Source organism: Triticum aestivum, chromosome 7A, assembly GCF_018294505.1.
Source record: "Triticum aestivum cultivar Chinese Spring chromosome 7A, IWGSC CS RefSeq v2.1, whole genome shotgun sequence".
NCBI classification, from domain to species: domain Eukaryota; kingdom Viridiplantae; phylum Streptophyta; class Magnoliopsida; order Poales; family Poaceae; genus Triticum; species Triticum aestivum.
The window spans coordinates 556,869,360-557,013,538 of NC_057812.1; the positions used below are offsets into that span (position 1 = coordinate 556,869,360).

The window sequence follows — 144,179 nt, forward strand, 5'->3', positions numbered from 1 at the left end:
CGATAAAGATCTTCGTAGAATATGTGGGAGCCAATATGAGCATCCAGGTTCCGCTATTGGTTATTGACTGGAGACGTGTCTCGGTCATGTCTACATTGTTCTCGAACCCGTAGGGTCCGCACGCTTAAGGTTTCAATGACAGTTATATTATGAGTTTATGAGTTTTGATGTACCGAAGGAGTTCGGAGTCCCGGATGAGATCGGGGACATGACGAGGAGTCTCGAAATGGTCGAGACGTAAAGATCGATATATTGGACGACTATATTCGGACATCGGAAAGGTTCCGAGTGATTCGGGTATTTTTCGGAGTACCGGAGAGTTACGGGAATACGTATTGGGCCTTATTGGGCCATACGGGAAAGAAGAAAAAGGGCCTCAAGGGTGGCCGCACCCCTCCCCTTGGTCTGGTCCGAATTGGACTAGGGAAGGGGGGCGCCCCCTTCCTTCCTTCTCCTTTTCCCTTCCTCTTTTCCTATTCCATATGGGAGGTGGAATCCTACTAGGACTAGGGAGTCCTAGTAGGACTCCACACTTGGCGCGCCCCCTCCTAGGGCCGGCCTCCTCCTCCCTTGCTCCTTTATATACGGGGGCAGGGGGCACCTCTAGACACAAGTTGATCCACGTGATCATATTCTTAGCCGTGTGCGGTGCCCCCTTCCACCATAATCCTCGATAATATTGTAGCGGTGCTTAGGCGAAGCCCTGCGACGATAGTACATCAAGATCGTCACCACGGCGTCGTGCTAACGGAACTCTTCCCCGACACTTTGCTGGATCGGAGTCCGGGGATCGTCATCGAGCTGAACGTGTGCTAGAACTCGGAGGTGCCGCAGTTTCGGTGCTTGATCGGTCGGGCCATGAAGACATACGACTACATCAACCGCGTTGTGCTAACGCTTCCGCTGTCGGTCTACAAGGGTACGTAGATCACACTCTCCCTTCTCTTTGCTATGCATCACCATGATCTTGCATGTGCGTAGGAATTTTTTTTAAATTACTATGTTCCCCAACATAAAGTTGCTACAGTGCACATACTTATCCCTGACGTCTTAGGACAAATGCATTTAATGCGCCATTTATGTGTCCCTAACTTTCTTGGGGACGGAAATAGGGCTCGTCCCATCCGTCGCCGCCTCACCCCATCTCGACACGCATCCAGGATGACGAGGCTCGTGGCGCCAGGCTGGCAAGCTAGTCACTGCGCTGGAGCGGTGGTAGGGCGGTGGGATCTTTGTCGTGGCCTCGCAAACGTCCCCGGCAAGAATCTTGCCAGGGGCCTCACAAACGTTCCCGACAAGAATCTAGCTGGGAACTTGGCCTTTTGGTCTTCACAAAGATCTACATGCCACCACGCAGACGCCCCTGGATCTTGGTCTTGACATTGTCAATGGTGTCATAGCTCTCAACCTCAAGGGGGATGGTCTTGCCGGGGCTTCGCTTCGCAAACCATCCCGGCAAGAATCTTGCCGGGAGCCCAGCTTGTGGTCTTCTTTGGTCGTTGAAAGTGCAACTATCCCTGGGTGGTTTTGGTAATTCCTAACAACATATAGCTCATTGAACTAATTTTATTTCAAGATGATCGTTTCAGAAAGTTCAATGATTGGCATGGCATGGATTAGGAATGTGAACCCCTCAAAATGCTAAGGACACATATTGGCTCAAGCTCAAGACTCTACATTTTCATTTTAGTGATCCAAGATCACATTGAGTCCATAGGAAAAGCCAATACTATTAAAAGGGGATGAGGTGTTGCTTAATGGCTTGCTTACTCAAAATGCTTAGTGATATGCTCCAAAAGCCCTCAACCACTTTCTCATATCCACATATGTCCCAAACCAAAAGTCAAACTCGGCCCTACCGATTTGATCTATCCGGCACCGCCGAGTTCAGTTGACATAGCCATTGCCAGAAACCCTAGTCACTTTGGTCTCACCGATAGGGATCTCGGTCTCACCGAGATGGGATTGCAAACTCTCGGTTCCCCTTCGTAACGTTTTGGTCCAACCGAGATGAGCGATCGGTCCACCGAGTTCGTAATGCAAACTCTCTGTTTCCCTTTCGTAACATTTCGGTCTCACCAAAATGAGAGAATCGGTCCCACTGAGTTTGCCTGACCAACTCTCTATTTGGCTATTACAGAAATCGGTCCTACGGAGTTTATGTGATCGGTCTCACCGAGATTACGTTATGCCATAACCCTAATAAAATTGGTCCCACCGAGTTGACATGTCGGTCCCACCGAAAATCCTAATGTTCACATTTTGAACTAAATCGGTCTGACCGAGTTTCATGATTCGGTCCCACCGAGTTTGGCGATTTGTGTGTAACAGTTAGATTTTGTGTTGAGGATATATATACCCCTCCACCCTTCCTTCATTAGTAAGTAGAGCCATCAGAATGTGCCTACACTTGCAACATACATTTTCTAAGAGAGAACCACCTACTCATGTGTTGAGACCAAGATATTCCATTCCAACCACAAGAATCTTGATCTCTATCCTTCTCCAAATTGCTTTCCACTCAAATCATCTTTCCACCAAATCCAAATCTGTGAGAGAGAGCTGAGTGTTGGGGAGACTATCATTTGAAGCACAAGAGCAAGGAGTTCATCATCAACACACCATATATTACCTTTTGGAGAGTGGTGTCTCCTAGACTGGTTAGGTGTCACTTAGGAGCCTCCGACAAGATTGTAGAGTTGAACCAAGGAGTTTGTAAGGGCAAGGAGATCGCCTACTTCATGAAGACTTGCCCTAGTGAGGCAAGTACTTCATGGGCGATGGCCATGGTGGGATAGACAAGGTTGCTTCTTCGTGGACCCTTCGTGGGTGGAGCCCTCTATGGACTCGCGCGAGCCCTCTTTGGTCTCGCGCAACCGTTACCTTTCGTGGGTTGAAGTCTCCATCAACGTGGATGTACGATAGAACCACCTATCGGAACCACGCCAAAAATCTCCATGTCTACATTGCGTTTGCTCCCTCCAATCTCCTCCCTTTACCTTCATATGCAACATTTCATATTCCGCTGCTATACTCTTAGACTTGCATGTGTAGGTTGATTGCTTGACTTGTGCTAAGTTGCTAAAACCTGCCAAAACTTAAAATTGGGAAAAGGCTAGATTTTTATTTGGTCAAGTAGTCTAATCACCCCCCCCCCTCTAGACATACTTTCGATCCTACAAGTGGTATCAGAGCTTTGGTCTCCATTTGCCTTGATTTCCATAGCTTTGGTGATCATAGCCTTGGTTTCACAACCTAGGAGAGTATGGCGTCTAGTGAGGGAAATTACCACCGTAGTGGTCCTTACTTTGATGGTACTAATTTTGCTAGTTGGAAACATAAGATGAAAATGCATATTCTTGGACATAACCCCGATGTTTGGGCTATTATGTGTATTGTATTGCAAGGTGAATTCTTTCATGGGAGAGAACTGAACCATGAAGCTACCGCAGAAGAATTGAAGATGCTGCAATATAATGCTCAAGCTTGCGATATCCTCTTCAATGGATTGTGCCTCGAAGAATTCAACAAAATCAGACATCTTGAGAATGCAAAGGAAATTTGGGATACTTTGATTGATAAGCATGAGGGTACCAACTCCATCAAGGAATCCAAATTGGATGTGCTTCAAAGTCAACTTGACAAGTTCAAAATGAAGGATAGTAAAGGTGTCGCTGAAATGTACTCTAGGCTTGCTCTCGTCACAAATGAGATTGCTGGCTTAGGAAGTGAGGAGATGACCGATAGATTCATCATCAAGAAGATCCTAAGAGCCTTCGTTGGAAAATATGATACCGTGTGCACATTGATCCAAATGATGCCCAATTACAAAGATCTCAAGCCAACAGAAGTAATTGGAAGAATTGTTGCTTATGAGATGTCACTCAAGGATATGGAAGAGCTTCACAACAAGTCAAGTGATGCTTACAAAGCCTCATGTGATTCTCCTGCATCATCAAGTGAGAAACAAATCTTCAATGAGGAATTGAGCCTAATGGTGAAGAACTTCAACAAGTTCTACATGAGTAGAAGCAAGGAAAGAAGTTCCAAGTCAAGGTCCTACAATGACAAAAGATCTTCGAGTAGTGAGCATAATTGCTACAATTGTGGAAGACCCGGACACTACTCCAATGAGTGTACGGCCCCCTACAAAATAAGAGAAGATTCACCCAAAAGGAGAAGTAGAAGAGAAGAATCACCACCTAGACAGAGGAGGAGTAGAGATGATCGTTATGAATGAAGAACCTCTCGGAGAAGCAAGGATTCTGAAAGGAAGGACAAGTCATCAAGGAGATACACAAAACGAAGACATCAAGCTCATGTTGGTGAATGGGTATCCGACTCTGACTCCGCCCATCACTCTGAAAGAAGTTATCACTCCGACTCCGAATATACTCAAGATGAAGGTGTTGCCGGTCTAGCACTTGTGTCAACCAACTCCTACGACATATTTGACTCACCAAATGAAGGAATTGGGAGATGCTTTGTGGCTAAAGGCCCAAAGTTATCACACCCGAGTATGTTGATTTCAATAGTGATAAAGATGACTTGCTAGGTGATGATGATTTACTTGTTGACAATTCTAGTGATGAAAATTATGATGAACTTGCTATTAATCATGCTAATCAAGATAAAACGAATGATGATGATAAGAAGGAGATTGAGCGTCTAACTAAAGAACTAAACACTCTTAAGTTAGCACATGAAACTACCTTGGAAGATCATCGAGAACTTTTAAAGACTCATGAGAAGCTACGCTTTGAAAAGCTCAACCTTGAGCAAGAGCATGGGTTCTTAAAAGCAATCAATGATGATCTTCGCAAGAAAAGTTCTTCTTACATTGCCAAGCATTTACTCTTGTCTACTTATATGCCACAAGTTAAATCTAGCAACAAGAGTAAGAAAGATTCTTCTTCTAGTAGTAACAACAACAATCATGATAAATCCAATATTGTTACTTCTAGTAGTTCTCTTGATTCCACTAATGATTCTCTTAGCCAAGTTACACTTGAGCAAAAAAATAGCTTATTGAAGGGAATTATAGAGAAAAGTGTTTACAAGAGCCTTGCCGGGAATAAGCAATTTGAGGAAATTGTACGCAAGCAAGGAAGGCACCGGAAGAATCAAGGTATTGGTTTTGAATGGAAGTTCAATGCCAATGGAGTCGAGTGGGATGAATATAAATACTCCAAGACGAAGTTTGTTCCTCAACAAGAGAAGCATGATCCAACTTCTTTCCAAGGGACACAAGCTCAAGATGATCTTCCACCACAAGACCACAAGCAAAAGGGCAAGGACAAGCTTCAAGAGGAGATTGCTACATTTGAAGAAGCTCCTAAGGCCTTGGTCAAGTGGGTTCCCAAGACTACATAAAGTACGACTACAACTCCAAGGATTCCCATCAAGATTATGTGGATCCCGAAGAAGAAGGACTAGAGAGTTCTTGAGGGTGACTCCGCCAACATACTTCACTCATATTATTTTGGCGAGGACAAGTGCAAACAACTTCCACAACTTGCACTAGTTCAAGGAGTCACAAACCCTCTTGTTGGTAAGACAAGGGACAAGGTAACCTAATGCTTTCATGGACATCATCTTGTGTGTACGTCACTCTATGTCTATGGATATCGTTGTTTGTTCCTTGTGGGACTAACCTGTGTAGGTATTGAAAGTGCAACTCACTCCAATGGATTGCTCCAAATGATCTACATCAACATTGAGCATCCACATCTTCAACATCTACATGAAGTCATCATCGACAAAACCCAAGGTTAGTTCATCCCTCATAGGGGAGATATCACATCTAGGGGGAGCTTTACTCTAATCAATTGAGCTAAAGCAACTCTAATGGTGTGAACACAATAATGCTTTATGTAAAAGTGGTAACCCGACTTGTGCTTAAACGATGAGTAGACCTATGATCAAGTGTTCTCATTTGACTCCTAAGTCAATATACTCATATATAGATGACCTAGTCATCGCCAATTGCTTGATAGATGCTAGAGTGTTTGTGCATGCTTTGTCACATATTTCATTTGCCATTTTATTGTGTGAGCATGTTGATTGCATATTTTACTCATTCGAGGACATCCATTTGTTGCTTTGATTGTTTGGCTTTTTCTCTTTTTCCAAATGGATGGACAAGAATGCCTAAGAACTTCTTCTAGCTATCTATGCTTTTCTCGTCTCAAACTCTATTCATGCTACATCACAAAGTTTGATCAAGTCAGATTCGAACCACTCTGTGTGAGGAGCACTCAGAGTCCCCGATTCTTCATAGACTTAAACTTCCAAAACCTCTCTATGCATTTCGGTCTGACCGATCCATCCACTTCGGTCACATCGAGTTCACTGAGTTGATCTAGGTTTTCAATCTCGGTGAAACTGATTTGAACTTTTCGGTCACACCGAGTTGCAGTAACCGATTGTGATTCTGCATCTCGATGCCACCGAGTTGTTCCACTCGGTCACACTGACAGGGTCGGGATATATAAACCCACGGGTGAGATTTTGGAAATTTCTTCAAAACTCCTCAGCCCGCGCGTGTCCTGCTCTGCCGTATCGGGTCTTCGGATTGTCTTCTCATCGTCAGCGACCTCCCGCCGCTGGTTTCCATCACCTTCAACGGGGTTTGACCCCTCCGTTGCCGCCATAGCGAACTCACCGCCGAACTAGGGTATGAGTTTGATCTTTTGTGCTAATTCCTTACTCCCATTCTTAGCACAATGCAATGCCATGTTCTTTACCACGTATGAAATCAATCTATCCATAGAAAACATTCCTTGGATTAGGTTTGATTCGAAAATTTAGGGTTAGGTTTCCGCCGAACTCATCTCGGACCAACCGAGTTGTAGAAATCGGTCTCACCGATTGGCTTAGGCCATTGCACTTGCACTTTTCAGTCTGAACGAAAGTTGCAAATCGGTGCGACCGAGTTCGACTCTCTGTGAAACCCTAGCAATCTCGGAGCCATCAAACTATGACTCAGTCTGACCGAGTTCACTAGTTTAGACTCCAAAAGTTGCTTCGGTGTCACTGAGTTTAACAAATCGGTTGCTCCAAAATGCTTTCTATGGAGAACTAAAACTAAGTTTTTGACTCATCTGTTTTGCAAAAACTTTGCACTTTGTGATGCTCATACACTCTACCTCATCTATATCTATTCACGCGGTCTGCTGTCAGTTTGCTTGCCAGAATGTCTGACCAGAGTGATAGCCAGAACAAATCAGAAGAGCAAGTGCACATGAGTGAGGGCACTAGTCCCTCAAGCAGCTATGATGAGGGCAGCAGGAGCACTCCAAGCAATCTGCCCAAGGCAGCCACCAGATCAAGCAAGAAGAGAACCTCAAACTCTGAGGATGAGGACTATGTGGCTGTTGAGGAAGAAGTGAGTTCCAAAAAGAAAGTGCTGAAGAAGGAATATAGTACTACTGCTACAACAAAGCCTCGATCGCATAAGAAGGCCCCTGTCAAGAGGGTGCCAACCTTAAAGGCCAAGGTCTCAACCATTGAAACGTCTAAGCCAACTAAATAGGCTACTGGAGAGAGTAAGAAAAGGAAAGAGAGGGTCAAGAAGACCACTGCCAGAGTCATTGGTAGATCCTCTATAATGAGAGATCAAGCTGAAGAAGATTAAGAGGAAGAGGATGTTGCACCAGCACCCAAGTCCCAAAAGCTTATGGAGGATGCTATTAAGTCAGGGGCTGCTACTTCAAAGCCCAAGACTGCCCCCAAAGCTGCTGCTCAAGCTCAAAAGACTTCTAAGCCCAAGAGAAGCACTACGAACATTCCAGGTGAAGAGAAGAACAAGGCCCCAGTGCCTGAAATGGAAGAAGAAGATGTTGAAGTCCAAGTGCTCAGGAAACTTAAACCAAAGATTCTAGATCATAATGACAGTCATCCAGTGGCAGGGATATGAGCATCAGGAAGGATGCAGGTCTGAGACTCTGGAGACAGTCTGATCCATATGTTGTGAGGAGGAAGACTGCTTTGGACTACAGGTTCCACACCAAAGAACAACAAGATTTCTATGAAACCATTCTGCTGGACAAGAAGCCTATAGTTTGTGACATGAAGTGGGCTAACTGGGAGTACATTGATGAGAATGAAGATCATTTTCCAGGTGTACATGAGAGCTTGAGATCATGTGGTGTTGACGAGTTTGTGGGTCAAGAGCTGACAAAATGGAATGATGAACTCATCATGCAATTCTACTCCACTGCTCATTTTTATCCAAATGGTAGGATTGTATGGATGTCTGAGGGTACAAGGTACCAGTTAACTGTTGATGAGTGGGCCAAGTTGATAAATGCCCCTGAAGAGCATGAAGATGATGTGGATGTCTATGCCAAGAAGAAGAAAGACCACAACTCTATGGCCAACATGTACAAAGAGATCCCAGACAAAGCTTTGGAAACACATAAGCTTGGATTTGTACATTACTTGTTGTCTGGTCTAGTTACAATCAACACTATATTGAGGCATACATTGTTTCCCAAATCTAAAGATCACAAGATGATTAGAGGCCATTCAATCAACTTGCTGCAGATATTTGATGTTCCTCAAAAATTCAAGGTCATGAGTCTGATTGTTGTGACAATCAAGAGGATAGCTGCTGATCAAAAGAGATCTTGTGGGTATGCTCCACACATTCAGGTGCTCATCAACTCCAAGATGGGCACATGCACTTATTTGTTGGACAAGGAGCATTTACCTTTGAGACCAGAATTTGAAGATAACACAGTTGTGATGAATGAGGATGATCCCACATCTATGCAAGCACATGAGAAGAGAGCAAAGGCAAAGGCTGAGAAGGCCGCAAAGGTGCCAAGTGTTGAGGAGGCATCTCAAGTTTTTCTGAAGTCAAAACAAGATCAGCTTGCATATCTAATTCAAGCAACTTTGAGGATTGAGAAGGGCTTGGACAACTTTGAGGATTGAGAAGGGCTCGGCCACCCTTAACAAGAATTAGGAGAGCTTGGAGAGGATTATAGAGACCAAATTTTATGATCTTGATCTTAAAGTAACTGAGATGCAGACAACTGTTGAGCAGCTCCAAGAGGAAGCAGAGGAGAAGAAAGGGAAGGCTACTACCGATGCTTTTCAGAGAGTGCCCAGAGGTCAGAGATCTGCTGCAGTGCCAGCGCCTGACACTAGAACAACTAATTCAGCACCAGCAGCAACAGCTTCAGTGCCATCTCCAATTGCCACTCCACCAGCTCCAACAACATCTACTGATGCCTTTGTCCTTGGAGTCCTTTATACACCACCTCCCGAAGATCAAGCCTAGAGAGACACATAGCACTATGCATTTTCAAACTTTTTGGTAACTTGTTGCCAAAGGGGGAAATGTATAGATCTTAGGCTTCGAGAGAGAGTGCTTTGCTTCTTTGTCTTTCTTGCTATTTGCTTGATACTTTTGTGTGTGCTCGTCTGTTACTTTATGTCTGTGTGTGAGATACTTGTATGATCATGTCCTACCTTAATGCTTATGCTTGGATGATATTATCTTTTATATCTCATATATGATCATTCACTTTGCTTGGTGATGAGTGCATGTTTTAATTCCTATCATTTTGAGTGCTCCACCAAGATGTATTTGACATGGAAGAGTGGCCCATGATACTAATCGATTGTGCATTTGCATTCAAAAGAAAATCTTAAATAATGCACAAATTTAGGGGAAGCTCTTGCTTATCACATACTTCGCAAAGTGACGATGTACTTTAAATCTTATTATCATTTGTTGAAGGTTTGATCTATATGTTGTCATGAATTACCAAAAAGGGGGAGATTGAAAGTGCAACTATCCCTGGGTGGTTTTGGTAATTCCTAACAACATATAGCTCATTAAACTAATGCTATTTTAAGATGATCATTTCAAAAAGTTCAACGTTTGGCATGGCATGGATTAGGAATGTGGACCCCTCAAAATGCTAAGGACACATATTGGCTCAAGCTCAAGACTCTACATTTTCATTTTAGTGATCCAAGATCACATTGAGTCCATAGGAAAAGCCAATATTATTAAAAGAGGATGAGGTGTTGCTTAATGGCTTGCTTGCTCAAAATGCTTAGTGATATGCTCCAAAAGCCCTCAACCACTTTCTCATATCCACATATGTCCCAAACCAAAAGTCAAACTCGGCCCTACCGATTTGATCTTTCCGGCGTCGCCGAGTTCACTTGACATAGCCACTGCCAGAAACCCTAGTCACTTCGATCTCACCGATAGGGATCGCGGTCTCACCAAGATGGGATTGCAAACTCTCTGTTTCCCTTCGTAACGTTTCAGTCCAACCGAGATGAGCGATTGGTCCCACCGAGTTCGCAATGCAAACTCTCTGTTTCCCTTCCGTAACACTTCGGTCTCACCGAAATGAGCGAATCGGTCCCACCGAGTTTGCCTGACCAACTCTCTATTTGCCTATTACAGAAATCAGTCCTACTGAGTTTATGTGACCGGTCTCACCGAGATTACGTTATGCCCTAACCCTAATCAAATCGGTCCCACCAAGTTGACATGTCGGTCCACCGAAAATCCTAACGTTAACATTTTGAACTAAATCGGTCTAACCGAGTTTCATGATTCGGTCCCATCGAGTTTGGCGATTTGTGTGTAACGGTTAGATTTTGTGTGGAGGCTATATATACCCCTCTACCCTTCCTTCATTAGTAAGGAGAGCCATCAGAACGTGCCTACACTTCCAACATACATTTTCTGAGAGAGAACCACCTACTCATGTGTTGAGACCAAGAAATTCCATTCCAACCACAAGAATCTTGATCTCTAGCCTTCCCCAAATTGCTTTCCACTCAAATCATCTTTCCACCAAATCCAAATCTGTGAGAGAGAGTTTAGTGTTGGGGGACTATCATTTGAAGCACAAGAGCAAAGGAGTTCATCATCAACATACCATCTATTACCTTTTGGAGAGTGGTGTCTACTAGATTGGTTAGGTGTCACCTGCGAGCCTCCGACAAGATTGTGGAGTTGAACCAAGGAGTTTGTAAGGGCAAGGAGATCGCCTACTTCGTGAAGATCTACCCTAGTGAGGCAAGTCCTTCGTGGGTGATGGCCATGGTGGGATAGACAAGGTTGCTTCTTCGTGGACCCTTCGTGGGTGGAGCCCTCCGTGGACTCGCGCAACTGTTACCCTTCGTGGGTTGAAGTGTCCATCAACGTGGATGTACGATAGCACCACCTATCGGAACCACGCCAAAAATCTCTGTGTCTACATTGCGTTTGCTCCCTCCAATCTCCTCCCTTTACCTTCATATGCAACGTTTTACATTCCGCTGCTATACTCTTAGACTTGCATGTGTAGGTTGATTGCTTGACTTGTGCTAAGTTGTTAAAATCTGCCAAAACTTAAAATTGGGAAAAGGCTAGATTTTTATTTGGTCAAGTAGTCTAATTATCCCCCCCCCTCTATACATACTTTCGATCCTAGAGTCGTCTCATTTTTGCTTCTAATTGTCCCCGTCAGGCCTTGCCGCTGGTACGGCCGCAACTGCCCGTGCACAAGTATGGGGTACTAGAGGGCCCAAACTTTAGTACACCTACAGCCGGAGTCAGCCTGAATGGCCCAGCGAAGTATGTCGACTGACATAGCGCCCTTCGCTGGGTCGGGAATCAGTGTCTTCAACTCCTCCGGTGTGGCCTTCTTCACCACAGCGTCTACCTCGTAGTACAGATCTTCCATGCCGCTGAAGTTTGAGCACACTTCCATGGTGTTCCCAGACTTGGTGTGGTCACCCAGCGAGCACCCTAGAATGAAAGCCCTCCATCTGATGCTCCAAGGGAAGGGGTTGGGGTTGGGGTTGCGGTTTGACTTGTTGTTGGGGTTCATGGCGTTGGGTTGGCGGAAGAGTGAGAGATAGAGAGCTGGTGGGTAAGTGGTGACCTTCATGATGGGTAAATAAAGGGGAGCATGAGCATAGGTTTTAATGGCGATGTTACAAGGTTCATAATGCACTTCTTGACCCAGCCTCTGAACCTCTCCATAATGCAGACCGACACAGAGAACAAGGCAAAGGAGGCGGTGCCATCGAAGGAGCAGGACAAGGGCAAGGACGCGGTGCCGCCCTCAGAGGTGTCGCCCGTCCAAAGCCCAGCCATGGATGACAACATGCGGGAGGAGCTTCCGAGCAGCAAGGGTCGCAACTACAGCCACTACCATGATGTGGGAGGCCAACCACCTTCCGCAAGGTGATCATGGCCCCCCAGCTCGAGGCCATACCTATGTCATGGACTTCACGAAGTAGTTCCCGTTCGTGCCACAAGAGTTCATACTAAAGACAAACACCGGCTGCTCCTGAAGGGTCACTATCCGACTATTGGACGACATGGTCACCCTCGATCAGGGTTGGTCCACCTTTGCTACCGTCCATCATATCAAGATAGGCTTCATGGTGACCTTCAAGCTGCCGACTGACATGCTGAAGGCCATCGTCTTCAATGACGATGGCATTGAAGTGGTGACCAAATGCGGCAGGCGCGACAACGCCTTCGCCGTGAATGCCTAGGACAGGCTATCATATGCTCAAGCTGCTTTAGTTTAATATTGAACTTCTTAGTACTATGTTTGAACTTATGTGCTTATGTGTGGCACAATATTTATGCTTGCTACTATGTTTGTTGTGTGTGTTCTTCCTGACACCGTTGTGTGCTGGTAACCTCACCACAGCGCCGAAGAGGTTATCAGACAACAATGATTGCATGCAACCAAACAGTGTGCTTATGTGTGAGTTCAGACAATGCGGGGCAACCAAACGTGTGCGCCTATCTATCCCCTAATATAATACTCCCTCTGTCTCATAATGTAGGACGTTTTTTGACAATATTGTAGTGTCAAAAAACGTCTTACATTATGAGACGGAGGGAGTACATGAGAAGTAATTTTTTTGAGACAAATACATGAGAAGTAAATGTGGGCAACCGATTGCAGATGATGCCTCATGTGAGCCAGGCTTAGCTAGCCGGGCCGGCTGCCACGGCCCGCCAAACACGCCCTATTTCAATGGTTGAAATGGGAGTGGGTGAAACAACACTGTTGTGACGAGGGCGCCTCGCCCATTCCAGGCGGCCTCCAACGACAACCTCCCCACTTCAAGGGTACGCTGCCCACTCCCCCGTCCCGCATTCCGACCCTGACCCAGTTTGGTTGCTCGATTGCTAACATTTTGGAGGCCCAATCCACTGCTCTGGTCATGATGCTGGATATGGGCAGGGGCCGTCCCAAGGAGGCGATTGAGGAGTTGAGGGTGGAAGATGATGTGAAGCTTGAAGCTAGGTTTCAGCGCACTGCACATCGCGGCCAGTAGATGTAGTCTGCAGGTGTGCAAGTACCTCGTCGAGGAGCTGCTGATAGATGTGGATCTGGTCGACAAGGAAGGTCCATCTATCTTCCAAACCCTATTCTTTTGGTTTGGGACCCTACGTGCACATTCAGTGTAGGTTTTGTCGAATTGTATGAAGTGTTATTTCACATGCTGGATTTGTTCTTCACAAGGGTTGCTTGATCTGTAGGTTAGGTGTCACGATATCTGACTGTTTTGTGCTTTCTCTGGGTTTGGCATAGAGGTGCATTATGATAATCCAGCTTTTCGAACCAGCTTTTGCCATGGCTCCAAGCTCAGCACAACATAGTCCAGCAACCATAAACAAAGCCTAAGATTATTTACGTTAGTATGAACCAATGTACCATAAGCACCAATATTTACCTTGCAAAATAAAATTATAATTTATCATATTCTGTTGTGCTAACTCATGATCATGCAGCATTATATGAAATAAGATGGTCTTTTCAAGGGAAGAAATTGTCGGCGTTCTAGGAACGGGGGTCCCCATACTTGCCTGCCTGCGGCATGGCTCAAGTGGGGGCCCAGCGCGGCCCATCTTCATCAGCTCAAGCTCAACACCGTCGTGAGGGGCCAAGCCTCGCGGGGCGGACGATAGGAAGCTTCCTCAGAGGCAGCCCCATCAGGCAGGCTCGCGAGGAGGCGGAGAGATCAAGGTAGGGGTACCTCACAAGGAACCCGTGACGCAAGCCATGACGATCGAGAGCAGGCGGGCGCCAGGCGGGCGCCGGCCTGCGTAGTGTCCTTGTTTCCCCTTTGGTGCAAAGAGGGCAAGCACAGGTCAAGGCATCAGGCAAAGGTTGACATTCCGGTGCAATGAGACCAAGACCAGCAGAGCGGCAGGACGGAGGTCACCGTGGAGCCCAAGACGGCGTCATCACCAGTACTTTTGGCAGCCGAAGACCACCTTTGGCCAGGATAACTTATACTACCAGTTCCCCTTCAAAATGGCCAATTGTTGGCGCCCTTCCCGCTCATTATTTGGGGAGAGGCCCAGGGCCTCTATAAATAGATCTAGCCACCACAGAGTAGGGGTACGGCGGGAAATCTGGTAGAACCCTAGCAGAGAGAAAGAGAGGCAACTGAACCCACCCCAGCTCAGGAACACCTCTCGCAAGGTTGTTCTTCCTTTGTACTGATCCTCATCAGCCCCTGAGGCAATCCACCACACCACACACTGGAGTAGGGTGTTACACCACAACGGTGGCCCGAACCAGTATAAACCTTGTGTCCCTTGTGTTGTTCATTGTTTCCAGCTCAAATCACGCGAGGAGATTGGACGCAGATCAGTAGGGGAGAGATCTCCACGCGCACCCTAGTGTTTGAACCTCAAGGGTCTGCCGGAACCTGAAATCCGACATTTGGCGCGCTAAGTAGGGGTGCGCCGGAATCCTTCTTCATCCGCATCGTGTTCCGTCGCTTCGCCGTTCAGATGTCAACTGACCCAGCAGCCAACGCCGACCACTGGGAAGCGTGGCCCGCCCACGCCGTAGCACCAGCCCAGGGCGACCTCAACCTTGCGCCTCAGGCAGCTCGCGCTCCGCAAGGCGCTGCGGGGCACGGGCGACGCAGCCAGACGCCGCCTGCCCTCACACCACGGCAGGTGCGGGCCGCAGCAAGGGCCTCAGACCACGCCGCGGCCACGGCGCCGTACACCCGGCTGTTGGAAATATGCCCTAGAGGCAATAATAAATTGGTTATTATTATATTTCCTTGTTCATGATAATCGTTTATTATCCATGCTAGAATTGTATTGATAGGAAACTCAGATACATGTGTGGATACATAGACAACACCATGTCCCTAGTAAGCCTCTAGTTGACTAGCTCGTTGATCAATAGATGGTTACGGTTTCCTGACCATGGACATTGGATGTCGTTGATAACGGGATCACATCATTGGGAGAATGATGTGATGGACAAGACCCAATCCTAAGCCTAGCACAAAGATCGTGTAGTTCGTATGCTAAAGCTTTTCTAATGTCAAGTATCATTTCCTTAGACCATGAGATTGTGCAACTCCCGGATACCGTAGGAGTGCTTTGGGTGTGCCAAACGTCACAACGTAACTGGGTGGCTATAAAGGTACACTACAGGTATCTCCGAAAGTGTCTGTTGGGTTGGCACGAATCGAGACTGGGATTTGTCACTCCGTGTAACGGAGAGGTATCTCTGGGCCCACTCGGTAGGACATCATCATAATGTGCACAATGTGATCAAGGAGTTGATCACGGGATGATGTGTTACGAAATGAGTAAAGAGACTTGCCGGTAACGAGATTGAACAAGGTATCGGGATACCGACGATCGAATCTCGGGCAAGTATCGTACCGCTAGACAAAGGGAATTGTATACGGGATTGATTAAGTCCTTGACATCGTGGTTCATCCGATGAGATCATCGTGGAACATGTGGGAGCCAACATGGGTATCCAGATCCCGCTGTTGGTTATTGACCGGAGAGTCATCTCGGTCATGTCTGCATGTCTCCCGAACCCGTAGGGTCTACACACTTAAGGTTCGGTGACGCTAGGGTTATAGAGATATTAGTATGCGGTAACCCGAAAGTTGTTCGGAGTCCCGGATGAGATCCCGGACGTCACGAGGAGTTCCGGAATGGTCCGGAGGTAAAGAATTATATATAGGAAGTGCTATTTCGGCCATCGGGACAAGTTTCGGGGTCACCGGTATTGTACCGGGACCACCGGAAGGGTCCCGGGGGTCCACCGGGTGGGGCCACCTGCCCCGGGGGGGCCACATGGGCTGTAGGGGGTGCGCCTTGGCCTATATGGGCCAAGGGCACCAGCCCCAAGAGGCCCATGCGCCAAGAGAAGAGGGAAAGGAAGAGTCCTAAAAGGGGAAGGCACCTCCGAGGTGCCTTGGGGAGGAGGGACTCCTCCCTGGCCGCACCCTTCCTTGGAGGAAGGGCCAAGGCTGCGCCTCCCCCCTCTCCCTTGGCCCTATATATAGTGGGGGGAAGGGAGGGCAACCAAACCTAAGCCCTGGCGCCTCCCTCTCCCTCCCATGACACATCTCCCTCCTCCCGCAGCGCTTGGCGAAGCCCTGTTGGAATCCCGCTACTTCCACCACCACGCCGTCGTGCTGCTGGATCTCCATCAACCTCTCCTCCCCCCTTGCTGGATCAAGAAGGAGGAGACGTCGCTGCTCCGTACGTGTGTTGAACGCGGAGGTGCCGTCCGTTCGGCGCTAGGATCATCGGTGATTTGGATCACGACGAGTACGACTCCATCAACCCCGTTCTCTTGAACGCTTCCGCGCGCGATCTACAAGGGTATGTAGATCCACTCCTCCCTCGTTGCTAGATGACTCCATAGATAGATCTTGGTGACACGTAGGAAAATTTTGAATTTATGCTACGTTCCCCAACAGTGGCATCATGAGCTAGGTCTATGCGTAGTTTCTATGCACGAGTAGAACACAAAGTAGTTGTGGGCGTTGATTTTGTTCAATATGCTTGCCGTTACTAGTCTTATCTTGATTCGGCGGCATCGTGGGATGAAGCGGCCCGGACCAACCTTACACGTACTCTTACGTGAGACTGGTTCCACCGACTGACATGCACTAGTTGCATAAGGTGGCTGGCGGGTGTCTGTCTCTCCCACTTTAGTCGGATCGGATTCGATGAAAAGGGTCCTTATGAAGGGTAAATAGCAATTGGCATATCACGTTGTGGTCTTTGCGTAGGTAAGAAACGTTCTTGCTAGAAACCCATAGCAGCCACGTAAAACATGCAAACAACAATTAGAGGACGTCTAACTTGTTTTTGCAGGGTATGCTATGTGATGTGATATGGCCAAAAGGATGTGATGAATGATATATGTGATGTATGAGATTGATCATGTTCTTGTAATAGGAATCACGACTTGCATGTCGATGAGTATGACAACCGGCAGGAGCCATAGGAGTTGTCTTAATTTATTTATGACCTGCGTGTCAACATAAATGTCATGTAATTACTTTACTTTATTGCTAACCATTAGCTGTAGTAGTAGAAGTAATACTTGACGAGACAACTTCATGAAGACACGATGATAGAGATCATGATGATGGATATCATGGTGTCATGCCGGTGACAAGATGATCATGGAGCCCCAAGATGGAGATCAAAGGAGCTATATGATATTGGCCATATCATGTCACTATTATTTGATTGCATGTGATGTTTATCATGTTTTTGCATCTTGTTTACTTAGAACGACGGTAGTAAATTAGATGATCCCTCATTAAAATTTCAAGAAAGTGTTCCCCCTAACTGTGCACCGTTGCGAAAGTTCATCGTTTCGAAGCACCACGTGATGATCGGGTGTGATAGATTCTTACGTTCGAATACAACGGGTGTTGACGAGCCTAGCATGTACAGACATGGCCTCGGAACACATGCAAAACACTTAGGTTGACTTGACGAGCCTAGCATGTATAGACATGGCCTTGGAACACAAGAGACCGAAAGGTCGAGCATGAGTCGTATGGTAGATACGATCAACATGAAGATGTTCACCGATGTTGACTAGTCCGTCTCACGTGATGATCGAACACGGCCTAGTTGACTCGGATCATGTAATCACTTAGATGACTGGAGGGATGTCTATCTGAGTGGGAGTTCATAAGATGAACTTAATTATCCTGAACATAGTCAAAAGGTCTTCGCAAATTATGTCGTAGCTCGCGTTTCAGTTCTACTGTTTAGATATGTTCCTAGAGAAAAATTAGTTGAAAGTTGATAGTAGCAATTATGCGGACTAGGTCCGTAAACTGAGGTTTGTCCTCATTGCTTCATAGAAGGCTTATGTCCTTAATGCACCGCTCAGTGTGCTGAACCTCGAACGTTGTCTGTGGATGTTGCGAACATCTGACATACACATTTTGATAACTACGTGATAGTTCAGTTAAACGGTTTAGAGTTGAGGCACCGAAGACGTTTTGAAACGTCGCGAAACATATGAGATGTTTCGAGGGCTGAAATTGGGATTTCAGGCTCGTGCCCACGTCAAGAGGTATAAGACCTCCGACGATTTTCTTAGCCTGCAAACTAAGGGAGAAAAGCTCAATTGTTGAGCTTGTGCTCAGATTGTCTGAGTACAACAATCGCTTGAATCGAGTGGGAGTTGATCTTCCAGATGAGATAGTGATGTTTCTCCGAAGTCATTACCACCAAGCTGCTAGAGCTTCGTGATGAACTATAATATATCAGGGACATATATGATGATCCTTGAGATATTCGCGATGTTTGACACCACAAAAGTAGAAATCAAGAAGGAGCATCAATTGTTGATGGTTGGTGAAACCACTAGTTTCAAGAAGGGCAAGGGCAAGAAGGGATACTTCATGAAACGGCAATTCAGCTGCTGCTCTAGTGAAGAAACCCAAGGTTGAACCCAAACCCGAGACTAAGTGCTTCTGTAATAAGGGGAACAGCCACTGGAGCAGAATTACCCTAGATACTTGGTAGATGAGAAGGCTGGCAAGGTCGATAGAAGTATATTGGATATACATTGTGTTGATGTGTACTTTACTAGTACTCCTAGTAGCACCAGGGTATTAGATACCGGTTCGGTTGCTAAGTGTTAGTAACTCGAAATAAAAGCTACGGAATAAACGGAGACTAGCTAAAGGTGAGCTGACGATATGTGTTGGAAGTGTTTCCAATGTTGATATGATCAAGCATCGCACGCTCCCTCTACCATCGAGATTGGTGTTTGCGTTGAGCATAGACATGATTGGATTATGTCTATCGCAATACGGTTATTCATTTAAGGAGAATAATGGTTACTCTGTTTATTTGAATAATACCTTCAATGGTCTTGCACCTAAAATGAATGGTTTCATTGAATCTCGATCGTAGTGATACACATGTTCATGCCAAAAGATAGTAATGATAGTACCACCTACTTGTGGCACTGCCACGTAAGTCATATCGGTATAAAACGCATGAAGAAGCTCCATGTTGATGGATCTTTGGGCTCACTCGTTTTTGAAAAGGTTTGAGACATGCGAACCATGTCTATTGGTGTATATGCATGAAGAAACTCCATGCAAATGGACCGTTTGGACTCACTTGATTTTGAATCACTTGAGACATGCAAATCATACCACATGGGCAAGATGACTGAAAGCCTCGTTTTCAGTAAAATGGAACTAGAAAGCAACTTGTTGGAAGTAATACATTTTGATGTGTGCAGTCCAATGAGTGCTGAGGCATGTAGTGGATATCGTTATGTTCTTACTTCACAGATGATTTGAGTAGATGTTGAGTATATTTACTTGATGAATCACGAGTCTGAATTATTGAAAGGTTCAAGTAATTTCAGGGTGAAGTTGAAAGATCGTCGTGACAAGAGGATAAAAGATCTATGATATGATCATAGAGATGAATATCTGAATTACGAGTTTGGCACAGAATTAAGACATTGTGGAAATTGTTTCACAACTAATACAGCCTGGAACACCATAGTGTGATGGTGTGTCCGAACATCATAACTGCACCCTATTGGATATGATGCATACCATGATGTCTCTTATCGAATTACCACGATAGTTTATGGGTTAGGCATTAGAGACAACCACATTCACTTTAAATAGGGCACCACGTAATTCCGATGAGATGACACCGTATGAACTATGGTTTAGAGAAACCTAAGCTGTCATTTCTTAAAAGTTTGGGGCTGCGACGCTTATGTGAAAAAGTTTCAGGCTGATAAGCTCGAACCCAAAGCGGATAAATGCATCTTCATAGGACACCCAAAACAGTTGGGTATACCTCCTGTCTCAGATCCGAAAGCAATAAGGGATTGTTTCTAGAATCGGGTCCTTTCTCGAGGAAAAGTTTCTCTCGAAAGAATTGAGTGGGAGGATGGTGGAGACTTGATGAGGTTATTGAACTGTCTCTTCAACTAGTGTGTGGCAGGGCACAGGAAGTTGTTCCTGTGGCACCTACACCAATTGAAGTGGAAGCTTATGATAGTGATCATGAAACTTCAGATCAAGTCACTACCAAACCTCGTGGGATGACAAGGATGCGTACTACTTCAGAGTGGTACGTAATCCTGTCTTGGAAGTCATGTTGCTAGACAACAATGAACCTACGAGCTATGGAGAAGCGATGGTGGGCCCGGATTCCGATAAATGGCTCGAGGCCATAAAATCCGAGAGAGGATCCATATATGAAAACAAAGTGTAGACTTTGGAAGAACTACTTGATGGTCGTAAGGCTGTTAGGTACATATGGATTTTAAAAGGAAGACGGACAATGATGGTAAGTATCACCATTAAGAAAGCTCGACTTGTCGTTAAGATGTTTTCCGACAAGTTCAAGGAGTTGACTACGATGAGACTTTCTCACTCGTAGCGATGCTAAGAGTCTGTTGGAATTATATTAGCGATTACTGCATTATTTATGAAATCTTGCAGATAGGATGTCAAAACATTGTTTCCTCGACGATTTTCTTGAGGAAAGGTTGTATGTGATACAACCGGAAGGTTTTGTCAATCCTGAAAGATGCTAATAAGTATGCAAAGCTCCAGCAATCCTTCTAAGGACTGGAGTAAGCATCTCGGAGTTGGAATGTATGCTTTGATGAGATGATCAAAGATTTTGGGTGTATACAAAGTTTATGAGAAACTTGTATTTCCAAAGAAGTGAGTGGGAGCACTATAGAATTTCTGATGAGTATATGTTGTTGACATATTGTTGATCAGAAATGACGTAGAATTTCTGGAAAGCATATAGGGTTATTTGGAAAGTGTTTTTCAATGGAAAGCCTGGATTAAGCTACTTGAACATTGAGCATCAAGATCTATAAGGATAGATCAAAACGCTTAATGGTACTTTCAAATGAGCACATACCTTGACATGATCTTGAAGGTGTTCAAGATGGATCAGTCAAAGAAGGAGTTCTTGCCTGAGTTGTAAGGTATGAAGTTAAGACTTAAAGCTCGACCACGCAGAATAGAGAGAAAGGACGAAGGTCGTCCCCTATGCTTAAGACATAGGCTCTACAGTATGCTATGCTGTGTACCGCACCTGAAATGTGCCTTGCCATGAGTCAGTCAAGGGGTACAAGAGTGATCCAAGAATGGATCACAGGACAGCGGTCAAAGTTATCCTTAGTAACTAGTGGACTAAGGAATTTTCTCGATTATGGAGGTGGTAAAAGAGTTCGTCGTAAAGGGTTACGCCGATGCAAACTTTGACACTAATCCAGATTATTCTGAGTAGTAAACTGGATTCGTATAGTAGAACAGTTATTTGGAATAGCTCCAAATGTAGCGTAGTAGTTGCATCTACAAGATGACATAGAAATTTGCGAAGTACATACGGATCTGAAAGATTCAGACCCGTTGACTATAACATCTCTCACAAGCATAACATGATCAAACCCAGAACTCATCGAGTGTTAATCACATGGTAATGTGAACTAGATTATTGACTCTAGTAAACTCTTTGGGTGTTAGTCACATGGGGATGTGACCTTGAGTGTTAATCACATATCGATGTGAACTGGATTATTGACTCTAGTGCAAGTGGGAGACTGTTGGAAATATGCCCTAGAGGCAATAATAAATTGGTTATTATTATATTTCCTTGTTCATGATAATCGTTTATTATCCATGCTAGAATTGTATTGATAGGAAACTCAGATACATGTGTGGATACATAGACAACACCATGTCCCTAGTAAGCCTCTAGTTGACTAGCTCGTTGATCAATAGATGGTTACGGTTTCCTGACCATGGACATTGGATGTCGTTGATAACGGGATCACATCATTAGGAGAATGATGTGATGGACAAGACCCAATCCTAAGCCTAGCACAAGATCGTGTAGTTCGTATGCTAAAGCTTTTCTAATGTCAAGTATCATTTCCTTAGACCATGAGATTGTGCAACTCCCGGATACCGTAGGAGTGCTTTGGGTGTGCCAAACGTCACAACGTAACTGGGTGGCTATAAAGGTACACTACAGGTATCTCCGAAAGTGTCTGTTGGGTTGGCACGAATCGAGACTGGGATTTGTCACTCCGTGTAAACGGAGAGGTATCTCTGGGCCCACTCGGTAGGACATCATCATAATGTGCACAATGTGATCAAGGAGTTGATCACGGGATGATGTGTTACGAAACGAGTAAAGAGACTTGCCGGTAACGAGATTGAACAAGGTATCGGGATACCGACGATCGAATCTCGGGCAAGTATCGTACCGCTAGACAAAGGGAATTGTATACGGGATTGATTAAGTCCTTGACATCGTGGTTCATCCGATGAGATCATCGTGGAACATGTGGGAGCCAACATGGGTATCCAGATCCCGCTGTTGGTTATTGACCGGAGAGTCATCTCGGTCATGTCTGCATGTCTCCCGAACCCGTAGGGTCTACACACTTAAGGTTCGGTGACGCTAGGGTTATAGAGATATTAGTATGCGGTAACCCGAAAGTTGTTCGGAGTCCCGGATGAGATCCCGGACGTCACGAGGAGTTCCGGAATGGTCCGGAGGTAAAGAATTATATATAGGAAGTGCTATTTCGGCCATCGGGACAAGTTTCGGGGTCACCGGTATTGTACCGGGAGTGCCGGAAGGGTCCCGGGGGTCCACCGGGTGGGGCCACCTGCCCCGGGGGGCCACATGGGCTGTAGGGGGTGCGCCTTCGCCTGTATGGGCCAAGGGCACCAGCCCCAAGAGGCCCATGCGCCAAGAGAAGAGGAAAGGAAGAGTCCTAAAGGGGAAGGCACCTCCGAGGTGCCTTGGGGAGGAGGGACTCCTCCCTGGCCGCACCCTTCCTTGGAGGAAGGGCCAAGGCTGCGGCCCCCATCCTCTCCCTTGGCCCTATATATAGTGGGGGGAAGGGAGGGCAATCAAACCTAAGCCCTGGCGCCTCCCTCTCCCTCCCATGACACATCTCCCTCCTCCCGCAGCGCTTGGCGAAGCCCTGTTGGAATCCCGCTACTTCCACCACCACGCCGTCATGCTGCTGGATCTCCATCAACTTCTCCTCCCCCCTTGATGGATCAAGAAGGAGGAGACGTCGCTGCTCCGTACGTGTGTTGAACGCGGAGGTGCCGTCCGTTCGGCGCTAGGATCATCGGTGATTTGGATCACGACGAGTACGACTCCATCAACCCCGTTCTCTTGAACGCTTCCGCGCGCGATCTACAAGGGTATGTAGATCCACTCCTCCCTCGTTGCTAGATGACTCCATAGATAGATCTTGGTGACACGTAGGAAAATTTTGAATTTATGCTACGTTCCCCAACACCGGCGGGAGCAAGCGAATTCCAGGGCCGCGCTCATGGTGGCCCGAGAGCTGCTACGGTGCCGACTGCTGGAGGGCGGCCACGACATGTTGTTGGAGCGAGTAGCTGAGCTCCTGGACACCGCCGCTTCAGGAACACCTCCTTTCTGCGTCCAGCTGCCACCCCAGACCCAAGGCGGGCCGCATGGCGGTACCGTGCGCACGCACGTGACTTCCATTGGACTCCAGGACCCGTCCGGCGCCAACACCTCCGCCGGCACCGGGCGACAAGTCACCCCAGCCCCCTCTCAGGCTGGCGAGGGGGTGCACGCCGCGGCCTTCGGCCTCGGCGGACCGCCACACCATCACCCTCAAGACGACGCTCCAAGCCAGGCTGCATGGCATGCAGGGCGCTACGGCGGGCGCACGGGGCGGTGACCCCGGAAGCTTATGTGCCCCGCATGGTGAATCAGGGGTGCGCACTGGAGGAAGATCATGGCTCATTCCTCGGGCCAGGCTGGGACGAGGAGACGCCAGAACCTGAGCTCTTTCGGGAACCTCAAGAGGGCCTCGACAACCGCACCGGCGGCGTCAATTATCGGGTACCACTCATCCCTCAGGAGCAAGCTTATGCTAACCATGGGTCGCAGGAGATACAGGTCACCGCAGTAGGTGGTTGCCCCAATCCTGCAGCCTCATACCCCTCAGGAGGAGGGCGCAGGGGGCTACAGGAGAGGGGCCGAGATTCGGGTTCGTCACCGCGGCGGTTGGAGCAAGGCGTTCTCAGGAGGTAGGCCCCTGTCGGGGAGGTGCCCCAAGGCCTGCCCCCGGCAGGGGACCCGTGGTCGTCGGGGGAACCGCTGGCGACTGCTCTGCCTCATTGGCGTTGTCCTGGTTTCCAGTCGCCGTCGATGGCGGCAGAGTGTGGCGCAAGGTCGGGCCCTCGTCTGGCGATATGAAGCAAGGACAGTACCTGTGAAGAAGGCCTAGTGCCTGTGAAGCTCGCCGCCCCGTGACACTCTCACGTAATAATGAGTGGGGTTGTACACGCCCCGGAGTCTCCGAAGAGCCGCCCTCGGGCCTCAGGGGCTCCCGCCCACGCGAAGTGGCAGCACTTAGCTCCGCGCTGGTGAGAAGACGTCGAAGACTAGACTAGGTGCCTGACGCGGCCTTTTGCTTTTGCCTTTTCTTGTTGACGAAGTTCTTCGATTTGGATTTAAGTTGGATTTGAGCTCGGTGCTTGCGTGTGTTTGGGGGAAGGGGTGTTTAGTCTCGTTCGTGCAATCTCTCGCGTTCTAGTTTTGGCTTTGCGTCCAAGGTTAACATCGGCAGCCCCCCCCCCCCCTCGCGAGCCTCTCGCGAGCCGGGCCGGGCCAGCGGCTAATTTCACACACAACATTATGCTTACCAGAGTACTAATTGCAAACCTTTACATGAGGGGCTTCCCCTCCCAAAATGCTCTTACATCCTTCAGGGCCAAGCCCGAACTTTCTTCGTGCAGGCTAAACGGCAGTAACACGCAGTCAGTCGGACATATCACTCACCGCGTCTTGGGCATCCTCGGAGGCATCACTGGCATCGTCAGCATTGTCACCACTGCCGCCAGCATCTCCATCAGCGCTAGGCTCGTCCATAATGTCGCCTTTATTGGTGCCCACGACCACGCCATCATCACCAGACGCAAAGGCTCTGACGAGGGCGTCCACGTTGTCCTCCACCCACCGCGCCAGGTCGCCCCGGACGGAAATGGGCACGGGTGCGATGGCAGCGTCGAAGTCGAAGTGGGGGTCCCTGTCCTGCAGATGGCTAAAGACGCGGGAGAAGGCATGCCCGAGCAAGGCTCATCTCCTCTCTTCGACAAGCCAATGGGACCTCTCGGACCGGTTCTCCAGAAGCGTCACCACATCGGTGAAAAATTGGAGGTTTCCAGCGTAGTTGACCTCGTACGGCTCCCTAGTGGCAGCCTCACAGACATAGCCCAAAGCTGTGTTGCCCCTCTCTCGGAGCGTTTGAAGCATGGGGGCATGCACATGCTCCAGAACCCGCCACCGACAGAGCACGTCTTCACTCCGCTGTGTGACGGCCTCGGCGTCATCGACCCTCTACTGAAGAAGAAGCTGCTCGGCCCGGGAAGAGGACAGCTCCGCCTGCGCCGCGCTGAGGGCGGCTGCAGAGGAGTCCGCACTCCGCATCACTTCGGTCAGTTTGGCCCTGAGGGCTGCAGTCCTGCCATCGGCCTCGACCTTGATCAGCCCCAACCTCGTCTCGTATTCGCGCTCGAAGGCCGAGCGAGCTTCCGCCACGCGGCGATCGACTTCTTCCTGGGCTCGGGCTTCGCGCTCGGCAACGTCATCCTCCGCCCGGGCCACCAGGTGCTCCCTCGTCTCCAACCGCTCAAGGTCAAGGTTGCGCTCGGCGGCCTCCAGCGTCAGCACCTCCTTGCTCTTCAGAAGTTCCGCCCGGTCAACAAAGGCCACCCCCATCGACTCAAGGGCCGCCTAGCGCAATTCCACTTGCTGCTCCAGGGAGTTGCTCCAGGCTTGTAGCTCCCGTGCGCGCTCCTCCGCATCCTTGCGCCGCCGGTCTGCCTTCCGAGCCTCCTCAACGGCCAGGGAGCAGGCCTCCCGTGAAGCTGCCAGCGACGCTTCAGCCTTCGCGTTGTCAAGATCACATTGATGACGCGCGAGGGCGACAGCTACCTTTAGTTTGCGCCTCTCCTCAGCAAGGCGCAAACCTTCGGCCTCGAGGCGCGCGTCCTCGTCAGCAAGCTCTGCCCTGATCCGGCTCACCGCATCCGCCGCCCCCTGGAGGAACTCTTCAAGAAGGGCGCGCCGCTCCCGAGCGCGACTGAGCACGTCTTCTACATCACCCTCTTCCACCGGAGCATGCAAAGGGCCCCGGGGCAGCTGGCCTCCTCTCGACGCGGGGCTGGGGGTGGCACCCTAGCCATCGCCGAACTGACCTCTTTGGGAATCCGGCCCAGCGTCGGCCCGCCCACAGAGGAGGAGCCAAAGACGGACTTCAACCATTCACCATCAATGATCAGAGGAGGAACACGGGGCAAGCCAGATGTGCCCCAGGAGGATTCATGAAGAAAGGACAGCGGGCGCGCAGGCTCGAGGTGCCCTATGGAATGGACCACTCCACCAACTGGTCCGACGGTAGGGGTGCCACTCGAGCTCGGCGAGCCCAGAGCCAACGGAGAAGGCGAAGCTTGGGGGTGGCTCCTGGGCTGGCTCGGCAGGTTTCATAGGGCAGGGCCTAAAATGGCCACAATCAGTCGCAGGGATAGCAAAGAGAACAGGCAAGGGAAGAAGAAGACTTACTCGTCCATGGCAAAGTACTTCCTGCGCTTCAACAAGCGGCAAGGGCGGTCGTTGCTACCCAAGGCCTCCTTCCCCTTGCGGAGAGCCTCGAAGTCTACGTGGAACCGACCCAAGCGCTCGGTGCACGGGTCGGCCCCTGGTGCGGCAGAAGCGTCAAGGTGATCAGCGCTGGAGGAGTCAGCCTGGGGGGCGACGTCAGGCGTCGCCTCGCGAGGAACGGCTGAGGGCTCGGGAGCCCCGGCCTCAGGAACCATAGGCCGCAATTCCGCACCTGCCACCGCTCCAGGGCGGGCCTCGGGAGACGCCACCTTCAAGACTTCTCGCGGCGTCGGCGCCTCGACATCGGACGCCTCAACTCTCGCCAGTTCTCGTCTCCCCGCCCTGTCGTCCGAGGAAGGACCGCTGTGGGCGGCAGGAGAAGCAACCACGGCGGCTGGGTTCTCACGGGGCCCCATGAAGCCAGCATGGCACAGTCCCCACTCGTCGAAGCTGGGAATCTGCCTCACAAAATCGGCCCTGCCGGAGCAAAGATACGAGAGGATGCCATTACTCCGAAGGCTGCCTGGGGAAGGATCGCCAGTCAAGACCTTGAGCACCGTCTGCAGCACTTCAGACGCCAAGTTCTCCTCCTGAAGCCGCATGCGGTCTCTATGCCCCGTGAAGTCCCACATCCAGCGAGAGTGGCGCTGGAGAGGAGCAATGCGACATTGGAGGAACTCCTTCACTACCTTGGGCGCTGTCACATTGAGCGCCCTCAAACTCTGGAGGCGACGCCAGACGAAGGTGAGCCGGGGGCTCGCGAGCACCTCGTGGTCCCAACCCGCGTGAGGAACAGCAGGCGAGGTCGGGTGCCAGAGCAGAGGGTTGGGCACTCCAACGTCCACGTATAGCCACCGCTCTCTGAACCCGGCCTCATGAGGAGGAAGGGCGAGGTCGATCCCTGAAGCGGCCGTCTCTGGCACGGCGAAGAAGCTCACGCACCCTGAGCACAGAGTGGGGTCGCTCATGCGCAAGGAAAACAAGTGGCGCAGCAGGGCAATGGAAGGAGGTATGCCTATCATCGCCTCGCAAACAAAAGCAAAGACAGCCAGAAGGGTAATGGACTCCTGCCCGAGGTGCATCATATGGATCTGATAATGGGAGAGCACCGCATTGTAGAAGGCGGAAAAGGGGGGAACCATACCCACCCATAGAGCATTGGCAAAGAATCGGACCTCCGTGACGATCCTATCAAGGGAGAGCATGGGACGCGGGCCAGGCCGTGGTCCTGCTGCACTCATTGAAGATAGTTGCAAGGGCGGAGCGTACCTTGTCCAAAGCTTCTGGATTGAGTATGATCGACCGGGCGATGGCGGGGGTCGAGGCTAGAGGTGTGAGGGGCGAAGGCGCGGGCTTATTTCCCCTTCCCTTCTTCGTCGGCGCCATGGCGGTGAAGGGGAGGAAGAACTTAGGCCGGATTGGCGGCGGAGGCTGGAGCTCAAAGAAGAAGGAAATATAGGAGGCGGGCAAGCAGCGGAAAGGAGGAACGACTGTGTGCAACTGCGGGTCTGCTTAGCCGGGCGCGCAACTAGGAGTCGTGGGGAAGCGCAGACGCCCACGTCCAATCAATCGCCATGCGGCGCTTCGTGCTCGCCCCTTCGCTTTCCTACCAGGCCAAGCCGGGCGCGCCATGGGCCCGGGGGCTACTGTCGGCGTTCTGGGAACGGGGGTCCCCATACTTGCCTGCCTGTGGCCTGTGGCGTGGCTCAAGTGGGGGCCCAGCGCGGCCCATCTTCATCAGCTCAAGCTCAAGACCCTCGCGAGGGGCCAAGCCTCGCGGGGTGGACGACAGGAAGCTTCCTCAAAGGCAGCCTCATCAGGCAGGCTCGCGAGGAGGCGGAGAGATCAAGGCAGGGGTACCTTGCGAGGAACCCGTGATGCAAGCCATGATGATCGAGACCATGCGGGTACCAGGTGGGCGCCGGCCTGTGCAGTGTACTTGTGTCCCCTTTGGTGCAAAGGGGGCAAGCACAGGCCAAGGTATTAGGCAAAGGTTGCCATTCCGGTGTAACGAGACCAAGACCAGCAGAGCGGCAGGACGGAGGTCACCGTGGAGCCCAAGACGGCGTCATCACCAGTACTTTTGGCAGCCGAAGACCACCTTTGGTCAGGATAACTTGTACTACCTATTCCCCTTCAAAATGGCCAATTGTTGGTGCCTTTCCCGCTCATTATTTGGGGAGAGGCCCGGGGCCTCTATAAATAGAGCTAGCCACCACAGAGTAGGGGGGCGGCGGGAAATCTGGTAGAACCCTAGCAGAGAGAAAGAGAGGCGACTGAACCCACCCTAGCATTTCATCGCCCCAGCTCAAGAACACCTCTCGCGAGGCTATTCTTCCTTTGTACCGATCCTCATCAGCCCCTGAGGCAATCCACCACACCACACACTGAAGTAGGGTATTACACCACAACGGTGGCCCAAACCAGTATAAACCTTGTGTCCCTTGTGTTGTTCGTTGTTTCCAGCTCAAATCACGCGAGGAGATTGGACGCAGATTGGTAGGGGAGAGATCTCCGCGCGCACCCCAGTGTTCGAACCTCAAGGGTCTACCGGAACCCGAAATCCGACAGAAATAAGTCGGGCTTAATTATGATACCGAATGTGAATACCCTACATAAGCACTGTTCATATACATAATTAAATAGGCTACTCTTTGAGGGCAAATTGATCTTTATTTTAGGATTGTTTGGTTGTTTAGTTATTGCACATATGTGTGCACTCCAACTCTGAGGATGCATTTGATTCTTCTATTCAGGTAGTCTAATGTCTAATGTTTATGTGTCAGTTCCATTTAACCAATACTCTCTCGAGCATTATGAAAATCCTGCTTCATATCATATCTAATTCGATTGGTCTACTATGTGTGTCTTGGGGATCCATATCTAAATTCTATACTCCCAGAGAAGACAGAGCAGTGTTAGGAAACTTCTGTGGTGGTATGCTTTCAGAGACAAGACATGCTTTGATACAAAAAAGATCTCATTTCTTGCTATGCCAAGAAGTGCTTTGATATAATTTCATTTTTGCGTGTTTGTCTGGTTTGTAGGTAGAACACCTCCGCTGTTTGCCAAATACCACAATGGGGGTACTGTCGAGTATCTTCTTGATCATGGTGCTAATCCAGACAAAGCAAATAACGACGGGGCTTTCCTGTTACATTATGCCGCTGAATTAGGTCCAGCTCTATATCTCTGTTCTGCATCTCTAAGTTGCAAATTGTTTTGTTTTATCTTATTCAGAGCTATTTGCCTTTGTTTCATACAGTAATTTACCAATATTGTTCTTTGCTAATAAATTATCTTCAAACACGATGGTTAAGTTCTTGTAATGGGTCTCTCTGTTTGGAAGTACTGTTAGGATGATCTCCATCGTGTGGGCCCAATGGCCCACCGGGCCCTTAGATCCGCGCCCTGATCGGGGGCGCTCAACCCACTATGGTTGATGGGCCCCTGTCACCTGCACTATATAAAGAGGTGGGGGTCGGCGGCTCGGATAACGACGTTCGTCGTGATGCCGTACACCCCACCTACATCCCCTACCGATCTAGGGTTAGTGCAGTACTGACGGGAAGCACCGCCACCACCCCGCTACTCTCTACCATCACCAACACCATGCCCAGCACCGGGAGCTCCTCGAGCCACAAGGAAAAGGTAATACCTATCACCACTACCGGAATCCCATGCTCACTGGATCAACAGATTCTATCAATGGTATCAGCCCAGGTTGGCGTTTGGATTTTTGGTAGCAACAGAAATTCCCCCCTCCCCAAAGAACCCTAGAACAGGGCAGAGTAAAGAAAACAAAAGTACATCGGAGAAGGCCTTGGGCCGCCGGCAAAGAGCGCCTCCGTCATGGCTCCGCCTGTTCCTCTTGATCCCGTCGCGCATCGGCAAGCCGAGGCGACAGGGACGAAGAACCACCCCACACGGGGCAAAGAGCACCGCAGCCAAACCGCTCGACGGCGGCGGGCTCACCACAAAGGGAACGTGCAACCGGCGAGGGGGATGGCAATGGCGCCGCTGCAGGACAGCACCACAACTCTGCCGCAGGCGCAGCTGGGATCTAGGGGCGCGGCGAGCTCGTGTTCTCTCCCTCTAGCTCGGGCGGTTGTTGGAGGAAAGGCAGGGGAAGGGGAAAGAGTGGCGCGGCGCGGTCGCATCTCGACGCCGTCGCCGGCGACCGGCGTGGCCGGACTCGCTGTTGCGCCATCTGTGGAGAGCACAGAGGAGGGCTCGACCTCGCGTCTCTGCCACTGGAAACGGAGAAAGAGGGAGGAAACAAGGTGAAAGGGAAGGAGAAGGAGGGGGGAGGGGAAGAGGCACACGCTCCGTGGCGGTTCATCGCCGTCGCCGGCGACTGCCGAGCCCCGACACCCCATGAGGGACAAAGGCGAGCGGCGCGTGCGGGAGGGGGGGAATGAGTGCTAGGGTTTTTTCCCCGATGCCTGGAGCCTTGTTTGGTTCGGCCGATCCGCGCGCCGGACCGTCGGATGAAATCCGACGGCCAGGCCACAAACCCTAACCCGGCTAGGCCTTTGGGCCGAAAGGGGGAGCCGGCTGGGCCCAAGCCACCAGCAGCCGCGCGCGTTGGACGAGGCCGCAGCCACGTGCTGAGCCGAGGCCGCAACAATGCGCGCTGGGCTCTGCTGCAGCTATTTTCTCCTCTCTTTTTTTCAGAAAATAGAAAAGTTACTGTTGTTAACAAAAAATTTATACAGTTTTAGTTCTTTTTTCTATTCTGATTTGTCTAACGAAAAATCTGTTTAGAGAATAGAAAAGTAAAAGAAATGAATCTGAAAAGTAAAAAAAATCATGAATTTTTATTTGTTCAAAGAAAAGTTTCTGTAAAGAATAAAAAGTTCATGAATTTTTTATTCATGTTTTTCCGTTAGAAATAAAAATAAAAGTGCTTTTTTAAAAGTGAATAGAACTAAAGTAAAAAAAAATTGTTGCTTCTCAAATGCATTTTTGAACCAACCGATTAAAATTGCTTAGAGAGTAAAAGAGTACAAGATTGTTTCTGAATTGAATATTGTAAAAATTTCGCTGCAAAGTAAAAGTTTTATCCTCCAATTAAATTGGAACCAATGGGAAAATTTAATTGGAAGAACTATTCTTAGTAATGTTTTTCCCCTGTGGGCGAAATAAGATGCAGATAGTTTTCGCTATGACAAAAGAAAGATATTTGTTTTAAAGTTAACATATGGTATTGTTATTTTCTGACCAACGTTGATGATAACAGTACTATAATTCTATGAGCCTTATGTTCAAAGATTAAATCTCTGATAAATTTTGTATCAAAGTGATCAATTTTCAGAGAACAGATAAAGTTAAAAAAATGTCTTGAGCTAGAGAAATGTATATTTCTTGTTTCCGCTGCAATAAAGTTGATGATGATGATTATTTCTTAGAAAAGTTGTTTAATAGACATACACATTGTTTATGAGCTATATGCATTATTTCCATTTCCACCAACCGGTGATATGGAATTAATGTAGAAGGATGATGTTTTATTCTAATTCTGCCCAACGGTGATTTAGAATATAAAAGAATTTTTTTAAAAGTTTAATGTGCATATTTTTTAACCAGACTGACATGGGGTTATTTTTTATGCTCATTATTGTTGATTATTGGCTAAGTTTTCTCAGACTAAAAGTTTTCCATGCTTTCATTCGTGAAAGCGAATGTCTTGGTACTTGTGACCCGAAAGATGACCAAGAAAGGTCATAACGTGAGAGAGTATGTTCTCTCTAAAGAATGGCTTCAAAAGAAAAGAGATAGATCATTGAGAGTCTTGGTTGATGAATGTCTTTCATGTACTCTCTATGAAGAAGGTTTTTCAGTCAACATGATTTGAAATGAAACAAGCAACATGCGTGTTTAATTTGACCAACGTCGGATCAAGCATGTGTGTTAAAGAGCATTTGGGTTTATTTCTGAATTTGATGATTGAATATGCAGTGAAAAGAGCCAATTCTGGCATTTATGTCCCTTACGGGGAATTACCCGCATAGCGGGAAAAGATGATTATGATAAAACCCGCATGGCTGGAAAAGTCTGGGAAAATACCTGTGTAACTGGTAAAGTTGACATAGTATTATGTCAAAAATCATGTATGGCGGGAGAAATGTAGGCAAAGGACTTATCATGTATGACAGAAGAAAGATATGATGACTCATGTGTGTTTAATGTGTCCCACTCTGGGAGAAAAGTATGGAGTAGCTATTATGCTTTCCTAGTATCGACCATACACCTTATGTGTAACGGTCATTAAGCACTCAATAAATCCAAAAAGAATAAAAGTTACAGACGAACCTAAAGATAAGAATGATATGCAAGTGTGACTTGCAAAAGTACTAATGATAAAGAACTATTTTGAGTTTTCAAAATGGAATGAGGAATAAGGAAAACGTACTCCCATACCAGTTAACAGATAACTTCATTACATATGAAGTAATCAGATAAATGAGGTAGATACTCAAAGTTTCCTCAATTCACAAGAGTTGTGAATGGTTTTTCGAAATTGTGGCAGAAAAGTTCTTACCACATTTCAAGGGGGAGAAAGAAATATGAGATATCCATTAATGAAGAATGTGATCGTCTGGGGGAGTACGACGATTATAATAATACCACTAAAGAAAAGAAATAGCTGTATTCCTGAATCTTTTATAGTTCCGAAAACAGACTAAGGAATACTAAGACGGTGCTTAAAGTGCCATAAAGAAGAAAGTTTTACCAGAATAAACCCAACCAATAAAGTTTAAAGATACGCCATTTCTAGTGAAGATGGAGTAATCTGGGGGAGCCTGTTGTATGATCTATACAACACCTAATGTTAACTCTATAAAGGATGAATGAGTACACATGGATCTTGTGACACAGGTCCCTGTAAAACCTATTGCCTCTTGGAAATAAAAGACTAGAATTAATTTGCCTCTTGGCAATGACAGAGCAACAACAGCCCCATATGAAAGATGTGCCAGTACCTGAGACACAGATGGTCTCAAGGAATGAGAAAATCAGATACTTCTGATTACTATAAAGTCTATGTTAGTGAAATTCAAATCGAGGTTGATCCCACCTCATTTAAAGCGCTCAATCGAACTTAGAGAAGTGTCTGTTTGTCTAAATGATAAGAGACTATGTGAGATGAAATAAAATTGGTGAATCCCGAAAATGTTTGGGACTCATAAGTAATTTCCAATGGATCATAAATAGTAGGTTGTAAAAGGTCTACAAGGTCAATGTGACTCCAAAGGAAATATGTAAAGGTGTAAAGCGTGACTTGAATTGAAAATTTTTGTGCAAAGAGAATGAACAAATTACAATGAGTGTTAGTGGCACATCATGTCCGACATCATGATCTGAGTTACATCAGATGAATGTAAAGAACACAAGGGATACGTCTTCAAGAAGTTTTTTATGGACTAGAGCAAGTCTGTAGACAGTTGCATTTAAAGTTTAAAGAATCAGATGATATTTTGGGTTAAAGAAAATGGAAGGACAATTGTATTCATGCAAAGTTATAGAATGGGAAATTCATTTCCCAATCTTGTGCATGTGGATGATGTCCTACTTGCTAGTGGTGATGTCAATCTACTTCAGGAGGAGAAAAGAAGTTCTTGTCCTCAAAGTTCAAAATTGCATTTCTCGGAGCGTCTCTCGTTATAAATATCGATATTCACCAAGAAAAGAATAAAACGGGGTATTAGGAATGTCGCATGGACATGCTAACACAGATCTCTAAAGTATGCATGCAAGAAAACCTACGCATGTTCTTATAGTTAAGGGTAATGGAACTGGAAACTATGGTGTTCCAAAAGTTGATGAGAAAAGATTGAAAACGGATATGGTACCATATGCTTCAGCTGTTGGAAGCTCAATATATTACCCTGACACAATTCATGGATCCGGGTTGTTTTGGCAATATCCAGTTCATATATAGATCACTGGAATGGAGTCAAAGATATCGGCCTCATGCTGAAAGAAATAAGTTCTCTCAAAATATTGTGAGTACAAAGACAGGACTTGTGAAATGTATAGCGAAATCCACAATTGTCGCTAACTTTCATACTTGGAGGTTTTTGTGTGGAAAAGCTCCAAAGAATGAAACAATTATCATCAATGTGATGCAAAGATATTTTATAGCTTGATATGAGGCTGAGGGACAGGCAAAATGGTTAAGGAGACCTGTACCCGGAGTTACTAATGGTTGACAACAGCGATAACCATTTTAAGTTGTTCGCTCCTATGACAACGAGTCAAGTGTTGATGCCAAACACACTGACACAGAGTTATGCGTTGTAAAGGAGAAAGTCCGGAATTATGTAGAAATGCTTGAAGCATAAGAGCAACAGACAAGTGTTTGTAGATCTGCTTATTAAAGGCTTACCGCTCAGTGTGTTCGGAGAACACACAGTCGACATGGGTTTTATGGTATAGTCTAAGATTTCCGGACAATAAAGGGCCTAAGGTTAAAGAATTTGTTTCAAAACAGAGAGGTGCGTTGTGGCTGTCTGATTCTATCGGCAATTGAGCTATGACGATGAAACATGTTCTATGTATTGATCTGTTATGAAACGAGTAAAGTAAAAGTATAAGGTCAAAAGTAAAAGGGGAGATCAAGGGGGAGAATGTTAGGATGATCTCCACCGTGTGGGCCCAACGGCCCACCGGGCCCTTAGATCCGCGCCATGATCGGGGGCGCTCAACCTACTATGGTTGACGGGCCCCTGTCACCTGCACTATATAAAGAGGTGGGGGCCGGCGGCTCGGATAACGAGGTTCATCGCGATGCCGTACACCCCACCTACATCCCCTACCGATCTAGGGTTAGTGCAGTGCTGACCGGAAGCACCGCCACCACCCCGCTACTCTCTGCCATCACCGTCACGATGCCCGGCACCGGGAGCTCCTCGAGCCACAAGGAAAAGGTAATACCTATCACCACTACCGGAATCCCATGCCCACTGGATCAACAGATTCTATCAAGTACATGTTGTTTTAGACTCATTAGGCTGTTTGAGAATGCGCGGCATATTAGGTTTCTAAGTAGAGGTATGGTGGTATTTCCTGATATACTCTTAGCTGTACTAAATAATAATCTTGCACACGCTTCTAGTCAAAGTCATCTATATATTTATGTTTAGCCATTAGCCGAAGTTCAACCGTGTGCATGCATGTATTGCATCAAATCAGGGCTCTTTGTGTAGCATAATTACTAATATTTTAAATACTTCAACATGGATATAGTGGCTTAGCTGTTGTGCATGTGCAATATCCTAAAATATCACCTCATTGGGAAGTCAAATAACCTAATACATGTCACTATCATTCCAGTCTTACATGGTTGTGGAGTGGCAATAATCTGGTAACTGACTTAATAACCTGGTTACCAAGTGGCTCTAACCTGGCAATTACTAACGAAAAGAAGTTATCGAAACATATGTACGTGAGATCTAGTTTCGACGGTATCATCACAGCAAAGCCAACAATGAGCACAGAACGTCAATCAGACACACGATTTGGGAGATAGAAGTTCTTGAAAATTCAAAAAAAATGTGCCTTTCTGATTTCATCTTTGCATGCATTGGTCTTTTCGTATTGTGCATGTGGCAGCGAGTAACCATGCTGTACATCATGGTCTTATCTTATTGAATATCCTCTTTGATGGGAATTAGGCCCCATCCCTAAATACTCCTATTAAAAGTTTGGGTTTTTATCATTTATGCCACCGGTTGTGTTTCGCTACTCAGTTTAACTATGAAAATTTTGGCTTTGACTCCTTCCAATCCGAACAAGTCCTCATTGGGCTTTTTTGTAGCACCTGATCAAGGCAAACACAGGTACAGGATACATCAGAAACAAAATAAATTGTCACGAAAAAATACCTATCATCTTACTTGGTTTCTCATCTTACATTCTTACATAGAGATAAAAATACGTTGCATACTAACTAGATCCATAAAACCAGAATTGTTGTGTTTGTGAACCCATCTCCTGTTACTAAATTGGAGAGGTCCATGCTGCACTTTGGGAAGTAGGAAGTAGCAAACTGTGAACCTGATGAATCATGAATCGAGTAGCCATGTTGTAGATCATGGTTTATCTTACTGAATACCCCCCTTGATGGGAATTAGGCCCCATCCCTTAATACTCCTATTAAAGGTTAACTTAACTATGAAAATTTTGGCTTTGATTCCTTCCAATTCAAACAAGTCCTCATTGGGATTTTTTGTAGCACATGATCAAGGCAAACACAGGCCCAGGATACTTTTTTTTTCTTTCGAGAAAACGCAAAAGCTTTGCGTTTCTTTGCATTGAAAAGTGAGAAGTTCAGTTACAGACGTCTGTGGACGCGTGAGTTACAGCGTGATTAGTGTACATCCCATATTTGTGGCAGTACAAGCCGGAGGCCGGGTGCCCCAGCAGCCGCCCAAGGGGAGGCCTCGTCCTTGATCCTATCGAGTAGCGTGTTCATGGATGGTGTTGCGTTGTCGAAGACGCAGCTGTTCCTGTGTTTCCAAACCATCCAAGGCACGAGCAGCGCAACGGACTACACCAGAAACGAAAGAAATTGTCACAAAAAAATACCTACCATCATACCTTATAAGCTCATGGATTCTTTTTAGAAGAGATTGCCGGAAAACCAAAGAGATCTGTAAAGACTAGAATATCACCAAAGAACTAGCCATGGACAGGGGTGCGTGGAATCTAGCTATCCATGTGCCAGAACCATGAGTTGGTTGCGAGATCTTATGGGTTTCAGCTCTAGCCTACCCCAACTTGTTTGGGACTAAAGGCTTTGTTGTTGTTGTTGTTGTTGTTGTTGTTGTTGTTGTTGTTGTTGTTGTTGTTGTTGTATTGCCAGAAAACACCTCTCCTGTTTGTAATAAGTTCCGTGTTTCTCCCAGGCATTTGTGAAATGATAGAGCTTTTGCTTGCAAAAGGAGCTTATGTTGACCCAGTATCTGCTCGTGGAACACCACTTCATGTTGCTGCTGCTGAACGGCATTATGATGCTATGAAGATTTTATTGGACCACAATGCAGATGTAAGTTTAAGTACATACCATTTCTGCCTCAAGTTAACCTACATGTTTTGAACTTTAATTACTTGTATTTTGCAATTTTTCCCTCGGCTGTCTTGTCATGTTCTGTTTAATTGATTGTGTATGGTTGCTTGATGCTGCTATGGTGTTTGTGCTGCATAGTTAACACCTTGAAATCCTCAGTACATCTTTCTTCTCTTCTGCATGCCCCTCGTTGTGTAGTAGTTGTAATGCTACATCTCATCATAGTGTCTTGGTAATAAGTATGCTTCATCCACTTCCCTTTCAAATTTATAGCACTATACTATCAAATGTACAGTGCATTTCGAATATAATTCTATTTTTGGAATGCGAGCACATAATACTGAACATCTTCTCATTTTTGGTCCCTTCAATGCCAATTTCCATGCATAAAACTACTTAATATGATTGCTTTATTTGTACATATTGGCCACAATAGATTAGTCTCTAACTCTCTATCATGTATTGCCATTTGTTTTTGAGTTCTACCTGGAATTTTATGAAGTTTACTAGGTTCCACAACATATTCACACCGTTGTTGACTTCTTGTGTATTTTGTTAATTCCATGGGAGCTGTTTAATTTCCACTGAAGAGGCTTGCTTCGGTTCACGCACCCAATTCTACCTGCATCTGCAAATTCTTCTGCGTGGCAATCCCTCACATAATCTTTCCCTGTCGGCTCATCCATATTCCCATATAAGCTATGGGTGTGACCGTGTGAGGGTGATGTTGCCTCCCAAATCGTTCTCACTGCTGGCCTGATGCATCATCTTCTTCGTTTTCTAGTTGTGGTTCCATATTCAGGTTTTAGTACCTTCTCTTCTTGATGGCTGCATTGCTTTTGTTGGGGTTTGAGATCCTAATGACTGGCCGGTGATGATTAAAAGATCGAATCTTTCTTTAAACAAAACAGTCTGGATCTGTAAACTAGATTGGCTTATGCTCCATTAATACCATGTGGCTGTGAAATTCACATCAGATTGATATGAGCATAAAGGCAGTATACCATGCAATTCTGCTTGCAGATTCCATGTAAACAATCATAAATAAATGATATGCGGTGGTAATCATGGCATTATCTTTGTACTATATATAGGAGCACGTACGTCGGTTCAATGGCATTAGGACCTGATTACCAATATAATCTTGACAAAATAACCTTCTCACTGATTTTACTGTGGGCGTACGAATCAATTTTCTTTGCTGAAAGCTTGCCTCATCAATTTAGTTCTATTTATTGACCATTGGAGCTGATATCTTAATATTTCTCCAGTACAACAAGATGGTAAATGGTGTGACACCTCTTATGGCTGCTACAGATGCCAACTCAACGGAATGTATCAAGCTCCTAGTTAAGGTGTTGTACATTCATCTGAGCTTTGTCAAGTCCATGAATTTAATTTTGTTGGGTACCCATTTTCTATGTTTATTTTCCATACTGAATTTGTTCTTTTTTACTTCCTTTTCTGGCATTTGTTTTTCGTACTGGCTGCGGTTGTGCATGCTGCAATTTGTGACCCCTTGTACCGAACACTTCCGTAACCATTTTTTTGCTGAAAAAACTAGTGGCGCGTTGAGGCTGGGGAGGACATCTGCATATGTGCCATGTTGATATTAATAGTTACCTAAACATGGTACCAGTTTATGACAATTTTGATGGTAATTTTTGTACTCCCTCCATTTTTATATACAAGGTCACTATGGGATATATATTTTGCATCTATACAAGGCTATCAACAGTAATTGAGGCAAAGTGAATGTTATTTTTGCGTACTAACAACCTGTTTAACTTGCATGCATGAAGTCACAATGACAATCAGCTACTTCCTTCACTCAGTTTTTTTGCATGCATGCGGAGTATTAATGATCCCAGTAAACAAGAAGAAAAGTTAACTTGTAAAGTAGGCATTAAATTTTACATTGGTACCTGTAATCCGAATTTGTGGCCTTGTATACAAAAATGGAGGGAGTACTTACAATACTGAGCATGGACGTTAGGAGATTATCATGAGTAGTCGAAATATTATGCTTGTGCAGTCATAGAAATTTGAGAAAAGATACGCTTATGTAATCAAATCCTTTTTCCTCCTTATATTTGCAGCAAAAATTCAGGTAGTTCGTTAAGATATCATGTATCACATGCATCCTGCATAGAATTGATTTAATTGATGTCCTGTAGGTTCAGGAGGAGCCTATGCTTAAACGGGAAATCGCGGCATCAGAGCTTATATCACTAGGGAGTATCTCTTTAAAGAAAAAAGATTATGTTGTCGCAGCAAAATTGTACAGTCAGGTATATTAAAGCACCATATATTTCTTGCTTTTTTTAGCTTTCCAGCATTTCAGTTTACATTGCATGCATTATAATTTATAGTTTCTTGCATAGCTCTCAGTCTGAAAATATTTAAGGTTCCTGGTTTCGCATTAATTGTTGAATGCATAGTCTGAAGTAATATTTTTGGGCAAAAATATACCAGAATACCTGGAGCTCCACATGGAGCTCACTACCGGACTCGCCACCTATGCCGACGGCCCAGGGCCGTCGGCATAGGCCATTTCCCGTCGGCATACATCTATGCCTACGGCTGCCGTCGGCATAGCCCCGTCAGCGTAGATCACGTCAGCGTAGTCTTGTCAGACCGTCGGCATAGTTTAGCCGTCGACATAGGGGCCTATGCCGACGGCTTCCATCTGGCCGTCGGCATAGTTTAGCCGTCGGTAGTGATTTTCACATGATGGCAACAGTCGGCGCCGTCAAAAGCGCTAACGAATCACGGGCCGCCGCGTGGCAGAGGTATGCCTACGGCAAAGCCGTCGGCATAGGTGAAAATCTATGCCGACGGCTTTGCCGTCGGCATATCTCTGCCACGTGGCGGCCTACGGTGACTCCTGGCAGGAGGGTATGCCTACGGCAAAGCCGTCGGCATAGATTTCCACCTATGCCGACGGCTTTGCTGTAGGCATATCCCTGCCACGTGGCAGGCCCTGGGTAGCCCTGTGCATATCTATGCCGACGGTTTAACCGTAGGCATACTTACGAACCAAAACCAAAAAAAATACTAGCCAAAAAGGCTAGCAATTTCCAATCCAATTATAAGACATGATTCAACAACCATGGATTTGCAAACACAGGCCATAAAATATTTTTGATGTACACAACATTTTCATTCTAAGAATCCACTAAAAAAATACTAGCCAAAAAGGCTAGCAATTTCCAATACAATTATAAGACATGATTCAACAACCATGGTTTTGCAAACACAGGCCATAAAATATTTTTGATGTACACAACATTTTCATTCTAAGAATCCACTACAGCATCAAAGGAGAAGGCGGAGGGGCGGTGCCGATGGTGCGGGAGACGGGGCAGCGATGACAGAGGTGGCATGCAGTCAGTATAATGAACCAAAGATCCTACACATAAGGATGAATATGTAATATATACACTGCATCTACCAAAGGGAAATCACCAAAATGTTACAAGAAATACTTCTACCGGGAGGCAAACAAAGATTTTCATTGTAAATGATCTGATGTTCGCACTGCATAGCTGATACAATAGGATTTCTTCACACTATTCAATTACTGGGAAGGATCAATTACACATATCGATGAACTACTAGTACAGGAGTAGCTTGCTGCCAACACTACTAGCTAGCTAGATTAAACACCAACAGCTAACAAAACCTAGCTGCAGTAACCAACAACCACAAATGAGGTAGTACAAGAGCAGAATTTAACAAGTGTGCTACTCTGAATCATCATCACTGTAAATAGGAATGATCTTTCTCATGGCACAAGCACAACAAGCACAAACAAAATCACCCATGCGCATGAAACAGAGCAAGGTACTGCTATAGCAACACAAGAGAGGGAGCTAGAGGTAGGAGATGGACTCACCGGAGAGGAGGTTGTAGTCGATGCCGAACACGACCACGGCCGCAGTCGCGCGGTAGAGGAGGTTGTAGCCGAGTTGGACCATGTGCGGGGTGTCGTCGTGGCGGTGGATGCCCTGGTTGTCGTCATCATCCATGGAGGATGCCTGCTGCTCCGAATCAAATGAACAAGTCAGAGCTAGTGTTGTTGAGCTAGTACAGAAATTAAACAAGCTAGTATAGGAGACACAGGCGTGCTGGTGCTAGTATCTACAGAAATCAATCGAGCTAGCTATGCGTGTGCGTGAGCTAGCTTAGTACGTACAGTACATGGTTGGGCTCCAAAACAAACAGAGAATGCTAGCCTCAACAGAATCAATCACAAGGTTTTTTTTTGTTACTAGCACTGCTAGTTGTATGTGTTGATCCATCCGGACCTAACTAATGTTGTTGTATCTCTAGACCAAGTGCAGCAACACAAGAAGAAGAACTAAAACTGTAGAGCACATATATACATATGACAAACTACAGAACTAGCACTACATTTTGCACGGGACAGAATTAATCATGAATGGTTCTGTCACAGTTGATGCATTTGTTGCCAAAAAGAAAATTTCATCCAAACTACATACGCTGACATGAGCCGGTGTAATTCACACGTAATGGTGCATTAAAAGCAGTACCAAGACAAGTGCATCAGGTGTTCCATTTAGCACAAACACAAACTTCAGTGCTATACAAAAAATACGTACAAGGCTAGTTCACTAGTCATGCAAATTTGCAATATATGCAAACAAGTTTCAATCGATCGACATTATGCAAGATACGCCTAGCCTGGTTGCAGCAACCAACAAGGGCAATCCAAACTGAGAGCTAGCTAGCTAGGAGCAGTGGCGGAGCGTGACCAAATCTCAAGAGGGGGCCGACTTTATATAAGAACACACAATATGCATTAAAAACTCTGCTAAGTTGTACGTAGAACATATGCAAGGAGCCAAGGACAATTAGACGACCATATCATCATAAATAACACAATACAGCAGGTTCACACATACCTGAGCATTGTGGATAGGTAAATTTTGGTGTTCCAAAAGAACAGACCACACCAAATGACCAAAAAAAACTAAACAGAACCAACTAGCACTACTGCCAAGTGCCAACTAGAGATATGCTCTTCTATTCTTCCTACTTTTGAAATCAGCAATCATATCTTCACAAGCAATTTTTGATGCAAATTTCCACTTGCATCTTCCGTCATATCTAATAAGTCGACTAGGTAGACATCAAAGTTACCAGAACATCTCAACTCGTCACAATGACATATAAATTAACACAAGCAGGCAAGCAATGACTAGCAGCAGTGGTGACAAGAACATCTAAAATCTGCACCTAGCAATAAGCTGAGAGGAGGTCAGGAGGAGTGGACGCAGACGCGCAGTGCCGAACTACCGGTGTCATTGTGGCCGGTGGGCGCGCCGCATTCAAAATTCAGTCAAGCATGTGTATAAGTAAAAAATGCAGAGCAGAGCAGAGCAGCAGCAAATTGAGAGCAAGCCTAGGAAATCGAGGAGGACAAGGGAGTCATGGAGGGGAAGGAAAACCTCTCGCTTGAGGTTGGGTGTCATTCCAAGAGAGAGGATGCACGCGGGGGAAGCAGGACTCCTCCTCTCCCTCGTCCCTGCGTCGAGTTGCTGCTACTGCTGCGTGTGGGTGAGGAAGGTAGGCACATCAGGGAAGGGTAGGGGAACAGATCGAATAGGAGAGGGAGGGGCTGACCTTGATGGCATCGGAGAAGGGCTGGAGCAGCGTCGTCCATGGCCTTCCCTTTGCTGCTCCAGCGCAAGCGAAACGACGGCGACATTGGCGTGCTCGATCTGGGAGGGAGAGGATACAGGTGAGTAAGAGAGGGTGGGTTGCGAGGGATCTCGACGGAGAGATGTACCTGAGCCGCCGGAGCCACGCCGGCGACGCGGTGGCCGAAACCCTAGCTTACGGGATGGTCGCGGGTGACCGGTAGAGGACGCGAGCGACGAATCTGCTCGGAAGGGAAGACGGAGCGGACGGAGGCGATCATGCGAGTGTGCTTGGCGTCGTCGGCAGCAGCCGGAATTGCCGGAAGCTGCCGGAATCGCCGGGTGGGCGGCGGCGGCGGAGAAGGGTCGCGGGGAGAGAGAGAGGTCGAGGTGGGGAGTGGTGCGGCTCTGTTGGGTCTTGGGTGGGCTCTCTCTCGCTTCTTTTCCTCTTTTTTTTTAATTTTGGTGGGTGGGAGGGAAGCGGGCTGAGTGGCGCGGGAAGGCCCAAAATTTCATTTGATTTTGTATCGTGTGTGCGTGTGTTTTCTTTTTCTTCTTTTCTTTTTGGAGGTGCAGAGGAGCGTGGGGCCAGCCATCCACGTTACCGATCCGCGTGACCGGGTGGTCACCCAATAGGAAGTCTTCATTTTTCTGTGCTTCTTTACGTGTTTGTTTTGCTAGATTTATTAGAGTTTTTTATGAAATCTTTTCAAACTTTTTCCACACCCTCTACGAATCACAAACCAATATTCTGCCAAATTTCATGTTTTCTCCAAAAAAAATGAATTTTTTAGAATTAAAAAATTGATAAACTCATTTTGCCTACAGTCATTTGAGAAACTGTACGCAAAGTGATTTGTTAAATCATATATGATCGCAGGGGCCCGTCGTGGCCTCTGTGGGGGTGGTCTACAGCGGTGTTGTTGCGGCCATGGTGGTCGACCGATCTGCACGCGGCGACAGCAAGTCTCTCCGGCGGCGGTTTGTCTGCATCAGGCTCGGGTGAGGCGTCTTCCTTCATGGCTGATACAGGTACGAGTCTCGGCTGGTTGGGGCACCCGTTGTTCCGATCTGGTGGCTCTGCCCGCTGCTCATGGGGGCGGGCCGGAGGTGCTGGCCTACAGGGGATCTTGGCGGAGGGCGGCAGGGGTGCCCCCGTCTGCGCCGACGTCGTCTCGTGCGTCGCGCAGCTACAGGCCCCACCACCGGGGGAGAATGTGTAGGTACCGTCCAACCAAAGGAGGAGCAGGCCCCACCACCGGGGGGGCGAATGTACGTCGGCGGCATGCCGGATCTAGCCGTTAAAATCCACGGCAAACCATACGATGCCGGAAATCCTTGGAACCTCACACGGTGTCGTCATATGGCCCTTGTAGGGTGCGGTGAAAGTTTTAGCGCATTTCGCAGAAACCTAACCTGAGGTCGCTTGTAAACTGCACCATCTCCGGCGTAGTATCTGGCTAACGAGAGAGAACGTGCCCGGTTTGTGAAGGAAGTGTGTTGCCCGTTGCTCTGTTGACCTCAAAACTTCTCGTGCTCTCAAAGGGGGCCATTGCATGACACGTGACAGTACATGGCATTTTTCGGGCCCACTTGCAATATTTGAGACATTTACTGCATCTGTAGGGTTTCAATGCGGGAAATTGCCGATCTACACGGCGGCCACCTGAAATGATGTCCAGAAGTGGTTCATCAAATCATATATGATGTCTTTGCGGTATGTGTAGGACTAGTGCAACCCAAGGAGGGGCATGCCCCACCACCGGGAGGCAAATGTACATCGACAGCATGCCGGATCCCACCGTTAAAATCAAACAAAAATCATACGATGTTGGGAATCCTCGGGACCTGGCACGGTGTCGTCATATGGCCCTTGTGGAGTGTGGTGAAAGTTTGAGCCTGTTTCGCAGAAGCCTGTCCGGAGGTCGCTTGTAAACTGCTCCATCTCCGAGGTAGTATCTGGCTATTGAGAGAGAACGTGTTTAGTTTGTGAAGGGGGTGTGATGCCAGTTGCTTCGTTGACCTTGAAACTTCTCGTGCTCTCAAAGGGGGCCATTGCATGACACGTGCCAGGACATGGCATTTTTCTGGGCCACCTGCAATATTTGAGACATTTATTGCATCCGTAGGGTTTTAATGCGGGAAATTGCAGATCTGCTTGGCGACCACCTGAAATGATGTCCAGAAGTGGTTTGTTAAATCACATATGATGTCTTTGCGGTATGTGTAGGACTAGTGCAACCAAAGGAGGGGGAGGCCCCACCACTGCAGGGTGAATGTAACTCGGGGCATGCCAGATCTAGCCGTTAAAATCCATGGGAAATCATACGATGCCAAAAATCCTCGGGACCTGGCATGGTGTAGTCATATGGCCCTTGTAGGGTGTGGTAAAAAGTTTGAGCATGTTTAGCAGAAGCCTCACAGGAGGCCACTTGTAAACTACACCATCTCCAAGGTAGTATCTGATTATCGAGAGAGAACATGTCCGGTTTTGTGAAGGCTGCCCGTTGCTCGGTTGGCTATTTCAACACTTAATCACACTTGTATACATATATTAAGACACAATGCAAGTTTTGGTGGCATTGCTACCCCCGAAGGCCCCCGACTGGGCCCAACACACCACCGGATCTCCCTCGTGTCGACCTGACGCGGTCGTTTCCTCCCTCCAAGTGCCGGCGGCAGCGCCTTCCGTGAAGGGGGTCACATTTCCGGAGCCACATGACAGGTGTTTGCACCTGACACCACACTTTCAGACATGTAAGAGGACCCAATGCAAGATTTGGTGGCATAGCTAGCCCCCGAAGGCCCCTGGCCACACTCGTAGACACGCGAAGAACAATCTGTAGTGGTTTTTTTTTCACATACTCTTGCATCTTTAAAAAATATAAGAAATTGCAATGCCTATTATATCACATGTGTTGTCATTTGATTAATGGGATCACATCATTAGGAGAATGATGTGATTGACATTACCCATTCCGTTAGCCTAGCACTTGATCGTTTAGTATGTTGCTATTGCTTTCTTCATAACTTATACAAAGTTCCTGCAACTATGAGATTGTTCAACTCCCGTTTACCGGAAGAACACTTTGTGTGCTACCAAACGTCATAACGTAACTGGGTGATTATAAAGGTGCTCTACAGGTGTTTCCGAAGGTACATGTTGGGTTGGCATAATTCGAGATTAGGTTTTGTCACTCCGATTGTCGGAGAGGTATCTCTGGGCCCTCTCGGTAATACTCATCACCTAAGCCTTGCAAGGATTGTAACTAATGAGTTAGTTATAAGATGATGTGTTACAGAACGAGTAAAGAGACTTGCCGGTAACGAGATTGAACTAGGTATTGGATATCGACGATCGAATCTCGGGCAAGTAACATACCGATGACAAAGGGAACAAAGTATGTTGTTATGCGGTTTGACCGATAAAGATCTTCGTAGAATATGTAGGAGCCAATATGCGCATCCAGGTTCCGCTATTGGTTATTGACCAAGAATAGTTCTAGGTCATGTCTACATAGTTCTCGAACCCGTAGGGTCCGCACGCTTAAGGTTTCGATGACAGTTATATTATGAGTTTATGAGTTTTGATGTACCGAAGGAGTTCGGAGTCCCGGATGAGATCGGGGACATGACGAGGAGTCTCGAAATGGTCGAGACGTAAAGATCGATATATTGGACGACTATATTCGGAGTTCGGAAAGGTTCCGAGTGGTTCGGGTATTTTTCGGAGTACCGGAGAGTTACGGGAATTCGCCGGGGAGTATATGGGCCTTATTGGGCCATACGGGAATTGAGGAGAGAGGCCGAAAGGAAGGAGGCGTGCAGCCCCCCTCTGGTCCGAATTGGACAAGGGGTGCAGCCCCTCTTTCGTTCCTCCTCTCCTCCTCTTTCCCCCTTCTCCTACTCCAACAAGGAAGGAGGGAGTCCTACTCCCGGTGGGAGTAGGACTCCCCTTGGCGCGCCTCTCCCTGGCCGGCCGCCTCCTCCTCTTGCTCCTTTATATACAGGGGCAGGGGGCACCCCATGACACAAGTTGATCTACGGATCGTTCTTTAGCCGTGTGCGGTGCCCCCCTCCACCATATTCCACCTCGGTCATATCGTCGCGGAGTTTAGGCGAAGCCCTGCGCCGGTAGAACATCATCATCGTCATCACGCCGTCGTGCTGACGGAACTCATCCCCGAAGCTTTGCTGGATCGGAGCCCGGGGATCGTCATCGAGCTGAACGTGTGCTGAACTCGGAGGTGCCGTACGTTCGGTGCTTGGATCGGTCGGATCGTGAAGACGTATGACTACATCAACCGCGTTGTGCTAACGCTTCCGCTTACGGTCTACGAGGGTACGTGGACGAACACTCTCCCCTCTCGTTGCTATGCCATCACCATGATCTTGCGTGTGCGTAGGAATTTTTTTGAAATTACTACGTTCCCCAACAGGGGGGGCTCACACCGGAGCCGTGTATTGCCTCTTTAGACATGCCACCACACCTTAAGACATGTATGAGGACCCGGCGCAATGCTCTGGTGGCATTGCTACCCCCCGAAGGCCCCCAACCGGCCTAACCCTGGACCAATTGACCTGGAGATCTACGCCTTTGACTTTTGTCAGACGGGATTTGACCAACAGACGTTTTCACCTGGTTATGATAGGTCAGCCTATAGGAACACTTGAGAACAAGGTTTGGGCCAAACCCACCATAAGATTCCCTCTGCCTCGACCCAACGTGGCCGTTTTCCCCCTCCAAGTGTCGACGGCATCGCCATCCATGAAGGAGTCACACTCCGGAGCCGGTTGCCGGGTGTTTGCGCCTGCCACCACAATCCTTGAAACAATCTGATGGATGTAGATATAAAATTTGTCTTGATTGGCCAAGGTATGAAAAATATACAAAAAATTCAAAACAAAAGGGTGTTTTCTGTAAATTTGAAGCAAACATGATTTAAGTTTGTTCAAATTTGAAAAATAGTATAGCAACATAATCCTTTCAAGATTCTGATAAAAAATCATATAAAATTTGTCAAAATCGATCCAAGTATCAATTACTTATGATTTTAACAAACTATAAGGACCTATATGCAAAAGTACATGAGGTCACATTTCTAACATACTCAAAAACAAAAAAACCGTCTATTCATAATCTATGGAAAATTCTATCCCAAGTCGATGTATAATTTGTGTATGTTTAAGTTTAGATATGTTAGATTTAAATTATTCAAATTTTAACTTTTAAAAACAAAAAAATAATTTAAAAAAACAAATGATATCTATGCCTACGGCATAGCCGTAGGCATAGTTCTTGGCTAGGGGCTACCAGGAGGCGCCACGTGGCGAGGCTATGCCTACGGCCTTGCCGTAGGCATAGATGGAAAACTATGCCTACGGCTTTGCCGTCGGCATAGCTCTGCCACGTGGCAGCTCCTAATAAAAAAAACAGATGATATTTATGCCGACGGCCGCCGTCAGGGCCGTCGGCATAGATTTGACGGTGTCAGCCCGCCGTCTGTCCCTAGACCACGAGGGCCACCTCTATGCCGACGGCCTAACTATGCCTACGGTTGTCGTAGGCATAGATCGATATATGCCGACGGCCTTACTATGCCTACGGCTGCCGTAGGCATAAATGGAGCTATGCCGACGGCTTTTCTGTGCCGACGGTACTCCCCAGGCCGTCGGCATAGCTCCATCTATGCCTACGGCAGCCGTCGGCATAGATAAGGCCGTAGGCATATAAGATTATTCCGGTAGTGGCTGGGTGTCGTTTATCAAAAACTTTAGTCATGGAAAGGTTCCTACTAAAAGGGTCCGGGGCGTAGACTCCAACTGGCTTTGTTATTTCTAATAACTTGGGATTTGTTCAGAAAAGGGTTCAGCTGACAGGTGACACTATGCTGTGTCTTTCTTTTCGTTGCTTTGGTCATGTATCCTCTAAATTTCGTGGTGCAAAGTACTCATTTTGTGATAATGGATATGGACCATGAGATATTGTTGGTACTTCTCCTCAGGTATAAACAGGAAAAAATAGTGTTACCTTGATGACTAATGCAATATGTTTGAGGATGTGATTAGGATTTCTGTGTCTTGACCACTTTTTTGACAGGGATGACTAGAATGACCGAGTGGGCTAATGGAAAAGCAAGCTGTTTAGAGCCTGTTTGGATCCCCTCCACTCCCTTAAATTCTTTACTCCGCTCCCTGCTCCTATACTGTTGGCTCCACGTGCAAAAGCAGGAGTAGATTTCATGTTTGGCTGTTGACTGTAGAAATTATGAGATGATTGAATATTTGTGTTGTATGTTGTGTTGTATTGATCTGACCCTCGTAGGGGTATATATAGAGTATAATATAGGATGAGACTTGGAGTACAAGACAAGTTGTAGTTTGCTTGAACTATCATATCTCTCTATGTATCTCTACACAATTATACTTCTAACATTTTCCCTCAGTCGTAGCGAGAGTGGAGCGGATAATTACGACTGAATTTGAAGTCTTGTGCTTTCGTCGTCTTCTCCGCTGCGCCATCATCATCGCATCTTTGATGGGTCGACACCTAGGCGGTGACTGCGTCCCCTTCTGGTGCCTCCCTTGTCTCTCCTCTATTTCCTCCCGCAGTCACAGCGGGAGTGGCGTGCACGCTGGTGACAACACGGACACTATTGACTAGAGTTGTTGCCGATGAGTTGCTGTAGACGTAGCCATTAATGTCAATGTCGAGGTAGCCGATCATGGACAGGTAGCCATGGTCGATGGTGTAGTCGTCGTGGATGATGAAGCCGCACAAAGCCGGAGGCGCAAAAAAATGCGCTATGTTGTAGATGACGAAGCTACAGTCATGGACGATGCATCTTGCCAATGTCAAAGGGTGTCGTCGGTGATGAGTCCATCGGTTTTGCCAGAACCGGAGGAAACCCATCGAGCACACATCGGTTTTGCCAGAACCGTGTGGCCATGTAGGGGTAGTCACTGGAGTGACGCCGTGTCGATGCAGTCGTGTCGTCATGGATGACGCGGTCGATGCCGTCGTCGTGACATGGTCACTACCATCGTCGAGGTCGCGTTTTGCAGAAAAGTCTGTCAAACAACACTAGATGTCCATCTTGTGGACGAGGTGCCGGTGATGTGTTGACGATGATGGTGATGAAGACCTTGACGATGAAATGTCGGCGATACGTTGCAGCGGCGTGTTGATGATGATGAGTCGCTTGAAAACATCCCTCCGGGGGACGAAGTATCGATGCCGTGTCTTGCTGGAGAAGTCAAGAAGGACACCGGCCTGGCGTGTCGATGGTGCAAATCGTGGTCGCTTCTTGTAGATGTGCTCGACGAAGAATTTTTTTTTGTTGGACGCGATGTACCCGTAGATGTATAGCTAGCTTGGTGTCGCGGCATGAGGTTTAGTGTAGATCGCTTGACGGAGATAGCTTGGTGCAGCGGTTCATGGACGTGGCTCGAAGATTGCGTGGGCGACAGTACGGTCGGTGCAGGTCAGCCGGCTCGATGCAGAAGTAGCAGGTCAATGTCGATGTAGACGAGTTCGGCCGGTGCGTCCTAGTCACGTACGCGTGCACCGTAGTCGCGTAGACGGAAAAGTGACTGGAGCTGCACCATCAATCGTGGAGTCCGTGACGAGGCTGGTGAACCTGCATGGAGACTTGAACATGGATGACCGTTAATTGTATTTGCACTTGGCTCGTCTTTGCTCACGTACTGCCAACACGCATGGACGGCAGGTTCCTCTTGCTTGGGTGGATCGGGAAGCGGCCGCCCTCCCGGTGTCGGTGCATGGTCCCTCCTGATGCCCGGAGACAGCCCCTGAAGTAGCTCGGGCGTCGTCGGCGTGCAGATCGCCTGCATGCGTAAGACGCTGATCGGATCGTACGTGTGGCTGGGCAGTTTAACGATGTAGAGCCCTGAGCCTGCCCCGCCGCATGAGTGTGCCACCTCCTGGTTTATTGGCGACGGCTTCAGATCGGATAAAGAAGTCGATGAAGATGCAGCTGCCGGGAGATCCGGTATGCGAACAGGGATGGATCGCCTACGCCGGACGTACGCACACGGATTTCCTTTTCACCAAATTGCATCTAAGGATCGTCGGATTCTTTTGGTGGCTAATGAAAAAACTAATCTAATGAGAATTTCTAAAACTGAAATTGATCTAATGATGGGGAACTCGAAAATTGAATCTAAACTACGACACCGATCTAATCTTTGATTGATCGGGTGCCGCGTCCCTGGGGAGAGGAGATTGATCTCTCTGGGGGCGGCGTGCTGCGGAAGTGGTGGAAGGTACCTAGAATCGGCGTCGTGAGACTAACCGCTCTAATACCATGTAGAAATTATGAGATGATTGAATATTTGTGGGGGAGTGCTACACGTCCGCCGACGGATCTTTTTAAAAGATCCGCCGTCTCGCAAGCCGTCCGATATAAGTTGCTCAACATACCATCCCACTTCGCAAAAAAAAAAATCCTAATTTACAACAAGAGTGTTGTTTTAGAAACAACGGTAACTATTCCAACAAAGAGCTTTGTTTCATAAACATTAGTGGCTATTGAAAAAAAAAGAGCTTTGTTTTAGAAACATTGATGACGTTGTTAAAAGTATCTCTGCGTATGGTATCTTTTTGCAACAAGAGTATTATTTCAGAAACACAACTTACTATCGCAACAAGAGCTTCCTTCAGAAAACATGCTCCGTTGAAGGAGCACCGTGCGCCGCAGGAGCACCGTGAGCCGCTGCCGTCGCAGGTCCTTGCTATGATGCTCGCCGAGACGAGCCCCCGCCGCTCCTGGATGTCTCCACCTCCTGCCCCCGCGAGCATTCCTCGTCGAATCTGGCGAGATCCGGCTGGAATCCTCACCGTTGTCGCCCTCCTAATTGCACGAGTAGCCGTCCCTCATGGCTCCTGGACGTCCCCGCCTCCTGCCCGTGCCCCATCCTCGTCGGATCTGGTGAGATTCCTCGCCTCCATGGCTCCATTGCCCTCCAGCTGCAAGAGTCACTGCCGCCGCAAAAAAGGGCCAGGAAGTTGCAAATTTTCCCTTCCGAAACAACTGCTCGGTTGCAGAACGGTGTGTACACAGAGGTGGGGGTGGGGTTGCTCTCGTCCATCTGATCAGCTGACGATCTGACGGACATGGAGCCGACGGATGGACTGTGCGATCGGCCGGTTGAAGATAAGCTTTCCCCATATTTGTGTTGTATGTTGTGTTGTATTGGTCTGACCCTCGTAGGGGTATATATAGAGTACAATATAGAATGAGACTTGGAGTACAAGACAAGTGGTAGTTTGCTTGAACTATCCTATCACTCTCTCTTTATCTCTACACAATTATACTTCTAACACCACTCCATATGGTCGCGGGAGGGGTTTGCTATTCACGGGAGAAGAATTATTTTATTAGCCAACCTATCAATTGCGGGAGTCGCACGCGGAGCTCAGCTTTTGGCACTCCGCCAGATTGCACTACGACCGGCTCCGCTCCACTCCTCTCACTCCACGGAGCTGTGGCGTTCGGCGCTGCTCCGGCAGCTCCGGGAGCGGAGTTGCGGAGTGGAGCAGATCCGAACAGGCCATTAGTATAAGTTATTTAGTTCAAAAGTTACTCTGCAGCTATGTGCAGATTTCTTGTTAGGACTAGAATAGGATGAACGAGTGTACTTTAACATTGTGCTATATATATTTAGTAAATGTATGTTAGGCTGGCTTTTGTAGACTTGCTAATTTGTATTTTATGTAGGCTAGTATGAATTTCTCTGCAGCTATGTGTAGATTTCTCTGCAGCCTAACGATCTGAGTTCAATTCCTAGAATTGACAAGTGATGCATATGGATTTTCCCCCATTTATTGAGGATCAAGTTTGATGTGTGGTGAAACCACTCATCAAAAAATATCTTGATACTCAATTAAAAAATTCCGAGGACCATGTTTATCTTGGTACTCATACTAAAATGGCCATATGCATCCCATTTTTCATCTAGATGTCAGGGAAGAATTCCAACCGACATTGCATAAACTCTTCCAAAGCGATGGCGCGTGAGGGGGAAGGAGAGGGGGTGGCGGCCGAGCCACCGCCGCCGGAACCACCTCCGCTAATCAAGCAGGCGCGTGGGGGTGAGGTTGTGGCTGCCTTGCCGTCGTCACCGGCGCCGCCGCGGCCGCCGGATTGTGCTGATTCCGAGTCAGACTCAGATCTGGATCAGAATCCGTCCGCCAGACCATTGGATTCAGTGCGTTGGAGTATCCGTTTCAAAGATGACAGGATGGTTGAGATCTGGCGGGATGGTTTCGTGTACGAGCACCCGCTGTCAAGATGGACGACGGTGAGGGATGAGGAGCACGACATTCTGGCTGGACGGTACCTGCGAGATGGGGAAAGGATTCAAACAGGTGCGCGTTTGCATATTGATTTCTTCGAAATTCTTGTGTTGGATCGCTTGCAGGTTTCTTCTAGCGGGAAGGAGCAGATCGAGATCGTTGATCTAACCACTTTAGAGCATCAAATCACGAGACCAGATCCAGGGGTTGGAGGAAGGTTCTGGGTGCTTGTTGATGACGAAGAAGAGGAGTCTGAGGATCGTCACTCGGCTGCAGCCAAAGAGCCAATGAAGAATGGGTTTTTGTCGTCGTTGGCGGCAGATGCTGTTGCGCCTTCACTCAAGATCCTGTCGGGAGAGAGGTTCAAGGACAAGAGGAGCTCCGCGCCAAGACCGGCGGCGGGCTGCAAACCTGCGGCGCTAGCAATCAAGCCGTGGATAGGACCCCTCCCCAAGGTAAGTTTGCCACATGCCACCTTATAGGAATTCTTTCCGGCAGATGGGTGGACGAAGGTCACCCGAGAAAAGAAAAAGAAAGTGATTCCGGTGAAGGTTCACACGCCGCCGCCGGCCATCGGTCCAGGCGAGATCCGGGCGGCGCGCTGCGTGTTGGGGAACGTAGTAATTTCAAAATTTTCCTACGCACATGCAAGATCATGGTGATGCATAGCAACAAGAGGGGAGAGTGTTGTCTACGTACCCTTGTAGACTGTAAGCGGAAGTGTTATGACAACGCGGTTGATGTAGTCGTACGTCTTCACGATCGACCGATCCTAGTACCGAAAGTACGGCACCTCCACGATCTGCACATGTTTAGCTCAGTGACGTCCCGTGAACTCTCGATCCAGCTGAGTGTCGAGGGAGAGCTTCGTCAACACGACGGCGTGATGACGGTGATGCTGATGCTACCATCGCAGGGCTTCGCCTAAGCACTACGATGATATGACCGAGGTGGATTATGGTGGAGGGGGGCACCGCACATGGCTAAGGGATCAATGATCAACTTGTGTGTCTATGGGTGCCCCTGGCCACGTATATAAAGGATGGAGGAAGGAGGAGGCCGGTACTCATAGGGCGCGCCCAAAGTGTGGAGTCCTACTAGGACTCCCTAGTCCTAGTAGGATTCCACCTCACATATCGAATAGGAAAAAAGGAAGGGAGAAGGAGAAGGGAGGAAGGGGGCGCCCCCTTTCCCTAGTCCAATTCGGACCAGTCCATGGGGAAGGGGCTCGGCCACCCTTGAGGCCTTTCTCTCCTTTCCCATATGGCTCATTAAGGCCCAATACGAATTCATGTAACTCTCGGTACTCCAAAAAATACCCGAATCACTCAGAACCTTTCCTATGTCCGAATATAGCCTTCCAATATATCGATCTTTATGCCTCGACCATTTCGAGACTCCTCGTCATGTCCCCGATCTCATCCGGGACTCGGAACTACCTTTGGTTCATCAAAACACATAAACTCATAATACCGATCGTCACTGAACGTTAAGCGTGCAGACCCTACGGGTTCGAGAACTATGTATACAAAACCGAGACACGTCTCCGGTCAATAACCAATAACGAAACCTGGATGACCATATTGGCTCCCACATATTCTATGAAGATCTTTATCGGTCAAACCGCATAACGATATACGTTGTTCCCTTTGTCATCGGTATGTTACTTGCCCAAGATTCGATCGTCGGTATCTCAATACCTAGTTCAATCTCGTTACCGGCAAGTCTCTTTACTCGTTCCGTAATGCATCATCCTGCAACTAATTCATTAGTCACATTGCTTGCAAGGCTTATATTGATGTGCATTACTGGGAGGGCCCAGAGATACCTCTCCGACAATCGGAGTGACAAATCCTAATCTCGATCTATGCCAACTCAACAAACACCATCGGAGACACCTGTAGAGCACCTTTATAATCACCCAATTATGTTGTGATGTTTGGTAGCACACAAAGTGTTCCTCTGGTATTCGGGAGTTGCATAATCTCATAGTCTGAGGAACATGTATAAGTCATGAAGAAAGCAGTAGCAATGAAACTGTAACGATCATAATGTTAAGCTAACAAATGGGTCTTGTCCATCACATCATTCTTCTAATGTTGTGATCCCGTTCCTCAAATGACAACACATGTCTATGGTTATGAAACATAACCATCTTTGATAAACGAACTAGTCAAGTAGAGGCATACTAGGGACACTTTATTTGTCTATGTATTCACACATGTACTGAGTTTCTGGTTAATACAATTCTAGCATGAATAATAAATATTTATCATGATATAAGGAAATACAAATAACAACTTTATTATTGCCTCTAGGGCATATTTTCTTTAGTCTCCCACTTGCACTAGAGTCAATAATCTAGTTCACATATTCATGTGATTTAACACCAAGAGCTCATATCTTTATTTGATTAGTTCACATCTCCATGTGACTAACACCCAAAGGGTTTACTAGAGTCAATAATCTAGTTCACATCACTATGTGATTAACACCCAAAGAGTGATCATGTTTTTCTTGTGAGAGAAAATTTAGTCAACAGGTCTGCCACATTCAGAGCCGTATGTATTTTGCAAATTTTCGATGCCTACAATGCTTTGCACGGAGCTACTCTAGATAATTGCTCGCACTTTCAATATGTATTTAAATCGAGACTTAGAGTCATCCAGATTGGTGTCAAAGCTTGCATCGACGTAACTCTTTACGACGAACTCTTTGTCACCTCCATAACCGAGAAACATTTCCTTATTCCACTAAGGATATTTTTGACCGCTGTCCAGTGATCCACTCGTGGATCACTATTGTGCCCTATTGCCAAACTTATGGTGAGGTACACAATAGGTCTGGTACACAGCATAGCATACTTTATAAAACCTATGACTGAGGCATAGGGAATGACTTTTCATTCTTTCTATTTTCTGTCGTGACCGGGTTTTGAGTCTTTACTCAACTTCACACCTTGCAACATAGGCAAGAACTCCTTATTTGACTGTTCCATTTTGAACTACTTCAAAATCTTGTCAAGGTATGCACTCATTGAAAATATATCAAGCGTCTTGATCTATCTCTATAGATCTTGATGCTCAATATGTAAGTAGCTTCACCGAGGTCTTTCTTTGAAAAACTCCTTTCAAATACTCCTTTATACTTTTCAGAAAATTCTACATTATTTTCGATCAACAATATGTCATTCACATATACTTATTAGAAATTTTGTAGTGATCCCACTCACTTTCTTGTAAATACAGGCTTCACCGCAAGTCTGTATGAAACCATGTGCTTTGATCACTTTATCAAAGCATATATTCTAACTCTGAGATGCTTGCACCAGTCCATAGATGGTTCGATGGAGCTTGCTCACTTTGTTAGCACCTTTAGGATCGACAAAACCTTCTCGTTGCATCATATACAACTCTTATTTAAGAAATCTATTAACGAATGCAATTTTGACATCCATTTACCATATTTCATAAAATGCGGCAACTGCTAACATGATTCGGACAGACTTTTAAGCATATATGAGTGAGAAAATCTCATCATAGTCAACACCTTGAACTTGTCGAAATTTTTTTGCGACAATTCAAGCTTTGTAGATAGAAACACTACTATCAACGTCCGTCTTCCTCTTGAAGATCCATTTATTCTCAATGACTCACCAATCATCGGGCAAGTCAATCAAAGTCCATACTTTGTTCTCATACATGGATCCCATCTTAGATTTCATGGCCTCAAGCCATTTTGCGGAATCTGGGCTCATCATCGCTTCCTCATAGTTTGTAGGTTCGTCATGGTCTAGTAACATGACTTCCAGAACAGGATTATGTTGGGTTTTGTAGTAATTTCAAAAAAAATTCCTATGCACACGCAAGATCATGGTGATGCATAGCAATGAGAGGGGGGAGAGTGTGATCTACGTACCCTTGTAGATCGACAACGGAAGCGTTTGGTTGATGTAGTCGTACGTCTCCACGGCTCGACCGATCAAGCACCGAAACTACGGCACCTCCGAGTTCTAGCACACGTTCAGCTCGATGACGATCCCCGGACTCCGATCCAGCAAAGTGTCGAGGAAGAGTTTTGTCAGCATGACGGCGTGGTGACGATCTTGATGTACTACCGTCGCAGGGCTTCGCCTAAGCACCGCTACAATATTATCAAGGACTATGGTGGAAGGGGGCACCGCACACGGCTAAGAATATGATCACGTTGATCAACTTATGTCTCTAGGGTGCCCCCTGCCCCCGTATATAAAGGAGCAAGGGAGGAGGAGGCCGGCCCTAGGAGGAGGGCGCGCCAAGGGGAGTCCTACTCCCACGGGGAGTAGGACTCCTTCTTTCCTAGTCCAACTAGGAGAAGGGGGGAAGGAGAGAAGTGGAGAAGGAAGGGAGAGGGGGCCACGCCCCAAACCCCTTGTCCAATTCGGACTGGGCTTGGGAGGGGCGCGCGCCACCTCCTGGCTCCTTCCCACTAAAGCCCATTAAGGCTCAATACTCTTCCCCGTATTCCCGTAACTCCCCGGTACTCCGAAAAATACCTGAATCACTCGGAACCTTTCCAATGTCTGAATATAGTCGTCCAATATATCGATATTTACGTCTCGACCATTTCGAGACTCCTCGTCATGTCCCCGATCTCATCCGGGAGTCTGAACTCCTTCGGTACATCAAAACTCATAAACTCATAATATAACTGTCATCGAAACCTTAAGCGTGCGGACCCTACGGGTTCGAGAACAATGTACACATGACCGAGACACGTCTCCGGTCAATAACCAATAGCGGGACCTGGATGCCCATATTGGCTCCTACATATTCTACGAAGATCTTTATCGGTCAGACCGCATAACAACATACGTTGTTCCCTTTGTCATCGGTATGTTACTTGCCCAAGATTCGATCGTCGGTATCTCAATACCTAGTTCAATCTCGTTACCGGCAAGTCTCTTTACTCGTTCCGTAATACATCATGTCACAACTAACTCATTAGTTGCAATGCTTGCAAGGCTTATGTGATGTGTATTACCGAGAGGGCCCAGAGATACCTCTCCGACAATCGGAGTGACAAATCCTAATCTCAAAATACGCCAACCCAACATGTACCTTTGGAGACACCTGTAGAGCTCCTTTATAATCACCCAGTTATGTTGTGACGTTTGGTAGCACACAAAGTGTTCCTCCGGCAAACGGGAGTTGCATAATCTCATAGTCATAGGAACATGTATAAGTCATGAAGAAAGCAATAGCAACATACTAAACGATCGGGTGCTAAGCTAATGGAATGGGTCATGTCAATCACATCATTCTCCTAATGATGTGATCCCGTTAATCAAATAACAACTCTTTTGTTTATGGTTAGGAAACATAACCATCTTCGATTAACGAGCTAGTCAAGTAGAGGCATACTAGTGACACTTTGTTTGTCTATGTATTCACACAAGTATTATGTTTCCGGTTAATACAATTCTAGCATGAATAATAAACATTTATCATGATATAAGGAAATAAATAATAACTTTATTATTGCCTCTAGGGCATATTTCCTTCAGTATCCCACTTGCACTAGAGTCAATAATCTAGTTCACATCGTCATGTGATTTAACAGCAATAGTTCACATCACCATGTGATTAACACCCATAGTTCACATCGATATGTGATCAACACCCAAAGGGTTTACTAGAGTCAGTAATCTAGTTCACATCGCTATGTGATTAACACCCAAAGAGTACTAAGGTGTGATCATGTTTTGCTTGTGAGATAATTTTAGTCAACGGGTCTGTCATATTCAGATCCGTAAGTATTTTGCGAATTTCTATGTCAACAATGCTCTGCACGGAGCTACTCCAGCTTATTGCTCCCACTTTCAATATGTATCTAGATCGAGACTTAGAGTCATCCAGATCTGTGTCAAAACTTGCATCGACGTAACTTTTTACGACGAACCTTTTCGTCACCTCCATAATTGAGAAATATTTCCTTATTCCACTAAGGATAATTTTGACCGATGTCCAGTGATCTACTCTTAGATCACTATTGTACTCCCTTGCTTAACACAGTGTAGGGTATACAATAGATCTGGTACAGAGCATGGCATACTTTATAGAACCTATGGCTGAGGCATAGGGAATGACTTTCATTCTATTTCTATCTTCTGCCGTGGTCGGGCTTTGAGTCTTACTCAATTTCACACCTTGCAACACAGGCAAGAACTCTTTCTTTGACTGTTCCATTTTGAACTACTTCAAAATCTTGTCAAGGTATGTACTCATTGAAAAAACTTATCAAGCGTCTTAATCTATCTCTATAGATCTTGATGCTCAATATGTAAGCAGCTTTACCGAGGTCTTTCTTTGAAAAACTCCTTTCAAATATTCCTTTATGCTTTCCAGAAAATTATACATTATTTCCGATCAACAATATGTTGTTCACATATACTTATCAGAAATGGTGTAGTGCTCCCACTCACTTTCTTGTAAATACAGGCTTCACCATAAGTCTGTATAAAACTATATGCTTTGATCAACTTATCAAAGCGTATATTCCAACTCCGAGATGCTTGCACCAATCCATAGATGGATCGTTGGAGCTTGCATATTTTGTTAACACCTTTAGGATTGACAAAACCTTCTGGTTGCATCATATACAACTCTTCTTTAAGAAATCCATTAAGGAATGCAGTTTTGTTATCAATTTGTCTGATTTCATAAAATGCGGTAATTGCTAACATGATTCGGACAGACTTAAGCATATATACGAGTGAGAAAATCTCATCGTAGTCAACACCTTGAACTTGTCGAAAACCTTTTTCGACAATTCTAGCTTTGTAGATAGTAACACTACTATCAGCATCTGTCTTCCTATTGAAGATCCATTTATTTTCTATCGCTTGCCGATCATCGGGCAAATCCATCAAAGTCCATACTTTGTTCTCATGCATGGATCATATCTCAGATTTTATGGCCTCAAACCATTTCGCGGAATCTGGGCTCATCATTGCTTCCTCATAGTTCGCAAGTTCGTCATGGTCTAGTAACATGACTTCCAGAACAGGATTTCCATACCACTCTGGTGCGGATCTCACTCTGGTTTACCTACGAGATTCGGTAGTAACTTGATATGAAGTTACATGATCATCATCATTAGCTTCCTCACTAATTGGTGTAGTAGTCACAAGAACAGATTTCTGTAATGAATTACTTTCCAATAAGGGAGCAGGTACAGTTACCTCATCAAGTTCTACTTTCCTCCCACTCACTTCTTTCGAGAGAAACTCCTTCTCTAGAAAACCCCCGAATTTAGCAACAAAAGTCTTGCCTTCGGATTTGTGATAGAAGGTGTACCCAACAGTCTCCTTTGGGTATCCTATGAAGACATACTTCTCCGATTTGGGTTTGAGCTTATCAGGATGAAACTTTTTCATATAAGCATCACAATCCCAAACTTTAAGAAACGACAACTTTGGTTTCTTGTCAAACCATAGTTCAGATTGTGTCGTCTCAACGGGCTTAGATGGTGCCCTTTTAAACGTGAATGCAGCTGTCTTTAATACATAACCCCAAAACAATAGTGGTAGATCGGTAAGAGACATCATAGGTCGCACCATATCTAATAAAGTACGGTTATGACATTCGGACACACCATTATGCTGTGGTGTTCCAGGTGGCGTGAGTAGTGAAACTATTTCACATTGCTTTAATTGAAGACCAAACTCATAACTCAAATACTCTTCTCCACGATTAGATCGTAGAAACTTTATTTTCTTATTACGATGATTTTCCAATTCATTCTAAAATTCTTTGAACTTTTCAAATGTTTCAGACTTATGTTTCATCAAGTAGATATACTCATATCTGCTCAAATCATCTATGAAGATCAGAAAATAATGATACATGTCGCGAGTCTCAATATTCATCGGACCACATACATCAGTATGTATGATTTCCAACAAATTTGTTGCTCGCTCCATTGTTCCAAAGAACGGAGTCTTAGTCATCTTGCTCATGAGGCATGGTTCGCAAGCATCAACTGATTCATAATCAAGTGATTCCAAAAGCCCATCAGCATGGAGTTTTTTCATGCGCTTTACACCAATATGACCTAAACAACAGTGCCACAAATAAGTTGCACTATCATTATTAACTTTGCATCTTTTGGTTTCAATATTATGATTATGTGTATTACTACGATCGAGATCCAACGAACTATTTTCATTGGGTGTGTAACCATATAATGTTTTATTCATGTAAACAGAACAACAATTTATTCTCTTACTTAAATGAATAATCGTATTACAATAAACATGATCAAATCATATTCATGCTTAACGCAAACACCAAATAACACTTATTTAGGTTCAACACTAATCCCAAAAGTATAGGGAGTTTGCGATGATGATCATATCAATCTTGGAACCACTTCCAACACACATCGTCACTTCACCCTTAACTAGTCTCTGTTTATTCTGCAACTCCCGTTTCGAGTTACTAATCTTAGCAACTGAACTAGTATCTATTACTGAGGGGTTGCTATAAACACTAGTAAAGTACATATCAATAACATGTATATCAAATATACTTATGTTCACTTTGCCATCCTTCTTATCCGCCAATCACTTGGGGTAGTTCTGCTTCTAGTGACCAGTCCTTTTGCAGTAGAAGCACTTAGTCTCAGGCTTAGGATCAGACTTGGGCTTCTTCACTTGAGCAGCAACTTGCTTGCCGTTCTTCTTGAAGTTCCCCTTATACCCTTTGCCCTTTTCTTGAAACTAGTGGTCTTGTCAACCATCAACACTTGATGTTTTTCTTGATTTCTACCTTCGTTGATTTCAGCATCACGAAGAGCTTGGGAGTTGTTTCCGTTATCCCTTGCATATTATAGTTCATCATGAAGTTCTACTAACTTGGTGATGGTGACTAGAGAATTCTGTCAATCACTATCTTATCTGGAAGATTAACTCCCACTTGATTCAAGCGATTGTAGTACCCAGACAATCTGAGCACATGCTCACTAGTTGAGCGATTCTCCTCCATCTTTTAGCTATAGAACTTGTTGGAGACTTCATATCTCTCAACTCGGGTATTTGCTTGAAATATTAACTTCAACTCCTGGAACATCTCATATGGTCCATGACGTTCAAAACGTCTTTGAAGTCCCGATTCTAAGCCATTTAAGTATGGTGCACTAAACTATCAAGTAGTCATCATATTGAGCTAGCCAAACGTTCATAATGTCTGCATCTGCTCCTGCAATAGGTCTGTCACCTAGCGGTGCATCAAGGACATAATTCTTCTATGCAGCAATGAGGACAAACCTCAGATCACGGATCCAATCCGCATCATTGCTACTAACATCTTTCAACACAATTTTCTCTAGGAACATATCAAAATAAACACAGGGAAGCAACAACGCGAGCTATTGATCTATAACATCATTTGCAAAATACTACCAGGACTAAGTTCATGATAAATTGAAGTTCACTTTAATCATATTACTTAAGAACTCCCACTTAGATAGACATCCCTCTAATCCTCTAAGTGATTACGTGATCCAAATCAACTAAACCATGTCCGATCACGTGAGATGGAGTAGTTTCATTGGTGAACATCGCTATGTTGATTATATCTACTATATGATTCACGCTCGACCTTTCGGTCTCCGTGTTCCGAGGCCATATCTGTATATGCTTGGCTCGTTAAGTATAACCTGAGTATTCCGTGTGTGCAACTGTTTTGCACCCGTTGTATTTGAACGTAGAGCCTATCACACCCGATCACGTGGTGTCTCAGCACGAAGAACTTTCGCAACGGTGCATACTCAGGGAGAACACTTCTTGATAATTAGTGAGAGATCATCTTAAAATGCTACCGTCAATCAAAGCAAGATAAGATGCATAAAAGATAAACATCACATGCAATCAATATAAGTGATATGATATGGCCATCATCATCTTGTGCTTGTGATCTCCATCTTCGAAGCACTGTCGTGATCACCATCATCACCGGCGCGACACCTTGATCTCCATCGTAGCATCGTTGTCGTCTCGCTAATCTTATGCTTCCACGACTATCGCTACCGCTTAGTGATAAAGTAAAGCATTACAGCGTGATTGCATTGCATACAATAAAGCGACAACCATATGGCTCCTACCAGTTGCCGATAACTCGGTTACAAAACATGATCATCTCATACAATAAAATTTAGCATCATGTCTTGACCATATCACATCATAACATGCCCTGCAAAAACAAGTTAGACGTCCTCTACTTTGTTGTTGCAAGTTTTACGTGGCTGCTACGGGCTTAAGCAAGAACCAATCTTACCTACGCATCAAAACCACAATGATAGTTTGTCAAGTTGGTGCTGTTTTAACCTTCGCAAGGACCGGGCGTAGCCACACTCGGTTCAACTAAAGTTGGAGAAACTGTCACCCGCTAGCCACCTTTGTGCAAAGCACGTCGGGAGAACCGGTCTCGCTAAGCGTACGCGTAATGTCGGTCCGGGCCGCTTCGTCCAACAATACCGCCGAACCAAAGTATGACATGCTGGTAAGCAGTATGACTTATATCGCCCACAACTCACTTGTGTTCTACTCGTGCATATAACATCAACACATAAACCTAGGCTCGGATGCCACTATTGGGTTTCGTAGTAATTTCAAAAAAATTCCTACGCACACGCAAGATCATGTTGATGCATAGCAACGAGAGGGGGGAGAGTGTGATCTACGTACCCTTGTAGATCGACAATGGAAGCGTTTGGTTGATGTAGTCGTACGTCTCCACGGCTCGACCGATCAAGCACCGAAACTACGGCACCTCCGAGTTCTAGCACACGTTCAGCTCGATGATGATCCCCGGACTCCGATCCAGCAAAGTGTCGAGGAAGAGTTTTGTCAGCACGACGGCGTGGTGACGATCTTGATGTACTACCGTCGCAGGGCTTCGCCTAAGCACCGCTACAATATTATCAAGGACTATGGTGGAAGGGGGCACCGCACACGGCTAAGAATATGATCACGTTGATCAACTTGTGTCTCTAGGGTGCCCCCTGCCCCTGTATATAAAGGAGCAAGGGAGGAGGAGGCCGGCCCTAGGAGGAGGGCGCGCCAAGGGGAGTCCTACGGACTCCTTCTTTCCTAGTCCAACTAGGAGAAGGGGGGAAAGGAGGGAAGTGGAGAAGGAAGGGAGAGGGGGGCCGCGCCCCAAACCCCTTGTCCAATTCGGACTGGGCTTGGGAGGGGCGCGCGCCACCTCCTGGCTCCTTCCCACTAAAGCCCATTAAGGCCCAATACTCTTCCCCGTATTCCCGTAACTCCCCGGTAGTCCGAAAAATACCTGAATCACTCGAAACCTTTCCGATGTCTGAATATAGTCGTCCAATATATCGATCTTTACGTCTCGACCATTTCGAGACTCCTCGTCATGTCCCCGATCTCATCCGGGACTCTGGACTCCTTCGGTACATCAAAACTCATAAACTCATAATATAACTGTCATCGAAACCTTAAGCGTGCGGACCCTACGGGTTCGAGAACAATGTAGACATGACCGAGACACGTCTCCGGTCAATAACCAATAGCGGGACCTGGATGCCAATATTGGCTCCTACATATTCTACGAAGATCTTTATCGGTCAGACCGCATAACAACATATGTTGTTCCCTTTGTCATCGGTATGTTACTTGCCCGAGATTCGATCGTCGGTATCTCAATACCTAGTTCAATCTCGTTACCGGCAAGTCTCTTTACTCGTTCTGTAATACATCATCTCACAACTAACTCATTAGTTGCAATGCTTGCAAGGCTTATGTGATGTGTATTACCGAGAGGGCCCAGAGATACCTCTCCGACAATCGGAGTGACAAATCCTAATCTCAAAATACGCCAACCCAACATGTACCTTTGGAGACACCTGTAGAGCTCCTTTATAATAACCCAGTTACGTTGTGACGTTTGGTAGCACACAAAGTGTTCCTCCGGCAAACGGGAGTTGCATAATCTCATAGTCATAGGAACATGTATAAGTCATGAAGAAAGCAATAGCAACATATTAAACGATCGGGTGCTAAGCTAATGGAATGGGTCATGTCAATCACATCATTCTCCTAATGATGTGATCCCATTAATTAAATAACAACTCTTTTGTTTATGGTTAGGAAACATAACCATCTTCGATTAACGAGCTAGTCAAGTAGAGGCATACTAGTGACACTTTGTTTGTCTATGTATTCATATAAGTATTATGTTTCCGGTTAATACAATTCTAGCATGAATAATAAACATTTATCATGATATAAGGAAATAAATAATAACTTTATTATTGCCTCTAGGGCATATTTCCTTCAGATTACCGTACCATTCTGGTGCGGACCGTACTCTGGTTGACCTATGAGGTTCGGTAAGAACAGGGTTACCGTATCATCATTAGCTTCCTCACTAATTGGTGTAGGAATCACTGGAACTGATTTCTGTGTTGAACTACTTTTCAATTTGGGAGAAGGTACAATTACCTCATCAAGTGCTACTTCCCTCCCACTCACTTCTTTTGAGAGAAACTCCTTCTCTAGAAAGGATCCATTCTTAGTAACAAAATATCTTTCCTTCGGATCTGTGATAGAAGGTGTACCCAACAGTTTCTTTTTTGGGTATCCTATGAAGACGCACTACTCCGATTAGGGTTCGAGCTTATCAGTTTGAAACTTTTTCACATAAGCATCGCAACCCCAAACTTTAAGAAACGACAGTTTTGGTTTCTTGCCAAACCATAGTTCATACGGTGTCATCTCAACGGATTTAGATGGTGCCCTATTTAACGTGAATGCAACTATCTCTAATGCATAACCCCAAAACGATAGTGGTAAATCGATAAGAGACATCATAGATCGCACCATATCCACTAAAGTACGATTACAACGTTCAGACACACCATTACATTGTGGTGTTCCAGGTGGCGTGAGTTGCGAAACTATTCCACATTGTTTCAAATGAAGACCAAACTCGTAACTCAAATATTTGCCTCCGTGATCAGATCGTAGAAACTTTATTTTTTTTGTTATGATGATTTTCCACTTCACTCTGAAATTCTTTGAACTTTTCAAATGTTTCACACTTATGTTTCATTAAGTAGATATACCCATATCTGCTCAAATCATCTGTGAAGGTCAGAAAATAACGATACCCGCCGCGAGCCTCAACACTTATCGGATCGCATACATCAGTATGTATTATTTTCAATAAGTCAGTTGCTCGCTCCATTGTTCCAGAGAACGGAGTCTTAGTCATCTTGCCCATGAGGCATGGTTCGCAAGCATCAAGTGATTCCAAAAGTCCATCAGCATGGAGTTTCTTCATGCGCTTTACACCAATATGACCTAAACGGCAGTGCCACAAATAGGTTGCACTATCATTATTAACTTTGCATCTTTTGGCTTTAATATTATGAATATGTGTATCACTACGATCGAGATTCAATAAACCATTCGCTTTGGGTGTATGACCACAAAAGGTTTTATTCATGTAAACAGAATAATAATTATTCTTTGACTTAAATGAATAATCGTATTGCAATAAACATGATCCAATCATATTATGCTCAACGCAAACACCAAATAACAATTATTTTAGGTTCAACACTAATCCCGAAGGTAAAGGGAGTGTGCAATGGTGATCTTATCAACCTTGGAATCATTTCCAACACACATCGTCAACGTAGCAATAATTCAAAAAAAATTCCTACGTGTCACCAAGATCAATCTAGGAGATACTAGCAACGAGAGAGAGGGAGTGCGTCTTCATACCCTTGAAGATCTCTAAGCAGAAGCGTTACAAGAACGCGGTTGGTGGAGTCGTACACGCAGCGATTCAGACCGCGGTCGATTCCGATCTAAGCGCCGAACAACGGTGCCTCCGCGTTCAAAACACGTACAGCCCAGGGATGTATCCTCCTTCTTGATCCAGCAAGGGGAGAGGAGAATTTGAGGGAGAACTCCGGCAGCACGACGGCATGGTGGTGATGGAGCTCGTGGTTCTCAAGCAGGGCTTCACCAAGCGCTACGGAGGAGGAGGAGGTGTAGGAGAAGGGAAGGGGCTGCGCCAGGGGAAGGGTGCGGCTGTCCTCTCTCTTCCTCACTATATATAGGGGGAAGGGGTGGAGGAGGCAACCTAGGGTTCCCTAGGGGAGGGGCGGCGGCCACAGGGGAAACCCTAGATGGGTTTGGGCGCCCCCACCCCTAGAAAACTTGCCCCCCAAGCCGGGAGGGGTGGCTGCCCTAGGGGAGGCGCCCCCACCTCCCCAAGTTACATGAGATGGGGTGGGAGGGGCGCTCGGCCCCTTAGTGGGCTGATGTGCCCCCTCCCCTTGGCCCATAAGGCCCCCCAACACTTGTCGGGGCCTCCGAAACCCCTTTCGGACACGCTGGTCGTCACCCGGTACTCCCGGAACAATTCCGGACTCCAATACCATTTGTCCAATATATCGATCTTCACCTCCGGACCATTCTGGAACTCCTCGTCACGTTCGGGACTCCAAACAACCTTCAGTAACCACATACTATTTCCCATAACAACTCTAGCGTCATCAAACCTTAAGTGTGTAGACCCTACGGGTTCGGGAACCATGCAGACATGACCGAGACATCTCTCCGGCCAATAACCAATAGCGGGATTTGGATACCCATATTGGCTCCCACATGTTCCACGATGATCTCATCGGATGAACCACGATGTCGGGGATTCAATCAATCCCGTATACAATTCTCTTTGTCTATCGGTATGTTACTTGCCCGAGATTCGATCGTCGGTATCCCCATACCTCGTTCAATCTCGTTACTGGCAATCTCTTTACTCGTTCCGTAACGCATGATCCCGTGGCTAACTCCTTGGTCACATTGAGCTCATTATGATGATGCATTACCGAGTGGGCCCAGAGATATCTCTCCATCATACGGAGTGACAAATCCCAGTCTCGATTCGTGCCAACCCAGCAGACACTTTCGGAGATACCTGTAGTGCACCTTCATAGCCACCCAGTTACGTTGTGACGTTTGGTACACCCAAAACATTCCTATGGTATCCGGGAGTTGCACAATCTCAAGGTCTAAGGAAATGATAACTGACATTAGGAAAGCTTTACCAAACGAACTACATGATCTTGTGATACGCTTAAGATTGGGTCTTGTCCATCACATCATTCTCCTAATGATGTGATCCCATTATCAATGACATCCAATGTCCATGGTCAGGAAACCATGACCATCTATTGATCAACGAGAGTAGTCAACTAGAGGCTTACTAGGGACATATTATGATCTATGTATTCGCACATGTATTATGGTTTCTAGTTAATACAATTATAGCATGAACAATAGACAATTATCATGAATGAGGAAATATAATAATAACCATTTTATTATTGCCTCTAGGGCATATTTCCAACAGTCTCCCACTTGCACTAGAGTCAATAATCTAGTTCACATCGTTATGTGATTAACACTCATAGTTCACATCGCCATGTGACTAACACCCGAAGAGTTTACTAGAGTCAATACTCTAGTTCACATCGCCATGTGATTAACACCCAAGAGTTTACTAGAGTCAATAATCTAGTTCACATCACCATGTGATTAACACTCAATGAGTTCTAGGGTTTGATCATGTTATGCTTACAGAGAAGTGTCAGTCAACGGGTCTGCAACATTCAGATCCGTGTGTTCTTCGTAAATCTCGACTTCATATTGTAGATGTTGCTACTATGCTCCACTTGGAGCTATTCCAAATGATTTCTCCACTATATGTATCCGATTTGCTACTCAGAGTCATCCGGATAGGTGTTAAAGCTTGCATCGACGTAACCCTTTACGCCGAACTCTTTATCACCTCCATAACCGAGAAACATTTCCTTATTCCTAAGGACAATTTTGACCGATGTCCAATGATCGACTCCTGGATCACTCTTGTACCCCCTTGCCAGACACGTGGCAAGGCACATCACGGTACACAGCATGGCATATCGTATAGAGCCTATGGCTAAGGCATAGGGGACGACTTTCGTCCTTTCTCTTTCTTCTGCCGTGGTCGAGCTTCAAGTCTTAACTTCACACCTCACAACTCAGGCAAGAACTCCTTCTTTGACTGATCCATCTTGAACTCCTTAAAGATCATGTCAAGGTATATGCTCTCTGAAAGTCTTATCAGGCGTCTTGATCTATCTCTATAGATCTTGATACCCAACATGTAAGCAGTTTTACACAGGTCTTCCTTTGAAAAACTCCATTCAAACAACCCTTTATGCTTTCTAGAAATTCTACATCATTTTCGATCAACAATATGTCATCCATATATACCTATCAGAAATGTTGTAGTGCTCCCACTCACTTTCTTGCAAATACAAGTTTCTTGCAAACTTTGTATAAACCCAAATGCTTTGATCGCCTCATCAAAGCGTATGTTCCAACTCCGAGATGCTTGCTCCGGTCCATAGAAGGATCGCTGGAGTTTGCATACCTTTTAGCATCCTTAGGATTGACAAAAACCTTTTGGTTGCATCACATACAACCTTTCCTCATGGAAACCGTCAAGGAAACTTTGTTTTGACATACATCTGCCTGATTTCGTAAATGAAAATGCAGCGACTGCTAACATAGTTATAACAGACTTTAGCATCGCTATGATTGATAGAGTCTCATCATAGTCAACTCCTTGAACTTGTCAGAAACTTCTTTGAGACAAGTCGAGCTTCACAAATAGTGACATTACCATTAGTGTCCGTCTTCTTCTTAAAGATCCATTTATTCTCAATGGCTTGCCATTCATCGGGCAAGTCCACCAAAGTCCATACTTTGTTCTCATACATGGATCCTATCTCGGATTTCATGGCTTCTAGCCATTTGTTGGAATTCGGGCCCACCATCGCTTCTTCATAGCTCATAGGTTCATCATTGTCCAACAACATGACCTTTAAGATAGGGTTACCACTGAGAAGTTGTACACACCCTTGTCGACCTACGATGTTTGATAGTAATTTGATCTGAAGCTTCATGATCATCATCATTAGCTTTAACCTCAACTGACGTAAGTGCCATAGAATCATCTTTCTGTGTTGCGCTACTCTCTAGTTGAAGTGAAGGTTCAACAACCTCATCAAGTTCTATCTTCCTCCCACTCAATTCTTTCGAGAGAAACTCTTTCTCGAGAAATAACATGTTCTCAGCGACAAACACTTTGCCCTTAGATCTGAGATAGAAGGTATACCCAATCGTCTTGTTTGGGTATTCTATGAAGATACAATTTTCCGCTTTGGGTTCGAGCTTTTCCGACCGAAGCCTATCGACATAAGCATCGTAGCCCCAAACCTTAAGAAACAACAACTTTGGTTTCTTGCCAAACCATAGCTCATACGGTGTCGTCTCCACGGACTTAGATGTTGCCCTATTTAAAGTGAATGTAATTGTATTTAATGCATAACCCCCCAAAATAGCAGTAGATTGGTAAGAGACATCATACAATATCCAATAAGGTTCAATTACGATGTTCGGACACACCATCATGCTATGGTGTTCCAGGCGGCGTCAACTGTGAAACCATTCCACCTTGTCTTTAGTGATTTCCAAACTCATAACTCAGATACTTTCCCTTTGATCAGATCGAAGGAACTTGATCTTCTTGTTACAATGATTCTCAACTTAGCTCTGAAATTGCTTGAAGTTTTCAAACATTTCAGACTTATGCTTCATTAAGTAAATATACCCATATCTACTCAATTCACCGGTGAAGGTGAGAAAATAACGATATCCACCACGCGCATCAACACTCATCGGACCGCACACATTAGCATGTATGATTTCCAACAAGTCACTTGCCCGTTCCATTGTTCCAAAGAATGGGGTTTTAGTCATCTTGCCAAAGAGGCATGGATCGCATGTGTCAAGTGATTCAAAATCAAGTGACTTCAAAAGTCCATTAGCATGGAGGTTATTTCATGCGCTTTACACCAATATGACCTAAGCGGCAGTGCCACATGAAAGTGGTACTATCATTATCAACTCTACATCTTTTGGCATCAATGTTATGAACATGTGTATAACTACGACCGGGATTCAATAAACCATTCACATTGGGTGCATGACCATAGAAGGTATTATTCATGTAAACAGAATAACCATTATTCTCTGACTTAAATGAATAACCGTATTGCAATAAACATGATCTAATCATGTTCATGCTCAACGTAGACACCAATGCAAACAACATTTATCTAGGTTCAACACTAATCCCTAAGGTAGAGGGAGTGTGCGATGGTGATCACATCAACCTTGGAAACACTTCCAACACACATCGTCACCTCGCCCTTAGCTAGTCTCCGTTAATTCTGTAGCTTTTGTTTTGAGTTACCAATATTAGCAACTGAACCGGTATCTAATACCCAGGTGCTACTAGGAGTACTAGTAAGGTACACATCAATGACACACATATATCAAATATACTTTTGTTGAGGTTGACAGCCTTCTTATCTACCAAGTATTTGAGGCAGTTCCGCTACCAGTGACCATTCCCCTAATTGAAGCACTTTGTCTCGGGTTTGGGTTCTTGGGTTTCTTCACTGGAGCGGCAACTGGCTTGCCATTCAAGAAGTTTCCCTTCTTGCCCTTGCCCTTCTTTGAAACCAGTGCTCTTGTTAACCATCAACACTTGATGCTCCTTCTTGATTTCTACCTTTACGGCCTTAAGCATGATGAACAGCTCCAAAATTATCTTCCCTTGCATGTTATAGTTCATCACGAAACTCTAGTAGCTTAGTGATAGCGACTGGAGAACTTTTGTCAATCACTCTCTTATCTGGAAGATTAACAACCACTTGATTCAAGTGATTGAAGTACCCAGACACTCTGAGCACATGCTCACTGGCTGAGCTATTCTACTCCAACTTGTAGGCAAAGGTCTTGTCAGAGGTCTCAAACCTCTCAACACAGGCATGAGCCTGAAACACCAATTTCAGCTCTTCGAACATCTCATATGTTCTATGGCGTTCAAAACGCTTTTGGAGCCCCGACTCTAAGCCGTAAAGCATGGCGCACTAAACTATCAGGTAGTCATCAGAACGTGTCTGCCAGATGTTCACAACATCCACAGACGACGCCAGAGGGGTTGGCACACCGAGCGGTGCATCAAGGACAGAAGCCTTCTGTGTAGTAGTGAGGACAATCCTTAGACTACGGCCCTAGTCCGCACAATTGCTTACAATATCTTTCAACTTAGTATTTCTCTAGGAACGTGTTAAAACAGGGAGCTAACACGCGAGCTATTAATCCACAACATAATTTACAAAGACAATTTAGACTATGTTCATGATAATTAAGTTCATCTAATCAAATTATTCAATGAACTCCCACTCAGATAGACATCCCCATATAAGTGATACATGATCCGAATCGACTAGTCCGTGTCCGATCATCAGTGAGACGGACTAGTCATCAACAGTGAACATCTCCATGTTGATCGCATCTACTATACGACTCATGTTCAACCTTTCGGTCTCTTGTGTTCCGAGGCCATGTCTATACATGCTAGGCTCGTCAAGTCAACCTAAGTGTTTCGCATGTGTAAATATGGCTTACACCCATTGTATGCGAACGTTAGAATCTATCACACCCGATCATCACGTGGTGCTTCGAAACAGCGAACCTTCGCAATGGTGCACAATTAGGGGGAACACTTTCTTGAAATTTTGTGAGGGATCATCTTATTTATGCTACCGTCGTTCTAAGCAAATAAGATGCAAACATGATAAACATCACATGCAAATTATAAAGTGACATGATATGGCCAATATCATCTTGCGCCTTTGATCTCCATCTTCAAGGCGCGGCATGAACACCATCGTCACCGGCATGACACCATGATCTCCATCATCATGATCTCCATCATCGTGTCTTCATGAAGTTGCCTCGCCAACTATTACTTCTACTACTATGGCTAACGGTACGGTGAGCAATAAAGTAAAGTTATTACATGGCATTTTCATTGACACGCAGGTCATAAATAAATTAAGACAACTCCTATGGCTCCTGCCGGTTGTCATACTCATCGACATGCAAGTCGTGATTCCTATTACAAGAACATGATCAATCTCATACATCACATATATCATTCATCGCATCCTTTTGGCCATATCACATCACATAGCATACCCTGCAAAAACAAGTTAGACGTCCTCTAATTGTTGTTGCATGTTTTACGTGGCTGCTATGGGTTAGCAAGAACGTTTCTTACCTACGCAAAACCACAACGGTGATATGACAATTGCTATTTACCCTTCATAAGGACCCTCTTCATCGAATCCAATCCGACTAAAGTGGGAGCGACAGACACCCGCTAGCCACCTTATGCATCAAGTGCATGTCGGTCGGTGGAACCAGTCTCACATAAGAGTACGTGTAAGGTCGGTCCGGGACGCTTCATCCCACAATGCCGCCGAATCAAGATAAGACTAGTAACGGTAAGCAAATTGAACAAATCATCGCCCACAACTACTTGTGTTCTACTCGTGCATAGAATCTATGCATAAAGCTGGCTCTGATGCCACTGTTGGGGAATGTAGCAATAATTTAAAATAAATCCTACATGTCACCAAGATCAATCTAGGAGATACTAGCAACGAGAGAGAGGGAGTGCATCTTCATACCCTTGAAGATCTCTAAGCGGAAGCGTTACAAGAACGCGGTTGGTGGAGTCGTACACGTAGCGATTCGGATCGCAGTTGATTCCAATCTAAGCGTCGAACAACGGTGCCTCCGCATTCAACACACGTAGAGCCCGGGATGTATCCTACTTCTTGATCCAGCAAGGGGAGAGGAGAAGTTGAGGGAGAACTCCGACAGCACGATGGCGTGGTGGTGATGGAGCTCGTGGTTCTCCGGCAGGGCTTCGCCAAGCGCTACGGAGGAGGAGGAGGAGGTGTAGGAGAGGGGAAGGGGCTGCGCCAGGGGAAGGGTGAAGCTGCCCTGTCTCTCCCTCACTATATATAGGGGGAAGGGGGTGGAGGAGGCGCCCTAGGGTTCCCTAGGGGAGGAGCGGCGGCCACAGAGGAAAACCTAGATGGGTTTGGGCGCCCCTACCCCTAGGAAACTTGCCCCCCAAGCCAGGAGGGATGGCTGCCCTAGGGGAGGCGCCCCCACCTCTCCAAGTTACATGATATGGGGTGGGAGGGGCGCTCGGCCCCTTAGTGGGCTGATGTGCCCCATCCCCTTGGCCCATAAGGCCCCCCAACACTTGTCGGGGCCTCCGAAACCCCTTTCGGACACGCTGGTCATCACCCGGTACTCCCGGAACAATTCCGGACTCCAATACCCTTCGTCCAATATATCGATCTTCACCTCCGGACCATTCCGGAACTCCTCGTCACGTCCGGGATCTCATCCGGGACTCTGAACAACCTTCGGTAACCACATACTATTTCCCATAACAACTCTAGCGTCATCGAACCTTAAGTGTGTAGACCCTACGAGTTCAGGAACCATGCAGACATGACCGAGACATCTCTCCGGCCAATAACCAATAGCGGGATCTGGATACTCATATTGGCTCCCACATGTTCCACGATGATCTCATCGGATGAACCACGATGTCGGGGATTCAATCAATCCCGTATACAATTCCCTTTGTCTATCGGTATGTTACTTGCCTGAGATTCGATCGTCGGTATCCCCATACCTCCAATCTCATTACTGGCAAGTCTCTTTACTCGTTCCATAACGCATGATCCCGTGGCTAACTCCTTGGTCACATTGAGCTCATTATGATGATGCATTACCGAGTGGGCCCAGAGATACCTCTCCGTCATACGGAGTGACAAATCCCAGTCTCGATTCATGCCACCCAACAGACACTTTCGGAGATACCTGTAGTGCACCTTTATAGACACCTAGTTACGTTATGACGTTTGGTACACCCAAAGCATTCCTATTGTATTTGGGAGTTGCACAATCTCATGGTCTAAGGAAATGATAATTGACATCAGGAAAGCTTTAGCAAACGAACTGCACGATCTTGTGCTACACTTAAGATTGGGTCTTGTCCATCACATCATTCTCCTAATGATGTGATCCCGTTATCAATGACATCCAATGTCCATGGTCAGGAAACCACGACCATCTATTGATCAACGAGCTGGTCAACTAGAGGCTTACTTGGGACATATTACGATCTATGTATTCACACATGTATTATGGTTTCCGGTTAATACAATTATAGCATGAACAATAGACAATTATCATGAATGAGGAAATATAATAATAACCATTTTATTATTGCCTCTAGGGCATATTTCCAACAGTCCTCAACTAGTCTTTGTTTATTTTTCAACTCCCGTTTCAAGTTACCACTCTTAGCAACTAAACTAGTATCAAATACCGAGGGGTTTTCTATAAACACTAGTAAAGTACACATCAATAACATGTGTATCAAATATACCTTTGTTCACTTTGCCATCCTTCTTATCCCCAAGTATCTAGGGCAGTTCCACTTTCAGTGACCATTTCCTTTGCAGTAGAAGCACTCAGTTTCAGGCTTGGGTCTAGCTTTGGGCTTCTTCATGGGAGTGGCAACTTGCTTGCCATTCTTCTTGAAGTTCCCTTTCTTTCACTTGCCCTTTTACTTGAAACTAGTGGTCTTGTCAACCATCAACACTTGATGCTTTTTCTTGATTCCTACCTTCGCCGACAGCATCGCGAAGAGCTTGGGAATTGTTTCCATTATCCCTTGCATATTATAGTTCATCACAAGTTCTAGTAACTTGGTGATAGTGACTAGAGAGCTTTGTCAATTACTATATCATCTACAAGATTAACTCCCACTTGATTCAAGCAATTGTAGTATCCAGACAATCTGAGCACATGCTCACTGGTTGAGCTATTCTCCTCCATCTTGTAGGCAAAGTACTGTCAGAGGTCTCATACCTCTTCACACGGGCATGAGTATGAAATACCAATTTCAACTCATGGAACATCTTAATGGGGAACGTAGTAATTTCAAAAAAAATCCTACGCACAAGCAGGATCATGGTGATGCATAGCAACGAGAGGGGAGAGTGTTGTCTACGTACCCTCGTAGACCGTTTGCGGAAGCGTTATATCAACGCGGTTGATGTAGTCGTACGTCTTCACGATCCGACCGATCCAAGTACCGAAAGCACGGCACCTCCGAGTTCTGCACACGTTTGGCTCGGTGACGTCCTCGCCTTCTCGATCCAGTAAGAGGGGCAAAGTAGTAAATGAGTTTCGGCAGCACGACGGTGTGGTGACGGTGTTGGTGAAGAACAATCTTCACAAGGATTCACCTAAGCACTACGAAAACTATGAGGGAGGATAAACTAGAGGGGACGGGGTTGCCGGCACACGGCTTGGTGTTTCTTGATGTGTCTTTGGTGCTAGCCCTGCCCCTCTATTTATATGTTGAGCCCTGGGGTCGAAACTTGGAGCAAAAGCCTCCTCAAAGTCGGTTTTTCTCGAAAGGCAAGAGTCCCACTCGGACTCCAGGACCAAACGCCACAATCCTTGGCGTCTGGCACAGATGCCATGGGCCTCGGCGTCTGGCCCAGGGCCAGACGCCAGGGTCTCCGGCGTTTGGCCCCCTGGCCTCCGTGAAACTCCTTTTGCACCGACTTATAGCCCCATGGGCCTGACCCCTTGGCCAAACCATATCATCCAATATATGAATCTTTACCTCCGGACCATTCCGGAGCTCCTCGTCATGTCCGTGATCTCATCCGGTACTCCGAACAACATTCGTTCACCAACATACATAACTCATATAATACTATATCGTCAACGAACGTTAAGCGTGCGGACCCTACAGGTTCGAGAACTATGTAGACATGACCGAGACACCTCTCTGGTTAATAACCAATAGCTGTCATCGAAACCTTAAGCGTGCGGACCCTACGGGTTCGAGAACTATGTAGACATGACCTAGAACTATTCTTGGTCAATAACCAATAGCGGAACCTGGATGCCCATATTGGCTCCTACATATTCTACGAAGATCTTTATCGGTCAGACCGCATAACAACATACGTTGTTCCCTTTGTCATCGGTATGTTACTTGCCCGAGATTCGATCGTCGGTATCTCAATACCTAGTTCAATCTTGTTACCGGCAAATCTCTTTACTCGTTCCGTAATACATCATCTGCAACTAACTCATTAGTTGCAATGCTTGCAAGGCTTATAGTGATGTGCATTACCGAGTGGGCCCAGAGATACCTCTCCGACAACCGGAGTGACAAATCCTAATCTCGAAATACGCCAACCCAACAAGTACCTTCGGAGACACCTGTAGAGCACCTTTATAATCACCCAGTTATGTTGTGACGTTTGGTGGCACACAAAGTGTTCCTCCGGTAAACGGGAGTTGCATAATATCATAGTCATAGGAACATGTATAAGTAATGAAGAAAGCAATAGCAACAAACTAAACGATCAAGTGCTAAGCTAACGGAATGGGTCAAGTCAATCACATCATTCTCCTAATGATGTGATCCCGTTAATCAAATGACAACTCATGTCTATGGTTAGGAAACATAACCATCTTTGATCAACGAGCTAGTCAGGTAGAGGCATACTAGTGACACTCTGTTTGTCTATGTATTCACACATGTATTATGTTTCCGGTTAATACAATTCTAGCATGAATAATAAACATTTATCATGATATAAGGAAATAATTAATACCTTTATTATTGCCTCTAGGGCATATTTCCTTCAGTCTCCCACTTGCACTAGAGTCAATAATCTAGATAACATCTCCATGTGATTTAACACTAATAGTTCACATTACCATGTGATTAACACCCATAGTTCACATCGCCATGTGACGAACACTCAAAGGGTTTACTAGAGTCAGTAATCTAGTTCACATCGCCATGTGATTAACAACCAAAGAGTACTAAGGTGTGATCATGTTTTGCTTGTGAGAGAAGTTTAGTCAACGGGCCTGCCACATTCAGATTCGTATGTATTTTGCAAATGTCTATGTCAACAATGCTCTGCATGGAGATACTCTAGCTAATTGCTCCCACTTTGAATATGTATCTAGATCGAGACTTAGAGTCATCCAGATCGGTGTCAAAGCTTGAATCGACATAACTCTTTACGACGAACCTTTTGTCACCTCCATAATCGAGAAACATATCTTTATTCCACTACGGATAATTTTGACCTATGTCCAGTGATCTACTCCTAGATCACTATTGTACTCCCTTGCCAAAAACAGTGTAGGGTATACAATAGATCTGGTACACAGCATGGCATACTTTATAGAACCTATGGCTGAGGCATAGGGAATGACTTTCATTCTCTTTCTATCTTCTGCCGTGGTCGGGCTTTGAGTCTTACTCAATTTCACACCTTGTAACACAGGCAAGAACTCTTTATTTGACTGTTCCATTTTGAACTACTTCAAAATCTTGTCAAGGTATGTACGCATTGGAAAAACTTATCAAACGTCTTGATCTATCTCTATAGATCTTGATGCTTAATATGTAAGCAGCTTCACCGAGGTCTTTCTTTGAAAAACTCCTTTCAAACACTCCTTTATGCTTTGCAGAATAATTCTACATTATTTCCGATCAACAATATGTCATTCACATATACTTATCAGAAATGTTGTAGTGCTCCCACTCACTTTCTTGTAAATACAGGCTTCACCGCAAGTCTGTATAAAACTATATTCTTTGACCAACTTATCAAAGTGTATATTCCAACTCCGAGATGCTTGCACCAGTCCATAGATGGATCGCTGGAGCTTGCATATTTTGTTAGCACCTTTAGGATTGACAAAACCTTCTGTTGCATCATATACAACTCTTCTTTAATAAATCCATTAAAGAATGCAGTTTTGTTTATCCATTTGCCAGATTTCATAAAATGCGGCAATTTCTAACATGATTCGGACAGACTTAAGCATAGATACGAGTGAGAAACTCCCATCGTAGTCAACACCTTGAACTTGTCGAAAACCTTTTGCGACAATTCTAGCTTTGTAGATAGTAACACTACTATCAGCGTCCGTATTTCTCTTGAAGATCCATTTAATCTCAATGGCTCGCCGATCACTGGGCAAGTCAATCAAAGTCCATACTTTGTTCTCATACATGGATCTCATCTCAGATTTCATGGCCTCAAGCCATTTTGCGGAATCTGGGCTCATCATCGCTTCCTCATAGTTCGTAGGTTCGTCATGGTCGAGTAACATGACCTCCAGAACAGGATTACCGTACCACTCTAGTGCGGATCTTACTCTGGTTGACCTACGAGGTTCGGTAGTAACTTGATCTGAAGTTTCATGATCATCATCATTAGCTTCCTCATTAATTGGTGTAGGTGTCACAGGAACCGGTTTCTATGATGAACTACTATCCAATAGGGGAGCAGGTACAGTGACCTCATCAAGTTCTACTTTCCTCCCACTCACTTCTTTCGAGAGAAACTCCTTCTCTAGAAAGGATCCATTCTCAGCAATGAATATCTTGCCTTCGGATCTGTGATAGAAGGTGTACCCAACATTTTCTTTTGGGTATCCTATGAAGACGCACTTCTCTGATTTGGGTTTGAGCTTATCAGGTTGAAACTTTTTCACATAAGCATTGCAACCTCAAACTTTAAGAAACGGTAGCTTAGGTTTCTTGCCAAACCATAGTTCATACGGTGTCGTCTCAACGGATTTAGATGGTGCCCTATTTAACGTGAATGTAGCTGTCTCTAATGCATAACCCCAAAATGATAGCGTTAAATCAGTAAGAGACGTCATAGATTGCACCATATCTAATAAAGTACGGTTACGATGTTCAGACACACCATTACACTGTGGTGTTCTAGGTGGCGTGAGTAGTGAAACTATTTCACATTGTTTTAACTGAAGGCCAAACTCGTAACTCAAATATTTTACTTCTACGATCATATCGTAGAAACTTTTATTTTTGTTACGATGATTCTCCACTTCACTCTCAAATTCTTTGAACTTTTCAAATGTTTCAAACTTGTGTTTCATCAAGTAGATATACTCATATCTGCTCAAATCATCTGTGAAGATCAGAAAATAATGATACCTGCCGCGAGCCTCAATATTCATCGGACCACATACATCAGTATGTATGATTTCCAACAAATCTTTTGCTCGCTCCATTGTTCCGGAGAACGGAGTCTTAGTCATCTTGCCCATGAGGCATGGTTCGCAAGCATCAACTGATTCATAATCAAGTGATTCCAAAAGCCCATCGGCATGGATTTTCTTCATGTGCTTTACACCAATATGACCTAAACGGCAGTGCCACAAATAAGTTGCACTATCATTATTAACTTTGCATCTTTTGGCTTCAATATTATAAAAATGTGTATCACCATGATCGATATCCAACAAACCATTTTTATTGGGTGTATGACCATAGAAGGTTTTATTCATGTAAACAGAACAACAGTTATTCTCTAACTTACATGAATAACCGTATTGCAATAAACATGATCCAATCATATTCATGCTCAATGCAAACACTAAATAACATTTATTTTAGGTTTAACACTAATCCCGAAAGTATAGGGAGTGTGCGATGATGATCATATCAATCTTGGAACCATTTCCAATACACATCGTCACTTCACCCTTAACTAGTCTCTCTTCATTCTGCAACTCCTGTTTCGAGTTACTATTCTTAGCAACTGAACTACTATCAAATACTGAGGGGTTGCTATAAACACTAGTAAAGTGCACATTAATAACATGTATATCAAATATACCTATGTTCACTTTGCCATCCTTCTTATCCGCCAATTACTTGGGGCAGTTCCGCTTCCAGTGACCAGTCCCTTTGCAGTAGAAGCACTCAGTTTCAGGCTTAGGTCCAGACTTGGGTTTTTCACTTGAGCAGCAACTTGCTTGTCGTTCTTCTTGAAGTTCCCCTTTCTTCCCTTTGTCCCTTTACTTGAAACTAGTGGTTTTGTTTACCATCAACACTTGATGCTTTTCTTGATTTCTACCTTCGTCGATTTCAGCATCATGAAGAGCTTGGGAATCGTTTCCGTTATCCCTTGCATATTATAGTTCATCACGAAGTTCTACTAACTTGGTGATGGTGACTAGAGAATTCTGTCAATCACTATTTTATCTGGAAGATTAACTCCCACTTGATTCAAGCGATTGTAGTACCCAGACAATCTGAGCACATGCTCACTGCTTGAGCTATTCTCCTCCATCTTTTAGCTATAGAACTTGTTGGAGACTTCATATCTCTCAACTCGGGTATTTGCTTGAAATATTAACTTCAACTCCTGGAACATCTCATATGGTCCATGATGTTCAAAACGTCTTTGAAGTCCCGATTCTAAGCCGTTTAAGCATGGTGCACTAAACTATCAAGTAGTCATCATATTGAGCTAGCCAAACGTTCATAACATCTGCATCTGCTCCTGCAATAGGTTTGTCACCTAGCGGTGCATCAAGGACATAATTCTTCTGTGCAGCAATGAGGATAAACCACAGATCACGGATCCAATCCGCATCATTGCTACTAACATCTTTCAACTTAGTTTTCTCTAGGAACATATCAAAAATAAAACATGGGAGCTAAACGCGAGCTATTGATCTACAACATAGATATGCTAATACTACCAGGACTAAGTTCATGATAAATTTAAGTTCAATTAATCATATTACTTAAGAACTCCCACTTAGATAGACATCCCTCTAATCCTCTAATGATCACGTGATCCATATCAACTAAACCATGTCCGATCATCACGTGAGATGGAGTAGTTTCAATGGTGAACATCACTATGTTGATCATATCTACTATATGATTCATGCTCAACCTTTCGGTCTCAGTGTTCCGAGGCCATATCTGTTATATGCTAGGCTCGTCAAGTTTAACCTGAGTATTCCGCGTGTGTAACTGTTTTGCACCCGTTGTATTTGAACGTAGAGCCTATCACACCCGATCATCACGTGGTGTCTCAGTGAGAACACTTGTACCTTGATAATTAGTGAGAGATCATCTTATAAAGCTACCGTCTAACTAAGCAAAATAAGATGTATAAAAGATAAAAATCACATGCAATCAAAATATGTGACATGATACGGCCATCATCATCTTGTGCCTTTGATCTCCATCTCCAAAGCATCGTCATGATTTCCATCGTCACCGGCATGACACCATGATCTCCATCATCTTGATCTATATCAATGTGTTGTCACATGGTCGTCTCACCAACAATTGCTGTTGCAACTATTGCTATCGCATAGTGATAAAGTAAAGCAATTATTTGGCGCTTGCATCTTATGCAATAGAGAGACAATCATAATGCTTTTGCCAGTTGCCGATAACTTCACAAAACATGATCATCTTATACAACAACTTATATCTCATCACGTCTTGACCATATCACATCACAACATGCCCTGCAAAAACAAGTTAGACATCCTCTACTTTGTTGTTGCAAGTTTTACGTGGCTGCTACGGGCTGAGCAAGAACCGTTCTTACCTACGCATCAAAACCACAACGATAGTTTGTCAAGTTGGTGTTGTTTTAACCTTCGCAAGGACCGGGCGTAGCCACACTCGGTTCAACCAAAGTTGGAGAAACTGATACCCGCTAGTCACCTGTGTGCATAGCACGGCGGTAAAACCAGTCTCGTGTAAGCGTACGCGTAATGTCGGCCCGGGCCGCTTCATCCAACAATACCGCGGAACCAAAGTATGACATGCTGGTAAGCAGTATGACTTATATCGCCCACAACTCACTTGTGTTCTACTCGTGCATATGACATCTACGCATAAAACCAGGCACGGATGCCACTAATGGGGAACGTAGTAATTTCAAAAAAAATCCTACGCACAAGCAGGATCATGGTGATGCATAGCAAAGAGAGGGGAGAGTGTTGTCTACGTACCCTCGTAGACCGTTCGCAGAAGCATTATATCAACATGGTTGATGTAGTCGTACGTCTTCACGATCCGACCGATCCAAGTACCGAAAGCACGGCACCTCCGAGTTCTGCACACGTTCGGCTCGGTGACGTCCTCGCCTTCTCGATCCAGCAAGAGGGGCGAAGTAGTAAATGAGTTCCGGAAGCACGACGGCGTGGTGACGGTGTTGGTGAAGAACAATTTTCACAGGGCTTCGCCTAAGCACTATGAAAACTATGACGGAGGATAAACTAGAGGGGACGGGGTTTCCGGCACACGGCTTCGTATTTCTTGATGTGTCTTTGGTGCTAGCCCTGCCCCTCTATTTATATGTTGAGCCCTGGGGTCGAAACTTGGAGCAAAAGCCTCCTCAAAGTCGGTTTTGCCCGAAAGGCAAGAGTCCCACTCGGACTCTAGGACCAAACGCCACAATCCTTGGCATCTGGCACAGATGCCATGGGCCTTGGCGTCTGGCCCAGGGCCAGACGCCAGGGTCTCCGGCGTTTGGCCCCCTGGCCTCCGTGAAACTCCTTTTGCACCGACTTATAGCCCCATGGGCCTGACCCCTTGGCCAAACCATATCATCCAATATATGAATCTTTACCTCCGGACCATTCTGGAGCTCCTCGTCATGTCCGTGATCTCATCCGGTAATCCGAACAACATTCGGTCACCAACATAAATAACTCATATAATATTAGATCGTCAACGAACGTTAAGCGTGCGGACCCTACAGGTTCGAGAACTATGTAGACATGACCGAGACACCTCTCTGGTTAATAACCAATAGTGGGACCTGGATGCCCATATTGGCTCCTACATATTCTACGAAGATCTTTATCGGTCAGACCGCATAACAACATATGTTGTTCCCTTTGTCATCGGTATGTTACTTGCCCGAGATTCGATCGTCGGTATCTCAATACCTAGTTCAATCTCGTTGCCGGCAAATCTCTTTACTCGTTCCGTAATACATCATCTGCAACTAACTCATTAGTTGCAATGCTTGCAAGGCTTATAGTGATGTGCATTACCGAGTGGGCCCAGAGATACCTCTCCGACAACCGGAGTGACAAATCCTAATCTCGAAATACGCCAACCCAACAAGTACCTTCGGAGACACCTGTAGAGCACCTTTATAATCACCCAGTTACGTTGTGACATTTGGTGGCACACAAAGTGTTCCTCCGGTAAACGGGAGTTGCATAATCTCATAGTCATAGGAACATGTATAAGTCATGAAGAAAGCAATAGCAACAAACTAAATGATCAAGTGCTAAGCTAACGGAATGGGTCAAGTCAATCACATCATTCTCCTAATGATGTGATACCATTAATCAAATGACAACTCATGTCTATGGTTAGGAAACATAACCATCTTTGATCAACGAGCTAGTCAAGTAGAGGCATACTAGTGACACTCTGTTTGTCTATGTATTCACACATGTATTATGTTTCCAGTTAATACAATTCTAGCATGAATAATGAACATTTATCATGATATAAGGAAATAAATAATAACTTTATTATTGCCTCTAGGGAATATTTCCTTCACATCTTATATGCTCCATGGCGTTCAAAACGTTTTTGAAGTCCCAGTTCTAAGCCGTAAAGCATGGTGCACTAAACTATCAAGTAGTCATCATACCGAGCTGGTCAAACGTTCATAACTTCTACATCTGCTCCTGCAATAGGTCTGTCACCTAGCGATGCATCAACGACATAATTCTTCTATGTAAGAATGAGGATAATCCTCAGATCACGGACCTAGTCCGCATCATTTCTACTATCATCTTTCAACATAGTTTTTCTCTAGGAACATATCAAAAATAGACGGGGAGCTACATCGCGAGTTGTTGATCTACAACATAGTTATGCAAATACTACCAGGACTAAGTTCATGATAAATAAAAGTTCAATTGATCATATTACTTAAGAACTCCCACTTAGATAGACATCCCTCTAGTCATCTAAATGATCATGTGATCCAAATCAACTAAACCATGTCCGATCATCACATGAGATGGAGTAGTTTTCAATGGTGAACATCACTATGTTGATCATATCTACTATATGATTCACGCTGGACCTCTCGGTCTCCAGTGTTCCGAGGCCATATCTGCATATGCTAGGCTCGTCAAGTTTAACCCGAGTATTCTGCGTGTGCAAAACTAGCTTGCACCTGTTGTATGTGAACGTAGAGTTTATCACACCCGATCATCACGTGGTGTCTCAGCATGAAGAACTGTCGCAACGGTGCATCTCAGGGAGAACACTTATACCTTGAAATTTAGTGAGGGATCATCTTATAATGCTACCGACGTACTAAGCAAAATAAGATGAATAAAAGATAAACATCACATGCAATCAAAATATGTGACATGATATGGCCATCATCATCTTGTGCATTTGATCTTCATCTCCAAAGTACCATCATGATCTCCATCATCACCGGCATGACACCATGATCTCCATCATCTTGATCTCTATAAATGTGTCGTCACATGGTCGTCTCGCCAACTATTTCTTTTGCAACTATTGCTATGTATAGTGATAAAGTAAAGCAATTATATGGCGCTTGCATCTTATGCAATAAAGAGACAACCATAAGGCTCCTGCCAGTTGCCGGTAACTTCAACAAAACATGATCATCTCATACAACAAATTATATCTCATCACGTCTTGACCATATCATATCACAACATCCCTGCAAAAACAAGTTAGACGTCCTCTACTTTGTTGTTGCAAGTTTTACGTGGCTGCTACGAGCTGAGAAAGAACCGTTCTTACCTACGCATCAGAAAACCACAACGCGGTATGGTGATTGCTTTTTGATCTTCAGAAAGAACCCTGTTCATTGAATCCGATTCAACTAAAGTTGGAGAAACTGTCACCCACCAGCCACCTGTGTGCGAAGCACGTCGGTAGAACCAGTCTCGCGTAAGCGTACGCGTAATGTCGATCTGAGCCGCTTCATCCAACAATACTGCTGAATCAAGAATCAACTAGTGACAGCAAGCAATATTTATATACCCACGCTCACAACTCCTTTGTGTTCTACTCGTGCATATAACATCTACGCATAGAACTGGCTCAGATGCCACTGTTGGGGAACGTAGTAATTTCAAAAAATTCCTACGCACACGCAAGATCATGGTGATGCATAGCTACAAGAGGGGAGAGTGTTGTCTACGAACCCTCTTAGACCGTAAGCGGAAGCATTATGACAACGTGGTTGATGTAGTCGTACGTCTTCACGATCGACCGATCCTAGTACTGAAAGTACGGCACCTCCGCGATCTGCACACGTTCGGCTCGGTGACATCCCATGAACTCTCGATCCAGCTGAGTGTCAAGGGAGAGCTTTGTCAGTACGACAGCGTGATGACGGTGATGATGGTGCTACCGTCACAGGGCCGTCGCCTAAGCAATACGATGATATGACTGAGGTGGATTATGGTGGAGGGGGCACCGCACACGGCTAAGGGATCAATGATCAACTTGTGTGTCTATGGGTGCCCCCTGGCCACGTATATAAATGATGGAGGGAGGAGGAGGCCGGCCCTCATAGTGCACGCCCAAAGTGTGGAGTCCTACTAGGACTCCCTAGTCCTAGTAGGATTCCACCTCCCATATGGAATAGGAAAAAGGGAAGGCAGAAGGAGAGGGAAGGAAGGGGGCGCCCCCTTTCCCTAGTCCAATTCAGACCAGTCCGTGGGGAAGGGGCGCGGCCACCCTTGAGGCCTTTCTCTCCTTTCCTGTATGGCCCATTAAGACCCAATACGAATTCCCGTAACCCTCTGGTACTCCGAAAAATAATCGAATCACTCAGAACCTTTCCGATGTCCGAATATAGCCTTCCAATATATCGATCCTTATGTCTCGACCATTTCGAGACTCCTCGTTATGTCCCCGATCTCATCCGGGACTCCAAACTACCTTCGGTACATCAAAACACATAAACTCATAATACCGATCGTCATCGAACGTTAAGCGTGCGGACCCTACGGGTTCGAGAACTATGTAGACATGACCGAGACACGTCTCCGGTCAATTACCAATAGCGGAACCTGGCTGTTTATATTGGCTCCCACATATTCTACGAAGATCTTTATCGGTCAAACCGCATAACGATATACGTTGTTCCCTTTGTCATCGGTATGTTACTTGCCCAAGATTCGATCGTCTGTATCTCAATACCTAGTTCAATCTCGTTACCGGCAAGTCTCTTTACTCGTTCCGTAATGCATCATCCTGCAACTAACTCATTAATCACATTGCTTGCAAGGCTTATATTGATGTGCATTACCGAGAGGGCCCAGAGATACCTCTCCGACAATCGGAGTGACAAATCCTAATCTCGATCTATGCCAACTCAACAAACACCATTGGAGACACCTGTAGAGCACCTTTATAATCACCCAGTTACATTGTGACGTTTGGTAGCACACAAAGTGTTCCTCCGGTATTCGGGAGTTGCATAATCTCATAGTCTGAGGAACATGTATAAGTCATGAAGAAAGCAGTAGCATTGAAACTGTAACGATCATAATGCTAAGCTAACGAATGGGTCTTGTCCATCACATCATTCTCCTAATGATGTGATCCCGCTCGTCAAATGACAACACATGTCTATGGTTAGGAAACATAACCATCTTTGATAAACGAACTAGTCAAGTAGAGGCATACTAGGGACACTTTGTTTGTCTATGTATTCACACATGTACTAAGTTTCCGGTTAATACAATTCTAGCATGAATAATAAACATTTATCATGATATAAGAAAATATAAATAACAACTTTATTATTGCCTCTAGGGCATATTTCCTTCACTGCGTGCGTTTGAACCAGATGTGTGCCGACGCTGGGCTGGAGCTCGTTGCGCCGAGTTTGAGGCCGGGGTGGACTGGGTATGAGGCCCAATTCATTACCCAGAGGCCATACGCGAGCACCATGGCCCATGGGCCTTTGCATGTGCTGGTGTTGGACTCTGTGTCCTCCCATGCACGTACTACAATCGCGATCAACAAGATCGCTAGGCCGAGGTTTCCTAAACTGCTTCAGGGTCGCGCTAAGAGGATCCCTCTGCTTTGATCGATCGCATCGGTGATCATGGCGGGTCGTGGGAGGGGATTGCCGCCGCCGCACAAACCTATGCCCCCATCGCAAAAGCCGCCGCCTCCGACGTCGAAGCCTGCCCCGCCACCGTCGGCCAGGGCCGCGCCTTCGCCCAAGGCTGCACCGCCCCTGGCCAAGGCCGCGCCGCCGCCCGCTAGGACTGGCCCGTCTCCGTCCGGGCTTCCTTAGCACCAGTCGCCTCAGCCTCCGCAGCATGTCCAGCAGCAGCAACATCAAGTGCAACAGCAGCAGGTAGTGCGGGACGGCCGACCAAGGGCACCGGACGCGGCTTATCCTACGAGAGGTCGAGGGGCTGACCCTGCCACAGTTGCTGGTGGCGGGTATGCTGGCCGGGATCCTCAGCGTGGGCGTTGGGGCGATGATGGGTACGATGTCTACGGGGAAGGCCAACATCGTGGTTCCTCGTCGACGGGAGGCGGACGTGGGTATGCTTGGCAGAGTGATGGGACCGCAGAAAAACCTTTTTACGGTCCCCCTGGAGGCTTTGTTGAGGGAGTATCTGGCCCAGATTATCGGTAGAAAGGCGGCTATAGAGGTCATCGTGGTGGTCGCGGTGGTCGGAACCGTTATCGCCAACCTCCACCGCCTGTCATTGTGGAGCCGATGGTGTCCTCGGAGGTGGTTGTTTCTGGACAGACGCCAGATTTATCTGGACAGGTTATGGAGGCGGTGATGGCACTGGCTAACGCTGACGTACTTGTGACTGAGCCTGTGCCTACAGGAGCAGCCGGTGCCGCCGACAAGTCTGATGCGGATAAAGATTCCAAGTGGGCTCAAAAAAAGGAAAAGATGTTGTGCTACCGTTGTGGAGAGGGGGCACTTTATTGCTGAGTGCGTGACTGAGTTATGTGATACATGTCTCAAGCCAGCGCATGACACAGGGGAGTGCCCAATTCTACGTGATCAGTTGACGAGTATTACCATCTATGGAGTCTATTGTGCTGAGCTAATGTTCTTTGAGTCTTCTAGCGCGAGGGAGATACCAGAGGATCCCCTGAGCACAACCACGGGGATTGTAAAGGTCACGAAGGGTGATGTGTCTGAGGCGAAGATTATTCACAGGCTCAGTGAGTTAGCTCCAGGTGATTTTCAGTGGGAGCTCTCTCCTCTCGAGGCCAACTCGTATAAGGTTGATTTCCCTACAACAGAGGACTTGGAGCGTCTTTTGAGCTTTGGGTTGTGTAGAGTTCCTGGCACACAGTGCATCCTCGGGTTCCATGAGTGGAAGAGAGTTGAGCCGCAGGGCAAGCCCCTCACTCAGGTTTGGTTGAGATTCTTAGGTGCTCCATCCAAGCTGCTTCAGGATGCTCGGGTTGCTGCTAGCTTGGGGATTCTGGTCGGGAAAACTAAGAAGGTGGACATGGCCTTCACCCGAGCTAATGGGGTGGCCTGACTGTTGGTGAGTGTTCTCGATATCGAGATCATGCCTAACGTGGTTAAGTGGACTTATAGGGGTCAGGTATTTAACCTTAAGATCGAGTTTGAGGATACAGATCTTTTTGCTGAGGCTTTGGCTGGGACGAATGTGGATATGCATGATAGGAATGATGGATCAGGTCACACGGAAGCGCGAGGGGATGATGTTGGGCATGAGTCATCCAACGGCCCGAGTGCTACATCGCAGACGCCTGGGACTGGGGCTGCTTCTTCAGCTACGGTGCCGATGAACACTCTGAGATTCGGTTCGTTCAAGCCAGCTTCTACTCCTCCTAGGTTATGGAGCGGTCGAGTGGAGTCTGATAGCATGCTAGAGTGCACGCTTCCTCCCTTGGATTTTCTTGTGGCTGATGGTCCTGTTGATGGGAGCATGGAGACGTCTTCTCCTCTGATGACGTTGGTCGAGGGGGGAGGACCGTGGGCAGGTGGCCCCTTGCTCCCCTTCTCCATTGACGTCGATCGAGGGGGAGGATCATGGGTAGGTGGCCCCTCGTCCCCCTTCTCATTCCGGTGATTTGCCACAGATGAGGACTACGGCGAAGGTGTCTATGGTGTCGATCGGCGACATGAACGCTTTGGGTGGGGGCCTGGGCAGGAGGCCTCGACCCCCTCCTCTCATGCAGTGGTAGGGCGAGGGACGCGGCAGGAGGCCTCGGTTCCTTTCTCTCCTGCAGTTATCAGGGCGGCCGCGCCTGCGGCGTCTGCTGGGGGGCGTGGGTAGGTGGCCCAGAGCTCTCCTCCCCCGCAGTCGCCGGTGCCGGTGCCTGCGTCTCTTAGCGCCTCTCTGGGTGATATAGCCTGTCCACACGTTGGGGGTGGGGCTGGAGGCCTCGTCCCTAACAGGGCCACTCGGGAGGAGGTCATCGCGTTTGGAGGCATCCCGGATCCTGTTTCTGAGGGGCGGCGGATGAGCTCCCATCTCCAGGACCAGCCGGATGTTGATGACATGCAGTTGAGGTGCGCCAAGAGGGCGGCCAAGCTTCGTGATACTGAGGTCACTATTGGTATGTCGGTCAACACTTCCAACTCCATTCTGCATTTTTCTAATGATGAAATTATCTATAATGCAAATCAGTTAGGAGTTTCACTAGGTAGTAATGATAGTGAAATATCTAATTCTGTTAATGATCTCCTGGATCTTGAAGCGGATCGCGCTTTGGATATGATTTGCAACTTAGCAGCTGTTAAACCTATGAATGATTCCGATATTGATGCGTTGGGAGTCAGGGTGTTAGATACTCTCTGTGCAGATATTGACCCATCCCTTCCTGAGACTGAAGAGGATGAGGACTCTATACCTCTTGGAGATGGTGAACCCATTGAGGATCAGAGTGTTAGGTCCATGGAACCTGGTTATGAGGATCGGGTGGAGGATCATGACAGACCTAAGCGTAAGTGGAAGCGCAAGATTTATCCAGCTTTGGCAGTGCGTAGAAGTGCTAGGATCCGTACGACCAAAAAATTCATGATGAGTTATGAGAGGATTTTTTTGGAATAGTAGAGGTCGGGGAGACTTGGCTAAAAGAAGATTTCTAGCAGATGCTTCTATTGACCATAGGTTGGATTGTATCGCCCTGTCTGAAACAGGTAGGGGTAATTTTTCCGCACAATTCCTAAATACGTTATCGGGAGGTGTCGAGTTTGATTGGCACTGCCTACCCTCGAGAGGAAGATCGGGCGGCATTTTACTTGGGGTTAGATGCGAGACTTTGGAAGTCCGTAGTGTGGTTATGGGAGATTTTGCCATCAAGTTTCGGGTCAGATCGAAGACCGATGGGTCCTTGGGCATTGGTGGCGGTATATGGGGCCGCACAGCCAGAACTCAAACCAGATTTTTTTGGTAGATCTGGTTCGTATTTGCGGGTCCGAGCAGCTTCCAATCTTAGTTGGGGTGACTTCAATATTATTAGACACAGAGACGAAAAGAACAATGATAATTTTGACGGCAGGTGGTCGTTCATGTTTAATACCATTATTGAAAGCTTGGATCTGAGAGAGATAGAGCTTTCTGGTAGAAAATTCACATGGGCTAATACCTTGCCAACCTCTACGTTTGAGAAGCTAGATCGTGTCCTCGCGAGTGTTGACTGGGAACCGAAGTTTCCTCTGGTAACAGTCCAGGCGTTACCACGCGGAATCTCGGACCACACCCCTTTACTGATTGACTCTGGTGAGGCAACGCATGTGGGGAATAAAAATACTTTCTCTTTCGAATTAGCATGGTTTGAGAGAGAAGGTTTCTTCGACCTAATAGACCGGGAATGGGCTAAAGAGATAGGAGGGAGGACCTCTATTGAGAGATGGCAGAATAAGATAAGACATTTGAGAAGTTTCTTGCGTGGATGGGCTAAGCATCTTAGTGGGATTTATAAGGTTGAAAAGGAAAGACTCCTTACTCTTATTCAGGCCTTAGATGTAAAAGCCGAGTCCACAATCCTAGAATCCACAGAACTTCATGCTAAAGTAGATGCGGAGATGAGATTGAAAGAACTCCTGCGAGAAGAGGAATTGAAGTGGGCATTGCGGGCTAAGGTTCGCAAAGTTGTCCAAGGGGACACCAATACTCAATTCTTTCATATGATAGCTAACGGCAAGCATAGAAAGAAAAGAATATTTCAGCTTGAGCAAGATGAGGGGATGATCTTAGGGCAGGAAAACCTAAAATTATACATTACCAACTACTATAAGCAGTTTTTTGGGCCGCCGGAGGATAATTTTGTGTCCCTGTATGAGTCAAGGATTGAGGATGTCCCTCAACTAGCTGCGGATGAGAATGAAATTTTGACTGCACCGTTCTCGGAGAAAGAGGTGTTTGAAGCTATTTCTCATATAAAGAACAATGAAGCTCCGGGGCCAGATGGATTCCTAGCGGAGTTTTATAAAAAATATGCTGGCATATTATTAAGGGGGATTTGCTGCCGATGTTCCATGATTTATTCTCTGGACAACTTCAGTTGTTTCATCTAAATTTTAGAACTATTACTTTGCTTCCTAAGAAAACAGAGACCGTGCGAATTGAGCAGTTCAGGCCGATCTGCCTTCTTAATGTAAGTTTCAAAATCTTCACCAAGGTTGGGACAAATAGACTCACGCAGATTGCGCACTTTGTGGTGCAGCCGTCCCAAACTGCTTTCATGCCGGACAGAAACATCCTAGAAGGGGTTGTGGTCCTTCATGAAACACTCCATAAAATTCATACGAAAAAACTAGACGGGGTTGTTTTCAAAGTGGATTTCAAAAAGGCGTACGACAAAGTCAAATGGCCATTTCTTCAACAGGCCTTGCGTATGAAAGGTTTTGATCAAGCCTGGAGACAATAGGTAGAGTCTTTCACACAAAAAGGGGGTGTTGGAATTAGAGTAAATGATGACATTGGTCACTATTTTCAAACACTTAAAGGCATGAGACAAGGAGATTCGATGTCACCTATTATGTTCAACATTGTGGTTGACATGTTGACGATTCTAATAGGAAGGGCCAAGGATGTTGGTCAAGTAGGGAGGCTAGTACATCATCTAGTTGATGGAGGTGTATCTGTCCTACAGTATGCCGATGATACTATCATCTTTATGGAGCATGACTTGGCTAAAGCGAGAAACATGAAGCTGGTGTTTTGCTTATTTGAACAATTGATCGGATTAAAGATTAATTTCCACAAGAGCGAATTGTTCTATTTTGGAAGAGCCAATGAGGAACAAGAGGCATATAAGCAATTGTTCGGATGTGAATTGGGGGCTTTACCTTTCACTTATTTGGGTATACCAATTCACCATCGTAAGCTAACAAACAGAGAATAGAAGAACATTGAGGATCGTTTTGAGAAGAAACTGGGATGCTGGCAGGGCAAACTGATGTCATATGGGGGCCGTTTAATTCTCATTAATTCGGTTCTCACAAGCATGCCCATGTTTCTTCCGTCTTTTTCGAGGTTCCAGTTGGAGTTCGGAAAAGACTTGATTTCTATCACTCCCGCTTCTTCTGGCAAAGTGATGACCTCAAGAGGAAGTATAGACTCACTAAATGGGAAATTATTTGTCGACCGAAGGACCAAGGGGGTCTCGGTATCGAAAATCTTGAGGTGAAGAACAAATGTCTTCTCAGCAAGTGGGTGTATAAGCTATCTAGTGAGACCGGGGCTACATGGGCACAGATTCTGCGTAATAAGTACCTTCATTCCAAAACTTTATCCTAGGTGACAGTGAGGCCGATGGATTCGCCTTTCTAGAAAGGACTGATGAGAGTTAAATCAGTCTTTTTTAATCGGACGAAGTTTGTTGTTGGGAACGATACTTCTACGAGATTCTGGGAGGATACATGGCTAGGGGATACGCCCCTCGCGCTTCAATATCCTTCTCTCTATAGCATTGTTCAACGGAGAGATGCAACCATTGAGACAGTATGCCAGTCCACGCCTCTTAATATTCACTTCAGGAGAGCGCTAGCCGGAAACCGTTGGGAAGCTTGGCTCCATCTTGTGAGAAGATTGATGGATGTTCAACTAACTCAACGATCCGATCAGTTGTGTTGGAAGCTAACTAGGAATGGAGAGTTTACGGTTAAATCCATGTATTTGGATGTTATTAATTCTAGCTCTATTCCTAATTCGAAACATGTTTGGCATGTCAAAGTTCCCATGAAAATTAAAGTGTTTATGTGGTTTGTACACAAACAAGTCATTTTAACTAAGGATAACTTGATAAAACGCAACTGGAATGGATCCACTAGATGTAGCTTTTGTGATCGGGATGAATTCATCAAACACCTCTTTCTTGATTGCCCCTTGCAAAAATTCTTTGGCAGTCTGTGCACATAGCCTTTAATATTACTCCTCCGAATAATATCAACACGTTATTTGGGACGTGGCTTGATGGGTTGAGCTCCAAACAGCGAGACACATTCGCGTAGGAGTATGTGCTTTACTATGGGCTATCTGGAATTGCAGAAATGATTTGGTCTTTAACAGAACAACAAATACTCATTTTTTGCAGATTATCTTCCGAGCCACTGCGTTGATCCGTATGTGATCGCTACTCACTCAGACGGAGGCCAGGGAGCGTTTGGTTACTGGATCTATCCAATGGGAGATGATAGCACGGGATATTTTCAACCAGTTTGGATGGCAGTCATGTAATAGGATAGGCAATTAGTTTTCCTATCTTTATCTTGCTAGCCGGTTGTGGTTTTATTTTTGTTCTTTTGCTCTTTGTGAGCATTTTTTGTACTTTATTGAGACTTTAAGACTATCGTCGAACTATTTTGCTTGGTAATAAAGGTGGCCATATGCATCGTTCTGATGCAGAGGCCGGGATACCCCTTTTCGAAAAAATGTATAGATTTCTTGTTCGAGTGTTCACTTTTTTTATTCAGTTAACTAATTCAATGTGAGTTAAAAGAAACTTAGTAGCTCAATTGTCGATTTGTCTTGTGTGATGTAGGCAATGCAGCTTGATCCTGATGATGCAGTCTTGTTCTCAGACAGGAGCCTTTGTTGGCTTAACATGGGGAATGGAAGAAAGGCTTTGCTAGATGCTAATAAATGCAGAAAAATGCGGCCTCACTGGCCAAAAGCTTGTCAACGGCAGGGTGAAGCTCTGATGCTACTGAAGGTTACATAGAGGATATGGCTGGCTGCTTTCTCTTGGTATTGCAAATTGTTTATGATTGCTCCCTTGGTCTTTTATCATCAGGACTATGAGGATGCAAGTGAACGGCTCTTGGATGGACTCAAATTGGACCCAGTGGACAGTGATATCGAGGATGCATTACGGTAAAACCCATCTGCCTCTTTGGTTACACTAATGCCTTTTAACGACTGGCTGCCCGTGTTTCAGCACATCTCAAGCACAGTATTAGTTAAATGTTGAACACTTACGTATGCTGTAAGTACATGCATGTGACCTTGTCATGAGACTGTTGGGAACTTGTGAAGATATCGACTATAGCTACGTTCTATTTTGTGCTTGTTAGGATTTCGGAATGCCACTTTATACTGTTATCAATGCCAATGCCATCTCTTGCCATACACCAACCTACCCTGACGTATAGTAACTCCGTAATCTGCCCTTGAGTAGTATTTGACTGATATTTAGAAAGAGGCATGCATGTCATATTCACTATCAATATATACTGTCGTGCAATGGCCAGACGTAACTATGCAATTTCAAATATCTGATACTTCTCCTTGGAATATCCAGGGAAGCTATGAAGTCGTTGAGGACGTCTCGGAGCACGAAAGCCAAGTGACTATTTGGGTGTTGCAGGGAAATCAGTTGAAGACTTGAAACAGCTCAGGAGTTTCTTCATTTGCGCAGAGACTGAATTCCTTTATTAGAGAGTAAAAGTAAAGCGACGTGTCTGATGGGAGTATTGTCTACCCCTTTGCAACAGCCGTGAGTCCAGATTGAAAGAAAGAAACGCAGGTGCGACAAGCACCTGTTGCCATCAACTCTCGAGTCTTCGTATCGTCTCATGTAGGTGTGTTTCGTGGCTCTGGCCGGTACTAGTATGCTTCCTCTGACGGACTTCGTCCCTTCATTGTAGTGACGAAATTATCAGCCGTTTCTGAACTTCCAAGGATTTCCGCCTCCAGATTTTACTGAATGCTGATCAGCTGAAACTGTACAGTCCAGGCCGGCAACCGGAACCGAACAACTACAAAGTTTCGCTCTCGATTTTTTTCACTATCACGTTTCTTCTCTTTCAGTTACCGCTTGTACTTGTAGTACGCCATTTGAGTGGATGAAGAAATTAACGTACCAGCTCACTCTATTGATGTAGTGATCTAAAAGGTCTTGTATTTGTTTACAGAGGGAGTTACATAAAGAGTAGGCCGCAAGGTGTGTGCACACGCCATGACCAATAGATAATTGGAGATGTTGCAAAACACGTTGCCCATTTTGATTATAGGAAAGTCGTCGTCACATGGATGCCTCACTCCTTTTGTTGCTGTACCCGTTAAAATAATGACACTCGTTAAGAAAAACTTAGACGTAAAACAGGATATAAACATGTGTGTTTTTTTAGAAAATGAGGAATACCTCCGGCATCTGCATCTGGACGATGCATACGGCCAATTTATTAATTATTAATACAAGACCTTACAAAATCGTACAACAGTAAGACCAAAGCCACCATCTTCGCAACCTCTGTCGCTACTCCTATCTAACTGATGAAGGGGCGCTGATGGTCTGGGCCTAATACCAAACGGACCTCGTAACCAAACCTAACATCTAAGACCTGAGGTCCCACCCATGACGCCTGCCGGGTATGGGCACCCACCAGTCCGGCGTGCTCCTCAACCAGGACGCCTGCCGGGTATGAGGCCGCCACAGCCACCTGTCACATATCCATCTTTAGAGCTGTACTGTTGCATTGGCCTTGCCGGTCTCGCTGCCACCGACGCCAGACAGCGTCGACCTCCTGCGTGTGTCTGTCACCACATATCTGACGCCAAGCCTCCGCTGCTCCATGCCGCCAAGAGCCGCCGCCAAGAATATGTAGAATGAAACACCGCTCCACCGAAAGGGAGGCAGCACACCCCCACCCCTCACCTGCAGACCCCTCCATCCGATCCCAATGTCCTTAGCGTCGCCTCCAGGAAGGTTACGGTGCACGGGGCGCCGCCGACGCCCAATCTGCATCGGATCTTGGGCTTTCACCCGGACATGGGTCGGAGTGGAGAGATGGTGCCCTCAGCAGCGCCCCCAAGGAGGAAAGCGGCGCCAAAAAACGGCGTCGCCGCTGCCGGCCAGCCAAGGCGGCCAAGGTTTCTCCCGGACACCGATTTGCTCCACCAGAACACACCGAAGTTGGATCCGGCAAGATCCAAACCGAACCGGGGACTGGGAAGGGATGCATGGAAGGGAAGGGGGGCAATACCTCCAGATCTGGCATGCCTGCGGCTCGCCGTCCTCACGGCCGAACCCTCATGCATGTGTTTGTAAGAGGTATGGAAAACACCGGCTAGTTAGGCTGCTACCAAATCAAATCAAATCGAGGTACTGGCCTTTTTACAGCCATAATGAAATATGCCTCTTTGACAAAAAAAAATAAAAAAAAACATTTGAGATATGCCTCTTCAGCCATAGATGTTTTCTTTTTCGCCTAACCCTTGTAAAAGAATGAACTGAGCCCGGGTAAATGGTATGCAATTTCCAGCATCAGGTAGATTCTTTTTCTTAACAGATCGTTCGCACGTCACCGGTTTTCCGGCGGCAGAATGATCAAACCTTCAGAAAACTCGGATCATGCTGCAGCCTTACAAGCATTTACAGGGTTTGGCATAAACACTCACAACCAGCTTTATTGGCTATATACTACTCCCTCTGAACCGAAATAGTTGTCGCTGGAGTAGCTGAATTCAGCTACTCCAGCGACAACTATTTCGGTACAGAGGGAGTACACAATAATCTAATGGAAGTTCTATGTACCTGCTGCATACGGAGTGTACCCGCAGTTTGGCACGATGCAAACTATCTACACTAGTGATACTGTCAAACAAGTACGATGCAGCAGACTGCATTCTCTGATCTACTAGGGTTGACTCAAGTCACTCAGCTATGGTACATACAGTTACACTCACCGCAAAAGCAACTGGGATAAATGAAGAGCGTGTGGATCAGCAAGCGGTTCGCAAGAGATGCCGGATGCAGCAGTGAAGCTCCAGCCTGACACTTGGAAATCCTACTGGTGAAGGTGTACCCGCGGTAGCGCCGGGCTAGCAAGTAGTTGTCCTCAGAAATGCAGATTTTGCAGAAACCTCTATCGGTCTCCAGATTATGCTCTCAAGCTTGCTGCATAAGTTCTTGTAGAACTGCCATGAGTATAGCATAAAGTTAGCACGCACTGAGGACAGATAAGATGGCAGAGTGAAAAAATAACTCCCTTAAATTATTAGTAATTTGATTAAAAAAATAGCTCAAATTTTCCGAACTTTTCTATGATATCAAGAAGCTCTAACTCATAGCGATGGTTTTGATTTTGGACAAACTTAAAGCCTATGTTCCAACCACTAATGAGCATCCAACTTCTCATAGCATGAAATTTACAAGTGACTTATATTTTTCGTGGCAAATTTATGTTTGGTGAGTAATTAAAAACATCAAGTTTAGTGTATTTTACAACTAAAGACATTTTCCCTAACTATGACAGCTATCTGCTGATACTCATCAAGTTTCAAAATCTTATGTTCCAACCACAACAGTGCCCCAAAAAATTCCAACAGGATACATGATGTGATGTGAAAATAACAAACCCTGTGGTATTCCAGAGAGTCACCAGCAACCTTTCGAACATCCACCATAAATAGAGAAGGAGCGACTTCAAATATCTGAAAATAATGCACTCGAAATCATGAGAATACATGTGAGATGTTATTGCTGAACAAATTACAAAACTGAAGCGCTTGATAAATCACCTCTAGAACAACAGCAAATGGGCTCATTTTGTTTGATGATACTCCTTCAAGACGCAACTACAGTCCAGTTAACAATATGTGTCAATACATTATCAAGATTAACAAAAGATAAATATTTTCCTAGAGTTGTTCACTGAAGCAGTTTTCCCACAATTACCTTGTAATTCTGGGAATGCACCTTGAGACCCATGGAATCAGCAACAACTTCAATTGTAGCAGCTATAGTCTTTGCTGGTTTCCTTGAGACGAAGCGAGTTTGGCGTTTGACATACTCCTGTAAACAGAAAATCCATCATTGCGGCTTCTACAGCTACATGAATTGATGAATAGTTTACGCCACAAAAGATAGAAAAAGAGATGATATAAAATAATATGTCACTTATCCATGAGCATTGCAGTTATGCATAATTGTACATAGCAAACATTAAAGGAAGATAATAGAGAAATCCAAACAAAGGGTTCTCAAAAAAAATTCCAAACAAAGAGCAGTTTTAACATGGACGTAAGAAGGCAAGAGTTACTTAGACCCGCTACTTAATGAAATCAATGGCTCAGATCTATTATATACTCTTAACTCTCATGTGAAAAGAGGAGGTAAGAGGGACAATGTTAAAATTTGCCATTCTGAATATATGGTTGAAGTGTTCAAATACTTTGGCAGTAAACAGCCGCGACATAAATACTATGGAAATTAGTATGAAATGTGGGACCAACAAGTGCTTAAATCTACATATACCATGCAGGTCCCAAATAACTGATAATACCAAGACCAATTGAAAACACAGAGCGGGTTCTTCCTTAAAGTATGTATAAAACAGCAATACTAAATACTGACAATCCTCTTCCTGTCAACTCTCAAGCCTAACATCACAGGAGTTGGGGGAACATTACAAGTTACCACCTGAGACCAAATGGCATAAGAAAGTGCTGCTAAAAACATTAATGAGGAAAAAAGCTGAACAGATCAAATCTCTACATAATCTTTACCCAGCAAAGCATTGAACTTATTGTGCTAATCATACCGCAAATAAACATTCAACCATGCTGACTAAAGAAACTAACGAAATTACCTGTTGTCTATCAAATAATGATGAAAGATTTAAACCTTGAGATAGGGTAATCATCTCAAAGGCATTCATCATAAGAGGACCACCGTCATTACGAGTAACTTGCTCAGATACATACTTGTCCTGAAGCAAGAAATATTAAAAGTTAACTTAGACCCTGAACAAGGAGAAAAATAAATATATAAAACATCACTATGCACCAAAACAATACTTTATCCACAAACCTCGATATTATCAAAAGCAGCCTGTACATCATCCAGACTGACGTTTTCATCTTCACCATGTCTAACGCCTACATAATTCTTGCTAAACCATGTGTCTGCCTTCATTTCTTTAATAGTCATACGCTGCAAAATAGTGTGAAAGCCTAAGAAACCATAGGCAGCAATTTAAAAATCTAGATAGATGAAATACTCCATGCTGCTGAACTAGATTTACAGGTTAGGTTCTAGTTAACAAATTTCTCACATATATGTATATGACATTTACTTAACATATGATAACACTGATATGAAAAATGGAGATAGTGACACTAACATAACTAATTGATGACCACAACTCTGGCAGCTTCAACTCAAATGATACTTCGTCGTAACTGCTAAATGTTGCTAGATGATGCAATGCCACAACCTCATGCCTGCACTTACAGTTTTTGGATTTGGATCAAGTATTCTCTGGATCAATGACTTGGCTCCTTGAGAGAACCAATCTGGGCATGAAAAGTGAGCTGCAGTTATCTTCGAATTTGACAAACAAACATGTTAGCTTGAAAATATGAGCAAAATCATCTTGTATCTATTAAATGTCAACAATTTGGGGAGAATAAGATCCATGAGGACCATCACACTGTTAAAGAAGCCAGTACCTTATCATACAAGGTTGGAAGATCATTTTCTTCAAAGGGAAGGTACCCAGCCATTAAAACGTAAAGAATGACACCACATGACCAAATATCTGCTGCAGATCCATCATAGCCACCATCGCTAAGCACCTAAACAGTGATCCAAGTTTAAGTCCAGAACATATATGTACTTAAAGCTCTAATTTCATATGCACAAATGGTCCAAGATGCCGACGCTGACATCTCCATAGACTACTTTAAAGTTTAGATAATTACAATAATTAATTATAGTATGAACATGGTAAACACGATGGATAATGGCCATAAGTTAACTTCTGAAATACAGCTAAAAGTGAGGATTTGATCACCGAAAAGAACTAATAGACAAACTGACTGCAAGATAGGCAGAAGTGCAAATGATAGATACAAAAAATAACAGATGATGTTTCTTACAGTCTTATAGGCATCTTGTAATCTTAAATGATTTATATTAAAAACATAAAAAGGGAGAAGGACAGGATACAAAAATAACAGATGATGTTTCTTACAGTCTTATAGGCATCTTGTAATCTTAAATGATTTATATTAAAAACATAAAAAGGGAGAAGGACAGGAGTCATATTTCTGTACAAAATTTACAGGAAAAGGGAGGACATTCAGTAGAACGGAATTCAAAAGTCAATTTGTGTATAGGTTGTTTAGTTTTTGAAAAAAAAACATTGCATACCTCAGGAGCAACATAATTCGGGGTGCCACATGTTGTGTGAAGAAAGCCCTAGAACCCCTCCAAAAATAGTAATCTTAATCAGCACACTGAAGTATAAGTATGGATTGTTAGAAAAGAAATCCCTGAACTCACGTTTTTGGACAGTGAGCTAAGTCCGAAATCAGAAACTTTTAAGTTCCCGCGTGAATCAAGAAGCAGGTTTTCAGGCTACAGAACGAGATTCAAATTGTCAAACATGAGAAAATGCAATTAGTCAATAACAGAACAGCAAGTGACACATGCACCTCTTATTTAGAACAGACCTTCAGATCTCTATGATAGACACCTTTACTATGGCAATAGTTAATGGCATCAATAAGCTGCTGGAAATACTTCCTAGCCTCATTTTCACGAAGCTTCCCTTGGCGGGCCTACAGATATTTGATATTGACAAAGGTTAATATTTGGATAAAAGACACAATAGTAATCAAGAAATACGTCTACACTCAGCACGTAAACCGCAGAGATCCTGAAACATTTATATTATATTGATCCTATAACATTACTGTTTGGCAATGAATTTGTCACAACTCTCCAATAAATTGCATATAACCTCCGCATTTTTACTTGCTGTATTGTACAAGCATCTTCCACATACACAAATACATATGCAGGAAAGTTTCCTTCTATTGGCTGTTGGGAGCATATAAGGGCTTTATCCAGCATTTAAGTTAACGCTTACTAAGCAGCAAGTTTCTGATATATGTGGCACCATCAGGATCAACATATGGTTTGCCTCGGTTTAAGCAGGGCCGGGGATCTTCATAACTCTAAGAGCATCTCCAACAGGTGCGGCAAAAGGCGCGCCCGCGCGGTAAAATTTGGTTTTAGCGCGCGCCGGCTGGTTCCGTGCGCTCCAGTGGTGAAGGGAACTTACCGCGCGCGGGAGAAAGCGGCACGCGGCGCGGTAGATTTGGCGCGCCGCTTCGCGCGCGCCTATAAAATGCCGCGCTCGCCACGCGCACAGACACAGCCACGCGCCCTCCCCTCGCAACCTCGCCGCTTCGCCGCTTTCCGCGTCACCATCGCGCCACCATGCCGCCGCGCCGCCGGGGTTTTTCGGGCTACCGCGGCGTCCGCGAGCGCCCCAACGGCTAGTACTCCGCCGAGATCCGGTCCGGCGACGTCCGGCTCGGCCTCAGGTTGTTCCGGAGCGCGTACGAGGCGGCCCGCGCGTACGACGCGGCGGCGTGGCGCTTGGATAGGCCCCGGTCGCAGATGAACTTTCGGGACGTCTTCACGCGCGAGCAGGCGCAGCGCGTCGCCCCTCCGCCGCGTCTCATCACTAACATGGACCGTGCCGACCACGCTCGGCGCTGCCGCCGCCTCCTCATCGCCGAGGAGGACGAGCGAGCCATGGCGGAGTGGCGCCGTCGCCACCCGGAGGACGTCGCCGACGAGCGTGCCTACTGGGCGGAGAGGACGGCAAGGCGCCGCGCGGAGCGGGCGGACCGGCGTCGGTGGAAGGCATTGGCGAATGCGCGGTGCGATATCGTTGAAGCAGGTGGGAGGTCGATCTTCACGTCAGACGATGAACGTTGGGACGACATATGGCTCGATACCTCGGACAACACCGACGAGGATGATGATGATGGTAGCGACTTGGAGTAGTTTCTATCTATGTATGCCGTAGTAGTTTCTATCTAGTTGCACCGTAGTTCTATCTATCTATGCTTTCGAACTATCTATCTAGTTGCACCGATGTAAAATACCTTTGTATCGTTTTTTATCTATGCAATTTATCATTTTTTATTATCTTAATATTTATCTATGCTTCCGAAAATGTTGTAAAAATGAGCGCGCGTGCTGCATTTTTGCGCGCTGCTAGAGCGGCGCGCGCGCTGCATCTTAGCGCGGCTGCTGGAGTCAGCGCTGCTCGCCGCGCCAAATCAGGCGATGGACGCGCGGCAAAGCTGTTTTTTGCGCGCGGCGCGTTCGGCGCCTGTTGGAGATGCTCTAAGAACATAAACGTAAATGAATTGTGTGTACATGGTTTGCAATAAAGCTGAAGTTGGTCAACTAGTAATCACAAAATATGATCACCATATAGATCTGTTAAAAGTGCACTATGAGTAATTAAGATAGATGTAATTTTTATTATTTCTGGTATTCATTGTACTGCCATGATTGAAGATGAATAGATAGTCAGTTTTCTCGCAAAAAGAAAAGTACTCAACATGTAGACCACAGGTTTCGTACTATTTTATCGAACAGCTCGCCTCCGGTGATAAGCTCCATGATTATGTATATCTTTGTCTGTCCAGCTAGAACCTACAACATGGTCAAAATGCTAGTAATGAAAATCTAAACTGGTAAGACAGAAGGATAAAATAAGTAACAGAACAATTTTAGCAAGGCAAATTTGTATAGAGAAAATAGAAAGCAGACGCCCGTATTACCTCGTTTAGCCTGATGATGTTGGGGTGTCTTACAATCTTCATTATTGATATCTCCTTTTTTATCTGTCAAGAAGCATGAGACGTAAGCTCACATTGAAATGAAGGTGTAAACTTTCCTGAAGCAGATCCTTGATGCAAATCTAGTAAAGAAGACTGTTTCTTCGGAGAGAAATTTGAAGTGGTCGCTGTTAGCTACTCCTATTTATTAACTCTGATGACAGCTACTGCGCACAACTTGTTCGTGCTACTCTGTGATACGTGCTGTTCTGCTTCTGCGGGCATATTCCACCCGCACCGGAACTCCCGACCTTTTTCCTCGCCCAAAAGCGCACGGAATATACAACGAATCATCCAAATTGGTACTAAATTGCTTGCTTGGATCAAAGCTGAGACGGGGAGGGGAAGGGGGGAGCAGGAGGAGTTTGATCTGGATACCTGTTGCAGCATCCGGTTGTTGAGGATGGTGGCCTTGTCGAGCACCTTCATGGCGACGGGGGCGCCCGTGTCGGCGTCGACCGCGAACTTCACCTTGGCGAACGACCCCTGCCCGATGGTCCGCCCCACCTCGTACCGCCCAACAAGCTTCTTCCTGGCCGCGCCCGCCATTTCCCTGGAGCCCCTCAAAGCTCCCGGCCTCGCGCCACGCTGCCGGGCTCGGCCCCCCTCGGCCGTCGGTCGGGTTTGGAGAGAGCGCGCGCTCCGCTACGCTGCGCCGGCCGTGCGTGCGAGGGAGTGAGTGTGATTCGGGTTCGGTGGTGCGCGCGCGCCGCAACCGCGATGCGATGGTTTTTATGGGAGGACGCGAGCGCGGGGATGGATAAAACGTCGGAGTGCCGCCGTCCGTGGTTCAGCTTTTTAACCTTTTCTTTTGCCAGATCTCAGTCGATTGAGTCACTGAGATTTAATCAAATCTCAGCAAGTGACATAACATGATAGAGAGAAAAAAAAAAGGCTGAAAAGAAATTTTTTGCATGGATCTAAAATGTAAGATCTCATAAATATAGTATTGACTGAGACTTAAGAAGTTTCAGTTGACTGAGACTTCGCAAGACTTTTAAAAAAAAAAAGAGGATAACCCGGCCTCTGCATCAGAGTGATGCATGCAGCCATGTTCATCTTTTTAACTGTGAGGAGAACTCCCTTTTAAAGCATTTTATTTATTACTACTTCCCATAATTAAAGAAAAATACAGTTTTTTTGAAACGTCAAGAAAAATACCACAGTTTAGTTCACCTTTCCTTTCTGTCTTGGAATTTAGCGGCGTGTAGAGTTGTATATTTGCCTATTTTTTGCCTTTAGCGGTCGCGTAAGGCTAGAATGGAAAGCACAAAAATTGATATTTGTGATTCTATTTATGTTTATCAATAAGATACATGGTGAAGAAGAACCTTCACCTCATCCTGGCCTCCGTCGTTGTTCTCTAGGCGACCAAATGAGAACCGAAAACCCTAGTTTTCATTGTCTTTCCTCATCTCTTATTCGTCCTTTTTTTGTTGTCGTCAAGGCGAAGCACATGTTAGATGGCGGTAACCGGGCTGATTTGGCCAACTTGAGAGCCAATGACGGGTTGTGGTCAGCGGCGGTGTCAGGAATCATATCATGTATAGTCAATTGGGTGTTGTGTAGTTAAATATATGAATTTATAAAATTTTGTTACCTGATTTCTACTTGTTGTGTGATGTATTTACAAAAATATGTGTAGTCAATTGACCTCATAGATCAAGTGTGGCTTCGCCACTGGTTGTGGTGGCTATTTGAGGGCAAACAGTAAGATCTGTGGCAACTCAAAAGCCTATGGCGGTAGTGGCGACCCTGCTTTCCTGACCTAGCATCTTTGGGGGTGGATCAGGGGTGCATGGGTCTTCCACAACCGGATGTGACACATGGGACCTTGTTGCTTCTCATCCTTCGGGTGGTTGAGTATGGTTGTTGAGTCCTTTAAGCGAGCTGGTCATTTGCCTTCGTCTTTGGAGTCAACGGGTTCCCCATATGGTGCCTGGGCAATGAGTTTCCATCTCTCATTATGCTTATATCATCGCCTCCATGTTGACTATTTTTTTAAATAATAGATTTTTTATATTAAATGTTAGAAATATTACGTCGTAATTATATATTTTTTAAAAAATATTACCCAATCGGTCTACTGCTGACCGATTGGATCCAGTCGGCCTGCTGCTGGCCGATTGGCCCCCAGTCGGCCCACTGCCGGCTGATTGGATCCAGTCGGCCCACTGCTGGCCGATTGGCCTCAGTCGGCCCACTGCTGACCGATTGACACCCAATCTGCTTTCTCTAGGCCGACACCCATTTATCTGTTAAATAGGTATTTGAAAAATGTTGAAAAAGTATTTGAAAAAATGCTGATCATGCATATAAAAATGTTAATCAAGTATTTAAAAAAATATTGAACAAGTATTTTAAAGATGTTGAATAAATATTTGAAAAATGTTGAATAGGTATTTGAAAAATATTAAAGAAGCATTTAAAAAAATGTTGATCATGTATATAAAAATGTTAATCAAGTGCAAAAAATGTTGAACAAGTATTTCAAAAAATGTTGAAAAAGTATTTAAAAAAATATTAATCATGTATATAAAAATGTTGAATAAGTATTTGAAAAAATATTAATCGTGTATATAAAAATGTTGAACAAGTATTTCTAAAAATGTTGATCATGTATATAAAAATGTTGAACAAATATTTAAAATATGTTGAACAAGTATTTAAAAAACATTAAACAAGTATTTTAAAAAAAGTTTAACATCTGAAAGCTGGTGGGGTAGTTATTAGCTGCGTTGGGGATCAATGCATGGTCTCCATGGCAATCACTAGAGCAGCTAACCACCCCATTAGTTTCCAATTGCTGGTTAGAAAAGGGATCGCGACCAACTAGAGGTGACTGAGCCGGTCTTCTCCATTATTTCATTCTTTTTTTCCTTTTTTTTCTATATTATTTTTTCAAATACTTGTTCAAAAAAATTAAATACTTGTTCAACATTTTTATATACATGATCAATATTTTTTAAAATACTTGTTCAATATTTTTTTTCAAATACTTGTTCAACATTTTTTTAAATACTTCTTCAACATTTGTTGCAAATGCTTGATTAACATTTTTATATATACATGATCAACATTTTTTTAAAATACTTCTTCAACATTATTCAAATACATATTCAACAGTTTTCAAATATTTGTTCAACATTTTCAAATACCTATTCAACAGTTTTCAAATATTTGTTCAACATTTTCAAATACCTATTCAACAGTTTTAAAATACTTCTTCAACATTATTCAAATACCTATTGTATTATTTAAAAAAATAGCTCCATGTTGTAGGTCGTTGACCCCCCCCCCCCTAGATCTCCCATTCCCTACCCTCCTTTCGGGGTAGGAGTGGTTGTTGGGCTGACATTGCATGATGGTGCCTCTCCCTCTCTCGGATGGCAGTATTTCTTACCATGCTCCCTTGCTCCTCTATAACAAACATAATCTTGTGCAAGTAGTGATGCTTTAGGATGGGCGTGTTGGTGGTTGATGTCCCTCTTGGTGTTGGTATTGTTGTGTCATGTCATGGTAAGGGTGAGGTGTCATTGCAACCTCAAACTATGGAGAATACTCTCATGACTTTGTGGGCTATTCGTTGGGTGCGTTGGGTCTTAGCTTGTTACTCATTCAATTGTAGATAGTGTGGATGGGTACTGTTCTCAGGTCCTGAGGTGTTGCTGGTACTCTTATGTCTTTGTGATCGCGATGTTTAAATCGGTTAGTATTGTTTAGAATGTGTTTGTTTCTTATGGGTCATGTCATCTTTTGGCTTCATAAGATTCTTCTTTCTTAATGCATGTACATACATGCGGCTCTTCTGCATGGCCTCGAAAAAGCATGAAATCTACACAAATGAAAATTCAACACAAATAAAGTGTTAAACATAGATAGTTTGAATGAGTAGTTATTCAGTGGGACAAAGAATAAAGGTGAAGAAATTTTGGTCAACATTTTGGACAAATGAGTAGGTAGAAAAGGAGGTTCTAGTGATTCTAAATCTAAGAGTGGTGGAATATGGAGATGGCCGAAATAGCCCTTTAACCCGATGTAATAACGAGCAATTTTTGAATTGATTTAATCAAGAATCGTGCCAGGAATACTAGCAATATCAACCATATGCGTGAATTGGACCCGGAAAAAAGTTTGCACGAAGTATTGGACCGACACATCTACCAAATATGCGTAACAAGCAAGGGCAAGAAGCAACAACAAGATTAATCAAAATATCGTTAATCGTGTTCTTAGTTCCCAAATGTTTTCTGGCATGTGGGCCCAGTCAACAGGTAAAAGAAGCACGCGATTCGGACCAGGCAAGGGCGATTTTGATGACTTTGAACCCGAATGATAAGTTTAAGCGCTAGTCTATTTCATTTCACAAATTCACGGGCTAGAATGTTCTTCCTACTAACGCAGCAGTAGCTTGCATCACCCGCGCTCGTCATATTTTAAAAAGTTGCGTAGCTGTCCATCTAAAGAAAGTGAGGTTAATTAGCTGCAAGCATCGGGCCTTAAAATAACACGAGCAGCGCACAAGGAAGCCGACGACGGGAGAATGCTCTAATAGCTAGCTCTACTCTTCTGGAAAGCAATCTATCCACAGATTGGTTTAGTATAAGCAAGTGTGGTAATCGTGCGTGCCCACTGCCGTTGGAATCAAGCCATAGCACGCACTATTTTTTGTCCGCCGTGGCCCTGCGTGGCGACGTACTCCATCCAGCTCGCTCACGACGCTTTCGATCCTGGCCCACGCACGATCACGTCAGGATCAAACGTGTGACGACGCTACATTTGTGCAGTCTGAGCACTACTATATTCTCGTATTGTCGCGCGTGGTTTTGTCAACGAGGCGTGCCAACCATTAGATCGGGTCAGCCAGGACCTCCGTGCACACACAGTGCCGGTCTTCTTGCTGCGAGCTATCCTATCCATACACGTGGAAGGAAGGGTCACGCTGGTAACGATGGTACTTATAAATTAGTTGGGTTGGGTTACCTTAGCTTAATTTAGATTTTGGGCAGATTGTGTGAGCTCAGAGAGCACGTTGCTTTCTTTCTTTCTTGAAAGAAATGGTATTGCCTCCTAAGGCCCTGTTTGTTTCTGCTTTAGTTAGTTTCATTCAAATCATCCGTGGATTGCTTCACTGGTAAAACCTGATTTGTAGAATCAGATTTGCCATCGAAATACATCTGGTGTGCTTCAGACAATTGCACTGAAAATGACTAGAATCCATGCTCAACTTCATTGGTAAAGCTGATTCCAAATAGTTGTTTATTAAAGTTCTTGTTTTCTTTCCTACGAGAATTTGTTGCCTAAAGTTGAAACAAACAAGGTCTCAGTACAACCAGTAGTTCAGTTACGACAAATAATTCACCGGTAATATTTCACTAAATAATTCATGAAGCCATTTCAACAAGATGAGAAGCCGTCCGACAGATTTTATGGATATCATGTTAAAAAAAAGACAGATTTTATGGATATGTTAAAAAAATTGGTAATAAGAAATGTTCCTTGTTAGGTGCAGGGCAGAAAACCTAATAACACATTTTTTTTGTGAATACCTAATAACCCACTTTGTTAATAAGCCTAGGTTATATTGACAATCCTAGACGTTTTATTTTTGAGCTATCAAATCAAATGTTGTAGCCAGCACATGTTCCATAAAACAAGTTGGCCTGCATCCTCCGAGCTAAATACTTGCTTCATCTGAGTTAACGATCGAGTACTCGAAAAAAAATCATCAAGGCCTCTTGACTTCCTATTCCCCCTAATCCTAGGCGGCTCGAGCAAACTCTCCTCTCCAGACTACATTGGCGAGCCCGTGGATTCTCCTCCCCTCTGCCTGTCGTTCAGGTGGCCGGTGGTGGGGAGGGGAATCCTGGTGCCTTCGCTTTGGTTAGTAGTTCATGTTAGGGTTTTTTAGTCCTTGCAGATGCAGCGGTTGGGCGGATGGTGGTGCTTCTTTAGTTTAGTCTTTCGGGCTCCGATCCTCCTCGAGTTCGTCCGTTTGAACATAGTCGACGGAGCTCCAAGCAGGTTATTGCCTTCTCCTTGAGGCGGTGTGGTTAGTGTTCCTCGTCATGTGACGAAATTTGGTGTCAGGTGCTTCAAATCTATGTAAAGGTTCAACGGCGACGATTACATCTCCAGGGCACTGGTCCTTAGGGGCACGTGCACAAAGACTTCCCAGCTGTCATCGACAAGGTCAAGCCGGCTCCGGTAGGGGAGCGATGACAACGTGCGTCGTTCTGGCGGCTGTAGCAGTTGTCCAGTGGTCTCAGAATCTCGATGTAGCTTTTATTATGTTTGAGATGTTTTGTACTTCCGTTGAACTTTTATAATAGACTGATCCTTCTCGCGAAGAAGACTTGGCTAAATTCAATAGGCTTGACTCATGACAGGATTAAAAAGACATATATACTCGGAAGGAGTAATTAAGACAATAAATAATGCACCCACTATTTACCCATTACAAGATTCTTTTATATGGAAAGTGTTCTTCTTCAAATATGTTCATATATAGACCTAGTTTCACAAATACTCAAAAGGCAACAAATAAAAAAATGACAACCTAATCAGACTATGGACGAAACTCTTACCTCGGGAATGTTGAGCCAGTTGAGGAAGATATCGCGGTAAACATGAATAAATGTGAGTGAGCATGTGGCATACACATAGCATAACTTTCTCTTGTCCCCTTATATCTAAGTAGACATTAGAGATCTCTTCATATATTGGTCTACATCGTTATCCATGAAATTACAAATTTGCGACTAAACTCCCATGTACCTTCCATCTCTAAACTTCTCTTTGCATTTTCTGGAATTAACTACACCGAGGCCCTTTATTTCAACAAAAGCTACTATGCATGAATGGCACCCAGTGATGTCTACATTAGGGTGTCGTGAGAGAACTGAATGTAGCTCAAATGGTTAGGTTCCTTATGGAACCAACCCACCAGGATTTAAGTCGTAGATTTGACATTTGACACTGGTGCTCGTAATTTTTAGATTAATTTCTGTCTTTCTGACGATGTTTGTTTTGTGGAGGAGATATTTCTGTTGACTCGAGACGCCTATGGTGACTATGTCAATCTCAAGATGTTGTGACGTCTTAATACCTCGAATGTGCTCATAGAGATAGGGCGTGCGGGCGTGTATTTATATGAGTGGGTGTACGTGCATGTATGCGAGCATCTATGACTTTACTGTGTTCAAAGAAAAAATATCTATGTTTTAATCATGCCAACACCTATGCATCTTTCTTCTCAGGAGGGCGACAGTACAGAGTGACATTGGTTTGATGGTGCTCTTAAGCATAGGGATTTGAGTTCCGGAGTGAATACTCTTCGGTTTGACTTGGACTGGCTGTACCTAGCAATGGTGGTGTTTTTACATCATTTTTTTGTTGAAGGCATTGTTTGAAGCTTGCTCGGATTTCCTCTTCAGGGTGAAAACCCAAGATTTAACCCTTCGTGGGTGGATCTAGCGATGACGGCGCTCGTGTGTTGCTCCCTTTTTAAAGGCGTCGTTGTTGAAGTACTTTCCCAATGTCTGGTGCTGCCATCGATCGTGGTTGATGATGTTGGTTATTGCTGCATGTTATAGCTCACTACAGGATTTTGGAGTTCGTATTTTCTTCTTCTTTTGTGTGTGTGGGTGTGTTTATGTGTGTTAGTGTTGACTGTGTGTATCCTAATTACGCAGAGATCGGATGTGAGTTTCATGATTTATATTCTCTTGATGCAACATTGCGAGTTAATAAAATACATCCTATATCGAAGAATGCATCTTTCTTCTCAGTTTGGTGTTTTAATCATGCCAATGCCTATACATCTTTCTTCTCAAACAGGTAGTAGTACACGGCGGCGCCGGATCAACTGTGTGCACAGCGCACCACTATGCTCGACGAGAAGATGTAGCGCGCACATACGAGAAAATGATAGGTTTGCATTGCACGAATGCACCTCGATCGTCCCGCGGCCGCAGAAAGTCCTCGCGCTCCGCATCATGCGCAGTGATCCTCCACACCATCTGATGCACGGGCATCCAATCAAGTTTAGGACATTATTTTGTACGCCACTTCACTGATGCATGTCACCTCGGTTTCTATCGACAGATCAGCCGCACCACCACGCACGGAACAACCCCACCCGCAATTTCTCGTGAACAGGTGCATCTCATTCTCTTTGTTGAGGATATCATTTGTGCATGTATATTGTCTTTTATACATTAGGCACGTCTCTTTAGTTTATTGTATAGATTGAGGTAGAGACCCCACATTATACTTATATATCATGCACATTGCACCGAATCAATACTTCGTGCAATTCATACATCTTCATGGTATCCGTTTTTAGGTTTAGGTTTTTACCCTAGCTTCCGCTACCGCCGCCGCGCCTTCTCCCGCGCCGCCGCCGCCGCGCCTTCTCGCGCGATCGCTACCCCGCCCGCTCGCGCCTCCTCCCAGACACAGCGCCCGCGCAACCCCGCCCGCTCGCGCCTCCTCCCAGTCAAGGCGCTCGCTGGCCCGCGCGATTCCTTCTACCGCTCGCGCCTCTCCCAGCCAACTCGCTCGCCTGCCCGTGCGATCGCAGGCGCCTCTTCCTAGTCGCTCGCTCGCCTGCAAGCGATCCGCCGCTGCACCGCATCTGTACCGCCACCAAGTCGCTAGCCTCGTCTAAAGCCGCTGTTGTCGCCGAGCATCACTGCACCGCCACCGCCAAGTCGCTAGCCTCGTCTGAAGCCGCTGCTGCTGCCGAGCATCATGTCGTCCGTCACCTCCTCCACGTCCACCAACTCTAACCCGTTCACCGACGCTAATCCTCCCGACATCAACGACATCCACAAGCTCAACATCTTCAAGCGGGTGCCGATTCGTCTCTCCCAGGCGGACTCCTCCTACGATTCGTGAAAGACGTATTTCTCCCTCGTGTTCCGGGAGTGCCATCTCATGGACCACGTGGACGGCACCATCGACTCCAGCCTCGTTGTCGAAGTAATGGGCCACGGGTAGGCTAACCCGAGGCCCAGAACCTTTCAAGACATCAGGGCTGGATGCGCCCCTCAAGGCGCCCAGATGAAGTGTAGCCTTCTGGAGGCCGGCTGGAGGAATAGCCGGCTGCCTGTAGACGGCCGAGTCCCGGAGGCGACGTCAAGACAAGCCGACTCCTAGCTGGCGGCTTCCAGAGAAACCAGCCCCTAACAGTCGGCCCGTGGCGCCAACGAAGCCTGTGCCCTCGTCAAGAAGGACAAGACAGAGAATGGCTACAATGTAGCCCACCCCCCCCCCCATCTAGGGACAGGCGTGGCCACAGTGCATCGTATCGGCGGAGATCTCCGCCCGGTGCGGCACTGTTGCCACATCATCCCTGACATCACCACAAGCAGGCGGAGTCCTGCTCCCACGACGGCCTGTCGGTACGGCCCAAGGACGACGGGCCCCACCAATCAGCAAGAACCTGGAAGACGGCAAGAGCCCCACCAGTCAGACCCGATGGAGGTCGGCCCCCGGCAGTCGGCCCGCCCTTTCCCCGGAACCCACGCACCATTAACCATACGAGACACGGAGTGGCTACAGTAATCGCCCACCAAGCGGCTGAGTTGTAGCCACGATCCCCTGACCAAGCCTGCCTCATTAGGGTCACGGCTACAGCGATCAGTAGCCGACAAGACCCGAGAGTGGCGGGGGCGGCCTGTCAGCCCCGTACCCAACCAGTCGGTAGGGCTCACCAGGCGGCGGGCCCCAGCAGTCGGCGGAGAAGCCGGCGGCCGAAGAGACTGACGGCCGGGCCCTACGCCCGGCCAGATTACCATTGTACCCCTGGGGAGTAGGCCTATATAAACCCCCCAGGGCACCCATGCAAAGGGTTCCGAACCTGTTACAACTAGACCAGCCCATAGAGGAAGGAGAGAGCTAGCCTTGCCTTCTCCTACCTCTAGCATACAGCTCGAGGAGCACCATTGTACTCACTTGCGCCTTAGTGATCATGCGGATACCCCGCAGAGCAGGACTAGGGGTGTTATCTCCTAGGAGAGCCCCGAACCTGGGTAAAGTACGCCGGCGTTCGTGTCTACGCCTCATCCCGCTTCCGGGCACCGGCGACGTTCTACTCGCTCCCACCATGATAAGCCATCCATTGGCATATGTCGCACCCAACTCCCGACATTTGGCGCCCACCATGGGGCGAGGTGCACCGTCGTCCGGAGACCTGTTCTAGACAGGAAACCTTTTCCTCCCTGGCGAGCGTAGCCAACCCGGCACACCAGACAGAGTCTGTGCCGACGCGCTGCGTGGTGCGGAGATCGCCTACGCGGCGAGCTGCCTCGCCGACCTTGTTGGCGAGGTTCGCCTCTCCGACGAGCCGATGTTCGATGCGGGCAATGATGGCCCTGAGAGCCGCCTCGTCAGCCTCCTCGATCAACTCCACATAGCCAGCGAGCCCGCTGCGGACTTGGAATCCGTTGGCTCCACCGACCCGATGCTTGTCGATTCCGACACTGCGTCCCTTGACGCGTTCCCCACCAACGTGGTGGTCTACGACGAGCCGCCTCCTTGCGCGGAGAGCGGCAAAAGTGCTTTCACGGAAGTGCTTGTCATCGGCCACAGCGAGCACTCCGGCGGAGGTGCTCACGATCCGCTCAACGCGGCAGTACAAGACCTGACGACGCCCATCCCAGAAGACGCCGACGCCGAGATGTTGGAAGCACGCCGCATCCAGCTCGTCGAGGGCGCCAAGAAGCTGGCTAGCATGAGACGCCTGTCGGAAGCCTACCAGCGCGAGATGGACCGTGCTGTGGGCAGCACGCCGGCTCCCGCTGGGCCCAGCCGCCTTGGCACGGTCCAGCAGCGCGGCGTGGCCATCACCAACCTGTTCGGGGCAGATTGCCCCATCTACGCCACGCCCGTGGAAAATATCCGAGCTGCCCAGGCGGCAGCAGAAGAGCTAGACAAGTTCGAGGGCGAAGAACGTCGCCAAATGGCGGAGCGCGTCCAGCGGCTCCTCGACGCGGCTGCTGAGTAACACGAGGCCGGTTGCCGCACTGAGGCGCCCCACCGGCAAAATGACGATCTGCCTCCCCGCCGGGATCAAGGCGCGACATCTCGGACGCCGACTGGTGGCGTCTGCGGAAGAAGAGATAAGGAGCCGGCTGCCAGCTGCAGCCAGACTCGCAGCACCATCGAGCGCGACCAAGACGGCCGCCCGAGAGCAGTGGAACGACGGGATGACTGTCCGCCTCCTCCCCCTCGCGGGGAAAGGCGCGTCTCCCCGCCGCCTGTTGATCACCCGACACTCGGCAACCGCCTTGGCCGCCGAGAGGGAGTCGGAGAGAACGATGCCCGCCACCGGATCGACCGTCTCCACCGGTCCCTGGCGCTAGAAGAGGAAGATGAGTTGGGTTCGCCCTGTTTCGGCCCCCGCATTCGAGACGAGCCCTTCCTCAAAGGGTTCACACTCCCAAGAGACACGCCCAAATACACCGGCTCCGTGAAGCCGGAGGACTGGCTGGTCGACTACTCCACAGCCGTCAGCATAGCAAACGACAACAAGCGCATTGCTGTGAAGTACGTTCCGCTCATGCTCCAGGGCACATCCCGGACATGGCTGAACAGTCTGAAGCCCCGCAGCATCAACAACTGGGTCGACTTCACCGAAGCCTTCATCCGCAACTTCACCAGCATGTACAAGCGGCCGCCCAAATCTTGCCAGCTCTCCTTGTGCGTACAAGGCCCCAACGAGTCGACTCGCGACTACCTCACGCGCTGGGCCGAGCTCCGCAACTCTTGTGAAGGCGTGCACGAGGTGCAGACTATCGAGTACTTCACCACTGGGTGCCGAGAGGGCACCCTCCTCAAGCACCGACTCTTCTGCAACGAGGCGGCGACCCTCGACGAGCTGCTGATCATAACAGATAAATATGCTACGGCCGACTCCTCCGTGAAGGTAGAAATCCAAGTTGATGCGTCCAGCAAAGTAGCCCCTCAAGCTCCTCGAACCCTGGCTGGCGACACCAGTCGGCACCAGCAACCAAGCGAAAACAAGCGCAAGGCCATGCAGCCGGCTTCCACAAGCCGGCAGGTGGCGACAGTCGAAGACCAGCAGCCGGAGGGGCAGCCTCCGTCCAAGCGCCAGAAGGGCGGCAAGTCCAATTGGCTGCCGGCTTTCTCATATGAGCAGACTCTTGACGCACCCTGTAAATTCCACAGTGGTGTGAAGCCGTCCAACCACACCACTCGGAAATGCCGTTGGCTCACCAGGATCGCCAAGGGAGACGGCCTTCTGCCTCCTCCGCCTGCTGGGCAGCCGCGTCCTCCTCCCCCCAGCAGCCGGCGGTTCAACCAATCGGAGCCATACAAGATGAGTACCCTAAAGAGCACGGAGCTTATGTCGTGTTCACCAGCATGGCCGACGTTAAGCACAGCAGACGACAACGACAGCAAGAAGTGAATGCAGTGGCATCGGAGACCCCCGAGTTCATGCATTGGTCCGAGAAGCCCATCAGCTGGAGCAGAACGGACCACCCAGAAGTAATGCCCAACCCCGGCTCCTACGCCCTGGTCCTGGATGCCACCTTTGCCACTAATAGGCGAGCTGCTCGGTTTTCCCGAGTTCTGATAGATGGCGGCAGCAACATCAACATTCTGTACAAAGATACCATGGAGAAGTTAGGAATCAAACAAAGACAGCTTCAGCTCAGTCGGACTGTATTCCATGGCATAGTTCCTAGCCTTTCCTGCTCACCAATCGGCAGGATCCAGATAGACGTCCTCTTTGGAGACAAGGATCACTTCCGACGAGAGCCAGTCTGGTTTGAGGTGGTGGACCTCGAGAGCCCATACCATGCACTACTTGGCCGGCCTGCACTGGCCAAGTTCATGGAGGTCCCCCACTACGCTTACCTCAAGATGAAGATGCCGAGTTCTAAGGGAATTCTGACCATAGCCGGGGACTACAAGAAGTCGTCCGCTTGTGCGGAAGATAGCAGTCGGCTAGCCGAGTCCCTCGTGATCGCGGCCGAGAAGCGGCTCCTTGACCGAGTTGTGGCGATGGCAGGCAAGCAGCCGGAGATGTCACCCAACCCCAAGGAGTCGGAAGCCGAGGGTTCGTTCAAGCCGGCCAAAGAGACAAAGAAGATACCCTTGGACCCGGAGCACCCAGAGAGGTACGCTGTCATAGGTGCAAACCTTGACAGCAAATAGGAAGGCGAGCTCGTCGATTTCCTCTGTGAGAATCGTGACATCTTTGCATGGTCACCTAAAGATATGCCGGGTGTTCTGACGGATTTCGCCGAGCACAAGTTACATGTCTGGTCTGATGCCAAGCCAGTCAGGCATCCCTTCCGCCGCCTGTCAGAAGAGAAGAGTCGTTGGAGAAGAGATAGCCCCGCTGCTGGCAGCCGGCTTCGTCATGGAAGTGTTCTTTCCAGAGTGGCTGGCCAACCCAGTCCTTGTGTTGAAGAAAAACAAGCAGTGGCGCATGTGTATTGATTACACCAGCCTCAACAAAGTCTGCCCCAAGGACCCGTTTGCTTTGCCGAGAATCGACCAAGTGATAGACTCCACAGCCGGATGTGAGCTGTTGAGTTTCTTTGATGCATATTCAGGGTATCACCAGATCAAGCTGAACTCGGCTGACAGACTGAAGACCGCCTTCATCACACCATTTGGAGCCTTCTGCTACTTGACCATGACATTCGGCTTGAGGAATGTCGGCGCCACATTTCAATGTTGCATGCAGAAGGGCCTCCTCAAACAACTCGACAGAAACATCCACGTTTACATGGACGATGTCGTGGTGAAGACGGAGAAGCGTGGAACGCTGCTAGAGGACCTCAAAGAGACCTTTGAGAACCTACGCCGGTTTCAAATCAAGCTCAACCTAGAGAAATGCGTCTTCGGAGTACCAGCCGGCCAGCTTCTTGGATTCCTGGTCTCAGAGCGCGGCATAGAGTGCAACCCTGTGAAGATCCAAGGCCATCGAGAGGATGGAAGTACCCACCCGACTGCTGGATGTGCAGAAGTTCACCGGCTGTTTGGCGTCCATCAGCCGTTTCATCAATCGGCTCGGAGAGAAGGCTCTTCCCCTGTACCAGCTCATGAAGAAGACCACTTTTTTCGAGTGGAACGACAAGGCGGATGAAGCTTTTCTCCAGCTCAAGAAGATGCTGACTACTCCACCTGTCCTGGCAGCTCCGACTCCTGAGGAGCCCATGCTCCTCTACATCGCCGCCACCAGCCGAGTGGTCAGCATAGTCATGGTGATAGAACGCAAGGAGGAAGGAAAGGCGCTACCAGTCTAGAGACCGGTGTATTACCTAAGTGAAGTGTTGTCAGCCTCCAAGCAAAACTACCCCCACTATCAGAAGATGTGCTACGGCGTGCACTTTGCCGCCAAGAAATTGAAGCCGTACTTTCAAGAGCACCCAATCACTGTCGTCTGCACTGCTCCGCTTGCCGAGATCATTGGAAGCCGAGATGCCTCCGGCTGAGTGGCCAAATGGGCCATAGATCTGGCCCCTTACACCATCTACTACCAGCCTTGCACCGCCATCAAGTCACAGGCACTGGCCGACTTCCTCGTCGACTGGGCCGAAACCCAGTACCTGCCACCGGCGCCAAACTCCACCCATTGGCGGATGCACTCTGATGGTTCCAAGATGCGCACTGGTTTGGGAGCCGGCATCGTCCTCACCTCTCCCAAAGGCGACAGGCTCAGATATGTGCTGCAAATTCATTTTGCCGCCTCCAACAATGTTGCTGAATACGAGGCACTTATTCACGGGCTCCGCTTGCCAAAGAGATCGGCATTCACCGGATCCTGTGCTATGGTGACTCTGACTTGGTAATCCAGCAGTCGTCAGGCGACTGGGACGCCAAGGATGCAAACATGGCGAGTTATCGCTTCCTCGTATAGCAACTCAGTGGATATTTTGAAGGGTGCGAGTTTCTCCATGTGCCAAGAAACGACAATGAGGAAGCAGACGCCTTGTCACGAATCGGCTCCATCCGTCAAGCAATACCGACCGGCGTCGCCCTACAACGCCTCCTCAAGCCGTTTGTCAAGCCATCGCCAGAGTCGGATTCTATCTTCGTCCCGGCTCCTCCTGAAGCAGTCGGATCCGACTTGAGAGCTCCAGCAGTCGCCACAGGAATTCCAGCAGACGGCCCGGGGGCCGCGGCAGTCGCACTCGGCCCGGGGACTTCAGAACCCGGCCCGGGGACTGAAGCGGCCAGCCCGAAGACTTCAGAGCCCGGCCCGGGGACTGCGGCAGTCGGCCCGGGGACTTCATCGACCCAGCAAGCGGCAACCGACTCCAACCCGCCGCCTCCCGGCCCAACCGCCCTCGTCCAAGTTGCAGTCCTGGCAGTCGAAGAAATCGCAGCACCTTCATGGGCCCAGCCCATCCTCAACTTCCTGGTAAACAAAGAGCTGCCGACTAATGAGATCTCAGCTCGGCAAGTGCAACGCTGGGCAGCAGCATACACCATAGTCAACAGAGATCTTGTGAGGCGCAGTGTCACCGGTGTCTACCAGCGCTGCATCGAGCCGGAGCAAGGCCAAGCAATCCTCAAAGACATCCATCAAGGCGAATGTGGCCACCATGCGGCTTCAAGAGCACTTGTCGCCAAAGCTTTTCGCCATGGTTTTTTCTGGCCGACTGCTCTAGAAGACGCCAAAGAGTTGGTCCAGAAATGCAAAGGGTGCCAGAAGTTCCGTTCCAAGCCACATCAACCGGCTTCTACACTCAAGACTATTCCCATTGCCTGGCCCTTTGCTGTCCGGGGCCTGGACATGGTGGGACCATTCAAAACAGTGCGAGGTGGCATGACTCATCTGCTTGTCACGGTGGACAAGTTCACCAAGTGGATAGAAGCAAAACCAATCAAGAAGCTGAATGGTCCGATAGCTGTGACTTTCATCTCCGACATCATCGTCCGGTATGGCATACTGCACAACATCATCACCGACAATGGCACAAACTTCGCCAAAGGCGCCTTGGCCCGTTTCTGCGCGACGCAGGGCATCCGACTGGACTTAGCGTCCGTTGCCCATCCGCAGTGAAACGACCAGGTGGAGCGAGCAAACGGCCTCATTTTGTCCGGCATCAAGCCCGGACTGGTCGAGCCTCTGGAGCGTTCGGCCGGCTGCTGGCTCAACGAGCTGCCAGCCGTCCTCTGGAGCCTGCGCACAACACCGAACAAGTCAACCGGCTTCACGCCTTTCTTCCTCGTCTACGGTCCGAAGCCGTCATCCCAACGGACATAGAATTCGACTCCCCTCGATTCACCATGTACACCCAAGAGGAGGCAGAAGAAGCACATCAAGACGGGGTCGATCTGCTGGAAGAGGGCCGGTTGTTGACACTCAGCCGGTCCAGCATCTACCAGCAGAGCCTGCACCGATACTACAACCGGAAGGTCAAGCCTAGATCTTTCCAAGAAGGAGACCTTGTGCTCTGGCTGATCCAGCGAATAGCCGGCCAACACAAGCTCTCAGCGCCTTGGGAAGACCCCTTCATCATCAGCAAAGTGTTGGGCAACGACTCCTACTACCTGATCGACGCTCAGAAGCCATGAGCACGCAAGAGGGACGACTCCGGCAAGAAGACGGAGCGGCCATGGAATGCAAATCTCCTCTGAAGATTTTACAGTTGATACAGTATGTACCACGCTACCTTTTGTATTAAAGTACAAAGACTCCGGGTCCCCTGAGAAGAGCTCGGGGACTGCCCTCTTTTATCTATATGATAAGAATTATGCCTATGAGTATGTCATTTTCTTTATGCCGCTTGGCACCGGGTCCGACTAGTTGGCCCGGGGACTTGCCGCCTTGTACTATGAAATGCTTCTTGCAGCCAGACAAGTAATGTGTTGGCACTTAAGCCGTCTCCTGCCAAAAGCCACAGCTCGCAAAGCGACTGTCCGGTGGGCAGGAGCAAGGCAGAAAGGGTGTCCACATGAAAAATGGCTAAGGACACAAAGCACGTGCATAATTTAAGCCGACTTCCCGCCTTCTACGACCGACTGTTGAGCAACCAGCCTGCCAGTTTCTACTTAACTTGCTAGAATGTTCTAAAAACACCTAAGTACTTGCCTTCCCAGAAGTAGCTAAGTACTTGACCCAGCCACAATCGGCAGAGCGGCTGTTCGGCTGGCAAGACGGCAACCAAGGGAAGGCGGCAAAGGAAAAAGGCAAAGAGCAGCAAGCAAGAAAAGATAGAACTCGGAAAAATATTTACATAACAAAGGCCCTTGGCCGATTTTCAAAACACAAGTTTAAGATACACCCCGCGGGTGGAATTGTGCAAAATTAACAAGTTTGTCGAGACTGATAGACAGGTAAAGCAAAAGATAAACTTGTGGCCTAGGAAGCTGCAGACGGGTTTGGTGGATCGGAGGAATCGATGGTGCCAGTTGGTGGAGCGGTCGTTTGGTCAGTCTCGCTTGGTCGCCTCCAACGGTAGCTGGCTCGGTTGGGCGTGGCTCGTTGCTGGAGGCGCGGTCGAGCTGGGGCTGGCCGTCCGCTCCGACCTCTGGCGCCTCCTCTTCGCCTTCCTCCTCGCCTCGCCTTCTTCCTTGCCGCTGGAGTCGATCACCTCCGCCGAGTCCTCGCCGTCTTCTGGGTTCAGCCCGAACCATTCCAGCGGCGCCTCGGTGCCATTCTCAACCTGCTCCAGGACGAAGATGCTGGTGTCGGTGTATTCGGCGATTGACGCCGCACGCTTGACGAGGTCATCTTCCATGACCGCCAATTCCTCCTGAGCCTCCAGCCGGAATGTGGCTAGCTGGGCTAGACTCGGCCCAGTGTACCACGCCTTGACAAACTCCAAGGCCCGGCACGCTCCAGCCCGGCCGAGGAGCCCTTCCAGGCCTCAAGACGGCCGGCCGCCACCTCCAGCCAGTCGGCAGTCCGACTGGGAGTGCGCCGTGCCGGCATGTCAGGCCACAGGGTGGCGATCGCCTGGGTGCTGACACGCAGAAGCCAGCGCAGCATCAGGTGAGCCGGCCGAAGACGGGCCTCGATGCTCAGGATCTGCTCGTTAAGGGTTTGGGGGGCGTCGGTGGCGATCTGCGCACCGTCCGCCCTCCGTCCTTCACGATCAGCTTCAATGGCCTTGTTGGTGGCGTCCGAGTGACCAGGGAAGAAGTCTGCCAAGACAGAAAGCAAAGAGCCAAAGGTAAAGACGAGAAGCCGGCTTGACCAACAGTCGACAGCTCAAAGAAGGAAAAAGAGGGAAGCCCACCATCGACTATGTCCTCGATCTCGTGAAAGCCAGAAGTCAGCATCGCCTCCTTATCGGTCCAGGTGGATCGTTCGATCGCAAACTCAGCAAGGAGGCTGGTCTCCTTGTCCTCCGTCTCCTTCTAGGCCTTCTTGAGGAGCTCCTTCTGTTCCGCCAGTTGCGCGACAAGCCGGTCGCACTCTTCAGGCAGCTTGCTATGCTCCTCCTCCTTAGCGTGCATCGCAGAGTTGGCCTCTATGGAAGAAAAGAAGAAAGGAAGGCGTCAGTTGCCAACAAAGAAGAGCAGTCGCCAGGGAGATCCGGCCCGACTGCTCGGCAGTCAGCCCGAATCTCAGGGACTACAGCCCGCGGGTGCGCCAGCGCGCCCCCGCGGAGAAAGGAGACATCAACAGGAAGAATAGTCCTCGAATCTCGGGGACTACAGCCCGCGGGTGCGCCAGCGCGCCCCCGCGGAAAGGGAAGAAGACTTACCCTGGCTCTCCGACAAGTCGGCAGCACGTTGATCCAACTCCAGGACCTTGGAGTTGAAGGCGGTAGCATGAAGGTTATGATAATCCCGCAGCAAGGATATCAACACTTAGAGCCTGCTAATTAAAGTTCCGAGCCGCCTGCTTAGCAGCCGGCCCGGAACTCAGGGACTACACCGAGTGGGTGTGATGGCGAGCCCCCACGAAGCAATACAAGAGTTAAAAATGAAAAGTAAGAAGCATACCCGAATGGCCTCTCGTGATGCCAGATACACCTTGTTGCAGTTCTTGATGGCGTCGGCTTCGGCGCGGAGTTTGGTTTGAACATCCAGCATCGCCTTGTTCAGAGGGCCTGTCCCGCCGACCCGCACCCACCCAGTGGGTGCGGCGCTGGTCGCCTTGGTGTCCAGGATCGAGGAGCTCGTGGCGCCAGTCTCCAACGGGCGTGGCGCCAAGGCCGCCTTCACAAGTCGGCGACGCGTCGGTGTGCCGACCTCAAGAGTCAGGCCCGTCGCCACCTCATTTGCAGTTGGCGGCACCGGCGGGTCCACCGGCTACTCGCCTTGCGTGCTCTCGGACGGCGGCGGTGGAGGCACAATCACGTCCGCCATAGCGACGTCGCCGCTGTCCCTCTCCATGACCGGGTGCTCATCGCCGGCCTCCCTAGTCTGCTCCACGAACTCTGGAGGTGGCGGCGCGGAGTTCAGGGGAGTGATGAAAATCACCGACTGGCGGTGCGCGGCTTCTTTAGCCTGCTTCTTCGCCGCGTCGACGGCCTCGGCCTCCGCTAGTTTCTTCAGGGTGGCGGCCTCTGCCTTCTCTGCCTCCGCCTTCTCCAGGCGGGCGGTTTCCGCCTCCTCGCGCGCTTCCCGCGTGTTCCGCTCCCTCGCCTCCCGGAGGTCGGCGGCCGGATCGATCCGCTGAGTGGTGGCGGAGGTCTCTACCGACCCCACGATGGAAGCGGCGGCCGATTTCTCGAGAGGGAGAGCGGGGCCCTAGATCAAGGGAAACAAAGTGAAGAAACTCAAACAAGATTAATAAGAAAAAATGAAGGTACGAGATAAAGGCAGTACTTACGTGGAAACCAGCTGCGGCTTCTTCACCTCCTTGTGGAAACGGATGGCCTTCGCAGCCGCTTCGTCCCGCTTGGTCGCCGCGGCCGAGCCCTTGGGTTTTTTCGGCCGACTGCTGAACAAGCTCAGCACGGCCCGGCGTTTCTTCGCGCTGACTTGGGCATCTGGCGCGGTGGACGAGCTCGCGCCCGGCTGGCTGGCTCCTGGCTGGTGGCACGGGGCGACTTCCCCCACGTCATCATCAGGCCAGTCCTCGAGGCTGGCTCCGAGCCTCAGGCCACCTGCTTCGCCGCCTCCTCCCTCGACGTCGTTCTCCAAGGCCGCAACCCCCAGATCGGGGTCGTCGATGTCGCTCTCCACTCGGTCGGGGAGGAATTGGCGCTCTGGCCCCACGGTGCCGGCTGCCGGCTGGAGGTGGGGACTCTGTTCAAAGGCCGATTAGTCACGCTGGACAGCAGGAACTCGGCAACAAAGAGACAGAGAAAAAAGACATACGACTTACAATAGGCAGGGGGTTGGCGCGTGAATACGGCTCCTTGCCAAACCGCCCTCATCCGTGAGCTCGCAGTACACAAGGTAGTTCACCATGTGAGCTACCTCTGTGTGAGGCACCTCCTTGGTGCATAGCCGACTCGGGTCCCGATGTCCGCTCATCTGGCAGATCATGTGAGGGCGGCTCTGGAGCGGGAGCACTCGGCGTGCCACGAAGGTTGATAGCAAGTCGCGCCCGGTCAGGCCCTCCGACTATGTCAGCACTTGGAGCCGCGCGATAGCGGCGGCTCCGGAGGGCGACAACATCTTGACCCGGTACGACCAGTTGGGCCGCCTCCCAGCCAGCGGGCCGGCTTCGTAAGCCGGCAAGTTGACCCAGTCGCCCTCCGCGAAGATGCTCTTCACGTAGAAATACGACCGCTGCCACATCTTCACCGACTTTATCAGCGGGATGGCAGGAAACGGGTTTTCGGCCGCCGGCCTCCACACCGCGATGAACACGCCGCATTGAGCCGGCACGCCCGCACCAAGGGTGCCGAGCTTGATGTAGAAGAACTCCCCCCAGAGCTCGATGGTGGGGAGGACGCCGAGGAAGCCTTCGCACAAGGTGACGAAGGCGGACAGCAGCACCACCGTGTTCGGGGTAAGGTGGTGCGGCTGGAGACCGTGGAACTCGAGGAAGGATCGGAAGAAGCTGCTCACCAGCAGGCCGAGGCCGCGCAGGCAGTGCGAGCGAAAGACGACCCGCTCGCCCTCCTCCGGCGCCGGCGAAGTTTCCCTCCTCGGTGCGAGGCGGACCCTCATGTGGTCCTCACTGGGGAGCCGCCGTGTCTGGCGGAGGAAGTCGATGTGGTCATCATGAACCTCAGAGCCATCCCATGCACCGGAGCGCGCCATCGGGGGCGTGGGGTTGGAGGATGAGCTCATCGGAGACGAACCACCGCGGCGCTCAACGTGGCTTGGGGGTGCTTCGGCGAGACGAAGAAGAAGGAGGAAAGAATAGGGAGGAGGGACGCACGTGCTCCGTTGCTCCCCATCCTCCCCCTACTTATAGGCCTACGGGCTGCGAAGCCGAGGGGGCGATCGTAGGATTTACTGCGCCCATGACCCCACGCCCCCACGTTTATCGCGCAAGATACTACGTGCAGTAACTCCGCGGGAACCCCAACTGCCCACCTCGGCCGCAGCGGATCTGCTCGCGCGCCGAGGCGTGGTAGTGGCGGGCCCCACCTGCAGGCGTGTCCCATCGCGGACGCGGGTTGGCAGACTGGCCCGGCCACTCGGCGCCACGTGACATGACCACAACGGGCGGCGGCCTAGAGGCTTAGCTAGCACGCCACTTGGTTCCCGCCGACGCGTTCGAAGTTTGGATAAGTTAGACTGGGCGCGGCCAACTCCCGCCAGTCGGCCCGGCAGAAGTCAGATGAACCTCCACCTCAGGCACTCGGAGAAGAAAACTGCTGAGGCTCCTCGGCTGCTCAGCCGTGGCACCTCACCAGCTTCGGGGACTACTGTCGGAGTAATGGGCCACGGGTAGGCTAACCCGAGGCCCAGAACCTTTCAAGACATCAGGGCTGGCTGCGCCCCTCAAGGCGCCAAGATGTAGTGCCACCTTTTGGAGGCCGGCTGGAGGAATAGCTGGCTGCCCGTAGACGGCCGAGTCTCGGAGGCGACGTCAAGACAAGCCGACTCCTAGCTGGTGGCTTCCAGAGAAGCCGGCCCCTAGCAGTCAGCCCATGGCGCCAACGAAGCCTGTGCCCTCATTAAGAAGGACAAGACAGAGAATGGCTACAGTGTAGCCCACCCGCACCCCATCTAGGGACATGCGTGGCCACAGTGCACCGTACCGGCAGAGATCTCCGCCCGGAGCGGCACTGTTGCCACGCCATCCCTGACATCACCACAAGCAGGCGGAGTCCTGCTCCCACGACGGCATGTCGGTACGGCCCAAGGACGATAGGCCCCACCAATTAGCGAGAGCCTGGAAGACGGCAAGAGCCCCACCAGTCAGACCCGATGGAGGTTGGCCCCCGGCAGTCGGCCCGCCCTTTCCCCGGGACCCACACGCCATTAACCATACGAGACACATAGTGGCTACAGGAATCGCCCACCAGGCAGCGGAGCTGTAGCCACGATCCCCTGACCAAGCCTGCGTCATTAGAGTCACGAGTACAACGATCAGCAGCCGACAAGACCCGAGAGCGGCGGGGGCAGCCTGTCAGCCCCATACCCAACCAGGCGGCGGGCCCCAGCAGTCAGCGGAGAAGTCGGCGGCCGAAGAGACTAACGGCCGGGCCCTACGCCCGGCCAGATTACCATTGTACCCCTAGGGAGTAGGCCTATATAAACCCCCCAGGGCACCCATGCAAAGGGTTCCGAACCTGTTAGAACTAGACCAACCCATAGAGGAACGAGAGAGCTAGCCTTGCCTTCTCCTACCTCTAGCATACAGCTCGAGGAGCACCATTGTACTCACTTGCGCCTTAGTGATCATGCGGAGACCCCGTAGAGCAGGACTAGGGGTGTTATCTCCTAGGAGAGCCCCGAACCTGGGTAAAGTACGCTGGCGTTCGTGTCTACGCCTCATCCCGCTTTCGGGCACCGGCGACGTTCTACTCGCTCCCACCATGATAAGCCATCCATTGGCATATGTCGCACCCAACCCCCGAGACTCATCCCCGAGTTTCATGACTGGTCCATCATCGACACCACGATCATCCGCTGGTTTTTCCTCACCATCACGCCCGACCTCTTTCAGACGGTCGTGACGGACGGTGATGATGCTTGTGCCGTGTGGACCAAGCTGAACGGGCTCTTCACCGACAACAAGCTCCAGCGTCGTGTTTTTCTGCAGCAAGAGTTTTTTGGGTGTCATCAAGATAACACCTCCATTGACGACTATTGTCGCCGCCTTAAGACTCTCGTTGACGAGCTTCGCGACATCGGCGCCAAGGTCGATGATAACCTCCTCCTTAGCACGCTCACTGCCTGGCTCAACGAGGACTTTGGCAACGCCGTAGGAAACCTCAGTCTCATTCCCAACCCGTCCTTCGCCAAGTTTGTTTCGTACCTCCGCTTGGAGGAAAAGTGGATGAAGCAGGTGAAGACGCGCGCCATCCACACCGCCCTCGCCGCCGGCACCACCCGCGGCGGGCCTCCAGCGCCTCCTGCTGCCCCGGCAGCGTCATCAGGCGCCTTTCCCGGTGCCCCAGCAACCGGGGCTCCTGCCACTACCGTACAGCTTGCCCCCCATGCTGAAAAGTGCCGCAAGGGCCGGCGTGGTGGCCGCCGCGGCGGTCAGCAGCAGCCGCAGCACACTGGCCAGCAGTAGTAGTTTCAGGCGCTGCAGCAGCTCCAGGTGCCGCCCCCATGGGCCTCCGGGTACAACCCCTGGACCAGTGTCGTCCATGCGTACACCATGCCGGTTCCATGGTCTCCTGCATCGACGCTTCCCGTGTCGCGCCCACCGGCGTACCAGGCGTACTACACGGCTCCACAGCCGTACGAAGGATACCCACCACCGTAGATGAGCGGCGCCTACGGTCTCCCTGCGACCCCGCCGCCGCCCTCGCCGGCCCTGCTGCCGGCACCTTGAGATCCGGCGCTCCTCGCCGCGCTACACGTTGCGCCTACGCCGAACAACTACACTAGAGGCGGTGATTGGTACATGGACACCGGGGCTACGGCTCACATGTTTGCTCATCCTGATAATCTTGCCTCCTTCACTCCCGTCACCACCGACCGCCGCATCATTGTTGGTGACGGTTCCACACTACCTATCACACATGTCGGACACACTTTTTTCCCTTGTACTTATATGCCTATTACTTTGTCTAACATTCTTGTGTCACCTCATCTTATTAAGAATCTTGTTTCCGTTCGTTGCTTAACTTGTGAAAATCCTGTTCCTGTTGAATTTGACGAGTTTGATTTTTGTGTCAAGGACGCTCGAACCAGGATGGTACTTCACCGCTGTGACAGCCTCGACGAGCTCTATCCGGTGCATCCGCTGTCCACCTCCACCACAACACCGGTTGCTCTCTCTGCTGGCGTTGATCCCTGGCACGCTCGTTTGGGTCATCCCAACCCCGTCACACTTTGTCATATTCTTAGGAGTTTCAGTTTCAGTTGTAATAAGATAGAGGATCACACCTGTCATGCCTGTCGTGTCGGCAAACATGTTCGCCTTCCGTTTAATAACTCCACCACCATAGCTTCTTTTCCTTTTCAGTTGATTCATAGCGATGTGTGGACCTCTCCGGTTCCTAGTAATTCGGGCTATTTATATTATCTGGTTATTCTTGATGATTATTCTCACTATGTGTGGACGTTCCCTTTACGACTAAAGTCGGATGCACTCTCCACTTTGTCGGTCTTTTACTCCTATGTCAGCATGCAGTTTGGGCGTCCCATCCTTACTCTTCAGACTGACAATGGAAAAGAGTTCGACAATCTTGCTTTCCACACTTTCTGTCGCACCACAGGCACAATCTTTCGTCTCACATGCCCGTATACCTCACAGCAGAACGGTCGAGCCGAACGCGTCCTTCGCACTCTGGACGACTGTGTTCGGACGCTCCTGTTCCACGCTAATGTGCCGCCTCGTTTCTGACCGGATGCACTCGCTACTTCTTCACTTCTCCTTAACCTTCGCCCTTGCCACCCACGGTGGAACTATGCACCTCACCATCTTCTCTTCGGTACGCCCCAATCTTATGATTACTTGCGTATTTTCGGGTGCCTTTGCTATCCTAGCACTTCGGACTCCGCTCCTCACAAACTTGCACCTTGTTCTGTCGCTTGCATCTTCATCGGCTACCCTTCCAACTCCAAGGGATATCGGTGCTACAATCCCGTCTCCCCCGTGTGTTCACTTCCCGACATGTTTACTTTGATGAGCATGTGTTTCCGTTTCAGCAGGTACCTCTGGCTGTTCCTCCCGCCATCGATGACGCGGGCTCCTCGTCACCGGTCCCAGGGCGCTCGCGCGCCTCTCTTGGCCCGCCGCCTGGCTTTGAGGCGCGCCCCCTACATGCGGCACCTCCTACAGCCGCGGCCCTGGCCCCCACAGCCCCCTCGGCGCCTGTCGTGGGTTTGTCACGGCAGATGTCCTCGTGAAAGGACTTAGTCGTGGAGCCATCGCTACGGGTTAGCTTAAAGGGGTTGAACCGGACAAGGGACATGGGGGATTTTATACTAGTTCGGCCCCTTCGATGAAGGTAAAGCCTACGTCTAGTTGTGATTGGTATTGCTAGGGTTTCGATGACCAGGGAGTAAATCCGCTTTGCCTGGCTCTCGAGTTATTGTTGTCGTCCCTAAACCACTGACGGGTCGTCCCTTTATATACATAGGTTGACGCCCGCCGGTCTACAGGGTCCTGAGGCCGGATCATAAACGTGTCCGGCTCGGTCTCTATTCCTCTAACTTTCAATACAAGTTACATGAAAGAGTCGGTTTACATCTATAGGCCTTTAACCCGCCTTTGGGCCTTGGGCCTTCGTAAAGCGCCTCCATCCTCACGTCTTCATGGGATTCTATCTTCATGGAGCTAACCCGGCCACTCCTAGCCGGTTTACCTCCAGTAATCATATCCCCAACATTAGGCCCCAGATTGATTTGAACCTGTTCATGTCAATCTTCAATACTTAGAAAAATTCTTGCCCTGGCACCTTCGTATAAATCTGGTAAATCGCTGTGACGTCATCCTTTAGATCCGTAGTAAATTGTTATGACGTCATCTACCCGTTGAAGCCAAAGATACCCTTCATTAATGAATATCCAACCCTCGAGGCGACATCCTTATTAATTATCCATTTCCAGCTCCTCGATTTACACACCTGTCGCTTATCTGTTCACCTTATAAATAGGCCCAAAGGCCATTCTCTTTTTCCCCCTTCGCCTCTTTCGCTCCTTCTTCCTCTTTGCGACGTATCTGCACCCGAGTGTCACCGCTGTCGGATTTCGGGTTCCGGCAGACCCTTGAGGTTCGAACACTGGGGTGCACGCGGAGATTTCGCCTTCTACCTACCTGCACCCCTCCGCCTCGCTAAGATCTAAGCTATGGAAAGAACAGCACAAGAGACATAGGGTTTATACTGGTTCGGGCCACCGTTGTGGTGTAATACCCTACTCCAGTGTGTGGTGTGGTGGATTGCCTCTTGGGCTGATGATGATGAGCAATACAAGGAAGAACAGCCTCGCGAGGGTCTATTCTTGGCTGGGGGATGAACTGCTAGGAGGAGTTCAGTCACCCTTCTCTCTCTCTCTTCTCGATTCTCTCTCTGATTTCGATCCGATCTCTGATCTCTCCTACCCTGTGGGTGGCTAGTCCTATTTATAGGCAAAGGCCATGGGCCTCTTCCCAAATATTGAGCAGGAAGGGAGCCAACAATTGGCCATTTTGAAGGGGAACATCTGGTAGACTTATCCTGACTAAAGTTGGTCCTCGCCTGCCAAAGGCTCTGGCGGTGACGCTGGCTTGGGCTCCACAATGACTTCCTTCCTGCCGTTGGGCCGGTCTTGGTCTCGTTGCACTGAAACGGGTGCCTTTGCTTGATGCTCTCGCCTGCGCTTGCTACCTTTGCACCAAAGAGGAAAGGAGGACACTGCGCGGGCTGGCGCCCACCTAGCACCCTTGGTCGTCATGGCTTGTGTCATGGGCACCTCATGAGGTACCCCGCCTTGATCTCTCCGCCTCCTCGCGAGCCAGCCTGATGAGGCCGTGCTTGAGGAAGCTCCGTGTCGTCCGCCCCGCGAGGCTTGACCCCTCGCGAGGGTCTTGGGTCTGTGTTGATGAAGATGGGCCGTGCTGGGCCCCTCCTCGAGCCACGCCGTAGGCCGCAGGGAGGCAAGTCTGGGGACCCCCGTTCCCAGAACGCCGACAGTAGCCCCCGGGCCCAAGGCGCGCCCGGACTTGGCCGTGCAGGGAGGCGAAAGGGCAAGAGCGAAGCGCCGCGGGCCCTAAAAGCCTGCGGCCTTGGGCACCGCGTGGCGGTTGATTGGACGTGGGCGTCTCCACTTCCCCACGGTGCCTCGGCAACTGCGCGGATTGGACAAGTCCCTGCATGCAAAGCAGGTCATGATTACCTGCGATCGTGGGGGTCGACGGTTGGCCCTCGCCGGCTATAAGTATGGATCGGCGCGCGCCCTTCTAGTTCATCCCCCTCGCTTCTCCTTCTTCTTCATGGCCCCGTCGAGGAGGTTCTCGGCCGCAGAGAAGGGGAAGGCTCGCCAGGTTGAGCCTGCCTCTCCCCCGCCCAAGCGCGGCCGAGGGCGCCCTCGCAAACATCCTGTGGCCACCACGGCATCTCCCCGCGGCCGTGGAGACGATTTCCAGCTCGGTGACGGGCGGACTGCTGCGGCCGGGGGGCGCGCTTCGGTCGCGCGTTCCCCTAGGCTGCGCTTTCGCGCTACAGAGGTGCTGCCGGAGTTCGTTGTGTGGTTGGCGGAGCCGACTAGCACCCGTCTTCAACTTCCTCGCTTCCTCCTCGGTGAGCTCCCGGCCGGCGCCCCGGGCGGCCTCTGGCTTCAGGCAGACGGCTGCTGCAGCCGGGCCTCATGGGCTTCACTGGAGGTCTCCGCAGTCGGGAGCCTGGCCTTGACCCGCAGTTGGCCGACGTTTGCCCGCGCGCGTGGCCTGAGCCGTTGGTGCACCCTGCACTTCAAGTTTGATGGCGATGCCACCCTCTACGTGAGGGTGTTTGGGGAAGATGGTCGCCGCGCAGGGTGCTGCCCTGAGGATGACGACCGCGGCCGGGAACCCAGCCCCGGCGATGATGGAAAGGATAGCGCTCGTGTGATTGGCGGCGCTCAGGGTTCCCCAAGCTTCACCGGTTCTTCTTCAGGCGGCGACTCTTCTAGCGGTGGCCGCGGTCAGCCTCCATGCCGTCGTACCTGCTTGGGAGGTGGTAGCGTGTCTGCCCGTCGTCGCGCCTTGGTGAAGCGTGAGAGGGAGTCTGCCTGAGCCCCGGAGGCAGCTCGAGTCTTCCCTGCAGGCCGGTGTGAGGCGAGCTGCTCCTGATTTGCTCTTTCTTTTCCTTTTTCCTGCGTAAAAAGACAGTAGCGTGGAGCCCCGCGGGGGTGTGTTTGGGTTATTGCTGTTAATCATCGCTTTGCTTCCGTTATCATGCCTTCCGGCTACGTGCCCGCGCGTGGATAGTTCCCGGCCCCAGCCGTGGGGGGGCGACCGACCCAGGCCCTGTGTTTATGTCGCGGTGCCCATGGGGCACGGACTAGAGGGGTGCTCCTGTAAAGGACCCAGGTCGCGAAACCTTTGAACGACTAGGATAGGAACACTCGCGAGGGCGCTCGGCTGCCCCCCTCGCGAGGCCTTGCATAAGAGAAATCGAGGCAGGAGAGTGAAAAGTCGAAGAACCACAAGCCAAAGACGGCAACAGCTTCAATAAAACTTCGAATGAGAATAAACAAGCAAACTGCGGAAAGCAAATGAAAAAGCTGCGTCCGGCACCTAATCTAGTCTTCGACGTCTTCTCACCAGCGCGGAGCTAAGTGCTGCCACTGGGTGTGGGAGGGAGCCCCAGGGCCTGAGGCCGGCACTCCTGAGACTCCGGGGCGTGTACAGCCCCAACTCATTATTACGTGAGAGTGTCATGGGCGGCGAGCTTCACAGGCGTTGGCCTTCTTCACAGGCTCCGGGCCTTTCTTGGGGGAAGCAGGCTTCACGGGCATTTGCCCTCTTCACAGGCTCCGGGCCTTTTCCAAAATGCGACAGCTTCACAGGCATTCGCCTTCTTCACAGGCTCTGGGCCTTTTCCAAAATGCGACAGCTTCACTGGCATTCGCCTTCTTCACAGGCTCTGGGCCTTTTCCAAAAAGGATAATCTTCACAGGCATTCGCCTTCTTCACAGGCTCTGGGCCTTTTTAGGGGTAGAACCTCCGGAGGTGCTGGATGTTCCATGCGTTCTGGACCGGCACCCCCTCCTGAGTCTCCAAGCGTGCGGAGCCGGGCCTGGAAACATGAACAACCTTGAACGGGCCCTCCCACATGGGAGAGAGCTTGTGCAGTCCCTCCCTGGAGAGAACCCGCTTGAGCACGAGGTCTCCTACCTCGAGAGTCCTGGGGCGGATGTTGCGGCAATGATATTGTCGCAGCGCTTGTTGGTACCTCGCCGCTCGCAGCGCGGCTTCTCGGCGACATTCCTCCCCCAGCACGAGGTCCATCCCTCGCATGGCGTCCTGCTGCGCCTCATCGAACGCCAGGACCCGCGCGGAGCGACATCTGACCTCGTGAGGGAGGACCGCTTCGGCTCCATAGACCAGGAAGAACGGGGTCTCTCCAGTCGGCTTGGTCGTAGTTGTGCGGATGGACCACAACACGAACTGAAGCTCGTCGTACCAACCTCTGCCGCAGGCCTCCAGCTTCTTCTTGAACGTCCTGGTCTTGAGGTCCCTCAGGACCTCTGCGTTGGCTCGCTCGGCCTGGCCGTTGCTTCGGGGGTGCGCCACCGAAGCGTAGCATATCTGTGTTCCAAGGTTAGCACATTATGTTTTGAAGAGGTTACTGGTGAACTGCGAACCGTTGTCTGTGATGATGCGGTTCGGCACCCCGAACCGGCTCACGATGCCCCTGATGAACTTGACCGCGGAACCCGCAGGGATGGTGCGGACGGCCTCTACTTCAGCCCACTTGGTGAACTTGTCCACGGCGACGTAGAGGTAGCGGTAGCCCCCTGGCGCCCGAGGAAACGGGCCCAGGATGTCCAGCCCCCAGACTGTGAATGGCCACGAAAGGGGTATAGTCTGCAGGCCTCCTGCTGGCTGATGGATCTGCTTGGCATGGAACTAGCAGGCCTCACAAGCTTTCACCAGTTCGACGGCGTCATTGAGTGCGGTGGGCCAATAAAACCCACTGCGGAACACCTTGCCGACGAGGGTCCGTGATGATGAATGATGTCCACAGTCTCCGTCGTGTATATCTTCCAGCAGTTCCTTTCCTTGCTCCTTGGAGATGCAGCGCAGCGATACATTGTTTGGTCGCTTCCGGTAGAGCTCTCCATCCTTGATGCAGTATGTCGTGGCCTGCCGTGCCACACGCTCCGCTTCCTCCTCCTTCTCCGGCAGGGTCCCTTGTGTTAAGTAACTCCGGAGCTCCATGATCCAGCACCCCTCCTGAGGTTCCATCGTCAGGAGCAGGCGTGCTCCTGAGGCCGGGCCACAGACCGAGGCTCCTAAGGCAGGTGGCTGGGGGAGCTCCTCCCGAGGCTGAGCCGTGTTTGACAATGACGGCAGGGCTGAGGGCTTGAAGAGCCGCTCCTCGAAGACGCCATGCTCCTGAGGTAACCGCCTGGACGCCCATTTGGCGATGTCGTCGGCCTCCTGATTGGTGCCACAAGGCACATGCTGCAACTCCAACCCCCAAAACTGCTTCTCCATCCTGCGGACCTCCGCAAGGTAGGCTTCCATGTGCTCATCTTTCGGCTCATACACCTTGTTGGAGAAATTGACAAGGAGCTGCGAATCGCCCTTGATGGTGAGGCGTTTCACCCCCAGGGCAGCTGCGGCCTTCAAGCCCGCTATTAAACCTTCATACTCCGCTATGTTGTTGGAGACCTTTTCACCTTGCTGGAAACAGAGCTGTACAGCGTAGTAGAGCTTGTCCTGAGTGGGCAATATAAGCACCGCCCCAGCCCCAGCGCCATGCCTGGAGAATGCCCCATCGAAGTACATGACCCAGCCTTCTGGCGCCTCGCTTCCCGGGGAGAGGGACCGATCCTCGTCGGCCTTGAGGCCTGGTGCCTCCGTCCATTCTGCCACAAAATCCGCTAATGCTGCTCCCTTGATGAGTCTGGTCGTGCTGAATTCGAGTTGAAACGCTTGCAGTTCTATGTTCCACTCAGCGACCCTTCTAGCTGAGTTAGGGCTCCTGAGCACTCTCTCCAGGGGGTATGACGAGACGACCTTGATGGGATGACCCTGAAAATAGTGCCGCAGCTTGCGCGAGGCCACCAGTAGCGCGAGGAGGAGCTTCTGAGGCATGGGGTACCGTGCCCTCGCGTCCCGCAACACCGTGCTGACGAAGTACACTGGGTGCTCAACGAGGTTGGGTGTGTCAGTGCTGGTGGCGCCCTCCGGAGACCATGGCGCCTCCTGAGGTGATGAGGCCTCCTGAGGCTGGCCATCTGGGAGAGGGGCCTCTTCCGCCTCCGGTGCACTCCTCTGCGGCGGCTGATCCTCCTCAGCCGCGGTGGCGGTTTCTGTGGGCCTTCCTTGTTCCTGTTTTGCCTTGTCCCAGGCTGCTGCTGTGGTTTTGATTCGACGCTCCTCCCTAACCGCCACCAGGGCTGTGCTGGCGGAGTAGGGAGTGGCGGCGAGGTAAAGCACCAGGGGCTCTTGAGGGCACGGAGCCACCATGACCGGAGGTCTGGTCAGGTATCTCTTGAGATCCTGGAACGCCTTGTCGGCCTCTTCAGTCCATTCAAAGGGCCCCTTTTTCTTCATTAGCTGGAAGAAGGGCAGCGCTCGCTCCCCCAACTTGGAGATGAAGCGCCCTAGCACGGTCACGCGTCCAGTGAGCTTCTGCATTTCTTTGAGGGTCTTTGGCGGGATCATGTCCTCGACCGCCTTGACCTTTTCCGGGTTAGCCTTGATGCCTCGGTGGGACACGAGGAAACCCAAGAGCTTGCCCGAGGGGACTCCGAACACACACTTCTCTGGGTTGAGCCGCAGGTTCACTACGTTGAGGCTCGCGAAGGTTTCCTCCATGTCTTGTATCAGGGTCCTGGCCTCCCGAGACTTCACCACAATGTCATCGACGTAAGCCTCAACATTCTTCCCGAGCTGCGGGCCCAAGGTGATGTGCATCAGCCGCTGGAAGGTCGCCCCTGTGTTACGCAGCCCGAATGGCATGCATGTGTAGCAGTACACCCCACACGGGGTTAGGAAGGCTTTCTTTTCGACGTCTTCTACCGCCATCTTGATCTGGTGATACCCAGAGAAGGCATCCAAGAAGCATAGTAGGTCACATTCTGCGGTGGAATCGACGATCTGGTCGATGCGGGGGAGCGGGAACGGATCTTGCGGGCATGCCTTGTTGAGGTTGGTGAAGTCGACACACATGCACTCCTTCCCTTCCTTCTTTGGCACAACGACAGGGTTGGCCAACCAATCCGGGTATCAGACCTTGCGAATGACCCCGGCGGCTTCTAGTTTGCGGGTCTCTTGGACGATGAAGGCCTGCTTTTCTGTGGGCTGCCGCCTTGCCTTCTGCTTCTTGTTTGCACGCAGGAACCTGACCAGGGCCTCCTCCTGCTCGGGCTCGAGGTTGGCGCCTATGGTGAAAGTGGCGTTGGTGGACCCGTCCTCATCGACGCGTATCTGCTTGGTTTCTGCCTTGTCTTGGGTGAACAACTGTTTCTTCTTAGCGGGTGCAGCCCCCTTGGGCTCGGGGGTCTCCGAGTCGGCGGGCTGTGCCGACACCGCCATCTTGAAGGCGAGCTTGAGCACTCGCAGCACGTCTCCGGTGTCCCTGTGCACGGTGAGGACACCGCTGCTCCCGGGCATCTTCAAGAGGTTGTATGCCGGGTGCGTCGCGACCATGAACTGGGCCAGCGCTCAGTAGCCGAGGATGGCGTTGTAGGGGAGGCCGATGGGGGCGATGTCGAAGTCAACCAGCTCCGTGCGGAAGTTGTTGTAGGTGCCAAAGGTTACTGGGAGCCGGATCTGTCCCAAGGAGCTGGATGATCCGCCCCCAACGCCTGAGAAGGGCCGGCTGGGTTGCAGCCGTTCCAGGGGTATGCAGAGGAGGTTGAAGGCCTCAACTGAGAGCACGCTGAGGCCCGCACCGCCATTGATGAGAGTTCTGGTGATGGCCACCTGGCAGATGGTGGGGGTGCATAGCATGGGGAGCGCACCCGAGCAGGCCGAGTTGGAGGGGTGGTCCTCCAAGCTGAAGGTCAGGCCGGCCTTGGGCGCCGCCCGGTCCGGGAGAGCCCCCTGCCGCGTGGAAGCGGCGCTGACCCGGCGGATGAACGGCTTGACGTGGTGACTTGTAGGAGGCGCCTGTGAGCCGCCCAGGAGGGCCGCGACGACCGGGGGTGTTGGTGTAGCGTGGTGGGCGGGGAAGAGGCTGCGGAGCTCTTCCCAAGAGGCCACGGAGGCTGCCGGCAGGTGGAGCAGCCATGCGCGCGGAGCGCCGGTGAGGGCCATGGGGAGCCAGTTGGCCATGACCCTATCGTCACCTCTAGCTTCGAGGATGGCCTCCTCGTACGCCAGCAAGAAGGCCAGCGGATCAGTCATGCCGCCGTAGCACGGCGACGTCGTTGGCTTGAACTTGTCCGGCCACCGTACCCATTGCAGGGCTGGGGCCAGGGCTCGGAGCCCCCTGGCCCCCGTGCTGGCGCCAGCGGCCGAAGCAGGCGACGCGCTACTCATCGCGAGGCAGGTCGTGGCGGTGGCGGAAGGGAAAACTCCGGTGCACCCCTACTTGGCGCGCCAAATGTCGGATTTCGGGTTCCGGCAGACCCTTGAGGTTCGAACACTGGGGTGCGCACGGAGATTTCGCCTTCTACCTACCTGCACCCGTCCGCCTCGCTAAGATCTAAGCTATGGAAAGAACAGCACAAGAGACACAGGGTTTATACTGGTTCGGGCCACCGTTGTGGTGTAATACCCTACTCCAGTGTGTGGTGTGGTGGATTGCCTCTTGGGCTGATGATGATGAGCAATACAAGAAAGAACAGCCTCGCGAGGGTCTGTTCTTGGCTGGGGGGATGAACTGCTAGGAGGAGTTCAGTCACCCTTCTCTCTCTCTCTTCTCGATTCTCTCTCTGATTTCGATCCGATCTCCGATCTCTCCTACCCTGTGGGTGGCTAGTCCTATTTATAGGCAAAGGCCCTGGGCCTCTTCCCAAATATTGAGCGGGAAGGGCGCCAACAATTGGCCATTTTGAAGGGGAACATCTGGTACACTTATCCTGACTAAAGTTGGTCCTCGTCTGTCAAAGGCTCTGGCGGTGACGCTGGCTTGGGCTCCACAATGACTTCCTTCCTGCCGTTGGGCCGGTCTTTGGTCTCGTTGCACCGAAACGGGTGCCTTTGCTTGATGCTCTCACCTGCGCTTGCTCCCTTTGCACCAAAGAGGAAAGGAGGACACTGCGCGGGCTGGCACCCACCTGGCACCCTTGGTCATCATGGCTTGCGTCACGGGCACCTCGTGAGGTACCCCGCCTTGATCTCTCCGCCTCCTCGCGAGCCAGCCTGATGAGGCCGTGCCTGAGGAAGCTCCGTGTTGTCCGCCCCGCGAGGCTTGACCCCTCGCGAGGGTCTTGGGTCTGTGTTGATGAAGATGGGCCGTGCTGGGCCCCTCCTCGAGCCACGCTGCAGGCCGCAGGCAGGCAAGTCTGGGGACCCCCGTTCCCAGACCGCCGACAACCGCCATCGCCGAGCCTCACTTCCGCCTCTCCATTGGCCGCTGCATCAACCTGGTTGCACCAGAGAGCTGCGGCGTTCCTCCGTTGCTTCAATCAGTCACTGTAAGTCCTTTCCTTCCCCCATTGTAGATCTGTCTAGGGTTTCCTCGTTCTTCGAAGTGCATCGAAGTTCATCAGGGCTCCGGTGCTTCTCTTCCCTATTCCTCCTTAGTCTATGGATAGAAAACCTCAAGCTTGATATATTTTGCATAATGGTTTATCTTCCGCTACCAAAACAATCCCTTTGTGCGCATAAAACTGATCTGAACCTTTACGAACTGCTTTGGGTCCAACCCTTTTAGGTCAAAATATTTTTGCTTTCGTGTCTTTCGGTAGATCCAAAATTTCCATGTCCCCTTGTGGAACCTGTTTTACCTTATTTAGTCATTTTTACCTTAGATCTGTATCATCTTTACCAGATAGGCGGTTTACCTTTATAAAAGCAATATATCACATACCATTAGTCCCCTGGTGAACCGGCAGGCCTTTTTACCTCCATTGTTATACTCCGGTTTAACAGCATGTGTATACCTTTGTTCTGATATTGCCTTGTCATTCATTATTGTATCAGCCTCCGGTTTACGCAATTTTTCATACCTGTATATCTTTATTCCGTTGCATCTTATGTATCACCATGAATGATTGGTAAATTGGTATTTCCTTTCATCTTTTCGCTTGCAATGGCCAAACAGTTTTACGCTTGTAACTGGGCTCCTTCCCGGGTTACCGAAGAGCAGCTTAACGGAATGGTCAGAATTGGTACTTTGCCAAAAAAGAATGAGATCCGGTGGCGAGTTCCTGGACTGGAGAACCCTCCTACCCCTAAGCAGGGTGATGTAGTGGTATTTGTTGACCACATAGGCCATGGTTTCAAACCGCTCGGTCAAAGTTTTTCCGGGATGTGCTTGCCAGTTTCCAACTCCACCCTCAAGATATTGGACCTAACTCAGTCTCCAATATATGCAACTTCCAAGTCTTCTGTGAAGTGTACTTACAAGAAGAACCAACTGCTGAGCTGTTCTGGGATTTCTTCCATCTAAACCGACGCACTGAATTTGTAGACGGACCCAACACTGAACTTGGTGGCGTCTCTATTCAAAAAAGAAAAGAAGTTGAATTCCCTCATGCCAAGCTGCACAGTCACCCCAAAGAGTGGAACCAAACCTGGTTCTACTGTAAAGACACCTCCCCTGAAGACGAGAACCCTCTGCCGGGTTACCGTGCGCACCATCTTTCCAACACTCATCCACTGCCGCAACATCTAAGTGCCCAGGAACGGGCCTCTTATGCCCCTCAACTCGCTAAGCTCTGAGCCTTTATGGCCAATGGTTTATCAGGTGTCGACTTTGTACGTTGTTGGATATCCTGGAGCATCTTGCCATTAAGTCGCCACTCCGGTTTAATGTGTGAGTACACTGGTGAAGTAGAAGACTCCCAACGTCGCATCAACATTCAGTTAACTGATGAAGAAGTCACTGAGGGTGTCAAGAAGATTTTGAATGAATCAGAATCTGTCTACCGCCAAACCGGCTTAAACCCCTTTTACGCAAAAAAAGAACAAACCGCCAGCTGTGAGTACTGTCCTTCCTTTCTACCCTTGATATCTTTTTAGACTGTTCAACCTATGAATATCCTTTTGCTCATTTATAAACAGGGTGATGATCCATTCTGGAAGAGGAAACCTGCAGAAAAAACGGCAAAGCCTCCCCACCCCAAAACCAAAACCGTCAAGAAAACCTCAAAGCAGAAGGCAGCTGAACGTATCAGCATGGAACTGGATGATGACACGGATGAATCGGAAGTTGAGGTAGAACTTGATTCACTTGGTTCCCCTTTTATGCATCTCATTAACAATGATATTTATCAGGAGGGTGCGGAAGACAGCCAAGCCGACGATGTAGAGGTAATTGTCCTTTCCTCCGGTTCAAACTCTCTGCCAACACAAAAAATCCGTCAAGCGATCCAAAAAGTAAGCTTTTCACATCCTCTTGCTCACTTGGATCCAACATTTATTTTGAAGAAGCAGCAGCACGAGGCTCGCTGCAAAACTCGGAACAACGGCCAAAAGGTCACCTCGGCCGGTTTACCTGACACCCCGGTCCGAGGTCTCACCTCCTTCTGACAATTCTTATCCCAAGGCAGGCTATTTCCAAAAACCTCTTAGTCCGTTCGATTCAATTTATCAGGTCACACCTCCCTCATCTTCTGGCGAGTCAACAGCAACCCAACTTCCACCCCTCAAAACTGTAGTTGGGTAAGTACTTAAACCCCTTCTTTGATTGTTTCCATACTTTGTATACTATGCTTAACTTTCACATATTTTTCTGTTTTAAGAGCCAAGGCCAGACCCAACAAAAAGGCTCGGGTGAATAATCCATCTGAAGACCAGGCGGCTCATGAACTGGAGCAAGCAGTTGAACCGGAACAAGCTATGGAACCGGAGGGTCCCAATCCTGAAGCTACCTTTGATGAGCCACCCCCTCAGGATCACAATATCGATGAAGCACCAGAAGTTGATACTGCTGTGCCTGATGCTGAACCGGCAGATCCAATCTGGGCTAGTCCGGCGAGAGCTACTGAAACACCATCAACTCCATAAAAAGCTGCTGGAGATAAAGAAGGTGAGGTTACCATTACTGGTATTGGTCACACTTCGCCTGGCCGTCCTGTAATCTTGGCCGAACATAGTGCCAAGGAAGAGCGTGCTGCCATGGAAAAAGGCAAATGGAGCACTGACTTGTCAAGCTATGCCCATCTCAGCGCTCAAGAAGTCCACTCCAGTTTTCTAAACCGTGTGCACTCAAACCGAGATTATGAAACCGGTTTGGTGAACTTGACGAAAGAGCGCTATGAGGTACTTTCATCACTTTCCTTTCTTAAATACAAAGTACAAGCATCAACCCAAGTAGCCCCCAAGGGCCGGTTTATGATGAAAATCATAAACCGGGACTTTATAAGACGTGAACTGTTACAAAGTTGTCCTACATATACCAACTAATCGTTTGAAGCAAATTAGACATGATCGTTATATTCCTGTAGTTTTTCGCCTGTGTAGCCCCCAAGGGCCGGTTTAGCTTTGCGAGGTAAACCGGGTCTTCCATCAATGTGTCAACTTTGAACAGATGTACATTAGCCCCCAAGTGTTAAGGATAATGCTTGCATTGTACTTGAGACTTGTGAGAAATATGTTGGTGATAGAACAAATAGGCATTAGCCCCCAAGTACGAAGTGCATAACTTGTTATATGCTTGGTACTGCATAACCTGTTTTAATGATATATCTCATCTTTGTAGGCTGATCTGAATAAGAAGGATGCTCAAACCGCAGACCTTCAAGAGAATGTAAAGTATCAACAAGCAGAGGCTTCCAAAGTCAAAGAAGAGCTGACCAATGCCTTGGCAGCTATGGAGAAGTTGAAAGAGACCTTTAACAAGGAGCGTGCTGACTGGGAAACAGAAAAGGCCGGTTTGATAAAAAAGGCTGAGGACGCAGAGGCAGCCCTGAAACCGATGGTGGAAGAACTGACCGGATTAAAGCGGCAGATTGACGCCATGACTTCTGCTGTGTTTGGTAAGTGCTCTCACATGCCGTTCGTCTAATTCCTAAAATCTTTATCAATAGCCGGTTTACTGATGCTGAACCATGACAGGGACTTGCATTGCTCATCTGGGCTCTGATATGCGGATGAAACTTAAAGCGGCTTACACCTTAATAGAACAGATGTTCTCTGGATCCCAGCGTGCCATTTGCACTGCAGCCTATAAAAAGTCGGTGCCATCATTGATAAAGGAAACACTTGAGAAGCTGGCCATGCTACCCGCCCGGATCACCGAACTGAAGAGATCAGCCGCAAGATCAGGAGCGCTGACCGCACTAATCCGGGCCAAGGCATGGATTCCGGATCTTGAACCGGCAGATATCATCAAAGGATATCCTGGCGTGAAATAAGACGACTCAGACTTCAATAATGACAATCTGCGAAGGCTGACAAAGGAGATGCGGCCAATAGCAAGCAAACTGGCGGAGGACACATATTTATCTCACTTCCAACCGGTGTACGATGCTGAGGGAAAGAGACAGCCCGCTATGATCCATGATGTTGAAGAGCTTGTGCCTCCAATCCGGAAGCATACTTACGCCTCTAACATTGACCCCTCCAGCCTTATCCATGAAGAAGCCGTGTTTCAAGCTTTAACCGGAATCGATTGGTCAACGGTTGATTTCCAGCGTCTGGGGAGGGATGAAGAGGATGTGACTGCACAAGATGACCCTCAATCGTCAAGTCATCCCGATGAAGAATCCTAAACCAGCATCCGGTTTATCAGCTACAGTCTGCCACTGCTTGAGAACAATTATTCAATTTGGGCCGTTTTGAAGGTCCTTGTAATAGG

At 47.9% G+C, this 144,179-nt stretch overlaps 1 protein-coding gene and 1 pseudogene across 2 annotated transcripts; one reads left to right on the forward strand and one right to left on the reverse strand.

The window, feature by feature from the left end:
• The first annotated feature begins 11,933 nt into the window (after window positions 1-11,933).
• Window positions 11,934-96,794, forward strand: LOC123153475 (uncharacterized; annotated as a pseudogene).
• Window positions 96,795-98,689: 1,895 nt separating this feature from the next.
• Window positions 98,690-105,848, reverse strand: LOC123148199 (CBL-interacting protein kinase 24). Of its 2 annotated transcripts, none has more exons than XM_044567563.1 (14): window positions 105,475-105,848; window positions 105,040-105,102; window positions 104,840-104,911; window positions 102,904-103,011; window positions 102,734-102,808; window positions 102,602-102,649; window positions 101,899-102,024; window positions 101,681-101,770; window positions 101,258-101,380; window positions 101,037-101,156; window positions 100,124-100,240; window positions 99,967-100,023; window positions 99,835-99,879; window positions 98,690-99,363 (listed from the first exon to the last, which is right to left on the reverse strand). In XM_044567563.1, exons 1-14 carry the CDS (start codon window positions 105,643-105,645, stop codon window positions 99,268-99,270), a joined length of 1,311 nt encoding a protein of 436 aa, XP_044423498.1. In that variant the 5' UTR covers window positions 105,646-105,848; the 3' UTR covers window positions 98,690-99,267. The 2 variants fall into 2 exon arrangements, with proteins under 2 accessions (XP_044423498.1, XP_044423497.1); XM_044567562.1 differs by having other exon boundaries at window positions 99,805-99,879; window positions 105,475-105,845.
• Window positions 105,849-144,179: the final 38,331 nt, after the last annotated feature.

Coding starts and splice junctions, on each gene's coding strand:
- LOC123148199 (XM_044567562.1), bottom strand. CDS start 105,645: ATGGCGGGCGCGGCCAGGAAGAAGCTTGTTGGGCGGTACGAGGTGGGG. Junction 101,381..101,680: donor TTGATCCAAATCCAAAAACT/GTAAGTGCAGGC, acceptor ACTATTTTGCAG/CGTATGACTATTAAAGAAAT. Junction 99,364..99,804: donor ACTCTCTGGAATACCACAGG/GTTTGTTATTTT, acceptor TACTCATGGCAG/TTCTACAAGAACTTATGCAG.